This window comes from Varroa destructor, unplaced genomic scaffold (genome assembly GCF_002443255.2).
Source record: "Varroa destructor unplaced genomic scaffold, Vdes_3.0 BEIS01000004.1, whole genome shotgun sequence".
Classification (NCBI taxonomy): domain Eukaryota; kingdom Metazoa; phylum Arthropoda; class Arachnida; order Mesostigmata; family Varroidae; genus Varroa; species Varroa destructor.
Window position 1 is genome coordinate 24,270,375 of NW_019211457.1, and position 144,179 is coordinate 24,414,553.

Here is a 144,179-nt window from a genome sequence, read left to right on the forward strand (position 1 = left end):
CACAGTTTTCGTGAATATTTTTTTTTTGTCACAGCGCCCGACGACATTTACACCACGCAATGTAATTACAATGAATAACTTGATTCATCCGCAGTAACTCCTGTCCTGAAAATGTGTAAAACCGACCCCTACGTCAAATTTTCGGCCATTAATTTGTCTCTAACTATATTAGGTGAAACCTTGTTGGACAAAAATAAACCTTAAAGTCTCTAAAAAATCAACTAGAATTTATGCAATGAGCCACGTGCCTTGAGGATCGAGAATACGGTAGTGTATTTCCACAAGCAGCGCATGCGTTATTTCTGCACCGTGAAACAGCTCGCCAACCTTTCGGCTTTTTTTTTTTTGTATGCCTGCGTAAAATCCTTTCTAATTAGATCGAGTGAAAAATTCTCGTTGCAGCTGACAGATAGCGCTAGTTATATTCCCAAGATGGTTACTTTGACCGCTGAATGTCGCTACCTTTCGATTATGATACGTTAGTTTCTGCACTACAGAAATATATCCAAAGTATTAATGAAACAGAGATATTCAATAAAAAAGGAACGCTTTGTCGCAATTTCGTAAACGACCAAAGGGGAAGCCTCCCTTGGTCGCCTCCCTCAGGACAGGTTAAGGCGACTTTGATTGAATATATATTCTTGAATACAAAAACGAAGTGCGTCTTCTTTGTGTTATCTAAAACGCCATCATCGCTCCCGCTCCACCTTTGTTTGCATGTAGCCGACATTGAGTTTATTCTGGTATAGTAATTAGCGTAATTTGATTGGTATCTTCCCTAAACAAGAAGCGGGATTGGATACGACCCAGTGATTTCCGTGGGCCGGACCCGTATGTGCGGCAAATAGCTGACTTCCCCTGCTGGAAAAGAGTTATGTTACTGCAGCTACGGCTTGCATGATTTCTTAATCGATTACTAGAACTCAGCCTGCAGTAACAAGACATAGCATTTGATGATTCGCCTTTGCTTACATGTACATACTTCGGTATCCTCTAAACGGCACTTATCCAACCTCTCCAGGTTGGATTTCAAACAAGATAAAGGGCCGAATGAAGCAAATTCTATGGAACCAGTTTGGATTAAATGTAAAGGAACAAATAGATGAATGCTGAAAAATGATAAATAAAGAAAAAAAAACAGAATTAGAACCATACGTAAGCGATCCTGTTTTCAGTTGCCTCTACACCATCTTATAGTCGTATTACACCTTTGCACCGAAAAATGCTATAGCATCAGTATTTTGAATAGTGATAAATAATACTTTTCTTATGTCCTGTCAAACGTTATTAAGATTAGGCCTGAGGCCTGTGACTCAGAGGAAAGACAACATGTTATCTTAAAGAACTGAAAAAGGTGCTTGTAGGTTCCCAGTTTTTCTGGTCTAATGCACTATGCTAATTCTGCTAATTAGTAGCTCGATGAGGCAAAAATTATAAACAAGATAATATTATCACCATCGCTATCAGTTCGGTTTATCATGTTCCATTGAACTAGCATAATTGTAAAGCAGCTAAATAGCATACAGCATTCAGCAAAACGGACGATGCACAATCATGTATCAGCTAATTTCCTCGTATGTACACGAGGGTAGTCCCTACCAGTTAATGGAAATCAGAAATGTATGGTTTCATGAGCTGTTCTTCAATCTGATTCATTCTGATGATAACAGCCGAATGCTGGTGTCTACGTGCCCATCAGCACGTCCCTATTTTCATCGTTCGTCAATCTACCGTTTAGATTAGCCACTTACGAGATCTGGCGGCAGTAGGAGGATCGTTTCGACGATTCGTTTCTCATGCATTACGCTCTCAACATAGAAGCAGGTGTCAGCTGTGCTTATGAAAAGCAAAGACGAGATATTCAAGTACCATGACAACTAATGGAAAGGATCTGAAATATCACTCATTTGTTTTTTGATCTGACACTAATTAAATTTGGGCTTGTAGGACATTTAGGTCTTTCTAGGTCAGAGCTATAGGAGATGCATGCTGACGACGTTTCAGAAAGACCGAGAATTTTATTAAGCTATTGTGATATGAACGGTGTACTGGGGAGGCTATTTATAAAATGGCGTAATAAGTAAAACACTTTATTGGAAGTGTACTACGATCAGCTAGATATGATATCATGATACTCTTTTTTACTATCTAAAGGCCGGTTCGTAGGGTGCTTCTTTTCTTATGTTAAAATTAATGCTATATTCATATAGTGCGATCATTTGTTTATAAACACAAATTAGCTACAAGTAGTTTAAAACGGTTGGGTTAAATTTTTTTACACCGATCTCAAATAATCAATCTATGTAATATTGGTTATGATATTAATTCTATTTGTGTAGTTCCACCTAAAAAGCAATTATGTTAATAAGAGTGTAGTACAGTGTACAATTCATTGCTTGTTCTTAGCATTTCAACGGTTTGAACGCTTTGTTTCGCACGCGTTCCAGAGCTAACGTCAGTTTTCTATTGAACTTGTTTTCCAAGATCGTTTTCTAGCTTATCTCAAATAAAATATACAGAAAATAATCAAGTAAAGGCTTTGTTCAGTTCACTTTTGACCGATATGTTTGCGATATATGTTAGTTAAAAGAAGACATTGAACAGATGAAGCAAATAAATGTGTCAACCATTTATCGCATTTTGCTCTCCAGAATAAAATTAGAGACATGTTATAAGAGTCATCCTCAAGCGATTATATGGGTCGCAGGTACTTGTGTCATGTTCCTAATGCATTCGATCGACGAACTGTTCGCCTTGAAGGAAGTGTCATTATCGAGTCACTAACAATTCGCATATTCCGTACAGCAGATTCTTGCCGATATGGTAGATCTAATCGACCTGTTTCTATTTACTAATCAGATGTCCAACAGACGTGAGTCAGCATAGTATTTTAAGCACTGTAGTACAGAGATATCGATTTCATTGTACTATATTTTATACCACTAATATGCTATATCACACGATACGCCTGAGATTGCTATTAGGACCCGCTGTTATCGTAGTTTTGATTATATAATCGTCGTCACGATTTACCCAAATTATCTGCCCGTCATTATCTGCCGACGTTAACGGGAGACTTCCCAAATCACTGCTTGCCGTGACAGCCGTTCTCGTCAGGGTGAGCAATAGTTCATTGTATGATTCACGGCCGTATGGACGTCACACGGTCGGGGTGTGGTATGCAAATAACAGTCCTGTTCCGTCGTTTTTCTGGTTTTTTCTATGCCATCGGGCACTACGGAGCAGAAACAGAGCAAGCTATGATGATTAAGTGATGCGTTCATTGACTTTTTGTGTGTACATTTGAGAATGGCTGCAGAAGGCCCGTTTTCATTCGTTAAGTGAATAAAGTGCATTTATTTCACGGAAGATACCATTGCATTAATGCGAAGCGCGTCGGGTTTGAGTAAGTGGTACATCGAAGTACTTAGAGAGAATTGAATAAGACGAAATTTCGAAGTATAGTTTTAATATCATTTTGTCACCATCATAACCTTCGGAAGACCTCTTGAAATTTCTTTACTGAAGGGACTTGATGTTCATTTCAGAAGATGTAAAGTTTACAGAAAGAAAAAAAAAACTATGCATTAGTAAAATCAAATATTTATCTATTATTTTAATGAAAAAAATCATAGAGGATTCTAAAAATATATGATATTCCTTGTAGCCAAACATCCAAAATGGAAATCCTACACTCACCGATATGCTAGGACATTTTGTAAATTTTAAGCTACTTACTTCTAACATAAAGCAAATAGATTCACCAAAGCGCTTAATTTTACCTATATTTTGCTAAAAACGTGAATACAACTTCTCTGTGTACCTTGGCGTAATCATTAACGACGCATGAATATTCCGCCATATCTGCTACAAATTTCGTATTACGTGTGTCGTATCAAACATTGTAACACGCCGCTCAAGCTAATATTGCTAGCACAGCTAATTAGACATTGCCGCTATGCTATTTATATCATTCATTACATATTTTGACCACAGTTACCATTTCGCCGATAACATCTTTAATCCAAAATACAGATTCAGTTTATTCTACGAGATACCTAGCTTACCAACCAGCTACGTTTAACATGGCGCTTTTATAACAGTTTCATTACAGCGGCCAACATTCATAATACGAGTGATACCACTGCTATACGTTTCATTGGATAGGTCCAAGTTCAAAGATTAATCTGAATAAACTAATTTCAACTCCGCTGTCTGAACAGGGTGATGCAACACAAGCCACCTACTTATCGCTACGCGTTAGTCTGTATTTATTTATTAAAATTTTAGATTTCCATTAGCTCCCGGCGCACATCCGACCTCTGGGGAGTATATATTGCCGACTCATTATCATTCGCTGTTTTTATTGAAATCCTCATTATCCTCAATGTATAGTACATGCGCAACAAAAGAAGTCGGCCGGTTTTTAATGATTGTCGAACCGCACAAAGCTAGCACTACCTGACTGTTACCACTTTTCCCGAGCCACCGTCGCCTCTTGGAGTGACCCGTGCGTAAGTTCGTCCACGGCAAATTGACATGATGTCTACGATTGGCTCGATGTTTGCGTGCCAGAGTTTTTCCGGTCCGTGCCAGTATGGTAAGAATGGAGAAGATAAGATTTTGTGCACTCGGTGCACGTTCGCCTGCCAATGTCTAACTGGTATCGTAGGCAACGGAAAACTGTCGGCGCTGCCTGGGGAGGTGAAGTTCGTGAAGACGGGTCGACAGACTGGAAGTGACGTAAACTAAAGAAACTACGCGTTTTTTATGCGTTAACACCAGTTTCTATCAACGCTCTCGCGTTCAACTGATTCTTCAAAGGGAGTAAAATGCTGGTAGCAATTACAATGGCACCGTCATGTTTTTGTGTGAATTTTTACACCCAACAGCTTCATTCATGCTTCAGGCATTTAACAGGGTGGGGCGCCGAAAAGAAGGCAGGGACGCGGATAGAATCGGAGAAGGTGAAGATTAATACGGATGTAATACTACTTCGTAGATATGAGCTATACAGTTTATGTTCGTTGTGTTTCGCCGATGAATAATGATTTAGAGACTCTGCTTTTGATATTTTCCTGTTAGTTCGGCTGATTCTTTTATTTGCTCTTTAAACAGATACGCTACAGATTAACTTATTGTGTCAACTGTGCATTAAAAAAAATCTAAGGCATCCTTATTGATATATTGAACAGATAAGTAGCCACTTTTCTTCATCTAATCAGTGTTTTTTTCAGCAAAAACCAACAGTTGAATATTTTATACAAAAATTGGTAGTAGAAAAAAAAACAAAAAGATGTTTAACTACTACGTACTTTTGTACACGCTAACTGGAACTCGATGCAAATATGTACAGTAAAAACGGTAATAATAATTATTATTATTCTCCTATCTATTATTATTTTGAGTCTTCTAAAATAAAACATTTTCCAGCTTATGTATTTATCAAAATAAATGCCTTCTAGGGATAATAACAAAAATCTAAATGTGCTTTCTAAGTGACGAAGAAGTCCCTTAAAAAGGTCATTTTATCATTAACACGCGTCCTGTAAGCATCTGTGTGTGAAAAAACGTCATCATCACTTTTTCTAACTCCATTCTAAAAGCAATTGCCTAAAAGCGTTGCCGCCGTACTATCACTCATGATCTTGTACCATCAAATTTAACCTCAAAATGTGATTGCAGTATTCACCATGTTGTCTGGCAATGTTTCATCTGGCACTCACCAGGTGTCCGAATAAATGGAAAGTAACTCCTAGAGTTCATGTAGACAAGATAAGACAGGTTTTCACTTTCATCACGCACTATAACCCAGTCACTGGGCTATATTATATACAATCGTGCACTGGGACCCAGAGCACGAGCTACTTGAAAGCGTGAGTAGGGTCAAATAAGTGGAAAAGTAACAATATAGCGTAACTCATTCCCTCCAACGAAAAACTCCGAAAACACTGTTTTTCTTTTTGTCGACGTATAAAGATACACTATGTTGGCGATGCGCCCAAAACCACACTTATAGAATGCTTAATCTAAACTAGGACATTTTTTTCTAGGTGCTTCCAAGGCATGCTTTCTAACAAAATATTTCGCATGTGCTAACCGCGTTATTCGTGAGAATTATGCTTATTCAATACAAGCATCACAACCAATTTTTAGTAATAATTGTACGCCAAGCGATATTGGTAGATATACATTCATTAAATACGCTACAACGAGAGAATCAAACGGTTTAAAATTGTGGGTAATTATGCACGATTGACAATAATATAGATTGGCAATTTCGGGCAAAAAAGGTGCCTTCTTATTTCAGTGGAAGTTTCCTTCCCCCACCACGTGCGAAGGGATTAAAATGTAGGTAATCTTCATTCAAATTGCGAAAACGAACTGTGCTATTATCCGCTATAGCAGGTTTGTTGTTTTGCTCTAAAAATAACAGGCTCTCTTCTAGCAGCCAGAATAGCGGATCAACGCATGTCGAATGCAGCGACAAACAGCCCGCCAAAGTTTGCGCGAAATATGAATTGATTACAATGAAATGTCAATTTTTCTGAAAAAATTAGAGAGCGATAGCATAATAAACACACCAACGACAAACTGGTATAGACATAAATTGTAATATAGTAATAGCTCTCTATATACGTTACGAATAAAGATCCTACAGTCATGCGTTTGCTTAGTTTGTTTCCTATGATCTAAATGTTTTTAAGATATACTTCAAATATTATTACACGACGTCACTAACAATGGTTGCACGGCTTTGATCATGGCTACCACGAAAGACAACTACGGAATGCATCATTGCCTCAGCTGCAAAGCGGATGCCAAGCGCGATCTAGCTTGATACGTGTAATACGAATGAAGCTTAATATAATAAATTTTCGGTATAATATCCTTCTTTGATTTTGTTAATGTTTTAACGGCAATCCAACGTTTGCCTGGTGCATGGTTCAATTTTGTGGTCGTCATTGACTGGTGTCGCCTGTAGATAACATAGCAAGGTAGGCAGACCGTCAATGCGACAACGGGTAACAGCTGGATGCCAAATCACATCCGTATAATGTATCAGTGCGCGTTATACAGGGTGTGAGAAAAGTCTACGAAGAAAAATGTAAGTATGAAAATGAAAAAATATAGTTTTCATATTAGAAAACAAAATAGATCTGCGGTTGGTATGGATGCTGTTGCAACTCAATCACAATTTTCTTTTTTGCAATTTTACAAAAGCCCAAAACTTCCCATTAATTGTCAACCTCTGCTTTTTTCCACTCTTAGTCTATTTTCGTTTTGTCCTGTATAATACACGAGAATTTCAAGCAAATGCAACAGGTTATCTATTAATGCATTAATCCCAGCTCTGTATTCTTAGTTTTCCTATGGTCGCCAAAAAGAAAACTTGCGGAGCGTGAGCTCGCTGATAGCGGATATGGCGGACAAGTTCAGATGGCCACTTGACTCGATAGATACAATATACCGTAAAACATAGGCGTGAAAAGGTATGTGTTTTTATTAAAACAAAGATAAGAATCTTCATAAACTATTTGAAATAATCTAAGTCACTGAAAAGTCATTGGCGAAGATAGCCTTCTTGAGAATAGAAGTACGGCCTCGCTGAATTCTGTTTTAATTGGGGCAAAACTACGTAGAGCCCGAGAAGACCTTGTTTATATAACTTGGTACTGAATCCAACCAACTCCTGACCAACCCTATGTTGGTGTCAGTCTAAAACAACGCGTGAAGTAAACAGAGAAGATTTGAAATGGGCCTTACTGATGGTCTTACTATTCGTTTTTATTAAGATCCCATCGGAGCACAGAAATGCGCCTTCCACACCGTGGAAGTAATCAAATTACGTAATACAGAACATTGCGTGCCAGTATCAAAATGTGCCAGCAAAGCGGGTAACAGGAAAGATTAGAAACAACTAATATACCCAACGTATAAGTAAAAGTTGAAATAACGAAGACTCTTCCAGCAGAAGCAATCAATATGGGTAAGACAGCAAGAGGATGACTATTGAGCAATCGCGGTTCTATTATATAATCTTATCCGATTCATTCAAAATGACACACATTTGTCAAAGTCCTAATGCTCGTGTTGCGCACACTTACCTAAATAAAAGGAGTGATTAAAATCACCAGAGTCAACCGAACACGTACGATGTTCGGTATCAGAGACCTGTTTAATGGTCTTTTTCTATCTGATATGCTAAAAATGGACCGGGCCGTATCATTGCATGATAATGTTCACCAATTCCCCGCAGAAGACCCTAAATTAACATGATTGAGGAAAACGGGTACATTACGATCCTAATTAAAAGCTAGCTCACATCACTCTCCTACTATCTCTGCTTAAAAAGCGAACAGTGCCTTGTTTTTATATACTTTTTTTTACAGTTCTCTCTCTGCTAATGATTGTATTATTGATAATTAGTTAATACATAATCAATTAATGACTGACATCTAACAATGAAGATAAATGAATGTGCAATTGTATAAAAATGCACCTTGGGCACTTGGTGTGCATAGCTTTATCTATGCAGCTTACCTCTACAAAACAGTTGTTTTCTAGAAATTTCTATTGAACGAATCTTCTCTATGGACCAACGTTCATTTCGAATCATCATAACGTAAATCTTCGAACGTGTTTTATTAAACGTGTTTTCGCCCAGTCGTGCGAAACTATTGTGTCAAACTATTTATAAGGAGAGTGCGTCTCACCAAACAAAAACATGTCTCTACAACAAGAACTTGCATAACCTTAATTCTAATAAAATTCAATATTCTGCAGTAATAAGCGAATCGTATTAAACAGACAAATGAACTGTGTCAGAATCCATTTATTGAACTGACTGACTGTTACATATCGATAAGTCGTCCCACAGTGTATATTATGTTTATGTTAGATAGCGGCATTTGTTATAAAGTTACTTTCAATTTCTGTTAAATTTTCTAGCTTATTGGAGAACGTTCTATGACTGAAAAAGTTACGAATAGAGTTACGAATTTACTAAAAAGAGGGCTATCAGGTGTTGGTCATGACACGGAAGGTCTTTCAACTAGAACAGACTGGCTCTTCTGATGACTTTCCTTCCTAAAATAGCCTAGGGCTTGAATTACTTTCATTGCGAAAGTATGCGCTTTAGCTAACCTCATGAAAATTTGTGCCTTCTTACCTTGGATAAATATTGTTTTAACTAATAACCTAAATTTCGCTCTACTATTTTTAGGTGTAGAAAATCGTGCTTACATATGAAGGATACCGACTGATCGGCATTCGGTAGAACGAAGCAGTTCTCGCCAGAGTAGCTTTCAAAAGCATTTAGATGCCAAGAACGTTTAGTTGTGAACGTTGCTTTTCTCTTCTTTCACACGCAATTAAATATTGTTTGTCACTGTTGATTTTACTCTAAGCTTGTTTTTCGAAAAATATAAAAGACACACATTCATCCTGCAGTTAATACAATGAATAGGATCGAATGCACAAGTAAAAGGAAATTATTCATGACAATAAGTTTATTATTATTAAAGATATTAAAGAAAGGCCCTGATATTTTTCATACCAAACGGTGTTAGACTGAGCTTGCTTTGACAGTGGCTCAAAAATTACTAATTGTGTTTCATCATTTTCCTCACGATTCTTCCCAGGTGCCTGCTGCTTATTTACCCAATGCCCTTCAGTCAATACCTATGGTACGTATTCTGTAGATGAGAATGGACTGTTTTTGGATTGACAACATAAGACGTATTTGAGAGCAGAATAGCGTCGGACCTAAGATCCTTTCATTTTCCTCGTAAAAATCAGTGCCCATTTAGGCGCTAAAAATAGCTCTCGCAAGCAGATATTCAATTTCCGTATTGGGTACAGAAAGGCTTTCAATACTACCTTTAATACGCAGATTTCGACAGGTAGGAACTTGCGAAAATAATGCGTCAGCCATTACAGGATTACTATAAGCCATGCATAAATCAATAATACGTACAACAGTAATCAACTAGGTCGAAGTGTTCAGGCTAGTGATCTCTTTTCCTGTTGGAGTTTCTTCCGGAAATTCTAGCGCGAGTGAATGTCGAAAGTCAAGCCTCACAAATAACATCTATCATTAAACTCTAATCAAACTTTTTGTAACGGGAAAAAGACCCGATGATGATAGAAGAAATGTTCCCATCACCAACACTAAAACTGAACTGATGAACTTTATCGTAGTTTTTCGATGAATTGTACGTTCGATTTCACCGCTGCAAAAGGGTCAGTAGCTGCTCAAATAGCGACTTGTACAAGCTTCTTTCATCTAGAACCGCACGAATACAAACTAAGCTAGTTTTGTTCGTCCAGCTGATTGTGGCGTATCTAACAAAAAGCCGAGCCTAGATCTAGTGTAGCGTCCAAATTGGACATGGTACTCTATGGTGTATGCTATAAAATCAATATTATCTATCACTATTAGCTATCTGCCTTTAGAGGAAATGAAAACGATAGCTTCACGGCAGTACTTTGTACCCAACGCAGCCGTTTTGGCCAATATCAGAACTTTTATTTTTTCTCTCGGGCATTCACTTATAAGATGACGGTTTCTGGCCGGTTAGTGAAGTTATACGGAGTAACGGTCCTATCACTTCTTGCGTTTGATATCATACCGAATCATTATAGTACATTCAGGGAAATGTAGATACGTCATAACTGGCTGTTTCTTCATATTATACTTCATTTCATCATTTAATTATAGTATGACAGTACGTCTTTTTTAAACGAAAAAAAAGGCTCTCCTCGTATGGCAAGACGATGAGGCCTGGTTAGGCTCAAACTGATTTTTTTTTCTTGTAAAATCCCTCTGTATACTGATATAGATCTCTCGCTCTTCGTCTTTTTGTATAGCTCTGTCTGTTGGTGCTTTTGTGAATTTAACACTGTCTCACTCGTCTTGCACTTGCTGTCATCTTAGTAAAATTTTTATATATATTCAATATCTTCTGGCCACATTCAGGTAGATAAAAGTAAATCATTACGTGAAGCCTATTTAACACATCAGTAAAGGCTAGGGCTAGTAGGCGAGTGGAATAAATATGTAAAAAATCGTGTCTCCGAGGAGCTGCTGATAGCCTGTATTCCAGCTGTCCACTTAATAGAAGTGAATCGATTTTTTTCCTATGAATTTACTTTAGTTTAGTGAGTACCCCTTGGCGATGATTAATTGTAAAATATAATACCACAGTGCCTATGCAATGTTCATTATCAAACCGCATTTCTCCACATATAGCTTCTTTTTAATTGAGCACTCCTTACACGAGCACACGTGTACCAATGAGACACAAAGACACAACGTTTGGCGAAACATATATTTTTATAGCATATTGACGTTACATCGTATTGGTGTGATCACGTTTTGTTAAAGTCGTACCGGTAATTTTTGTCTGTTGCTTAGTTTTTTTCGTGGCGGTCTTGTTCTGTTCCCCAGCAAATTGTCGTAAATATATTTCAGACCCCGCATCTATTTCAAATAATAGCTGAACGCGGTATCGATATAAACCACACATCTTATTAGAAGGCCCCCGTCTTCTGTGCAGTTAATGAAGCAGATGTCTGCCGTATTGCACATCTACATTGATTCATATTGATAATTAAAATAAACTGAACACCAGAGCTGCTATTAGCTTTGACCGGCAGGTTACCGCTCACGGTTATTTACCGATAGATGCCACATATATATGGGTTTAGTCCCCCCCAAGGTTTCGCTACCGTTCTCGCCACCGAAGAGGGTACCGCTGGACAAAAACCTGAGAAAACTATTAGATCGCACAAAATACTTTATGTATCTTTACGCGAGACAATGCCACCGATAATTTATGACTCTTCTGGTCAATTTCCAATATGAGTCAACCATATTGCATAATGGCGTACCCTACGATCACTGGGGAGCAGACGCATCAGTTGAAGATAATGTGCGTATATCTCTCTCTTGCGTGAGCCTAATAACAGGGTCGGATTGAAGATGCAGATAAATGGATGCGCAGTGTACATGCTGGTGTTGATCTGACACAGTACTTACAGAGGACAGGCAGATTAATGATGCTTGTCTGCTTCATTGAACTAAGGGAAATAAAGCGAAAATATAGCTGATTTCAGGTAACGGAAATTTAGTCGAAGGAACGGTCAGGAGAGCAGGGGAGAATGAATCTGTCGCTGTCAGGGTATGAATGTAGTTGTTTCTGATTATAACTATTCGATTATGGTCCCGATGATGTGTACCAATATACAATAAGTTTGGGTATTATGGAATGTTGTTTGATCTAGATCGCTGGTTGATAGCTTTTAATCGCTCTGGGCGCTGGGTTAATAATTAACATGAACACACGATGAATGGATGATTGCTGGACAAATCAAGAAGGCCGAAAAATGGTTTGGCTTTCAGATTGGTGTGACTTTACTTTTGCAGTATATAGGAATGTACGACTCTGTATCCTGAATTAGGTATATAATTACATATATCGAGATTATCTAATGAGGTCGAGGATCAAATCCTGTCTTAGAATTCCGTCGACCACTGGCACTTGTGTTTCTTAACTACACGTTCTAGGAACTTAAAGGATGCTTCTCTGAGGTAAACGTACAAATAAAAAAAGTTTTACACGCATCGCCATCGAAGGAGATAGGCTATGTATGTTCAAACGATGGCAGTTAACCTTTATGTCAGGTAGAAAGAGTAACGCCTTATCACGTGTCATGTAGCTGGCTATTCTGAGCTAATTTTTTCAGATAGTCTGCCAAACACCTCATCGATCGTGGCAAGAATAATCTAGATAAGGCCTGCTTATAGCTTTTATTAAATACAATATTTAATAAAGGCTTTACGCTTTAGTTAATTAAGGTATGTAAGCATGTATTATTGCTATACCCATGGTTATTGCTACTATAACAGGCGGTCTTTATCGATCTATTGCTATAGAAGGTATGGTATAATATCGTATTCGATTACCGACCTAATAACTGGTAGTGTCGCAACCTTGCAAGCGATATGTTATATTGAACACGAATAACAGTTCTTAGCCGTTTGTGTTCAATATAACAATGTTACGGACAGACCGTATCGCGTCCTTTGTCTCATAATCATCGAAAACGTAATACGCATTTAATAGTAATTCGATGTACACAAGAAACGAAAGCAGCGTTGACGCGTTATTGATTTCCGCTCTGGTCGTCACAGTTTCTCTGGTGATGATGCACTGGTACCGTGAAAGCTGTAAAATGAGAAAAATACCCGCGTTATTTCCAGGTATGTGCATGTACGCATCGATAGCTGTTTGCCTTCTATATTCAGCATTAGATAAAAATAAAGTTAAAATATATAATAAATATATAAGTTGTAAAGTTATAAAATATAATATATAACACAGGAGGTGAACTATTTCAACTGAAATGCTTCTGCTATACAAGGGTGCTAATATAATTATACATGTGACAATGTCTGATCAGAGAAAATGGTTAAATAGATTTTTGAAGGTTTATTGCTCGCAGGAATCTTGTCAGGCTGGCAAGTAGTAACAATTCTTACATTGTATTGAATTATTGAGCACTATTGTTGTAGATTTTTATTGCGTCGTACCCCGGTCCGTAATGATTGAACACATGTTACATATATAACATATAAAAAAGGCAAAGTGGATACCGAGCTCCTTTCCTTAGCCCGAAAACGTTGGTGCGCGCCGCTGTAGGCCGACTTGATGGCATTGCGTTAGCGCTTCAGTTTCAAATTATATTTGCGGGTCTGCGAAGTTTTTCAGATTGGAAAGCGGCGCAGACACACCTTGTTTTATGTTGGGAACCGACCGTCTGAAGCAATGTTTAACCGCAAAATTTGACGTAAGACTGAAAACATTTGAAGTACTTAAGCCTGAAATCGCAGCTCAATGCCTTATTGATTAGCTTAGATAGAATATTCAGTCGGTTATTGTTGTTGTATCAAGTGAGTGGTAGATAAGATTGATACGAGCTAAATAGCGCCATTTTTCATTATTCCATTTGCACAAGTCTGGATCTTCATTCGTTTGTCCTACAGAAGATAATCAGGCCGGAGCCACCTCAGCGACCATTTTTATGTAGTCTTTAAGCATAACATAACATAACTTTAACAGCCGTAATTCACTAAGAAACAACTTTTATGGATTTTACGGAGATATGTAAACGTAAAATGACCAAAACTTTCAATCGTCATGTTAGATGTATAGGTAATACCATATTTTATTTTGAAAAAATCTCACGTTAATTGTTCGGGAACGCTCTTAGCACGTTGGTGGAAACATAGAGAATGTCAATTATCGCAGAGGTCTTCTACCGATACAGATTCTAGATGGACAGAACGCAGTCCCCTCGATGGCACGGTGGTAATGCTTACTAACATTTAATGGCTTAATTTGGGCTCGAAGTCAAGCATAGACAAATCTCGTGTCGTGCTGAAGTTAAGCCATCCGTCTAAAGCTATGCGTAACGCCTAAAGTGCCAAATATAGAACTCGCAATATTCATCATAGACAGCACACAGCGATAATACGTAGCTCTAAAGTACGCGATAGTACTCTGGCGTTTTCCAAATAAGCCAATTTCGACGGTCGATAACTGTGCGCACATGCGTCATCAAACTCTAGCAAATTTATTGTTTTACGTAATCGTAACGTGTTTATAGGTTTGTGACGAGAGGGAAACGTTTGTAATTTTGACGTTGTCAAATAAAACTTGAAGGAATATTTAGTACGCAGATATGTGAGAAAAGCTTTGTCTAACGCTAGCTTAGATTGTATGATGAGTAACGAAGCAATGATAAGCTAGGTCAAGATTAGTTTTTCAAGCCGACGGAGAATTCGGTATCAAAATTCACTTCATTGCTAGCATCTCCCAAGGCCTTCTGAACCTAAACAGACCCACTCATCATTCAACCGGACATTTCACTGTAGTCTTGACCACACATGCCAAACCGCTATATAACGTAATAATACGTAAAAATAGGCATTAATGAATAACGAAGTCGACTATATGTAATTGTTCCAGTATGTGAACAGATATATTATCGTGTGCCCAGGCATGTCTATCCCTGCCGTTGTCGTTGCTCGTGAAGCCATACTCATACCTGTTGACTATAACCAACTATGCTACTAAACACATTATAATTTGATTTTTCGTACCAATAATGGGGTGTTGCCGGTCATGTCACGCAAGGCGGCCTAATGGTAAATACATGGCAATACAATGCACAGGTCAACTAATGGCTGTTAAAGCCATTCAGACGGTTCGCAGATCTGAGCAATATAATTCAGTAAAACTAAATACGCACGTGTTTGAATGAGATGCATTTGTTTTCAACCTTTTAGAGTTCCATTCTTAAAAGATAGTTTGCATAGCTATCATATCCGGGCGAAGAGCACCTCAAACGGATAGTGCAGCTACTGTAAACTGGGTTAACTAATCCAATCGTAGTAGTATTATTACCTGCAGTATTGACAGGAGGATTTACTGAAAGTCTTTCCCCAGTATGTATTTTACGTAATGGTTCGATGGTAAAGAACGTCAGAAGAACTCGCTAAAGTATTTGTTCGGCTCGTTTCAAGCGCGCAGAACAAGGGAGTCAGAAATACAATTGAACTAAAAGAAATCATGTCTTTTTAATTAAATCAAATCATGGTGTCAACGACAGAAAACATGTTGGCGGGTAAAATATCGAAAATTTCCAATGTTTACGACATCTGTATGATGTTGACGTTGACTAGAAAGTACACTCGTCGCACTGATATTCCTTAAGTAAACGTTTAGTTACCATCTTTAACTCGTTTAGAGGCTAATCAGCCTGGATGCAAATAGAACAAAAATCTAACCAACGTCCGCTTCTATAAGATGCGAGGAGATTCAGATGTCAAAATTACAGTATCTACCCACTAAGCAACTGCGACAGTGTTCTGCATGGTGTCGCGATGCGGTAAATCGCTTAGCTGCAGTGGTATCTAGATTCGGGATATTACCGTATGTAATCTATCGTCACTGAACAGGATTTAGAGACCTCTTACGTGAGCGAGTACAAACCCTAAGTTTGGTGTGTAAATTCGAGGCCGATCTGATTCATCAGTGGCTGCGGCTGAACCTGCTTCGGTGAGTTCTGCCATCGTTGTACGACCTCGATGAACTCAATGACAGCACCGACTTCTTCAAAAGAGAGAATCTCTTGAAGAAGTCGATGCTGAAGAAATTTACGCAGGGCTTTTGACTGCCGGACTATGCAACCCTTTGGTTATTCAAGGTAACCGAAAGGCGAGACTATCTAAAGATCGATGTGACAGGCGGACGGGCGCGCCTGGTTGCTACCATAGAATAAGCTACTGCGCGTCTTTTATGTACGTCAGGAAGAAGAATATTGTTAGCTACCGTTGCGATGGGTTAGCCATTTGAGCCTTTGAAGGTTGTGAAGTGCGACCTGAAGGTGAATTACAGCCCTCGTTAAGCTCCAAACCGTGGAAATCTAGATCGTTGACACCTACACAGTCCAACTAGCATATGCACATATCGTAAAGAATGTTAAAAAATCTTTTTTAGCTTAAGTTTGTCTAATTACCGTACCCACCTAAAAATTCTAATGTGATCTTTTGATAACGTTATTCTTTTGTAACGGGTGTCTTTAGCGAACATCAAGCGTATGACCAATTTCACTGTTCGAGCTTAGTTTCCGTTTAAAGACTTGAGTCAGTCACTTACAAAAAAAGATTTAAAATAAATATGCCACATCATCAACGTGTGGTGGCAGTTTGTTTTTGATTATATCTAAGGTCTATTGCTCTTCGCTGAAATCTGCGGATGTCCCAACGCATTTTGTATACACGGTTGAGCAAAATGATCGTCCAAAAAAATACATACACCGCTCTACGACATAATAAAACAGCGTATTTACCGATGTTCTTTGATTCGACTTAAAGCTTGTCATTAGTTGTACTTGTAAATAATACCAGCTCTTAAAAATGATAGTGTTAAAAACTGCATGGATGAATAAATAAAGAAATGCTAATTCAAATATCCAATTTAAAATTATTGTTATTATAACTTCAAGTTGTCTATGATTGGAAAGAGCAATCGTTTTTTGTGTCTATTTCGTTGATGACTCTTAGTTCTAAAAAGAAAGTTTTCTAATTGAAATTATTATTATCATTATAACGCCAAATTGACTAAGAGTAAGTATTTCAACTAGTCTTTTTCACTAAACCTTCCCATCCATTTTCATAGCTCACTGTGGGTAACCATCTAATGAATTTATTAAGTTATGTTCGTTGTAACACAGCTTTTCGTATGCGAATATCTAATAACTTACTCGTCTAAGATAAATAACGTTCACCCACAGGCACCACGGGGGGGGGGGGGGGGGGCTTTAAAATACACTTATCTGGAAATAGGCGCCTTTTAGCTATGGCTAAAGTATTATTCTCTGCACGTATTTACATTAGCTCTTTATAATGTCTGTATTCAACTCTGCTAAAATCATACGTTGAAAGATCGGATTCTTGAATATAGTATTCGAGTCTTCAATCATAGGCCGAAGCTATGCGTAACTTCGAGGGTTCTTACCTCATTTCTTTCAGGTATATAGTGGCCAGATATATTGCCACACATTTTTATGGTTGGCTTCTTCTCTGGAGATATGTCTTCATTGGCTATCTTTTTTGCATTAAGGGAAGGCCTTTTCTTCCTAGATCAAATTTACAAACTCATTATGGAGAAAGCAAAAGGTTGGTGTTTGGAGTGCACGCGAAGATCGATTTTTATCGAATGCCCTCTCTTCAGATTATCCCTTATCGACACTATAAACTGCCTTAGCTCCTGAAATCACCGCCATGTACCTAAGTACGGGGCGAATGAAGCTCCACAAGCAGGTGTTTAGGCTCTACACCATTATACATCTATACATTAATTACAAGGATATACGATGAATTATGTTTAACCAAAATTGTCTTTAAGCTGCCGTAAGAATCTGGATGTCTTTTAATTTACTATGTTTTTTGCCTCCATTTTTTTTATGTTAAAATAAATATGCTCACAAACGAAGGACAATGATTTTATAAGGTTATCACAGCATTATAATATAGCGCAAATTGATCACACAGATATTGAGGGCTTTCCGCCTCCAGACGATGGGTGCGCTCCTAACAAGGGGCGCATCAGAACGAAAATGGTACATATCGCGTTCATGAATATGAACACGTGCTGAAATTATAATATTGAACACAGTATGTATATACAATATATGATCTGCAAATGTAATAAACAGTGATGCATAATATGCGAACTGCATAACTGAAAACCCTCATCAGCTTTGATGCTCACAGCTTTTTAAACGGCTTATGGAATGCTGGTCAAGTCGTTTCTGCACAATGAGCGATCTAGACGGAAGCTCCCTGGGTCATTGGAAAGTTTGCCATAGTCAAACCCCAGAGGCATTCCACGCGCTGAAGTGGCTTGCCCTGTCCGATCCCGTATGCACAGTAAGTCGAATCGTAATAGCAATTAAAAATGGATTGAAAGCGAACAACGACTAATCGAGATAAAAAAATTATTGGTCACGGTCATTCGAAACGCGGTCTATGATTTCCGCATCAACGTGCCTTCATGATGATTTCGAGTTACTGCTTAAGCCACAAGGGTAGTATCGTCTCAATATAATTATATTATAACTTCTCCTCATTTCTACTTTGTAACGTCAACGCGTCAGTGATTTTACTCCTACCCCCTCAGTCTGAAGGCAGTTCGCCTTACGGATATGGCCGGTGCACCCTGTGAAGTTCACTACGGCTCGGTTACATGTCATCGATAATTAGCTTTTTTTATCGCTTTCATTAATTTTTCCGTTCGTTTGGCCGACGCCTTTAACGTTCACAAACGCTACACAAGGACTAGATTGTTTTTCATCTGCTCTTATGTTCTCTTTATGAGCGTACTTATCTGACACATACCATTTTATATCGATGATAACAACAACGATTTAGCTCAGCCGTTGAAATGGATAGGGAATTTTCAATATCGGTACATTCACGTCGAGGAGCCTGGTCTGCCTGTTCAACGCGGATGGTTTTGGATGAAGCCAACTCAATGGGGATTGTACTTCATTTGTTTTCATATTTGCCGGGTAGACGGTAGAGCTGCATTTCCAAATCATTCACTAAGAGCGTTTCAACTAGTTTTAGCTGTATTTTAGGTCCTATATCACCAGTAGCCAAATCGCCTTTAAACGCCAAAAAATTTGCAGTAAACTGGGTTTAACTAACGACACTATCAGTCGATCAGGCGATAGGAAGAAACGACGGGAAAATTGAAGACATACAGTGCCCACATCCCATGGGGTTCCAAATAAGGATATTTAAAATTATCGATAATCATCATTACCATCATCAACGACAGCAACAACAATAGTGCCGATAAGAATCTTTGCAAAGTTTAACGTGATGAACAAAATCATCTCATACTAGTACTATTTGTGATCAGATTTTTTTGCGGAAAATGTGCGCTATATGGATTTATTCGCGTTGCCTTCAGCTGCGGCTGTTCACTCTGGAATCACGACAGCAGGGGTGGATGAATATATGTATATATATATATACATATATATATACATATATATGAAGTCTTTTGCTGTAACAATGGGTCCGTTTAAATTGAATCAACACGACATACTTCTGTTTCACTTCGTCCTCTTTTGCTTATGTTCCAACTGCTAAAACGAAGGTAGATGACGGAACAACAAGTTGATCTTTGCTGTTGTCCACTATACGCGAACAAACCGACGACAGTTGTCGTGTTAGTCAGCGTAAAAATCGTTCATGAAATGACGAATGAAGTCCGATACACACAGCCAACAGTCGCTTAAAGCTTACTAGAACAAGCAACGTCAGTACAATCATGTGAATTGGTTTCGTAATTAACCTCCGACAGAAGGAAGGTAGTTACCTATAACACATAGACCAGCGGTTCACGATGGCATGTGCTGCCCAATATGGACAAGGTACTGTACGCTCACAAAAATATCTTTTTTCATCGGAAGATAGATATGCCTGTTCAACAGAAACAGTATGTATGCGACAGGCAATCGCTCAAAGAATAAAAAATAGTATGTAATTAATTTCACAGGGCTTACTACTTTTAGAGTAATTAGCACGAAACGATATCGATCCCTTGACGCGTCGTCTTTGCGTGTTTTGAAAAATTCACGTGCTTCGATTCGGAATGCAGCAATGATGCTGAAGCAATCTGGCTTCAGCATGGTACCTGTTCGTCATGAATGTAAGGCATTCAGCTACTTTTTACTAAACGTATTTTCTTGACACCCAAGTTCTGGTCCAAAATGAATTTGTCCTCGTTTAGGGGACCTAGAGCTAAGAGTCTGCTCTGTGTTCTTGATTTTCCCTAATTTCACGTCATTTGAGTTAAACGCCTGGACACTTATTCAAGAACTATAGGCCTAAACTGATTCAGGAAAATCATGAAATAGGTGAGCTCGAACTCTTCACCTTTAGTACTAAAGCGCGAGCGTTAATTGGTCTCCTGTATGGACGTTCAGCTTTGTGTCGGATACTTCACCCTAATTATGAGATTTTCCATTTTTTTTTAACATGGTACCCAGTTAGACAGGTTCGCATGATATAGGTCTTAGGCTATATATCCATGGGCACGATTCGTCCTGAAGATGCACAGTGCTACGACTGGGTCTAAGTCATGTCAAAAACAGTTGCCGCTATACGAGTTCTAATAAAACCTAGTCACAAACGGATTGCAAGCTGAAAACAACATTAGGCCAATGAAAACAATTAATGAGCCAAATTGGCATTGGGGTTCATCTGTTGACTTTAATCAAGATTCTAACTGATCGAATATGTTATCCTGGATAGTTTTTAACTGCAAGCTCCAGCGTTTCACATACTTATGCACTAATCAAAAGGCTATAGGAGCTCAAATGCTATACGAGTTACCTATGACTAAAACTCTAAACATGATGAACGAATTACAAAGCTGAAGTATGTTATGGTTCATGTTCAATCACTGGCGCTCAAGATTTTTACGAATCTCTGCAGTGACCGTCTCGACGACAGAGCATCAGCAGGCTCTAAAAAATACTAGATATGATTTTCTGTTCCGGTTTAATTGAATACAATTTAAAAGTCATTTTATCTTTTTGCTACAAATTTATGAATAGACCTATATGCTTAGGAAATCTAATAGAGAGAAAGCTATAGCTCAAAAGACAGAGCAAAAGTTTAATTTCTTGCCTTCCTTGTCATAATGGTACTTATGTTAAATGAGATATTCTTTGTTTCGAAAAGCCTAAACCGCCCTGTTATGCTTTGGCAACGATAAATGAAAAATCAAATTTTCACATTATACACAATCCGATTTATTTTCATTGTGAATTTTTCTACACGATTGGTTTACGTTTGAATATTCATACACATACCTGTCACGTAGGTAATATATATATATATATATATATATATATATATATATATATATATATATATATATATATATACATATATATGTGTAATGTGGTATCTATTTATATTTATATACATACTATTAATGATCTCGTGGCGTCTGACTGTCTGTGGAATTTCCTCGAAGAGAGCTCTATACTCGTATACACCATTGTCACAGTCGTAATGACAGCTATTTTTTCATTTTGAACTATTTAGCAATTATATACATACGCACATGTTCTATTGTTCCTATTTTATGCACGACGTCTACAGAGATGATGGTAAACAAGAAATTGAGCTTAGTCATCGGCCCTCAAATATCCTTTCAGAATTTATTCCAGCGATCAGCTGCTTGTCAGGGATCTGATTTTAACTAGAACGGGCTGGAAAAATACCTAATAAAGTACATTTTCAACACAGCGCGTTTCAGTCACAGCAGCTTCAACCGGTATGACCCTATACTGACGCTAGAAAAAGCTACTAACCATATAATTTCAAATATTATGCCAATAGCATGTGAATCTGGGCCTGAATGTGCTGCAAGCATATTTTTACTTAGGAAAAAACTACTCTCACTGCTTTACTGCAGTACATTCCCTTCCCTTTTTGCCCTGTTCTATAACAGCGCTTTTGCGCCCGTGGTTGGTTCGTTCATGAGGGAAAAATCGATCATGTGATAAGATTGCCAAGTAACGTGATGTCTACTAATCGAAAAAAATCCAACCAGTGATTCTGTATTTTGGCTTGTTACACTTTACGTACACAATGCATTATAGGTAGTAATAAATTCACAAGAGTTTTTTATCTTCATTTCTTTGAACTGTTCTTCTGCACCGTTGGTTCGGACAATTCATCGTAAAAATAATGCGGTAATAATACTAAAAATCAGCGTAAGCGTCACCTTATTCGCTAGTTTTGAAAGCCGTGCGAATTGGGCGGAAGAACCTTAACACAGAACTAGGCCGGCTTAATGGAAGCATTTTTTTTGCGATGAACGTAATCGCGTCAATAATGGTAATCGCGTTTCCAAAGACGATTACTTGTACACACACAAAGATTAGACGCAGTATCGACTGACACAAATGTAGGCTAACCACGTTTGTCGCCAACACGCACGCACACATACATTCATTGCTTTGTCTTTTATCTGATCTATCAGCAATATCTGCGAATAGTGGCCTATGACTCAGCCATAAATAAATTAAAAGTAGAGTACATACAATAAATTATGCCGAGTAATGCCGGGCGCTTGTGCAGTGGCTTCTCTTGTTTAGCGGAGTATTTTGATGTTGTTGGCGAATAGTTCAGGTATAATCTGACCATGTTCATTTGTCTTTCACACTCGTTGTCCTTTCAGATATATACGATGCTTGATATTTCGACAAATGGTAATTGCCAACACGTACCGATTACGCTAAATACGTTCGATAGCTGCACGAGCGTGACATCACGCGACCTGTAGGCAAAACAATGATAGAAGACTCATTTACTGCTCGCCTCGCGAGCTGCTAGTAGAGCGGGGCCGAACTGATAGCCAGGCTCCTGGAGCCTCGTGTTGAAGTGCTTCGTTATTCTCGGCCCCCTAGGCCGACAGATTGTTGTTATCGTACAGGAATACATCGTACATCTCTGCGATAACCTGTCGCCCACCGAAAAAGCGTCCATGCAATGCTTTGATAGCCATGTGCATCTCAGAAGTCTTTGAAAACTCGACGAAGATCTTCACCTCAACGGGTGCGTTCTCCTCTTCACCCTGCTTTTCATTGTAAATGGTAACCTTGTTGACGGTACCGAACTTACCACATTCTTCTGAAATTTCCGGCTCCAGATCCTCATCGACCTCGTCCGCTCCAACCATATTTCTGAAAGAAAATAGATATATATTTCGCGCAATGAGGTACAAGGATTAGTTGTACGTTGACAAAGTAGGCAGAACCGATTAGGTGAAGTAGGTCGCGATTAAAGCCAACAACAGAACCGAAGTAAACTAGATGGCTGGTACGTTTTTTAACACTTTCTTACAGCCGTCGTATTTCCATCTTGTACCAGAGTATAATTAGTAATATCAATAAAAATAAATTCTTTTTACTTTGAGGTTGCGCACAAAAGGGCTAAGGGGATAGACTTAACAACAATTAATCAAGTCCTATCTTTGTATACTGCTTTGACTCATACCAATAGTACGGATCAAATATTCATTAGTGGTTATAACAAATGAACAACCTTTTTCTTGTCAAGCTCCTCATTACCTAAGTATCATAACACACTGGTCACGTGTTTTAGTTCGCATGAGTCTTCTCATCATGGCTAACCGGGCTCCGCCACCCTTGATGGCCACATCTCCCTCGGGGTCCTCCGTATCACCTGACGGAAGCGGTAGTTCTCTCGCGTCATCCAACAGTTCTTCGAATGAAGGTTTCTTTAGCTGAGGTGAAGAGTTTTGTCCTTCTGTTTGAGCAGGCGGTGGTGGAGGCGGTGGCATGGGCACGGGCGTCCCGATGGGCGGAAGCGTAGTCAACACAGTAGGCGGCGGGAGTTGAACTTTAGGCTTGCCGTCAGCATCAACTAAAGCAATTAAATCAAACAAGTCAAAATTACATTAAAAATATTTTTCAAAATGTGTGATAGTCAGTTCTGATACACTGATTTTAAGAATTCATCAGTAGGCGAGTGGCCTGCTATTGTATTGTCTAGGGCATGGCTATTCAGATATGAACATGCGCGCCACGTTTCTAGGCCAAATTAAAAAGCATTTCAGTCAAAAGAAACTTTCTTTTGAAAGAAAAAGCTCTTTTCATTTTTGTCCTATTGAGCACTTACGCGTTACAATTCCAGGTGGTGGTAAAGCAGCCAAATTTGGGACTAAACCAGGCATAGCAGTGGGAACACCGTTCCCAGCTAGCAAGGCACCGCTGCCTGGTGAAAGATCATCGGCTCCGAGCTTGCCTTGCAGGACGGTGCCTTCGAGGGCCTGAATTTTGGCTGTGGCAGCAGCGGCTGCTACTGCTGCTGCCGTCGGTAGAGGTCCGGCTAAAACTGGAGCGACTGGGAGTAAAACACCGAGATTGCCAAGCGCACAATCTGATGGAGTGATGGCACGTCCCACTCGCAAAAACTGTCCCCCTAGGTCGAACAAATTCATTGAGGTGATAGCGTCAGAAGCCGCCTGAATAGTATCGTATTCGATAAAACCGTATTCACGGTGCTTTTCTGTGGGATGTACCCCTGGTGCCAGTTTACAGCTCTTAATCTTGCCAAATGCTTCGAACACGGAGTGAATATCGTCTTCACTAAGATCTTGATGGATTGACGCGATGTATATGCGTGACGACTGCTTTGCTTCCTCCATGATCTGGTCGAGTACTGGCGCAGCTTGTGGCATGTTTGATGGTCGACCAACCTAATTAAACACGCGAAAATATGAAAATAAATTTAGTTCTAATGAAATTGCTGTCTCTTCCACTCAAGTTGAACACTCGAAATTACTCAGAATGATTGCTAAAAATACCCGTATTGAAAAATCACTGATTCACAATTTAGAGCTGAGCAGTGGAATATATTACCTAATGGAAAACGTAAGCAATGCACAAAAGTGTAGCAGAACTTGTGCTTGATTTTTTTTTTACCTTGATATTTCGTCCTCCCATAAAGACACCGTTCATTTGCTCAAGGGCAAGCTGCGCAGCTTCGGGTAATTCAAACTCGACAAAGGCAAAACCTTTATGTCGTTGTGTAACAGTATCGTAAGACATGTTTATCGCCTTCACTGGACCGAACGGCTTGAAAGCCGTACGTACAGCGTCCTCTCGCAATTCAAAACTAATGCTCCCCACATAAATGCGACACATTAGAACGAGAGCCTGTAAGTCCAAAAATTGCATGTAAGCAAAAACGTGTACCCGCTCTCTGCGTTATTTATGAAATAAGACGCGATAGGAAGATTATAACTCATGCTTGATAAGCCTCTATTATTAGCAATACCTCAATTGTTTAAACGACATGCATTTACCGCAAAATAGCCTAGTCACCGCTGTAATCTGTACTCCATCTGTCAGCGATCTTCGCCGTGGTGCAAAGGGTTCTAGGTTCACAGAAGCGATGCTGAATTTTCCCGATTTTTTTTTGTTTGTTCGTTCGTTCGTTCTGTATTTCGCTGTTGAATTTAAACATGATTATTATATTCAGACTTACGTATTCGAGATACTCTATCAGCGTTTGACTAGAAGTGTAGTTTGACGACGTCTTTGTTTGCCAGCAGGATTCTTGCAGTCTAACCTGATGTCGTTGCAAAGTCTTCTGTTGCTGCTGTGTATGGACCAGCGTCTGTTTGATGATGACCGTCTTGATGCTCTGTTCCATCGCATACTTCTTTGCCTTGTCGAGCATTTCCTGCTGTTCGGGCGTTAGTTCTGGGAGCTGGAAGTTCTTGATTTTTTCCAAAGTGACGTGGGCCTGCTCCCTCAGTGCACCTGGACCTGCCAATACGGGCCCCGTTTGGATACCTGTAAAACACTATCCGTTAGCTAAATTGATCCAATATCAGAAAAAAAACTATATAGAAATAACCGTCGACGAACGTTTACACCTACCAAAAACTGATTAATACTAATGGCCGCCATTCCTCGATCGTCGTTATCAGCACCATACTCATGGACAAGTGTGCATTCCTGGTTAATCTGCAACGCTCTTTCGCTGTAGCTATTTTTTTTTCTTGTCTCGGTTCTGCCGCCAAGCAGATTCTGACAATATAAATGCTCGAAGTTAGCAAAACAACGATTGTAATAGCAAAGCCTAATAATAATAATTATTATTATAAAGGACAGAACATTATGAGTTTGCCTCCAGCCGCCCTAGGGTAACACTTTTGTGGAGTGCGCTCATCGTCTTCAGATTATTAGAGGTAAACCATTCGATTTTTTACTCCTCGTTATGATGAGCGTGAGAAAACAGACGAGAATATCAACAGTGATCAAAGATGACCTGTCGGATTACATCATCTTTCGCATGTAAACTTAACATAAGTATACCTAATGGACATCGCAATAAACTACCGGGTAGTGAGCTGTATAGAAATTTCGGCCGCCACTTTGTAGAGGGGCTACACTTTCAACTTGAACGGGATGACCTGGAATAAACAAAAAAAAAAAGAATATATCAACCTGGGCAATGCCATCATTGCCGTCACATACAACCAATTTGAATAGCGGGGACAGCCAGTCCAATACTCAAAGAATGAAAGGGTCCGCTATTCATTAGACTCGATCTCAATGACCAACGGCCGTTCGGGAAACTACAGACAGAGCTAGGTAATATTTTCAAACGCTCAATAGTTTCAAGCGAACGAAAGATGTTGAGTTAAAATCATAGTTGTCACTTTGCTCGATGGCAGCTTGCCTGTTTTGTTGGTACCTGATACCTGCTAACTATTTGGTACAAACAAGCTTTGTTTCTCTCTCTCTCTCTATATTTCTCTCTCTCTCTCTCTCTCTCTCTCTCACTACCTCTACCTCGCTATATCGAGAACCAAGTGTCTTATTTGTTGCCTATTCGAAATGTATTTGCTGTAAATTGCTCTCGAACTCTCGCGGAGTCGAGGAGTTTCGCCGGCGAGGGGTCTCTAAGAGCCTTCAGATGTCGTTCTGGGTTACAGTCGACCGAGAAGGCACGGCGCAGTGGCGGTCGCCAAGACTCATTTTCTAGGAAAAGAAGAGAAAAAAGATCAAAACAATATATAACAGTCACGAATTAGATCTACCAAGGCGTGTCCTGCTAAGCGCCTTAGCACTTGCGCCTTAGTTAGTTACTATTAACCTGATCGCATTATTGAGAGCACGTCCTTGAAAGAGCGTTGCAGATTAGGAACGGTCTACCCTACGAACATCAATCGAACGAGGCACCGGTTCTCGCCGGCGTCCTTGTTTACAGTTTGTGAAAGCCATCTCCCAGGCTAATACATGACTAATAAACAACTGAAGCAGATCAGACTATATAGGCCTCCGGGTGGATCTGCACGACACCTGAACATGGATGAGGTCCAACAAGGCCGATATTTCAATTTAACACGTTTTCTTGTTACGATATGCACACTTCTCCGAAGCACCAAAATGTGACGCATATTAATTGAGCATCTCTAATCAACTTCTATATGATTCTAGTTGTGAAACGGCGAATTTGTCAAGCTGATCGGGTGTATGTCTTCGCAGATCCTGGCCTTCCGATTTCCATCGTTCAATTACCCCTTTGTTGATTTTCGTCACCTCTTCAGCTGTTGTTGAGCTTTATGCGATTGCCGGCCACAACAGTGTGTATGGACGCGAATGTTATATTTGCTGCATTGCCGGTCACACGCATTTGGACGTGGGAAGATGCAAGGCAAACAAAAAAAAAGCAAACATCAACACCAAGAACTACACCAATGAAGAAAAACTAATTTTACTAATAATAATAATAATAATAACAATAATAATAATGATGATGATAATAATAATACGAAGGGGCTTTAGTAGAAAGCATTGTTGCTGCGTGCATTCTATTCTCCTGTGGTCGACTAATCGTCTCACACCTTGTGCCACGCCAGCACACCTTACTGTATCTGGAACAGCCTTAATATCTGGAATGACGATTAAAAAACGATCGGCTGAAATCTGCGTACCGCCACTGTCCATAGATCGTTCGCGTGCTTTGTTGGCTTGATCGCACCTCCGCCAACGACGCAACAGATGGTAGCTGTAATTGCTGTAACAGTCGTAGAAGCTGGAGTTGATTCTGGCTCGCACTTGTCTCATGCGAGAAAAAGATTGCGATACAGGGAATAATAGAAAGGAAAAGATCAAAATACAACATCAACGCGCACGTGTCTCCCTCTCCCACTCTCTCTTTCTGTTTCGATAGAATCAGTCAACTGTTATCGGTTGTTGCTGTTGTTAGTTACAGCACGCCCATTTGCGACACGCGCGCTTCACTATGCCAAGTCACAAGAGGCTGTATTACGATAGCGGTCCTCGAGGCCCAATACAGCCGTGATTGAAAGCTGGGGCCGTTGTTGTTGCCGCCGCCGCAGGCATGGTTTAGCCGCCGCAGCGGAGCCTACGGTTTGCAGAACCTGTCTACAGTTGGTAAACCTGTGCACACGAATGAAGTTAAAAAAAAAACAAGAGAGAAAGAGAGAAAAACGCAGAAGAACATATGGTGGTACAATATCCCCTTTTTTTTTCCCGCTGTATTAGTACACCGAATGAGATCTCTGAAAGTAGCAGCTAACTGAATGGACAAACAACGAGCCAGCCATCATGGTAAGGAGTCATGGACATTCCACAACATGGGACGAAGCGTCGTTAACATGAAAACGCGAAAAAAAAAACAATAGAAAATCAGCGTCACGCAAGCAGGCCAAACACATCATTTATCCTACACAACGTATCGTAAGGCGCAACTGACTCATGGTAGAACAAGGACATTTGCATCCCTGTAGCCTTCACGTCAACGACCCGTATAACGACAAACTTACCATATTTGCTGTCCAACTTGGGCTTCTTTGCTTTCTCCGCCTGCCAGACGTTGCCGCCCAGGTTCGCCTGTAAAAATATATATAAAAAAATAATAGCGAAGGCATAGATCTCTTAACGTAAACGATCTGTTCGCTAGGAATATCAAGGCGGAAAGCCATTATCTTCTATACGATAAACAGCATGCTGTAAAGTACTATACTCGTGCAATAATTCATGGTTTTCATGCAGCTAAGTACAAATGATTTGTGACACAGATTCAAACTCGTCGATGAATTTAGCAAATACGTAGTTATTGTACCCACTAATTTCGGCCAGAGGTTTTAAAAAATAGGTCCTTTAAATATTCATTACCAAATTGCACTACTACGGCTACTTTGGACAATGTCGCAAAATATGCACTGGCAGGTGTCTGTTCGATTGGACGACCAGGTTTTCCAAGAACTATCCCGGCAGCCATTGCAGCAGAGGATGTAGTCAGCGTGTATGGGACGATTTACCAATAACGATGTGTGCTTCCAGGGTCAACGATTAGTTCGCAATCGAGATAACAGGAATTACCTGGGGCGTAGGTAGCTGCCGTGCCGTGGCGTACATCTATGTTGATTTTCAGGAGCCCCCCTTTTTGGGAAACACCAAAAAATCCGATCGTTATCAGTTCCGTTTCGCTCTGTTTCACTGTACAAAACAAATATGGCAGATTCGTTCTGTCGTTTAGAGGTGCAGAGGGTACGGAAACTGGGTTACCTGCGAATAAACGCGGTAGTAGTGTGCGAGATATCTTTTATAAGCCATTAGTATATTAAGAGTTTAAACAATTAATGAATGTGTACATTCTAGTGACGTATATGTTTCCAAATTGCAATAAATAGGTAGTCGTCAAAGTTTTCACAACTCAATTTAAAGACCTAACGCCTGCGCTAATTAGAGGAAAGTCGGACTTATCCAAGACCCATACAAAAACAGCCCCAAGAAAAACTCTTTTTTGCTTTTGGTTATTCCGAATGTTCGATAGTACGGTACAGCTCTGTTCTAGAACATAGAATGGTTTCATGGGATGTGTTAAGTGGCATTAAATCGGTGACAAACAGGCGCTTGGCAGATATCGTTTGATCCTGTGAGCTGCGCTTTTACGCAAGCGTCTCGAAATCCACTGAAGTATTGTTGTATGGCTTCCATATAATAAGGCAGGCTTATGCTGCGCTTGAGGTCGGCAAAATCTGAATGTGTTACGCTAGAATAGCACTACACTGTTCAATATGAATACAAAAGAAACTGATGAGCAGCAAAAAATGCGGTTCCAAATCGAACTAGAGTTCGTGCAGTGTCTGGCGAATCCCAATTATTTAAACTTTCTGGCCCAGAGAGGCTTTTTCAAAGATAAAAGTTTTTGTAACTACTTGTCATATCTTCAGTATTGGAGCCGACCAGAATACGCAAAATTCATCAAGTATCCAATGTGTTTATATTTTTTGGAGCTTCTACAGTATGAGCACTTTCGAAGGGAGATCGCTAGTGGACAGTGTGCGAAGTTCATTGAAGATCAACAATTGTTACATTGGCAACATTACACGAGAAAACGAGCTAGGTAGGTCAGGCATGGATACATTTCGTCTTGTTTTTTTGCAATGTAATTCTCGTTCCTTGCTCACTACCATATCATACTACAAAGAGATAACATACGTTGAGTTTTAAGTAATGGTACAATTATTAACCTCATTAATGCTTCACTGACAAGAAAGCCCTTGAAAAGTACAGCTGTATATTATTGCGTGGATCATGGTGACGTTTCATCAGATGCCGATTTCTTGTCACTGTAAGATGGGGTCTAGGATTGAAACTTTGCATAGGTACACTTCGTTTCGTGTCTGAAGGAAAGATTTACTATGCAGTACTGCACGCGAAGGATGAAACATACAAAAATTGAAGCATCTATTAAATACCGGTTTCTTGATCGTGCCCATTTTTTCGATGATTGCCTTCTCAGCCGGTGGAAAATGAAGACCCGTATTCGTAGTATAAAACTAGCTAGCAGCTAATTTAAGATTTCTAGGAAGATGCAAAAGCAACACCGAGTTGTGCAGCAAAATGGGAGCAACTCGGGAGCAGTTTATTATAAGTAGAAGACATTCGTAGAGAGAACTTAAACTGTTATGAACTTCACGGATATTTACTGGCTAGGATAGTATAGTAGCAATTTACACGAGGTATTTTCTTTTAGTACTTCAATTTTTCTGAACTTTCTAGGTTACTTCAGCAGTGCCAGGATCCGAAGGATATCGGGGGCACTAGCTCGGGTCTCGCTAGCAACGGCAGCGCTTCGCATACGGGCACCGCCGTTGCGTGTCCTGGAAATACGGGAAATCAGGTTCAGGCAACACCTTCAACCGGAGCGAACAACATACCGTCCATGCACATTAAGTAAGGTTCCGAGACTCGAGTGGTTAACGTGAGATGTCTATTTATATGCTAGTAAGTACGCGTTAGAAACAGGCGTACGTGTTTGTATATATGAAGAAATAAAATGTAAATATTTCGTATGAAAGCGAAAGTAATAAAAAAGTGCAAGAATGTAAATACACAACTATGTCAGTTAGTTTTTTATAGCGGTAGATTCGCGTTAAGTAATTATAGTAATTTATATAGAGTATTGATCTTGTAAATAAAAAAGTGCATTATAGGAATAGTCTTAATATATATATATTTTTTTTTATCAAACATCCAATAATTTTATTAATATATATTAATTTTAATTGTTAAGTTAAGAAAGAAATAAACAAAAAAAAGTCAAATCAAAACTTGACTTTTGTATTAACTATTTTGAGAGGGTTATTCATCTTATTTATCAATATCGTTCTCATTATCTTCAAATTAATATTTTACATTTTACATTAAAAGAAAGGGTGTATATGTTGTTATTGTTATTATTATTATTAATTTTATTTTTCCTGGGTAAAATTTTGTAAATATATTTTATTTTATCTTTTTTTATTTAATAGAGGTATTTAATACTAAATAGAGCATTTACATCTTCTTCTTTAGTTGTTATGTTAGTATTAATTATCCATTTGTTAGTGGCGTTGATTTTTGTTATTAAAATGATTGTTTTTATAAGAAGTTCATTACGAGCAACGGGGTAGAAAATGCGACGTTCGAAAAACATTTTTTTCGCATGTAAACGCACGGTAAATGGCGGGTCTTTAATTGTCAGCTTATGTTTACATATTATCAGCTTGGCATGAACGCTGATATACTATAAGTAGTTGTTTTGAATAGTTGCACGGTAATATTGCAGTAGGTCAAAATACGGAATTGACGAGTTAGTGATACGTGTCTTCCACCAAAAACGTACGCGGTGCTAATTCTTGTCGCTAATCAGTTTAGGGAATGACGGATGTTCGTGGTCAATTAAAAGTTGCCTCTTGCGATTTTCAATAAAATACTGTTGCTATATTGACTTCGGTAATTATTATTAGGCTGCCTGTCTATCAACAAAGCTGATTTCGCAATGAGATGGATCATTCAAACCGAAACTGGCCCACACTTACTCACGTACAAACAAAAAAAAAATGAACAGAGAACATTTACACGCCAACTACCCACATCACTTGAGAATTTGCATTACGCTCAACCAGATTAATGGCATTTATACATTTAACTGACCTAATCCCTGCTCGTATATCATGTGGTACGACAGTATGGAAAACAGGTTGCCCTATGAACTAAATACTGAACCTACATTATTATCGTAACAGGTAATACACGAACAGTTATTTGTTGCAACCAGAAGCGATACATTGCAAAGGGTAAGTGCATTAAACGAAAAACACGAAAACTGTATTGATACATTTGTTTTCACAGTTTATTAATGTCACTTGTTTTTTACGTATATGTACATCAGCATAAGAAACGTGCCGATTTATGTGTCAGTTTGAGTAAAAAATACACCTGTTTGCCATGTCGTGGTAACGACCGTATTATGGTCACTAGAAATAATTTCGGCATTCGTCGACACGTTCCGCTGTTACATTGGCTGTGAGTAGTACAGGAACAGCTTGGTAAAAACTATTCAGTTTTTAAATTTCTTATTATTATATTACAGATATGCAGTATAAGTGTCGATACGTATTTTTATTTTTCTGAATCATGCATGGAAAATTATTATCCCTTTTGACAACGCGGTCTCAAGTACGTTTCAAAGATTCATGAAAATGTCTGGTAGTTGCATTTGGTCAAAACATTTGCTCATTAAAAGTTATTTCTGGACTACTGGTGCCAATATAGTGGCAAACAAATACATATACGGGCGTTCTGGTGGTTTGTGTAGATTTATTAAGATTTGCTAACGAATAAATACGTACTATACAATGAATAAAACAATAATTGTAATCGTAGGACTTACAAATAATATTTGAATTACGAAGAGTTGAGCCAATGATCTAAATAATGGAAGGGGCGCTTTTTAGTAAAACTACAGAGAGTTAAGGAGCCTAATAAGTTTTAATTTTTTAGCTTTTTTTTTTTCAATTGTAGAGAGCCTTAACAGATAACAATTGCTCATGGAGATATCCGGTCACTGTGTATATATGTCCGTAATGGCTTGACTTTTTGCTGTTGAAAAAATGTGTCTATTTACCTAAAAGTGCAATAGACTGTGTACTCTGTCACAACATTTTTATATGTATATTCTATACAAGCATACTCAAAACCTTTAACATATCTAACAATTGAAATAAAGTTCAGTTTTTCGAAGGTGTCTATTCGTCGATTGCCTCCCTCGTCCAGACTGTGGAAAATTAAATCATCGAAAATAGAGATGATCTTCTGAGATGGGTGAACCAGGCTAAATCATAAATAATTGGTTTGAACAGATCTTTTGCCATATGAGGTGCAGTTTTCGAATAGTCTTCAGATTCGGGTCTTTCTTCTCAAAGGCGGAGAGGCACATTTGACTCGTCGATAAATTGTCCCTTGACATACTTGTGTCGCATCAATTTTCTTCGAAGAAATATATTGTAACACCCGCTAGTGTGACCAAACTGAATCAAACAATTCTGCAAAATGGTGTATGTCGTATAATGGGACCCCGAAATACTGTTGGGTGAGTGCCTTGGGGTAAAGTATTACGTTCAAAACTGCACGTCCAATCAACACTGTTTTCCGTCTCTGAGACAGTTGCGTTTGCTCAAGCTAATATTAATTTCTGAGAAAAGGTATGCTAGGAAAGAATAAGATGTTGAAGGCCTATGCCTTTCGCAACTCGGAAACGAGATCATCAAACGATTCAACGAACCATGGTGCCGCCGCCCGTACCTTTTCGCGAATCTGGAAAAGATACAGTACAAACATGAAACTATGGTATAACTGAACGAGCAATTATGGAAGATCATATAAGCGCATAGTGTCTTGCATCAACTATTTCTTCTTTAGGCATAAAAAACTATAATAAATAGCGATACTGTTTTGAATAGTTTAGATTTGTTGTATGTTCCGAGTAACTTACGAGAAGTATGTTTACATTGGAAAAAGTTGTCCAATTTTACTTTTATATGGTATAAATATTAATATAAATAACAATAATAATAAATATAAAAATAATAAGGGATTAAAAAGGATATATATATATATATATATATATATACCTTTATTTAATCGTACTTGTTATGCTACAGAGATAATTAGCTGGGCTTGAGCTACTTGTTAGCGGAAATAATAAAAGATATAGTATCAAAATCTAATATATATATATTTTTTTTTTATTTCACAATGCATTTTGTAGCATACAATGAAACAGAATCGTTTCATACCTGATTACCTCCGTATCCGATAAAGGCATCTGCAGGAGGGCAAGCCGCAAGGTCCGTAGCACCATCACCAACCTGAAGGGTTAAATTCGTGTTAATATCCATCCACATATGTGAAAGAATGGTCATTTCCATAGTTCTCAGAAGCGTATTTTCTATTTTGCATTTATATATTGCAAAGAGTTAGAAACCTGATTACAGTACGGCTACAACATACCATGACAACTCGCTGATACCCGAACTTCTTTTTAAGAAATTGTACAACGCGCGCTTTGCCATCCTGATGACTCGTCGGCTGCTTTTCTTCGAAACCAGCATAACTGCCATTAAAGTAGAACTGCAACCATTACAAGTATAGAATACACCATCTCAGCAAATAATAGTGGTTTTCTTACTATATAGTAGAGAGAATCTTACTTGTGATAATCTATCTATTGACAATTATTAATGACAAAGCTAATTAATGGCCTAATGTCTACATATTGTGGGAATAAGTATTGACTTTTCAGATACATTTGCAAGCGATAGATGTTTACAGATTACTGGTCTAGTTTTACTTAGTTTTTGAAGCCTGATGGCCATAAGTAATTGCTACGATTAATACCGTTGCTTGGAACACTGTCTATGTTCGTTGTATCTTGGTTGGATAATCACCTTGAGCTGGTTCGCAAAAATGTTCTCATGAGGGATGGAAAGTTCGGTTGCAACTGGTTCAATGATCGACTGGAACCCGCCAGAGACGAGATAGACGGCTGTGTTACGCGCATGCAGATGACCAACGAGTTCTCTAAACCAAAAAGACGACGAAATTAGATAGAAAATATATTACGGAATAAATAATTTAACAGTATAGACCGTATAGATCAATTTACTTGATAAGGTATCATCTAAAGATTTCTTCTGAGACGATATTCAAGACTCTTTTGGGATGCTACAAGATTACAATCAACTGAAAACATATATATATATCTCAAGAGTGTGATTTCGTTATTGTTCCAGGATGATGTTGTCCACCTTGTAATGGAAGACCTCAAAGTATTTAGGTCAAGTTGTACTGCATTTGATTATAAAAACTGAAACCCTGTCCAAATGCCTCATTTGAGCTACGTTTATGATGACAATTATTCTTTTATCTTTACGGTAACATCATTTAATAGAAAAAGCACGCGGTGCACTTCCGTCATTTTGCTCTAATCCCTTAGCCAATATTCAACGCGGCAAGAAAAAGCGAATACCCATGTGATAGAGGTAACAACATCGTCATCTCAGCTTAATGTTGTCTTAGACGCTGCTAATAGTTACCACAAGAAGCTAATCGGTCAGTGTATGGGTCACACAAATATATTTGGCAAACCAGCGCTATGTTTACTACCTGCTCCGTCGCCCCAAGACCTCTATTCCAAACCGTTCTATAGTGATCCCAGATGCATTTGATTTACAACATAATGTTTCTTGAGCTGAATTGAAAATTTCTACCCTTACGTCTGCAAAAAAAGCGTGTTATTAAGGTAGATTCAGTTGCTGCTACCAAATCGATCATTCTATTGTTCAGGCGAGCCATAAATACTCATTTACTTATATTTATATTTATTTTTATATATTTATATGGCAACACTCATCAATACATGAGGCCCGTAACGTTTGGTACTATTGCCACAATAAAACGGAGAAACAGTGTCCTTTAAGGCTCCACTGCAACGGAAATCGCCGTTTCCATATTATAAACGAGAGCGAAACCGGTAGCGCCAAGCTAATTGCAACAGGCGGCCATCCTTCGGTTTCAGGGAAGCCGTCTTCAAATAAACATTGGTATGTTGGGCAACATAGATGAACATTTAAAACACTGTCTCCTGTTAGCATTTTGGCATCGAATGGCTGTTGCCACGCACAGTCCAGCTTTTTTTCTCAATAAAAGCACCGCGGAGAGAATCGAGGCCGATTTGCCTGATTTACTTTCACATATCTCAACGTTTGCTACTAAACTATGAGCGATTCAACTATTCAAATATCAATCCGATAACCTCAAAAAATAGTGATCAGCCAGCAACTTCTTCAACTGTTACATAGTTTCCTTTTTGTTTTTTTGACGAGGATGTCTATAGCACCAGTTTTCGTAAATATTGCTTCCGTGCTTATGCCTTCGTTCGCTATCGGAAACCTTCCACTGCGCGAATTACCCAGCTATGTGAGTTGACTTGTGCGTGCTATTCAATCAGTTCAAATTATTAATTGCATTAAGCGTAACACCAATGGAATTTCGCGATTTGCTAAGTGAAGTTACACTTTAGTTAAAGTAACGGCGAAAGCACTGGTGAAACCCTATATTGCCGTGGTTGTAAATGAGATGCGGTGTCCGCCAAAAAGTCAACAGACGGCACAAGCCAACAGCAGAACAACAAATGCAGGTACACAGACTTAGTTCCAGAAATGATTCGTAATTAAAATTTCAACATTATTTTCCGCTCAAGTGGTCTGCGATCTAATGCTGAGCCTATTTCAGCTAATTTCATTGACGGAATTGCCATTCAGAAGCAAATTCTTCGACAAATACATTCAGTCGGATTGCATTAGTCACCCAATTATTTCTGTATAAGCCTTCTAATTGTGTCATATCAGTCACACATGTCACAATAAATAACATCAAAATATCAACTAACTATTGCTTCTTTTTGCAGGAAACTTTCTTTAAAAATTTATCCAAAACAACCACGAGTGTGTTTGTCCTTTTAGGGTATTGTACACATACCAGACAACTAAATTGAAGTCTGACTACGTCGAGTCGATACCTAGACATGGCGTTATGCTTGACAAAAACAATCCTCATTATGAGACCGCCCTTAAATGCATCTTAAATCCGTTCATTTAGAATCTAAATAAGTGTACTCTATCTATGGACCCTGAAAAATGATGGTTCGTACATTCCTGGGCAAACATATGGACTTTTTGTAAAAGAGCGGCCCTAGAGCTGAAGGCTAAAGAAGATTATTAGAGAAGCCGGCGCCTCAGTTCTTGAGCGGGTTAGACAATAAATCGATTGTACTATATTATTGCTTTTTCTTGAAATGAAAATGGACATCTAATGTCCAACCGGGTTTACTGGTTAAGACTCCCACAATACCAAACGAATGCCTTAGCAGCGAAGTCTGGTCTGAGTAATGCATTAATTGTTAACCTCCTTGGAATAAAAGATTCCTACGTTGATCATCCGACTCGAATGACGCTCAAACATATGCAAGTTGTTTCGTCGTACGTTTCGAATACTCTAGATTATACGTAACACAATTCAAGTAGTGCCATTAAAAAGAAGTGGTGTAAATAGACATTCACCAGAACTGCCTGTATCTCGTAGGAAATTGTTAGGCGTCAAACTTAGAATCGAACGTCATGAGGAAATGTCTTATATATGTATCCTAAATCTATTCCGCGCACTGTGTTCCCACCCATAAACGATTAACCGCACATCCTAAGAATCACCTAAGCTTGGTTACCACTTTGATATACTGTAATGAAATTTTTAGGCTGTAGAAGGTACTGGTTAAATGGATTTTTTTAGCCTCTTAATGATGATAAAGTAGTCATAGGAAAAGTGTTAGTCATAGGAAAAGATTAACACAAGGGACACAACATGCCTTACAGATATCGATCAACAGTAAACTACATGCAAAAACATTGAGCATATCTAACTTCTCATTACTTTTGTCATAATGATATAGCTACTTGCGTAAGCAGAAAATATCGAATCGTTTCACATGACTGAATGCACGCTAGTACATTCAATCGTTTGATGTGGTAAGAAAGAATAAGCCTAATTACTTACTCAATGCCAGGTGACAACCTAGGCGGGTTTTCGCGAATGTATGTTTCCACCATCGCCATATCTGGTTGAATGAGCTCAAGACGTTTCGTGAGCGCCTCACGGAAGGTCATGCCACCTTTCATTGCTTTCGCTGTTCTATTATGAATATAAAACACGAGAACAGTCAATAGCACTCATCAAAAGAAGAGTTAACAAAATTGCTTCAATTTAAATCGATTAACGAATGTATACACCAAACCGCATATATGCCCAATAAACTGCAGAAAATAATGCGAATCATGGCTTAAGATATTGGGTATTCAAATTTCTTTTTAAGAGGTGACGGTTTTGACAGTTTCATGGCAGTTTCCTTGTAACTGAAGCAGCTTGTGGTGGGTTTTATACATAGTCTAGATGAAAACGCTTACAGATCGGCAACCTCCTTGTCAAGTCCTGCAAAACGTGCCAGCTCATCAATTGCTTCATCCATACAAACCTGAAAAAAATTATTGCCGCTAAATATTATGCGTGTCATTATTATGCTCTGGGCGCTTCACTGATATTGAATGTTATACGATTGATCCAAAAGTCAGGTTTTGTGCTACACAGTCAATTTAATGGCACTGTATATCGGGTTCAACAGTTGCCGCATCGATAGAACATTGAGTTTTACATAAATTACAAATTATACTGCCTAAACCTAAAGGAAAATAATAATAATAATAAAAGTAGCGAAGATAGTACATACTGTCGAGTCAACATCGAAACAGACGCAGTCTGCCGCACGCCACATAGCTTTCGTCTGGGCTTCTGTTAACGATAAAGGCTGAACGGGCATTTTTCTAGCAATGGCTAAGCTGTTCGTACTACTCAACGAAATCTGTCTTATCAATGAAGGCTGAAAATGACAGACGAATATTAAATTATTATTAATAGCCATTGGTGCTGAATTAGTCCAAATCCCCCTGACCGCTGCGTAAGATTATGGCGCAAAACATTTGTAACGGTGTAGTAATTAGTGGTCATTACTCAAGATATAGTGACTACTCATTATCGCGTCAAAAAGTAATTCCTATTGACACTGGCTGTGGCATTGTAAAGCCCCAAAGCAGTTTGAAAGGAAAGGAGCGGATGCTTTTCTTCCAGGTCTGTTTCAATTATAAATTCATTTTTTTTCTATGACTATAAACCTGTTTTTGTTCGCTTTTGTTCAGGATGCCATATAATATTAAACTATCAATGATACATTAATGTTTCCTTTATTAACATTATTCTAATTATTCTTTACTTAAATAAATTACTAGTTTACTTAAATTTAATTTTAGTAATTTAGTAATACATGCATTGAAAAACATCTACCTATTTTTTTTGTATCATTATATAACTGCATGTCAGATATAAATACAAATTTGCATTATGTTACACATTGTCCACGTTCATCACGACGAATTTCATTGTCAAGGTTGTTTACACTAGCAATTAGTTCGTCAATCAATCTATATATACATTTTTTCACCATTTACAGGAAGTCAAGCTTTTTTTTTTATTTGTTAATATGCCTACGCACGACGAGAATGGCGAGCCAAAGTGAAATTTCATTGAGCAAGGAAGAGACGTCTGCCAGTCTAGAAACTAGTTAACAATGATAATATTATTTTACCAATAAAAATGAATTTTTCATTTCTGCTAAAACATATATGCTTCTGCGCAAAGTGAAACACTTCTTATACTCTTCTATTAAACTTTAGGTGATAAAGGCAATTTGAGATGGTCAGAGCACTTGGGTGCATAGCAATTAAAATGTCCTATTTAGTCTATGATTGAACTCACCTTGCAAGATGCATAACAGAAAACTTGTCCTCACAATACTTTGTTATCTTTAAACTCAAAATGCAAGTTATATATAGTAACTATAAACGTAAAGACTGATTACAGTAACTTCTTATGTAAGTAGATACACTGAAATATAGCTCATTTTTAGCTCTTACTATTTAGCTATTTTTTAGTCTTGACTGCCCGCCCTTTGAGGTGTATTTTTATGTAAGGATTAGAAGCGATACTCAATACGTAAAACATGATGGATATTGTTAGCACTTTCTGGTTCTCTGTTGTGATATTGCGTAATCTATAGCTCTGTAATAGTTAATCGGCAAATAACACATGATCCCTTTCGAGTATCAACATGTTCTGAATTCATTTGACGCACAAGTGTGTTTAGAAAAATTATCTGTAATAGGTGTAACATCTGCTTTGACTTACGAGAACTGCATAAGCGAATCGTATGTTATAGTTTTAAAATATCTTATATATAATATCGGTGGTCCACTAGATGAGGCCACTCGAGATTGAAATAGACGTAGATGATCTTAGTTTTTATCAGGTATCGGCCGACGATGTGGACTCGACCGAACTCTACATCAGATAGCTTCCATTGACATTGTATACTACAGCGTCTTACCAGACAATTATGAGGTTCGTTTTAAATAGCAAACTCCGGTTGAATTTTCTTATTGTTAACGTTATCTCCGTGGCAAGAGACGAGATGTGCTCAACTGTATAACGAGATAACGTAGACAGTTCGTTCACGACTCTTCCGTTACCTAATACAAGCTAGTATTGGAGATATCCCAAATATCTGCACATGTCTATTAATCCGTATCTGTGCTGCACTATAATCAACTAATAGTCCATATATTTGTAGACCATTGCTAGAATGCAACTTACTATTTCAAATGTTGTTGATTCCTTTATTTGCTCTGTTAAACATGTAGAGGAAAGAAGCGAGCCAAAAATGTGTTGATAATTTTTGGTAAGCGATCGGCCAACCCTTTATTGACTTTCTTCGAACTTAAAATCGAAGCCCGTTTTAATTGAGATCAAAGGCCAGTTATCTTTGTACTAATTATCTGCTATCCTAATTATCAGCTGAATCTCACGTAAAGCACAATTATTTACAGACTACGTTCAATACCACATTCATTAGTTAGATATATCAGGAACGAACCACTGACTTACTTCATCCACACTCATACAATTTTAATACGGTTAAGCCTTTTACAAGCAACCTTCATAAACGTCATTTATAATCTAGTGATAAATCATACAAGCAATTCTACAATAGATCTATGAAAACACCAGTTCGAAAGCAATTATTACCATTTTTTGAATGATATTTAACACCAATTTCCAAACCGCTACACAGCTGTTGATGCAGTGAAATTACTATCACACTCCACGAACTACAATGACCTGTAATCTCAGTACGATCCACAAATGGCTACGTCACCTATTGATAAACAGTAAGTCACGAGATCACAGAAAAATGAAATGACTTGATCGAAACTATTACAGCATACAATTAGACAGCGCCTTAAGTAACCCTTTCAATTAAGAGTTTTCAAACGCTGACCGTTCGTAGCAAAACATGTGAGACAGACACTGCAATAAAAGTTCAGTGTCAACCTATATAGCCGACAAAGGTTGCCATACACTCGATCCATGATGACGTATCGTGCACAATCATAATCTTATCACAGAGATCTGGCGAGTGCCTTCCTCAGATGGTAAGATTCCCGCACCTAGGTTAGTTTCTCATATTTTCCTTTTTCTGGAAACATCGCCAGCAGAGATCAAAAAGGAAGTACGTGTTGAGCGTCCTATTGCTTTTACGTATGATAGGGTCTGGCTATGGTGAAATAGCAAAATTGCTGCAGTTTCAACCGAACGACTACTTACGGTATCAAGATTCATTACAAAGTTAGTTAGGCATAACTCTTCCATAGAGATACGAACTACAACAGGCAGGATAGCACACGGTTATCGACATATTGTATGTCTATGAGTACACAGAGATTGTCATTATACGTGTTACCAATACGAACAAACGGTATCCGGGCCAAGTGAAATTTACAAGGCCTCAATCGCAGCTAGATCTACATAGGATATTCCTGTTCCAAATACAGTTTCACAGTGTCACAGTGTCCCAGTAACAGCGCAATAGTAATATGCTTGCATGCTAAAGTTAAAAACACGTGGTAGTCTAGGTTCGGACTTCGGCACTTTTCGTTCGGATTTTTTTATTGCTGGGAACCAGCTAACCGTAGTAATGCCTAATGACATACATATACATATACAGTAAGCTAGATATGAATCGAACTAGACCCATGAAAATCGTTTGTGCACGTCATCTTTAGTTGTTTAGTAAACTGTTTCTAACTTCAATTGTTCCAAACACTTTCATATAATACATATCCTCTTTGAAAGCTACATCATGGAAATTTAAAAAAAAGCTCATCCTACAGAGTCATCTAGGCTATGTTCTTGGTTGGTTAATTATGTAGCTGCAATACATACCTTAGTATAGAGCAATAGAAAAACTAATGTGAAGTAGGCAAAGGTGCACAAAGGACAGAAAAATTGCACACGATTATTGGACGCAAAGTTAGAAGAACAAATAAACAGGTAAACTCTTATCATGAAACTCGAAGGGGTCTTATTTGCCACTCTCAGTCGTCAGGATCAAACGCTTGCCAAAGGCAGCTAATTACAGACAACACGTTTTTTACGACGATGAGGTGTTTCTTACACTTCTATGCCAAAGAATCCACAGTTTAGCGGAGGGGATATTACCTAGCTGAACGATATTTTAAGTAAGACGATCGTTGTCGGACAGTAGTGGTTTAGGGTCAAATTAACCACTATAGGCTGATGTGACGTCGATTTTAAACATTGGATGCACATATATATGTAGTATAATTACTTATATATTAGTTATTTACTAATTGTAGGCCTAGGCGTTTTGTTGTGTGTACCTAGTTGTCGTTTATGATTTCTTGCAATCGTTTGCGTCGCTTGAAAATTTCAATCAATTTTGTCAAGTTAACCGGAACGGGAAACTTTGCCTGATAGGAGATGTTACTAAATGTTTCGAGACGAATGAAACATCGAGTCAATAAGATCGACGAACTGATTTTGTAAGTATTTACTATGAGATACAGACTACGTGTTCTTCGTATCATATTTTACCCCTAACTTACCTTTAATCTCAGCAGTAGCCGTTCGTTTCCGTACCAACGTTGCTCAAAATTACCCCATCATTATTACTGAAAGATGACTATCTGAGTAATACTATGGGAGGACCTCCATTATTCCGAATATGAACTTGCTGCTATCGCCTTTAATAACTGGGTGATTTCAGTTCAATCTTGGAGTTCATAGTTTCCGCTAGTTAATCTATTTTTAGCGTAGCTATTTAAAATTAGCATATACGTAACTAATATTTTGTATGTGGAAAAGAGATTAAAACGTTCCGCCAAGCTGTTGGCATCAAAGGCTAAGTTACTTCAAAGATACCTTAGTCCACTTATTTCTGCTACGTACTGACGCAACCAGGCATCAAATTTTCGCTCTTGTCATCCAGTTCATTCTAAAATATTTATCGCACCTAATTGTGCTTTCCTAGAGTGAAAGTGATCGACTATAAGTAATGTCATCAGACAATTTTTCAGAAATTTTCATATTTCCAAAAATGAGACGGCAAGCGGTCACTAGATCCTGTCTTGCCATCTGGTGATTAAGTGTTCAGTTTTAAGATTGAGGTTTAGTTCCCGTTAAGCTAGTGAACAATTTGTTAGCTCTTTTAGTTCTATAAGTTGTCGATAACAAGTCTGTTTACCTCCAAAGTTCACATTATTATTACTTATTACATTACTGTTACATGACTGCCATCGTTAGTAAGAATTTATTTTTTCGAAATAATCTTTTGTTTTTACTCCCCGCCTCTCGAAATCACGTCTTCGCAATTCATCGGTGAGAGATTCTAATGTGACGAGATATCCGAATATTCGTCCGTCTTTTTCGTCTATTTCGAACATCCTTTTTGGTAATTATAGACACTGTTGCCACGAAGTTTCGCGGGGTGTCCAAAAAACGATACCCGACTCTATATATCCTAGATATTTCGAACCTGTTACATGCTCACAGCACCTATGAAGACAGTCACTTGGATATTTCAGCCGAGCTTTCCTCCCACGTACTCTCCTGTTTAAAGAAGCAATTATTCTTTGTGTAGACTATGGTCTCTAGACATTTGTTTTATATTTAATGTCCGCACGTATACCTAGAAAATAAATGGAGTTTCTTGTATATATATATATATATCGTTTGCTCACGGCAAACGATCAGTTCGCTTCTACCGATTAATATCCATTTAACCTGTAAATTCATTTACGACTATTCCCCTTAACAAAAACGTGATTATCGGTACCGTGATATCGATGAAGGTCTTATTGCATTTAAACAGTCCGTTTTTTGTATTGCGGCGACGATTAACCGTAAGTTTATTATACAGTGCGACTTTAGGCTGACTCTGAACTGTCCTGCTGTGTCGACAAATCTTCAAATTCATCTTCAATAGTGCCTGAAAGACTGCTAGGTGATCTAGCCTGATTTATCCAGAGTTACTCAACAGGTGGCAGAGCAACCATGCTAGCGGTCCTTGCCTCTCTCATCCTATTTACTTTCTCTTCCTTTTCATAGGTCTTTTGTTGCCATAATCTATACGAAATTATCTCCGCTGTACCACAGGCAACAAGCCTTTAGGAATTCTATTGGCGTTGGAAGATTCAGCTTCTTTTAGATCACTTGTTTTGATCGCAGGATAGCACACAACAAGTACCTCTAAACCTCACTATAAGTTACCTGAGTTACTTCGCTTCTGTTTTTATACCGAAATCAACCCGAATTCCGTTATTTTTGTGTGACATTTGAACCACCATCTGAACGAAAGAAAAATAACTTATTCAAGTATTATTAGACGACGTTTACGAATAACGCGTTTGACATCATAGAAGCCCCAATAGTGAATGTGTAATTCACAAACAAAACTATTAGATCACGATGTTTTCCCAAATTGGGGACACGTTATTGTGTGCTTGTGACTGCGTCCAGTATCTCAATTTAGCAACAGATTTCTAAACAGCAATTTATTCGAATTGCTAGCTTGACTTCATCTAGTCTAAATTCAACCCAATATTTCGTTTCGCGCGACCTATTGAAAACTGTTCAGGTCATACTGTTATGCCATTTCGGAGCACTGCTCTCTGGGACACCCTTGTCACGAGCGGATGAAATTCCTCGAGCTTTCGTACATGAACACCTAGCTGGCTGTATCTGTTCCAGGCATTCGTACATCTAGACATCCGATACATTTAGAGGTAGTTCGGATGAGAACAAATCTGATAAAATTGCTACTTCGCTGTTGCGAAGCGCACCGCTTTACGATGTTCATCTGGTAACTAGTATCCTAGATGTTAGGCCATGAAATACGAATGCCTTAAGAAAAAACGCGATTATAATGAGATTAATCAGATATTTGAGGTTAGCAATTCTGAATCGTTATATGCACACTACCTTACAAAAGTCGGCGGCTGTAGCTTGTCTGATACAAGTGCACTTGGTCTTAACGATAGCTACCAGTAGAATAACTCACTACTCCATTCGAACTCTACTTGACGACTATCTGTCTGGCCAACACCCAACAACTACAGATTATCAAAAAACAAAATAGATTTTAGGTGTCATTGAGTTTTTTATTCATATAATAGTTGGAAAGCTATTTTATATGGAGCGAATTTATTTTTAGACACAGAGGGACTTAGTAGAAGTTCAACTGTAATATAAATTGTTATATCGTCTGTAAACTTATTTCTGTGAAACCATATATTAAGCAAATGTCAAAGCAGTAATCATCGTTAAAATATAGACAGGGATCAGTACGGACCGTAATGCATTTAATGCAGATTTCCGATCCAATGTATCCATTCTTATGGCTTTTTTAATAGCCCTTAAGTCGATGAAGCACAGTTACAGGTAAAAAGATATGACTTTTTACTGGTCTACACAATACAGTTTTTACCATTTGATACATTAAAAAAACGTGTTATAAGGGTGGCCAATCGATATACAAACATTATCGATCCGATTTTTCCGTTCTTGTTTTCACATTCCTTTCCGAGATTTTCCGACGCAATACAATTTAATTGCAGAGTGCCCAATTATCTTTATATCAGATACCGCAGATCCTTTTAAATATCTAATAAGCCTTTTATATTTAAAAAAAAACCGATTATTCTGCGAGAAAAACAGAGGTGTACATTGTTAACCTTGTTTACAATTCATTTCCGCATTAATTTTACAATTCGGATTATCTATTGAACGCTCTAATTACTCCAGTCGTAAAAAGATAACCCCGCGATAATCAAGCGTGGACCACTTCGAAGCTGCAGATCTCATCACACCACAATCATTTAAATGCCTATGTATCAGCATTACTATCTCAACAGGGGCCGTTACCACGTTTGATTTTCTAGTGTGAGCAAACATTACAACCTAATGAATTATAGCGACAAGTGATGATGAATAGCATAAGCGAACCGCGTAGCTTTGATAACGGAGCGGTACACAATATACGAGCTTAGCGCACTAATAGCACCGTGTTCATCACAGATCGCTGTTAACAAAACACAAACATAATCAAATGTTTGTATAGAACACGGATGCTAAGTTATTATGTCTAAAATTAGCGAAATTTTTTTTCTCTGCTAGCGTCTTTTATTGTACTGCGTACCTCTTAAACATATTGTAGATCTCTGCACAAAACGATTTCATCTCCTTCCGCCCTGACTGACGTATTTCTCGCATGTAGATGCTGGAATTGCTACAGTTGCAGAAGTTTCGTAGGTGAACTTATAACAGAAAATGTACACTCGTTCGTGCTGCTAGTAAGAAGGTTCAGTTTCACTTTATGTATTTGGCCTCTGAAGTAAAATCCTTTGCAGAGTTTACCAATCCATCATTGATATTGTTAAAAACTTTTCAAAATACTTCAAACATTTAAGAAATTCTCGGAGTTAGAAATAATTCATTTCTTTAAAAAATCACACTTTCCAACCACACTACTTCTAGCTTTACGTACCTATTAAATAATACTTAAGATATAATAGATAGCTTACCCATTTCACCTTTCACATAGTCGAGAGGTCGCGGAGACGGTCGCAGGCTCGTACTAAGCGGTTGAAAGAGTCCGCATGTAGCAGCAGCGGCTATAGTAATTACTCTGTCTTGCTGATATTTCGCCACCTTTAGAAACTGTAGTAAGAGCACCATTCGCAAGGTGGATTGAAACACTGTACGTATGGAATGGCACAGCACTAAATTGACAATTCAGAAAAACATGCACTACTTAAATCACAGCTGATAGAAAAAAACGATCCTCACAAACATACACACAGTAGAACAGCTGTACATCAGCTACATCAACCACAGAGAAGTAACTATACTACAGTGTTTTGTGTCTATCTTATTAACAATGTTTTAGACAACCTAGTACGGCTGATTCAGTCTCAAGAACATCCCTCGAAGCGATGGAGTATGAAACTTGAAGAACATTATTGCTGTGCACCATATGACTTTTATTGCCTCACGGATGTGGATAGACTGAAGTTGAGCAACAGAAAACTGAAGATGGGTGTCAATCTCTACTCAACAAACTCTCATCGGAAGTCCTGCAAACAGATACACAGCTTGACCCAACTTACGTACCGAGTCTTCAAAGTATCTGACTGTCTTATCAGCTCTTATGTAGTCGCGCGAGTCGGCTCTAAGTCTGATTGGAACTCACTGGCTGCCTGTTTACTATGACATAGACAACAGCAGAAAATGAATCTCTTCGAGCTGCGTCTCAAGAGATATTGCATGAGAAAGGGCAAAAATGACGGGCTTACGGAGACACATAGCAGTTGATAGTCGAGGATGTATTATGTCGTGGAAGATCGGGGTAGCCTTTGTGGAAAGGGTTCACGTGAAAGAGGCTGCCAGAGGCCCGCGCGCGGGAACGTTTTAAATTTCGGTACAAGAGAGAGGGCATGCAAGGCCGCGAAAATCGGCTAAGATTTGAATTTCGCCCGGCTGCCAGCTGAACCGCTGTTGGTGAGAAAATGAAAGAACGACAAACAAGTGGATATCTCATACATTTGTCTGGGTCTATATTTAGTACTATCTGATTTGGGTAACGGTACATGTTTATTTGATATCTGTGTAGGTAATTAATACTCCGCTGTCGTTTTCCGCTGTTGTATTTTCATTTGTGTTTCTGCTATGCCGTGAATTCGTACTGATGCCAAGAGCTGTGTGAGGGTGTGCGTATGAGAAACATTGTGAGGGCGTTTGGGATAGTAACTCCGTGTATCTTTAAAAAGGTATGGAAGAAGGCCAAGTGTACGCTGGATATTTTATAATTCGATAAATAGGTCTAGGGTATTTAATAGATGTCTATGTGATAGGTTGTGTTGTCATTTGGAAATCTAATTGCTCCTCAGAAAGCCATTGCAATATTAGAAGGAGGCAAATGTACGTCTTCGTTGCTTGCCTTTCTATAATGTTTATATCTTAGTCAAATAACATATGCTCTATTACGATTAATCGCTTACTTGTTAGTGCCGCAGTTGCTAGCTTTCTCCACGTACTCAGTATGTATTTTCTGTAGGACCACTTCTTTGATATACGATATACGCTTATATTTAAAAAAAAAAAAGTATCCATTTATTTTACATGACAAAGTAGAAAATGCCTAATTTCGCGCCCACTGGTTGTTGAACGTTACTCAACCCTAATAAGTTAGCTTCCGGCTCAAGCTCCATACAATTAATGTTAGCTTTTTCTTAACATACATAAATCAAGTCAATATTCAGTCTTCAATTAGCGCTGCTTAGAACTTCATTTATAACTGTTTAGACATTAAGTTAGGTCTAAGGACCCTAAGGCAGATCTTTTACAAATAGCGGTGCGCTATCGAGGGCTATGGCGTGTTTTAAGAACCAAGATTTGGTTTGACTTGGCCAAATCCTTCAAGCTCTTTTGACGAGAGGTGTTCCCAGACAATTATGATTCCGTTGAAAGCGCCTAGGGTCAGCTTCAATTTCGAATGACGCCAGCGATGTACGTAAACCGTTCTACTTGTGATGAGCGTGTCGAAAGCAGTACGGCGGCCTCCACGACGGAACTTCATGGCTTCTGCTTTGTCACGTTGATTAACAATCCAGCTTTATCCATGGAACACGATACCATAACGAGAGAAACCAGCATCGGCGGCGCCTAGCAACTTTCTATCCTCTGGCTTTCATCGTGTCCAATGTTGACTGGACGAACGGCTTCAGCTGGGCTATTTTATCATCAACGCTCATTGAGTTTTCTTCTAGTATCGTCGACATATTCGTATATGAGTGCCTCATAAATTGTGCTTATCAATGACGTCAAAAACTTTAGAGGCGTGCATTGCCGCTGCTACTACTGTGAAATACCCTAGCTTCAATGTACGTCGGAGATGTCTTGGTAATCGCCCAATCAGACTTGCCTCCTCTTCGGCTAGATAAATTCGATATTTTTGAGTAACACGAGTTTTTTTTTCTATTAAAGCATAGTGGTGCTCTTGGACAGGCACATAACGCACTTTTATATTATCCCTCCAAAACCATTCGCATGTTGCCATCCATAACAGCATGTTCATTCTAGGACACAATACACTGAATGGTCGTTTCCAGATTAACGGTCCATAGAGCCGATGCTATAACACTGAGGATTTTTCTAAATACGGATGGTAGCAATAGCTTTCACATACTTGCTTACAATATGACGACCTGAAATGCCATAATGAAACAGCTACTTATGCACCTTCAGGTATTCACTATGACATCAGTGTCTTTATATCCAACCGTCATTGCGTCGGAACGTTGGCGGGACAGTGATCTTCGTACACTTGAAGGTGAGAAAATACGCTACAGTAAAAACCTTCAGACACATGAGAAAAAGAAGACGCTTGGTTTACTATGAAATTTTGCTAGGGATCCCCTACACGTTTTGGGTTAAGCAATACAAGCTTATCTAAAAAAATATTGTAGAATACTTCTAAATATAACAGGAGCATTATTAGATGAATTTGTAGCTTATGCCTGATTATGAACAAAACAAGTTAAAAATTTGTCTCATTTTAAACGGCCATCAAATATCGATCTAGTCACAGCTCCAATTCCGTATGTATCGTAGCATACAAAAAACTTTTGATGTTGGGGAATCGACTGGTCTGTCTATCGTAGATCACCGGACGTTTGGCTGTAGGTAAATGGCCCCGGTGGCGTTTTTTGCCTTTGTCCATTGTTCTCCGTATTTTCGAATTGATTGAACTCGTTAGTTTTGGTTACTAGCTTTTCGAGACTTGTTTTCGTTATAAACCTCTGGCAAGACGGATTTGCTACCGGATATTGCCAGAAATGAAAAACTATTCTGAGCGTCAGGAGCTGCTCGTACGCAGATATCCAAGTCAAATTTTAGGAATTCGACTGATGGCTAAAAATTCGAGTGTTATGTCACGGTCGAATTGGACAGTCTATATTAAAAAAAACTGCATTTTTCATACGCAGCTATCACAGATGTCGTGTATAGGGATCGACTAGGCCGTGTGGATTTTCTTCTGGGTCCTGGGCAGGCAGTTATTGTTGATGGCGGCACCTGTCGTGAAAATCGCGAACATGGCCTTCTGGAACATTTGGCCAAATTACATCGCAAGGTTTGTAGAACAAATGGTTATGTTTTTATTAGATGCGCATATTAGCCAATATATATTGTATTTGTTTACACTTGCTATGTGTTTGTTTGCTAGAAACCTACATCTCACTTTTACCATCCGCTTATGCATATAATGTATGTAAGTCACCTGTCGATAACTTGCAGTCATGCGCTCGTCAAGGTGGTTCGTCGCTACGCCACGTAATCGTTATTTCAGCAGCTCCTTCTGTCGATCTGCAGTTGCTCTGCCACCGCCTTGGATTTAATGTCTTATGCAGCTTCGAGCAAGCAACCTCAGATATCTTAGTGCACCTTCTCAAAATGCTCTGTTCCAACTCGAATAATTTCTTTCCGAAGATTACCGCCTCGTAGGAAAGCGAGCTATGTTAAACTGTATTGCTGCCATATACGGGTTATATGTGTATAGTTCAAAAAAACTATGTATAAAGTTGAAATAATAATTATCTTAGATGTCCTATGGAGTACACGCAAATTAACGTAGACTCCAAAGTGTACGCCCTATTCAGGACGACACTGTACATGCGTCCAAAACACTCCCAAAATTCAGGACTTTCAACCTGTTGCGTAACGTACAAGCCCATAATGTACAGCGGTTCGATATAGACTAGTAAGAAGGTGTTGATAGTACTAAGGCTGAATTTTGTCAGCAACAAAATCGATCCGTAGTAAATTATCGAATTACATATGACTGCGGTGAAATTCCATCGGAAAACTTGATTTTGTGGATACTCAATGTATGATGTGTGAATGTGATAGTACGTTTATGGATGATCTGAGTGTGAGACGAAGCTGGCAGATTTAAATTTGGCAATGATTTTGAGAAGTACCAAGCTGCATTTTCACATTCTTTATTTGTACAAATGTGACATCGTTCAAGATGTAAAATTTAATTCTTTTTTGTTGTCTGGGACGGAACTTTATTGGTTTTATGTGGACCTATTTTGTGGGAGCTCATTTTAAATTGGGAAGACCACTCTGTTCAAGTTTTTTTTCTCTACGTTTTGTAATGTTACACATATGTTACTCGCTCTGTTTAATATAATTTATTACAGGTGTTTTGTGTCCATGGTGAATAAGAGTTATCAAACGTAGCAATTTCATTTGGTGTTATTGTACACAAAAATACTGAAAATCTATTTGAGCTTACTTTCAATTAAGTAGGACTAAATATAATTATCATAAACGGAACCCGAATAAATAGTTGAACAATGAGGCCCAATCTGATACACAGAAAAGTATAACTGTTACAAATTTCTGAAGGACAACATTTAACTGTATGTAAACATTGAGTAATTAATAATAATAATATCGAAAACGGTAAATCCATCTGTGGGCCTAAAATCGTTCTACTACTTCTTTGGTTTTTCTTCTATCAATTTCTCCATTAATTCGATCATACTTTTTATGCCGGCAACTTTTGTCAAGTAGTGAGGTACATACTGAATTAAAATGAAACTCAATTCTCAATGAGAAACTCAAGTCTGCAAATCAGTGAATTTCCTCTCACTCTCCTACTATATATTATAAAAGACGTTATTATTATAAATCGAGCAGGAACAAACTAATAATGGAAAACAAACCGTGTGTGAAATGAATACTGATTTATTGAAACATTTTTCCGTCGGTAGAGTTGATACTATACAAGTACTTTATACAGAAGAGAAACTCCGGCAACGTAACCTGGCCCGAACGAACGGAAAAATGTGAAGGCGATCCTGAAGAAGCGAGATATCGCTTGATTATTCTGTTCCACCCATGTTGTTTTCGTCCAGGAACCAGAATGTGATCGTTGTCGATAAACGCCCAATGTGTTTATTTATATTTATGTACTTATTATTAATAATATTACCAATATTATCTTTATGTATATCATTATGTACAAAACACAGCTGATAGTTGATCTCTCGTACGTTTCAATCGCCGTTTATCTCTGTTCCATTCGATCAGTTAATTCATTCACTAATCAAGCAATCGATACATCATCAATCAGCATCATTCATTTCCTCAGTCTGGTTCCCTTCCATATGGAATAGCCGTGTGTTTGCAAGTACACTCATCAAATACATATCATTTACATAATGATGATCCATCTATTAATTCTGACTTCGTTAAATCGTTTTTTTCAACGGCTCACATTCTCGATTGCGCCGGCTGTTTCCGCACACAACCGCTAACATATAGCCACACATACACACACACAACTTCTCTAGCAGAGAAAAGTAGGACCAGCCTATACAAAACCATGGAGAAAATCGTAGGAAAGCATGAGACTTCCGCTCAGCATCTTCACACGCAACCTCGCAAAGTCAGCAATCACCGCGACGATAAATGGAGCACAAGCAACACGCGATTAAATTAACCTGCAGTGCGTAAGCATGGTAATTGGTCGATTCTTCATTTACCGTTTGTTCCAGCTATAATTCCAAATCTCCGTCCATTTATCGTTGGTAAAGGGGTCCGAACTTAATTGGACCCTTTGAGGACAGCGCATATGCAGATTCTTTCCTGCATAGATTCCACCCCTGTCTATAATGTAGTGATATTGTCAAAAAGCTGCTAGCACGCGCAGGAGAACGCAAGGCGCATCTCAAGATTCACCGTCCGATACGACCTGGCCTTGCAGCAGGCTGCTATTAATGGCGAAGTGGTTTGTTGTGGAAATACCCTTATACCATTTCTATATAGATACATCTTTTGTTTTTATATTTATAGAATGGATGCGTTTCTAGGGTGTAATGTATATGCTTCTACTACGATGAAGTATGAAGCTATGTTCTGGTCGGTGATGAAAATAATGATTCTATCTGTACACTTTTTGCTCGTCTCGAGGTGACTGTTGCTTTTCCTTGTTAATTATAAACGCATAGTCACGTTAGTATGACCTTTCCACTCATTGTCGTCGAAACATTATCATCAAACACGCAAATACTTGTGTCGAGTTGCTGTCAAGTTTGCCATTAACAAATCAGGTATCGCTGATTAAATGTTTGTGCACTGTGTAAACTTTCCACTACCGTGAGCAAAAGCATAGGTATACTCGCAAGGACGATTTGCTCAAATTTAATGAACTCTATAGCGTTTATCGTTGTTTGTGCTAGAAACACGTTTGGTTTTAGCTTCCTGTTTGACGCGGAGACCAAGATGACCCGAGACGAGCGTTTGTCAAATGGGAGATTGTTCCTTGAGCAGCGACGGCAGTAGAAGCAGCAGATTGCAAACAATTTTCTATAGCTACTGTCAGTATTTTGTATGCTGATTGCCATAATTATTTGTCTACTAATTATTACATTGGTGTTCAATACATCATCGTTATATTCTATCAAAGCATCGTTTGGTCGCAACAACTTTACTTAGTTACAGTTCACTTTGTAATTATCAGTAGTAGAATTTTCACTGGTAGCTACAGAATTCGTTTATAGTTTTACAGGTCCTTTCATCTTTTCAGTTGACTCTATCAACGTACAGGATTCGCGCACGCTATACCCACTGATCGGTATGGTGAACGTGCACGTATTGGTACCATGATCGTCAACACCATCGCTAATATATGGAATATCGATGACCATTGTTGCTACTCTTTTCCATGCAATTATTTTCAATCATAACATATGTCCTATTCTCATATTATATATGTATAAATAGTTCTATATGTTGAGATTTAGCTAATAGTAATTATAGCAGTAGTAATGAGTAAATGGCAGTGTTGATTGTTGGGATTGTTCGAGTGATTTACACCCGTTGATTAGGCAAAGACAGTGTCGACAGTAGCCGTCGCACCGTTGATCGAACAATTTGTGGCAGAAAGTGGTCACGCTCAACTTGCATCTCCCGCGACACGGCAGCACCTATTGTGTGACGCTGGCTGGGTACAGCTATGTATCTATTTAGTGAAAACATGTTGCATGTCCCGTAAACTAGTTTGGGCTTATCGTCGTGACTCGGTGTTTGGTTTTGGCGCTTATCGCAATTTTCTTACACACACACACATATATATACTGAGTGGAATAAGGATCTTTTAACAGTTTTAAAAAAGTCACTTCACAGATACATAGTGTGTACGTTTTCGACTTTTATATGTACTGTACAAATATAAAATAAAGATTCCTAAACTCTCGCCCTATTACATATAATAACCCTGTACTCACACAATTCACAGTCCAACTACAAACCTTATGATATTGTACATAAGCGTACCAAATCCAGACGCACAGCTACACCAACAAAAGGCTGAAAGACACAGTGGCATAACACACAAATAAATAGTACAGGAGAAGAGACACGTATGTTTCAAGCTAGACCTGTCCTAGAATTCTTACGAATAGTAATTCAGTTCCCTTAGCGCGTTTACTAGACCCATAAAAAAAAGTCAAATATGTCGCTAGAAGTTGACGATCCAAACATAGTCTATGAAAAGAACGACTTCGGCTGAATATCATTTAACCGGAAAGATGAAAATGTTCCTGATCGCAATCGATAGCTCTTGTCGAGACAGCACTTCCATCAAACAGATAACAAAAAACAGACTTATTATACAGACTACACAATACAATTTGCGGCAGCTGATTGCTTAAGGAACATCCAAGCTTCCGCGAGTTTAACCTAGACCGGCGTCAATTTACCGACAGAGCGTTTCAGTCTGTGTTTTAGGTAGTAGTGGGATATTGAAGATCGGACGCTTCCCCGTCCCACACCCCAGCCTAAGAAACAGGAGACCACAGTATTACGACTCCACCTATTATTTCACAGGTGTACAAAAAAAAAAACAGCGAACGTGATAACACCCTCGCGTCATCAGAGAGCAACGTTGAGTATAAAATTATGTTTTTGCTTTCGTATTGCAAATTTTTTTCGTTTGTTCAAAACATACGCGTAATACTGGTTTGCCGGACTACTTGTTCGTGCCACTGAGATTCACCATCTGCAGTTGTTTTTTTTTTGATTGTTGTATTATTGTTGTCATGTTATTGAGTTGTTGTTCTTCATCTATTGCTACTGTACTTTCGTATCCTCTATAAATACTACTTGTAGGAATTTAGATATGGCTAATGAGGCCATAGTTTTTACTCTAGTAGAGCACCTTTGAAATAAGTTTCAGCCATTTTTTCGCTCCAGTTTAGATGTTTCTGTAGATTTTATGTATCATGGGATAGTAATGTCACTTTCCGTGCCATGATTCTGCCATAGTCATGCAACATATGTAAGTAAAGGGCCTCCCTTACATAGATATATACAGCGGTTTCGCTTATTCCGACCTGTTGGTGTAACCACGATAGGCAAAATGGCCTTAGCACTTAGTCATAATACGTTTTTTTTCTTTACTTCAATTTCCTCTTTTTCATTAATATAGATATCCCAACATGGTTTCTCTAGATGTCTACAATGCCACGGTCGATACGAGGGTGATGTGACCCCATCGGCGCCAAAATGAGAAAATGTTACGGTAGACCATACGGTATTTGTTTATCGGTCATGATCTACCGATCTATAGGCAGTACTATTGTAGAAATGCATTTATCCGATCGGATTTGGTAGTTTTTGGCGAGCTGGTCTACACTGCGTTTGTTCAGTTGGATATCATTAGAAGGTTACGCATTCATTACTGCTAGATAATGAAAATGATAATGAGAAGTATCATTATTGTTATCGAGATGATCCCTACATAATTGCAATATGAATAGTAAAGGTAAGTAATAAATACATTATATATATATATATATATATATATATATATATATCAAAGTCCAGCAATATTGTCACAATTTCCCCCAATGGTTGCGGTTAAAGACTTCTTTCCAAATTTGCGACCTTCAGCGAGCACCTTCATCTGGGAGCTTGATTTTCCAGTGGTGATGTAAAAGTGGTCCGAAACTTTATTTTCTGCTTGTTTTGGTTCAAAAGCGGATTAGGGCACCGATCATATTGATCATAATGTAAAAAGCCATCCCAAAAATTCCACCCAGCGCACAGCTCTTGACTCGTTTCAGGCTAACTGCTATGCCCTTTAACCACGTAATTAGACGCGCACGCGCACACGCACACAGACATACACAAACACACAGCTGCGGACCGTCCAGTCTTCTTCCTCTTGCTTAACAATCGTTTCGGTACTTCGCTTCTGATCCAACTACTAAATAGTACTATGAATGATATATAAATCAGATCCGTGTGATGTGTTACGCCTCTGGGAGATCTGAGATCTGAAAAACGGTCCAGAAATTCGAAACAGACAAAGCAAAATATTTAAAGTAATTGCAGGAAAACCGTGCATGTAGTGTAAGGTTGTAGTACAAGGTAAATATCTAGGTTAATAGAAATATACTAGACGAGGACCGTGCGTCAAAGACGTCCATTAGATGGTGTTACTATTTGAAACTTGCTTTACTTTTAGGTGGTAAACTAAAATGCATTTACTTTGGCCAATTACCTTTTTAAGTACAAACTTATCGTAGACCTGCTGCAGCTCTTCATGAGTGAATTCCTCCAGCACAACGACGTTCTTAAGGGTTTTATTCAGCTTCAGTGCACACTCAATACAATGTACCATATGCTTTTTATCGATCTCCTTGACAAATAGCACATTGAACACTTCCACCTGCGTATACAGAAGAACAAATTTAACATAAGTACCAATTCCAGCTAACATTAGCTATGCTTGAGCGTTAATTAACACTATTACTACCGCATACAACCATGCCCGGATGGGGTCGTTGTCGGCATGGTTAATGTGGATCTTCATTAACCGAAAATAAATGGACTCGTGTAACTATCTCTGTTTCGAAGTGTATCGGCTTGAATGCCTATATAAATCGGAACAAATCTGTGAATCTGTATAGATAACTAACTAATATCTTCTTACTCAAACAGATAACTTACGTCGCAAGTGTTGCAGTAATAGGTAACTTCATCATCATTTCGTCCATGAAAGATGATGTCCTTCCCCAACCTGCGAACAAATCTTCTCTGACGTTCAACGCTTCGCAAGCTACGCATTAGGCACGTTCTCATTATATCAAACATTCGCTCATCTACGGGCTGAACATTACGAATACGCCTTTGACGATCGTTCTCGGTAGCCTTGTCGCCCAAATCCTGCAGCTGAAGGACCTTGTTCATGAGACTTTCGTTTCCATCAGTCAACTTATTCAGCTCAGCTTTATCTGCCTGTTTCAAGTTTACAAACTGTACATTGCGGGCAAGATTCCAGGCGAGGTGAAGCATTGGTACAATTGACTTAAAGCCCTGCATTTTATTCCATTCGTAACGTTCGACACCCAAACGGAACTGGTCGTAGTTGAAGGGGCCGATGTTCCAGGCGATATTGTTGCACCAACCAGAAGCCTGGACCCAGTGCACGCAGCCGGCGTTGACGAATACCATATCGCCGGGTTTTTGAGTGAATCTGTACACCGGAATATTGGCTGCTATCAGGTCGTCTTGGAGAGGCCACCACGAGCCAAAAAGGTAGCTGGTTCCATTCTTCTCACATAGAGCATGGATATCACCCCAATACGCATCGTCAACGCCGAACCACTCACAGTCGCCAGGTCCAATGTTGATATTTACTGAACAGAAGTTATTATTTTCTTGGTGGCCTGGAGTACGTGAACCGGGTACTTTCATGTATAGCTGTACCGTATTCATTCCGAGAATTGTATGGCCGACGTGCGACAGCATATTGGCTTCATCTACAACTCGGGTGAACGCAGGTAGCTTCTCCAGTTCTTTGAGTTGAGCTGCCCACTTCTTTCTATCGGAGAGATCAAGATTAGTTCCAAACTTGATAGTTTTAAAGCTGGACGTCCTCTTTTGCCGCTTTTGTTTTGGAGCTCCGGAAGGTCCGAAACCAGAATTTGAATCGGAGTCTGACAGATGTTCAGGTGTAGCACCGCTGTTTGGGCTTGATGCCGTAATCTTAAGATCCTCATGCTCTTTGAGCTCGCCTTTCAAGCTTTCAACGAACGTGCCCGCCTGATATTGGGCATATCGCGACACCGTTGTATGACTTCGGTGCGACTCACACCGCCAAACCTGTCGCGCCTTGTCCGCATCCCAATTTTCTTCGCAACTCTGCTGAAACTGTGTCCGAACTTCGATAGGATGCTCGGGATTGGATTGCGCCAACATTTTGGTCGAGAACAAACCCAGATCAATCTCGAGAACTTGGCAGATGTTGCGTACTACGGTGATGGGATACGACGTACAGAATTTCTTGAGTTTCGGTCCCAACGCCTGGTCAGGCGTTTGTATTGATACGCAGGGGGTGGCGGGCAGAAGTTGTTCTCTGGTCAGACGCGGTCCGTCCCTCGCCGGGAAGTGAGGTCCACAGTAACCGTCTAGCAATGTCATGGTTGGCACGATTGAGCCGATATCTTCTCGCGCACACTGTTGCTCTACCTGCTCAGAGGTCATATTTTTGTGGAAACGTGCGTTGAGCTTATCCATGGCCACGTTGACATTAGGCTCATTAGCAGGATGGATCAATCGAGCGTCGTCGTACAAGGCCTCATCCTTGGTGTCTTCATCGTCCGCGCTGTCCTCCTCAGCCGAACTGCTAAGTGAATCCCGTGACATGCTCTCGAAGTTGCCACTCTTTCTCTTGCGCAACAGCAGCTTAAGCTGCTTACGGTCATCTTTAAATTCGACCCCCTCACGGATGAGGCGCTTTATTGGATCACCCTCTTCACGTACGTTATATTTACTCAGAACAGACTGAATAAAGAGCAATAAACAAACGGACGAAAACATCACATTGGCAATTAGTTTCAGCACTGCTTCACAACTCATAACTTTCTGTTGCAATAGACGTTTGTCTATTCTGACTGATTCGCTGCAAAAATCTGAACAAATACCCGAACAGCGAGACACTTCGCGATGAAGCTAGAAATAAGCAATTCTTGTTTTGCTAAGCCAATATAATAGAGTATATTAATTATTACATCAAATGTTATGTACCGATTGAAGTGTAAACACTGGTGGGGGACCCATCGGCGGTGCCATCACTGGTGTGGCCGTGGGCGTTACGACTTCAGGCGTTGAACGAGGTAACAGCTGGGGCACCTGCTGCAGGTCACAGGCGTTTGGAGGTGGCGGCCCCATGGGAAGAGGCGAGGCGGCCACCTTGCTCGAGGGGGATAGGTCGACACTGAGCGGACGGGGAATGCGGAATGGACCCCCCCGGACTGCTGGCGACGGCATGAGCTTTAAATAGAATGCAGTAAACGGAACGCATACATTCCCGGTCAGTTAAGCAGTCAAATATGTTACGATGAAGGGGGCATGGTTATCAACTTGATTTGAGAAAAACAAAACTTTCTAGAAAACTAAATGTTGATACATGCAACGCCAGCACATTCCGCAAGATTATCAGCTGTTAAATAAAGATTAGCAAACGCCATGTTTGCTACAATCTATCACATCCTGTTCGATTTATCATGTCAAATGGTACGACTTTATAAAACTTTCTATATTACTTACCGTGCCATACCAAAGATGTTCTATAACACTGCTTACCTTATAGATGGCATCGTCCTGTTGCGACAGCTGCTTCGCAGCCTGAGTTTCAATGGAGGACATAGTAACGCTTCTCTGCTTCTGATCTATTCCGTCAGCGCTATTGTTATTGCTGATACAGTTTTGTTTATCCTTACGTTATTTGGGGCCTGGACGAAACCTGCAGCACAGGCGCACAGGGACACTCAGGCATACACACGCTCCGAATGAGACTTTCGATTGATTAATTTTCGTTGATTGTTGAGATCGTTTGTTTTTGTCGTCGACTTCTATGGTTTTTCCTAAGGCAGTGTTTACGGCAGTGTCTCATAGGTGGCAGTGAGAGCCTGTAACGATACGACGCAAACAATATGACCAAAAACCCAGTTAGATAAGGAGCGAAACGAAGGATCCATTAAACCTATTAGCGCTGCCTGCGAAGGGTGTGCGTATGCTGCTAGTTTCTACTATCCAGTGTTCTGGGAAGAGCCACTGAACGTTTCCGTGTATTCTCTACATCGCGATGGTAGCTAGCTAATACCCAGATATCTTAAATTGCACTTTAGCTTTGGCGCTTTCGTCGCGTGAACTGATGTAGCCTAGCGGACAGACAACCAAGGAGGATTAATGAGCTACACAAGAGCCCGATTTAGAATTTCCTAGCACCCAACACACGTGGACTTGATGGGTATTTTTCGTAGAAAAAGCAGTATCTTCCCTGGGGTAACTTAATCAGAATTGCTCTACAGAGCCAAGCTAAAAGAGATGCTACAAATAGAATACATAATTGCTGTGTAAACATTTTGAAGCACGAGACAACATGCTCATTGTACTCTCAGGTACTGTGTGTCTCTACAATGAACTAATAGGGAACACTATTAACCAAATAATTTAGTAGCATTTGTTATCCGTCTCATGTATTGAGGTGACGAATGTATGTTAGGTGTCAGTTGTGCCGCTGAGCTTCAATCGTACTTTCTTTTACCCATCTGAACCCACCAGCATCGACTACAGTGTGCAAATGGTATGTCATTGTGCGGTGTTCGCAAATCGCTTTTAACGACGGCCTGACAAAACGACCAGGCCAGATAAACCTCCTTGAAAAGCAAGCTCCTCTAGTCTTCCTTCGTTTCGACCCCCGATTCTTAACGGCGAGACTGACAGTGTATGTAGGATATAGGTCAAATGGCATGCATTAGCGGCTGCCTTGTCGTTCCCACTGAGAGTAAGGGTGGTCGAACTGATACAGATCAGAACGTACGCATACATGGAAAAACCTGTTTAGACATATTTGAGATACTATACGCGGGACAATTCGACCGCAAAAGAACACCACGAGCTGGTCCATTGTGGACGGCGGGTAAGAATCAACTCTCAACTCTATCAACAACGTCGATTCGATGCCTATACTATGTTACATAACAACGGACCGTATGCGCAGATTGAATTCGTGCTGACTTAAGCTCTGTAATACTGTTTGTCGATCACGATGCTTCTTCAATCATATATATATATATATATATATATTTATATAGATTAATGTTAGATACAAGAAAATATGGAAAATTATCAAACACCGTTTTCGTTACGTGCACCTCAGGCGTAGAAGATAAACAGTCGTGGTACTACTTTTCAGTAATACAATAGACAAATTGGTTCTACCTTACATTTACATACACTATGCGTCCCTGCAAAGCAGTCCGCGCCTGTTTTGCTATTAAGTAGGCTTCATTCTACCTGTGCAGAGGTAAAAAGGCTAACTCTGTTTAGAATAAAGATAACGTCGAACAGCTATTGCCAAGTAGTAAAGCCTAGTAGCTTCTGTTACAATATAGTTTAAACAGAGTTCATCACACTTATTCATTCGGCACAGTTTTCGCACTGATAATATATCCGATCGGACGATGCTAATGGCTGAAGGGTACGACGTTACTTTCAAAGGTGAAAAATCAAATAAGTTACTGCTATTGGGTTACGATCAACCAAATTAACATGGCGTTTTGGTTAATATTTAATTAACTAGTTGTTATGCGAAGATTTTCTTAGGATGAAGCCCGATCCGACCACTTTAAGTGGCCGATTTAGGTCAGATAACCAAAGATCTAAACGCAGACTTAGCAATATATATTCACAAACATTTCGAGTGGTACCGTGAAATACCAACTACCTAAAAATCACAAATTGTCTATACGATATAATAATAATATAATACAATAATACGATCCACAGTATGCTGCAATTAACTGCCAACGGTCTGTGACATGGATGGACATTAATAGATGCTGACCAACGCAATAGCTCGTGAGGCATATAAAAATGCCCTGCGTGAATCTGGAGTTCAACAAGGAAATGGTAGACAGCTTTATTCGGACAATGGCTTCCGAGTCTAATGAGAAGTTTTTACGGTTAATAACTTCGCAGGAAATTGTAAAGCTAAATGAATCTCGAACTCGCGGCCGAGGTCCTCGAAACAATCAGACGATTAGGTCTTAGGAAAGGTCTTAGTAGGAAACAACAATTAGACGATTCGGTCTTAAATTGGCTTTTACGTTGGAACTAATTAGACTGAGAACGATCTTAGGAACGACAGTAACTTGTGATGTTTGAGAGGGCATAATTAGAACAGGACAGGACAAGCTTTACTCCGTTCCACGTGTACCTGCCTTTCGTTAGCAAATCAACAGATTCGTTGAGCTTTATTTACTTCTGTTTTCATTACATGTCGTAGCTTTGTTTATCTCTATATACCTGTAGCGAAACAAAGATCGTAAAAGAAGAAACAAAGTAGTCAATCAGTTTTTGAACCACAGTGGACTGATTTCTTTTTTTCTGGGTTTCGGACGCATTTTTGTTTCACTGAGTGTTATTGCTCACCATTGGCGACATGGTTGCTTGGCCATGTACAACCAATACAATCTGGTGTTGCACTTTTTCCGTACTTGGTATGTATTTCTGTCATGCCTACATAGATTCATAAGCTTCAACCTAGATTGTAAAAAACAACGAAAAGATACTCTGTTTTGACTACAATATACCATGCTGTGCACGATCGTTCAATTTTCGTTCGGTTCAGACGGGACATTCTGTCTGTGCTAAGCTTCCTTTTGCACGGGTGAGTTAGAAGGCGCCCTTTTTGAACTGTGTCCTTTGGCTATCGATATGTTACGTTTATAATGACGTAATATGTACACAGGGGCTCTGCATAGTTAGAAGGTACTCTAGAGCTTGTGAAAGAGATCATAAACAAAATGGGGAATTACGAAACCCAGAACCAAAGGCTAGTGGGCCCGCCAGTGGGTAAAATTTAAGAACTTCTTGGCTTTCCCATCGTGCTGATCACTCCTCCGCTCTTGGCCTATGGCTTTGGACAATTATCCGACAGATGCATTCAAGTCTATTTATGTGGTGAATAAGAATCTATGCACAAATTGCGTTCAACGTCAGAGCGATGCTTGTTGGAATCAAAATGAAAAAAAAATGTCACTTAAAATTATTCCCCAACTATAGCAAAAAGAACAGGAGAAATACTGGCTTCGAGACAGCCGAAGCGCTATGTATAAACATGGAACAACGATTTATTTTAGAAGATTAAACTTTTTTCGGTAGAAGAGATCTTTTTGTGCATCGTATATAGGTCGTGTATGTTCGATATCAATTTAACAGGAATCAATGATTGAAGTCTCTCTAGCTAAATCAAAGAGAAGCTCAAAATAGATGTTATTTCCAATGGGAAAAGAGGATCATTTTTCATAGGAACAATGTCCTATTTTTCTCGATAACGTGAAGCCCACAAACAGATAAGAGAAGGCTATTCTCCAGTTTGCATAAATTAAGCAACCCGTTATAGATCTAAAAGCATCAACTTTGATTAGCGAATGTATTAGATGTTCATTACTCTAAGCAGTAAATACTGTCAAAATAAATTTCAAAGACAACGAAAACCACACAGGGAACTAATCGCGTATACCTCGCAGATGTATACACTTAGCTTGTAAAACTATAGCTCGAAGGCAAGGGCCTGCAAAACGTTGAACGCCCTCAATGTTTGGAACGATCTGATATTAATATTGGTTATTTTTTTTTACCAATTCTAGTCGGTGCCACTCAATGGGGAAAAGGTGCCCTATAAAGGTACTGTATCATTAGACAGTCGCTCAAATCGGTTTTCAGAATACAGTTTCGAGCACTTACTTACCGTATGCAGTGGATCAGTCCAACCGCTAAAACTATTCCTAAACACAAATTATACCGTATCCATAATTCGTATCTTATAGTCACGATATGAAGATATTTACTGCAAGATATGTAATTATCTTGCAGTAAATATCTTCATTTTTGAGATAGTACGAATAAACGCGATCCCATTAAGTAACCTTATCTTGATGAACAACACTGCTGTTAACGTGACGTATTATTTGACAGTTGCCATCGTCATATCCGTCTATCTGCCCTGGGCGTAGCAGTCTATTTATCCAAGCAATCTTTCAATTCAGTCTCTGACACACTGGTTTCGTGCACAGCCTCGCATGCCAGAGAAACTATTCCGGAACTCCGAGTGTGATCGTTTCGCCATTATTTGTACGTGTGTATATATTATGATCTTGCCACGCAAACGTACATACATCAGAGTGCGAGGTACTCCTTAGCACGTGGTCCCCATTCCTCTCGCTAAGGAAGTTCTCCCCGACCCTCGCTTGTGACGTCTATCCATTTGTCTGTGTCTTTGTTGGAGCTGCGTCATCAAAGCTTCTATCCGATGACGCGCTCTCATCGAAGTCGTTCCAGCCTGACGAATTTGGTCAGTAGTGGCTACTTTGTTTCTACCGGTAGCTTCACGCCTTATTTGGGCTTGTTCTTTTCTTCAGCCGATTAGCGCCTTCGTCTTGGAACGAACCAAGTAAGCAGCGAAATGAGTGTCAAACAAACCTTATCGGGTGTCGAATAGCGACTGACGGGTCTCTGACATTTCTTTTTTGTATATGTTTCTTTTGTTCACTCGCATGTCGTCGCCGTCGTTATCATTATATCTTCGTTCATATACATTCATTCATGGCTACTCATGGCCTTACTCACAGCATTGCAGCATGTCGTTATCCCTTACTAGCGTACCCGTTCACGCGCGATCCGCTTCCAAGAAACAACCGCTACGGAGGTGTGACGCGTCAACGGACGCCAGCGGCCGGTGCCTGAAGCGCGTCAGAAGCTTGACGTTTGCTCTAACACTGTCCCAGCACTAGCGTTACTTTCTGGTATTGCGACCGGCGACGGTCACCACGCCATCCAGGGTTTGTCGGTTGTGAGTCATGAATATCATTACGCGTTAAATTGTACATATATATTTATACATATACATACCGGGACGCCCCTTGAACTCCCTCCTGCCTAGTAAAATGACGTAGCGATGGCAGAAGATTTGGCGGCATCGTTCGTTGGACTTCCCTCTGTCACTAGCGGCGTTTGTATAGGCTTGCATGATAGACCATTAGCGTAAGTGATGCAAACTATCACGACACGGACCGGTCAGCTGGACTTGTTGTCAGTAGTTGTCGACATTGGACGCACTCTGAGCTTTTAATTCTTAAGAACGATTTGTCGTAACAACGAATCAAAGTCAAAAAGACTAAAAGCGATCGAATACACGAAATAGCTAAAAATATACGGCAACAGTTCTGTTATAATTAAGGTAAGGATTAACGTTGTCCCTTTTTCCGAGATTCCCCGTTTGTCTGAACAATTAATTAGTCCTTTCAGTTCAGAATCAATTTTGTCTCGTTCATTGTCATTTTATCTGTATACGTTTTTTTCTGTCGCATCGAATACGCACCATGACGCGCTTGACAATATCAAGCAATATATTGATGGCCCGTTATTGAACTAGTCCTTTGTGGCGTGTTGGGCTGTCACTAATAATGCATCTGCCCCAGCTAAGAAAGGGGACGCCATTGATTACGGCTAGCGTAGATGCTTGGCTAAATAAAAACAAATAGAAAATATTCTTTTTTTTTTTGGGTGGAAAAATCTCCAGTGAAAAACAGCTGAACCTTGCGATTTCCGTGCAGCTGTGCATGTGATATGATAATTTGTTTCTACGGCAAAAGAAGCGTCGTCTGAGAATCCACACGTTTCCTACATCAGTAGACGTAATTTTTACTTCGACTCACCGTCCCATAAGCTCTTCGTTACTGTCATTCATCTCTTGCACCGACGACGAGTCTCATAAAATAAACATGTACTCAAGCACCTTTGATTCAACCGCAACCTTTCTCAATTGTGTTTCACTGTAGGTGCAACGTATTCAACGCAATTCGTATGTTTGGAATATATGGAATATCAATCCGTGTTTGAGCGTGGCGATGTTCTATCAAAGTTCGTGGTTTAACTCTGCATTACCGCAGAAAGTTAACCATAGAAACGACACTATTTTGTTTGTTGATGATGTACGACATTTCAACATAAGCGGCTTTCAAGGGTTGCTCTCGTTCTTCTATCGATTTCCGCCGGTTCCATATTCTGCCCGTTTTCTGTGATCGCAAAAACGGGGCCCGTCTATGGAAAACGAAAAATGTGAAGAAAGGAGACCTGTCTTTGATCGCACGTGGTCGTGTGGACAAGACAAGGGCAGAAGACAGGCCAAGCCAGCTATAGCGGCTCGCCAGCCAATGATTGTTCTCTAACACTCAGACAGTGCAATTCTATTAATGGCCGAAGCGAACCGGTTACCACATCATAATAACGACGTGATGGCACAACTATCGTGGTACTGGTATATCGTTGAAACTGACAACTTCAGACCTCGTAAAACCTATGGAAAAAAAACTTCGTTGAAATCTTTACTCACGCTGTCGCTAAGCTCTGGACCCATCACATGTTCCTTCGTCATTTTTACTAACCTCGTGTGTTTGGCCTACTCTCCAGGATTGCGGTCATGTGAGCAAAAGATCATACTATTTGGTGGGTCATGCCGTTACGGCAAAAGTTTCTTTTTAGCTTGGGGAAATTCGCCTCTTGGTTTTACAGGTTTCTCACAGTTCCTATCGAAAGAACAGATGCGGTACAATTACAGCTAAGTCATATGTACAGATGAATGTACAAATACTTCCATCTTAGTATACCGGGCATATCAATGGGTGCCCCGAGTACTTTGACAGCAATGAATGTAATTCACTTTTAGGTAACAGCACCATTTTATTTACTAGTAGTACACTGGCAAAAAATGCCAACCCTCAAACGTCACCGTGCCATCAGCAAATAGGGCAATCGGAACTTTATCCCAATTCACGTCATCAGTTTTATCGAGAAGAGATAGTGATTAATATTAGTAATGATAATATTAGCATTATGAGGAAAATCATATCGATAACTATTACTTCCCTCTTTTGTGGACGACGAACGATGTTCACACGAGTATATGAAACCATATTTAGGCTACCATCTTCCCTGTGCTTCATCCGGTACGCCCTGGGTCGGCCCAGGAACTTCGATTGGTGTACATGATCACATAATCTGAACATCATTCGACTTTTATTAGATTACAACTGGTACGTATTACGGATCTTCGCTGTTGGATCTTTGGTTGGTTTCATTGGGTTGGGTCTGGTCGACTGAATAATGGCGTGCGACAAACTTACCATGGCGTCTCGCTATTACTCTGTGACAACAAAACTTTGCTGCTGACAATAACGATGGTGATAATTATTATTACAGTTGACTCTACGACAAACAAGTCGGAATCATCCCTTCACATGGGATCGGTCTGCGCTTGCTACTCACTTGCACGGCCCCTGGCATTGAATCCAGACCTTTGTCAATTGTTCCTCTAGCCGCAACACGCCGTAGACGGCTCGTTAGTACTTACCATCGCCCGCCGCCATCTCATTGGTCTTGCTAGTCCCATCGTTAGGTTTTACGTCTACTGTAGTGGGAGTGTTGCCCTTCAAGATGTTGGTCGACACCCGCAATGCCTGTTAGTTCGTCCACCAGCGTCGCTGAAACTGATGTTGATTTGATCGCTGCCGATTCTGTTCCGTTGGTGTTTACACTGTTACCGGTGCGGCAGCACTTTCCGACAGCGACAACGATGAGTTCGCAGCGTTATCGGCGACTGGCATCGTGACCCACTAACGGAAATCGGATTGCCGCCGGTCTCAGCCGCTCAGGCTGGCTATGGCGGTGGCTGGTTGGTATCTTCTTTCTAGACGCCATCTCTTCTGCCGACCCAATGGACCCACGTTTTGGGCAGCAAATATTCTTCGGCGCCGTCATGAGCGCCTTCTTTGTCATACGTCGACGTATCAAACCGGACGAGTTAGGAAAGACGCAGTGGCCGATACCACCTGATAGGTAACTGCTGGCAGCACTACTCCCAGCTAGAAGAGTGCCATTGCAAAAAAAGAAAGGGCTGATAAATGCCACAACGCCCAACGATCGTTGTTGCAGCAACAGATACAGCCATTTTGCCGGCGGTGGCAGGCATCGGTTGAAAGATATTTCGGCCTGTTCTGCTGAGGCTCACTGGCTGGCTAAAAGGCTCACTAACTGGTCTGGAAGAACAACTGGCGAGTCACGAATCGCGGATACGGGCGCGTCGAACAGGGACTGCTAAGCAAGCAGTTATGATAAGGCCAATGAAGAAATCGAATCAAGCTATATTCTTCACTGAAGACTGCTCCTGCTAACCAACAGCTGCTGGCCGCGCTGACGTGAACAGCGAACCGAAGCGGAGTTAATCGTTGAATAGTATTGCAGAGCAGAAACACGTGCGTCTGCTCGGTAGACGACGCTACCGAAGGTGAAGCAATAACAGCAACAGAGATTTACGATTTGAGCTGGCGCTTCAACCACGCGAAGCCACGCTGCGTGTTGAACTTCATTGACGCTGAGACGAACAGCGCTAGATTTAACGTTTCCAAATAAACACACAACCTAAAGGGGAGACGTGAGATAAGCAACTGATGTTTAGGAATTAACTATGTGGGCACTGCGACGGAGGGCGAGAGAGAGAGAGAGAGAGAGAGAGAGAGAGAACGAGCTGGGAGGTTAACGTCGAGCTTTTTTTTTAATATTATGATGGGGCAATGTCCACAGGTAAGGCTAACGCATTCCAATGCCCAAAATATAGACAAATGTGTTAATAAGTTTGTGGTGTTTTCACACTTACTGCCTGCTCAAACAAATAAGAAAAAACCTTCGACAACGTGGAAAAGCAAATATTTCAGTAAAAACCTTCACAAAGAGCTGAATGAACTAATTGCTCGTAGTATCCATCGGCGGATTCTAGCACATTAAGCACATGCGAAACAAGCAGGAGTTCGTGTCTCAAGCACATGTCCATCCAATTGTTGGACTTTGCCTTAATATTATATTTACCTCGAAACAGACGGAAGCGTAAATTATGGCAGATTGAAGACGCTATGCCTGGAGCAATGCTTAACACACGTAGAACTCCAAACATTTAGGTTAATAATACAACGCAGAAAAAGCGATGCCGTTTCGCTTAGCGCACAGATACACATAGATGGATTAAAGGCGAATTTGTTTCCTGTTACTTTTGTCGTTATTTTTTATTATATGGTGTCAACCGGATGTTGGAATCGCAGATACGCCACCTAAATCACATGCGCTCGTTTGAAGTAAGCGGACTCAAGAATTCAAGCTATTAGGAGCGTATAGCACAGGTCTGTAGAACATCGTTGTGACGATGCAGTACTAATATGGTGGCTTGCTAAATTTCGTCTAGACTGAAGGATAGGCCATAGGCACGCGGTTCGTTCCGTGCTTTAGGAGGCCGTGTACAGTAACGCGCATAACAAAAACAACAGACCTGGGCATACAACTCGAAATAGTTACTGATTTCAGTTCCACATGCATAGTGATTGATGATCAACAATATATTGATTAGCAGATGAAAAAAAATCCCAGTAGCAGCTCATTCGCCCAGTTGGACCATGTGCTTCTTATACAGACAGCACTAATGAAGTATATTGACCCCGCGCAACCACAAAGACCCAGTTCTACAATCTACAAGAGATCTGCCGTGTTTGCATTCGTCCAACCGGCATGGGTTTAGAAAATCTATGCTATCTTCCCATTTAGTCAAAGCTGTTTCGTACAACTCAGAGTTTATGCCATACCCATATTTACGGTGCATAGGCTGTATCGATGTTGGTCGCTACTTGTCTGATCGTTCAGGCGCCTGCTAGTGCGGGTGGATCACCAAACGGCGAAGGTGAATTGGTGGCTGCTATGCTACCAGGAAGTCGTCAGCGGTTCGGAAATTCGCCGGATCCATCGTCCAAGAAGCACAAATGTGATAGCGACCACATGAGCTTCAAAGTCAGCGTTTGCCCATGGTGCAGACAACACTTTTCGGCACCTTAGTATCGGTACGAATAACGAAATCTTAGGAGCATTTTGAGCGTGGGGCATCAAACCCTACCCAAAATAAATACGCACATACAATTGTGTAGCATTAGATACCCTCATTACAGAGAACTAGATTGTCTCCGAGACAACCTGCACAACTAATTGGAACAGCTACTGATGGAGAGGTTTTTCGAGCTCAGTGTTAGTCGAAAGCAAAAATGCTGCTTCTAAGCATGGAGGCATGGAAGGTCCGCATTAGGCAGCATTGTAAATCGATAGCAAGATCATATTTTTTTGGCATGTAATCATGCTAATGGCGATGGCTTTAAAGTAAAATAGGAATTATTTTTCCGGCTTTAGCACTAATAGAAAATAGATCGCCGTTTTAGCAGGTATGGCATATATATTCAACTTTTCGAAGAAACTTTTGTTGTTTTTTTCAAGTGAACTGAACTTTCCAACTTTAAGTGACTTAGCAAACGCCCAAACGAAGCAACAACCTATAAGCAAACATTTTCGCAATACGAATTCAATTTCGTTGCCAATTGCCGAAAACCACACGCCACGCCTACGTCCTTAACTACTACAATTGTACAGAATGATGTCTGTTTGTTTTTAACAGGCGTTGCATGTTTGACGTCGTTTTTATACTCAAATTGCAGCGCTCGCTCTGTGCTGTCCCAAAAAACGATGCCCTATACCGTAGCGTCATGACATCCTGTAGTACACTATCCTGTAACAGGCAAACGTTACCTTGAAATTACCTCACGGAGAAGGTCGGGCGTTTGAATTATCAGCTCGATATATCCGGGAAAAAAATTGTTCCATGCGTCATCAAAAAAGTCTCGCACGTCACATCGGCGGTAACATTTTAACGTACAGAAATTCAGACACCAACCGGAAATATTATGCTTTACGTGTGTGAATGAAAGCATTTCTTGCATCTGTTGTACAAGAAGTAAGATGGCAGGCTTGAAGCCATAAAGCACCTGGTAGGCTCCAGTGCTAAAAGACCCGTGCGGATTGTCAATACAATTATTACTATGCAAGGACGCAAGGCAATTGGAGGATCATTTTCAAAAAGACTCATGATTCTACTTTTTTTTTACGCCAAACAACTTTGAAAGAGAGCTGCATTACTTCCTGAGATTAAGGTAATTTGTGTTCTGATTACGACGACTGAAGTTAGATCATTACAAATTGCAAAAGTTATTTTATAACTTACAAGTTTCACTATGTACAGTTGGATGTCATTACAACAACGGCATGTTGCGGTCGTCCGAGCACCTGGAAACAGGTAAACAAATAAAAAGCTAGGATTAACATTTGTTCATGTACCAATTTTTTACCGCGCACAATACACAGCTTAATTTTTCGAGATGTATAAGGCCTTGATAAAACTGCAGCTTATCGGCCTATTGAAACTATTGAATACAACTAGAAAATACCTATATTCACTAATTAACTAATAAAGAATTGTAAAAATAAAAAAGCGACCGAGTTTCCCTAGTTAAAGGAATGAATAGTAAATAATTGCAAGGACGTTTGCTATTCTTTATTGTTGAGCCTTCGTGACCGATCGATGCAATCCAGTTTTCCATAGGGTACTATTATACCAGTACTAAAAGTGATGGACCTCGTCGAAGTTGTTGCGGCGGCAAATGTCATAGAGCAGGCCGTATTAGTTCAGGTCAATTGAATAGGCCGTTTGTGACACACAGCCCATAGGCCATACACAAGCAATCCAGCACGTTGCGTATCGAGTGCTGGACGGTGGACGCCCGTAAATATGAAGGGCATAAATGAACCCTTTATAGCGGGTTACTATTGCTTCACTTTATTTAAAAATCATTTACAGAATATGCAACAAGTATGCAATTAAAGATGTCTGCCCCCGAGCTTATGACCGATTATTTCGATTAACGGCCCGACGATAATCTCATTTGAACGAACGCCGATTGTTTCGTTCGCTTTTCCTTCACTATTATGTAATCCATAGAATCTATTCTCTTTCAACCGTGTTTCGGTTCGGACTCGTACTAAATACACGCCGGATCTCTACTTTCGATTTGGCTAGCTTTTGTTTTATTGGCCTTTGTGTCTTTTCTCGACCTTTTCTTTGAATTTTTATTCACGAGCTCCACCCCCACCCCCGTGATTTCATGGGTGAAACCCATTTCATGGGTGGGCAGGAAAGAACGATTTCATCAACTAAGATCACGTCAGTTGAGATTGATTGATTCGACTAAATAGCGCTGCTGCTTATTTCCATCGCTACTAGAAGCCCATAGTATATCAACGGTAGATTTCTGTTTGCATCAGATCCCGTCGACCCGTGCCCAACAGCCGTACAAAGGACAACTACCGGCTAAAACAGCGGAAAATAAAATCCGAGTTAACCGCTAAAAAGGATTACAGAGAAGAGGTTGTATGAGCGCCCATTTTCGAGCATGTGTTACTTTTAACATTGAACGATGTGTAACGACCCGAAAATTCAAAGTAATAAAAACAACTCTGTATATTCTGAACACCCAAGTTGAGTATTTGTTTTTCGGACATCCTCGTACTAGGTTTCACCCATTGACAAGATCGTAATAGTAATGAGAATATTTAAAGCAACATGCTCGTTAAATTATCACTTGGTTCATTTACCGATGCAAAAACGTGGTTGTTTCCATATCGTTCGTATACGGAATGATAATGACACGGTGTGTTTTGCGGTAAAACTAGCCATACTGCAAACGTTATCGGCGATGCATATATATATGGAGGCGCAGTCTTACTTCACGAGAAAAAACATTAGTACTTAGTAAACATATTTGTTAGCTATTTTACATACAATTATAATAACCAAAAGTTTACCGTATGCATTTAGCAATAATAATCATAAGCAACCTTACCTTCATTATAGCTACATAAAAATACTGCGAGTCACTGTTACCTCCACTTCTACCCCCCCCCCCCCCCAAAAAAAAAAGGAATCTACATGGACACATACATTAGCCTTTTTCGTTACTAATACACATGGCCATATAGAAATGACTACGCAGAACAGGAGGAAAACTTCTGAATGAAAATTTCTATACGCCAATCGATAATTCGAACTTAGTCCATTTAAGTATATTGCATGTAACTTTTGTTATATGATTACGATTCGTTCATATGAGAAGTTCAGCGACGTTGCCCGATCGTACTTTAACCCCACCTTTTCAGTTTTCTTGACACGCCTTTTTTGTATGCTGGCCCAATACTATTCATGAGCACGATGCTACTGCAAGCCCAACACAACAAGTTTGCATGCAGCGTAGTAGTGCCCAGTGGATTCTTCGCAGGCTTTATTCTGTGGCGGACTTTTTTAAACCGGAAAAACCCCCAGGAGAGACTGGACTAACCAGAAACATCAAATTACTACGTCAGCACTGACAGAAATCTGCGTCATGTTTTCGCCGCTAGAAGCTAGCCAACAGCAGTATGCACGTCAGACCATGACGGCACACACACACGCGTTCGGTTGAGTTCATCGCGTCCAGAATTTCCGCTGGAGGGGATGTTTTGTACGAGGGGACTTTTTTGATCTTAGACATGTAGATGGTTCAAAGATAACGTGTTAACTAACTTTTGACATTGGCATGGTGTCTCCACAACAACAAATGTTTAACATGCTCATAATACGGGAGTAAACAAAGAACTAATCGTTATACATTTCAAGTGTCTGGCTTATTAACGAGCACCTAATTATCATACTTCTAGACGACGGCGGTTGAAGGCGGACGCTCTTCTTATTGGACTTGTAGAGGTAACTGTTGTTGAAGACGAGCACGAATTACTCCGCACGACGCGCTTACTTGAGATTTCGTTTCGTCACCGTGCATAGGTAAAAAAGAACGACTTCATGCTCAAATTTGCGTACGTCCATTCGTACACAAAGTACCACGGAGACATCACTCAGCTGAGTTCGGCTGAAGATATTCATTGCCAGTATTTATATGCACCGAATGCTCGACTTTGAACAGGAAGTCCGACATCTCTTCGCTTGATCATGGGATACGATTATTAGCGATGTTCAACCGACAGCTTTCGAAACGAAAACATTAATACGACAGCCGCAATCCAAGCAGATGTTATTTCACCACCTGTCGAGAGGGTACCATCTATGATAACAACGTTTTCTTACATTAGTCTCGTCGTCACTGATCGATAAGATCGGCACCTAACGAAGTTAGCGGCTAGAAGCTTTAATCGGCTCTACTCTATCCGGTTTTTCAATCCAATGGTAGCAGAAAATTAAATAAAGCCAACACTATGACATTAGATGTCATTGTACTGGTACAGTCTGCTCTATTTCTATCCCGTGCCGTTAGTACAACGAAGAACAAGTCCCAAGGTCAGAAACGGTTCTAGCGGTCAGCGGCAGTTTTTGATCGGTCGGTCCGTTCTACGAAGCAGGGCCATTGGGCGACTGCTGCTGCGTGTGCTAACCCGCCACAGCGGAAATCAGAACTCGCTCTGGTTAATTGGCCGGCAGATTCACTTGAATTCGTCTCATAAATAGAAAGTTGCTTGATGCACAGAGGAGAAACAGCTGTCACTGTTTTTTATCATTTCGCCATTGCATACGTCCGTACTACGCGCTTCACAGTAAATTTCACAAGCGAAAACCACTGTATGGGACTCTGGTTTTAAGATTCGAATTTGCTAACCACTCATTTGCACGCTGTCCTACTTCGTGCCCTCTCTGGTCATCGAGGTCAATGGACAATCAGACAGGGCGTCTGATCAAACCGAGATGGGATGTAGACAAAAATGACTGGTACAGCCGAGGTCACACTTTCGCCATGTAAACCTACTTAGCCTTCGTGCCAACGATCACATTATCTTCAATTAAACTTGCAATTGTGTTTTTTTCGTTTATCCAAGTCGAATATAGTAATAAGATATGTTGGAGCCGCAATTAACAGGGCGCTTCAGTTTTCAATCCATACGTTCAGGTCGCCTAACAGGCTGTCAAATACGAACCCGAATCTCCGACCTAAGTCGAAACGAATTATTGACTTCAGTCAATATTCGCTAACGGTACGACCTCACACGAGCTTCTATGTACGGTATGGAGCAACAACAAGTACTATAATATCCTTGTCGAATGAACTATGTGCCTCATCTAAATGTTATATAAATATTATGCAGGTCGTCAGCAGGGCAACATTGACGAAGAGATAGGGCAGGATATAGTTAGCAGGTCGATACAAGTAAATCCTTTTAGCATTGTGGCACTCACTAATACCTAAAGAGTATACTGACTTTTATACTACCGATCCAACAAGAATCAATAAATGCGCAGCATCATAGGAGCGCGATAGGATCGGGCTCACGCCCTATTATAGCGAAGGCGCACGTCAAGGACAGCTACTCTACAGGTTCAATTCTCATCCATCGCGGATTATCTAACACAAGCGTTTACACGCTTCCCTCAGTAACCTTCATTAAATTACACGAAGAACAAATCACCATCGAGACCACACTGCATCGTTAGAATACTCGTAAATACTAGTCGACTTAGATTAAAATCTAACACTGACTTGAAATCCTCGGAAAAAGAGGAACGTAATTCCGCCCGTCCGTCCAAAATCCAGTCGGGTCAATGCAACTTACCACCACTTGGACTTATACACTTTTGTAACGTCGTATCACCCTGTAGCGTGTAGTCAACGATTAAACAGAAAACCTATTGCATTAGCATCCATTGTGATAAACTCTGTTCATGCGATATTCGTCCGTTACCGATCACCGTCAAGCACCAAACGCCTGCAGCCGTATTGTTATTATGATGTTTTATTATGGTGCTAGCTATGTGAGGCAGCAGCTCTCGACACATTCGCCACCGCAATCATGGCGGAACTATAACTTCACCTACATATACGTACGCCTCTGACGTCGTTTTCCAATGCTCCGGGATACTAAACGTACGTATTGAAATTAAGAACTGTCCTTCGAATTCGATCAGGCGGCGGCTTTAACTAAGTTTATGCAGTAAGTAATATCACCCGATATCCGTTGCTTAACGACAAAGCAACTTTAAAGCGATGCGCAATAGTTTTCTGTTCCCAGATGTACGACTAGAATAGAACATCGTATTACTTCAGTTAACATAACATAGTATACTGAGAACGAATGGCTGCTGAGCTGGACTTCGTGGTACACTGGCGCTTGACAGTCAGACACCCAAAGACTTTTCACTAATTGTAGCGTTTCAAGGCAGACAGTTACTACGGCCGGTAACTCTACTCAGGAATAGCTAACATGGTCCAGCTGGAACAACGTACGCTTACGTGCAGACGTAGTGCGAAATTCGCTTATTCGGCCGTCATTAAGACAGCTTAAGTAGTTACCCTATAATAACATCGCATCAATATTAAAATCCAATACGAGATAGCAGGCAAACAGACTTTGTATTGTAGATGTACCTCGAGAAAAAACGTCCCTGCGTCAACTGACTCTGTGCTAACGACCATTACCGGACAAACATTGACGTATACGTATTGTCCTAATTCCTTGCTACCTATCTATTTGCTATATTTGATAGACAAAAGGAACACGTAGAAAGGACGTTTTTAGAACAAATTGGTCGTTTCACAAAAAGAAAAACAGTTGATGGGTGTAATCCAGAAACGCTGTCCCAGATTACCCATACATATATACACAATTTATGGTTATTGGAACAAACAAAAGCGTTCACTTTTCTGATATATCCGCTTCGAGAGCTCATAGTTCGGGTGGAACCCGTCTGGCCCGATTTATACTTAATGTTTCAGAGAGTTCCTTTATCCATTGATAATAATGGAACGATGAAGACTTCGCGATCATTTTAACCTTATGTTGTTTTATCAAGCAGCTGCGAAGCGATATTTGCCCGCCGTTAAATCCTCCGGTTTGCTGCACTGTTCTAACAAATCGTCCTGCAATGAATGCACGTAAACATGTATATCGAAGCCTAAGTGCAGCTGCCTCGTCACCCTGATTCTGCATTCAAGTATCTTGTAAAGTTCGTTGTCCACTTAATTTTCCTTTGCGCTGCAAAACATGTAGCACCATGTTTATAATTCATTCTGTTCGTCCTCAAAGCCGGGGGCAACAGTGGCTCTATGTGAGACAGAGTTACCCGACTGATGCAGCAGGGAATAATCATTAGTGTGATACGCCAGTATTGATATTGCTAGTAACGAGCCGAACCCAGGCACGGGTCACGAATAGGACAATGTGGCTAAATGAACGTATGCTAAATTTGAGGCAGATGTATGAACACACGATATAAGGACTACGTTGGTAGTTGTGTTGCTGGCAGGCTATAGGATATTTCGGATTACGTGATGAGCTTTGTTACACTTCTAATCAAAGGAAACATGCCAGTGGCTCATCAATGTCGTCTGTTAAGGATCCTTTTATTTCCAACTAGGCCACGAGTAGTCTGACGGCTGTCTTGCCGTTTCGGCAGAGGGTAAGGGTTTGGTCGAACTCGAGCGCTGGCCTACACGGAAGTGCAAATCTCCTGCCGTAAACTGACTAAATGAAACTGCGGTGCTGGACAGTTTTCACTGGAGTTTTTGCCGTACACGGCACGGAATTTAATCTCTATAAATATAGGTGTTGAGAATGCACTCTTTGTCATACTGATAGAAAAGACTTTTGAATGCATTGCGTCGAACGCACACGAAGATATTAAACAAATGTAGAAACATTCAAAAAAGCGCGCCAACACTTACCGTTCAACCCTGTAAAATATTCAGCGTCAATATTGGTAGCTATAAGCCTTAAAAGTTATTATAAACCGTTAAAAATTTCGGTTGAGAATAATTATGACTATTTTACTTATTTGGCAATTATTATTCCATTATTACTACAGTGTATACATTCGCTTTGTCCTGCTATCTTAGACTCCAGGGCAACTGTCATAATATTAGGTGTTTCGTCTTTTTCCAACAATCTACAAACCCACATTTTTGCGCTTCGAGACCACATATTTATTTTGAGCATCACAGCCGACAGAACCCGAATATATGAAATATCTCATGAAAACAAAGCATTTATTGGCGCACAGCTCTTCCTTCTTTCGCTATTTTTAGGCGGCATACTATAAGAAAGCATTAGATGCTTCCGAAGCTTTTACAGCGTCGAAGATCATCAGATGGCATGCCTATTCTCGATCATTGCTTTACCAGTTACTACTATGGTCGCGTATGGGAAAGCGAGATGTTCTCAAAGGCAACAGCGTTTTGGGTACCCCCAAAAGAGGCCTGTCTGCCTGCCTGCTGAGCCAGATTCAGCTGCCTTTGCCGCAATTAGTTGGCAGGGATCGTGCGAACGATCATTTTTGCTGCCTTTTTTTTGAGCGACCACCGAAAAGACGATGAGAAGGAATGGCAGAAAACGTGGTAACCAACACGTCTCGCACCACGCGCTCTTCACGTCTTTCACTCTATACCAGCTAAAACAGAGGCGGCAAGTGAAGCCGATGGAAATAGTTAAGAAAGAGAACTTTTTAATGTTTATCGGCGGAGCCCCTCACCCGAATGGTCCCTCGTCGACCAATTCTAAGGAAAATTTGCTTTGCTGAAAACGCTCTACAGATGTACAATACAATGTGCATGCGCTAGGTTTTAGCAGGCACAAATATTGATAGCAATGATAACTCGTTTCAACAGCGTACGCTATTTACTCACCGAGAGGAAAGAAACCACTGTTAGAAAAAAACATCTCAAGAACGGAGAATAAAAAAAAACAGCAACCCTTAATACTGTGTTCGTGAAGGATGGATGTGTCGGCGTCTATCAACATATTAGACTCTCAGGAACGATACGGTATCATCCTAACCATTCATGTCAGCTAGCGATTTAGGCTCTTGATATATATATGAAGTCTCGGCATAAGTGCAACGTGCGGTATATCAATAGACAACGTTACGGATCATGGAGCGTGCCGATTTTTTTTTACCTATCTGACATGCTAATGGGAATCTTTCAGTGTATTTTGACGCGAAAATGTTACTTTGCATTGCTACTTATGACATCATGTTGCTTGCTCCTGCCGTCAAAAGCGTGAGCGCGGTCCCGCTTATGATAAAATGTTGACGAATCCGAAACAAGAAAATTCTAAATCCAATACGTTTGGGTGCTCCGGCAGCTCGTTCAGATCCCCTGACTTACCCGCAGCTATATCGCTGATTTCCGTTCAATTTTCTATTCTCGAAGCAGATATTTAGCCTTAATATTTCGATGGCATCACCAATGCCACTGAAACAACAACCGTACCAGGGGCAATTCGAGGATTACATTTTTAAACTCAGCATTCGCCAACAAAGTGGAACGCAGAGCTAGACTTGTATTTGAACTTCCTCTAAACGTCATCCTGCACTTAACGTAAGCCTCCTGACTTAAGCTACTATTATTCGATAGATCTCGTTAAGGCACCGACAGATGACGTAGGGCCTCCCCACGTCGTGTCTAATGAAACAGTCGACGAAAACACTGACTGTTGATTTTCCATCTAGTCTTCACCGACGCATACATTACGTCTTTATGTTGATGTGGGCTTGCGTTCTACCCAAGTGGAACGCACGCTATTTGTAACTGTAGCACATAGACCACTCCTTTAGTCTATTGATAATATCGTCGCGACTAGATTTACCGGGGGGTCGAATGTCATTGGTAGTTGTAACTACGGTAGCAGATCACAATCTCTTCGAAACGGACGTTCTGCAATGGCAAGAGATAGTCCATAGGTTAGCACAAGAGTCATTTTGAATACTCCGTTAGTGCACGAAGAGGAAGAAAAAGGAAGATACTCGATGATGCTTCAAGCGAATTATCGACCCCACTCGTCAACGTAGAGCTGATTATAGCTGATTTGCCCCTTACAGAAGCTCCAATAGGGACCTCCTATTATACCTATAATGAAATAACTGGCTAGACGTTCATCGCAAGCCGAAAGAATACTGAGCGTTTGTCAAATATTCTCGAGGATCACGAAAACTTAACAATATTCGACACGGCTTGATCAGGCTAAACGCATTAAGAAAATAGTTTTTCTCATAATTCCTAAGTCTTCGGTATGCAGCACTGTGCTCAATAGTATACTGGCCCCCAATTCAAAATAAACTTCCAACGAATAAAAATATTAGGAGCACGCTACTACAAAAACAAAAGACTAACTCGAACGACGTGGTTTTCGTAATATATAGTTTTCGTCCACCCGTCAGTATATCGGTGGGAGTTTATCAATCAACGAAACGGTATCGCGTCGTACATCGGCTCATCATATTTGCCTTATCGAAAACGATGATGAATGTATAGGAAGCACGTGTCTCTGACTAATCAGTTTTTCAATAAACACCCTATTCTACACACAGCCATCGACAATAGCCTACGGTATTTCGCGTTTCCCTCGATACCTGTCCGGCATATTGCTAGAAAAATGTCGTCAAAGCTGTCATAAGCTTCCTGCGAACATCCGTCGTCACGGTTCGAAATCACCTGCTGGCATCTCATTCATGTTCAAAGCATAGGATTCCTTTGAAAAGGCTGTTCTTTCGTCCGACGCCAGTCCCGTGCAGACACGTCCAACAGCCTCTACCAAAACGGTCCTTTAGCGTCGTACTACAATAAACCAGTATGACCGTTTATCATACACTCGTTACGGGCAAATACCTACTACACAGGCAATTGCCTTTTATGCACAGCTACAGAACTCGCAATCGAGATAGACTATCATAAATAGAACGACGTTCGACTTTCAAGCTCAAACCAGTCTGCCGCTAAAACTGTCCAACAGAAAATATCAGTGGGGGTTAACCCAGCACCATTGGTCTACAGGCGTCACCTCGATCCGGGGAGAGGAACAGTTGCGCTGTGTATCTATCTGCTAAACCGAAAGGAAATCGGCGACAGCAGATTAAAAAAAAAAAGCTAAAAATAGAGAAACAGTGGATCTGGCTAACTGCTGGCCAAGAAATTTCTGTACACAAATGCTGCGCGAAGACGTGGCGTTATCGTGTAAGCGAGTACCGTTTCTCTAGCGGTAGAGTGACGGCTGCGGCAGGGCCTAAAAACTAAGCACACGGAAACGGGCCGAAATCGGGAACAATTGTAGATTAGGCAAGCATCCTTATATTGCCTAGAACTGGTAGGCACTACAATAGCACAAGCCCAACACGAAAACGTTTTTACGATCAGGCAAGATGACATCAACAACAATGACGATAACAACAACTTCGAAGGAGAAGAAGAAGAAGAAGAAGAAGAAGCAAAAAGAAATCAAGGATGAGGTAGTCTGTCGAGAGAAAAGCACATGACCCGGCGATCGACCCCCGACTAGTGCCATAATTGGATTGTAAATGAATGAGCTGAATCCTGGCTAATAAGAGAATATTATGGAAAGTACAAATGATATAAACGAAGTGACAGGTGTGGAAAAGTAAGGAAAAATTATGTTTGAGATAGCGCTAGTTACTAAAAAGAAAAGTTTCGTGTTATGTTTATCCGTGAAGCGTGCATTCAAAATGACCGCCATTTATAACCCCCAACATTTATGTAACGTGTTCCAATAAAGAAGCACGATGTATTGCTTTCTTTATTAAGGTTATTGTGCGCCGTGTCTTTACAGTTCGGATCGTCATTCGCCAAGTCACTAACTGAATTTGTAGCGACATGGCTTCGTACTCCGCTTTTTTAGTAATGATTTTTATTTTTTTTTTAAAGTCTTACGAATTTGTTTTACACCGCCCGTCCCCTCATGTCGTTTATGATTAAGCCGTTGTGCTAACACGGGTCCAGTCATAGGGTATTAAGCGTGTAGCGATGGCTTTGATAGCAACTTTTTTCGATGGTAAAGCAGCCTTCGCCGAAAGGAATACTTTGTTCTACCCTGTATTCTCTCCTTTTCGCAGGCCTTTCTGGGGTGGGTGAACACCCATTCTTGACATTGCACTGTGCTAGAACCATCAAGAATGAGATTACAGTATGGCGATGGGCTTCTCAGAAGCGATCTCACTTGCAACATATAAACGCAAAACCTACCAAACCTAAACAATGGTCTGGTCATTTTCATCGATCGCCTTCGGAACTCCTTGCAATACATTAAACGTAGCTCTCTCAAATGCATACCTCGTTAGTCAGCCCAGGCACGATTCACTAGAGGTTGAACGCCTATATATATATATATATATAAACTGAGCGACGAGTTATTTAAAGTTAAGTCCTTATCGATATCGCTATTATTGCTTCCTAAAGTTGTTCTCCCGAAGGTGTCATCATAAACAGAAGCTCGAAGTGTCAAATCTTTTTCGATAGTTGCATAGAAGTCCTCGAATTGGCCCCACACATTGTAGGCCGCTTCTGCTTCCACACACGAGTAAGCATGGACGAAAGAGAACGCTTCGTAGTTGACGGTAACATTCAAATTTCTTGTATTATATTTCGGCCGACTCATTTAACTGTACTTGTACCAAGCCCAACCATCACCGTTGAATTTTGTCTTTTTCTTCTGGCGTCGTCACGTTTTTGCCAAATGGTCTCTGCATATCAGGCTTTAACGGTCCTAATGGTCGATCCTTCACTATGGTTATAGGGGTGCCGGTGACTAGAGTTCGTTTGCTCTATTGCTATAGGGTTAACTAACTCTAGTGCAAAAGTCGACGAAATTTGTCTAAAGAATCACTTCGTCCACTGTGCAACCTCCGCACACCAAATGCAGCTAGAACCCGGCAATCCGCCGCGAACAATGGCAAAAAGACAAAACGCAAAAGAATTGAACCCCCTTTCGCCCCTTTTATGTTTCCTGCATCCGTTCGAAACAAAGCCCGCATTCAGCGTTGCTACCTCTGATCATGCTGTCTTCGATCTGGTTGAACTGCTCCAACAGTAACAGTATTAAGATCATAGAGACAACAGCCACAAAGACATGAGCGTCCAAACGACCAACCAATGTCCAACAACGTTATTGCTTTACCAACAAAGAATAAAACAAACGCACGTGATCCAAACAACAACCAGCTATGAAAGCAAAGTTGATTCCCACAACGACTAGGACCGCACAGCAGCGTACCACACTCATGTTGGCAGCAACAACGCGATCAGGTCACTGCTGATCGTTTTTACTGCGGAAGTACAACAGGAACAGCAACAAACGACCGCACAAACTCAGGCGCATTTAGCGAGGTACAGACGAAATTCTTCGCCAGTTACTAATAGCTAACACCAGGATCGTCTCGGCCCTCGATCACTGAAGGGCGAGGAAGAGGGGGGGGAGAGAGAATAGGCAACCTACCTCGCAAAGGCGACATCTTCCGTCTTCTTCTGTAGTACTTCAGTGCCTAGCTTTGCTTATTGTTGTTGTGCCGGCGTTTTGCACCCAATTCAAAGTTACGTTTTTCCATAGTCATATTTGCCGCTTGTTTATAGCTTCGGCAGTTTCTATTATTATTATTATTATTCAGCCTTTGGCAACATCGAATGGCAACGTCAAAAAGGTCGGCTGTTGTACACGCCCGCAGTGGACGGATTTACCGCTTAGCGTCGATCTGCTGTAGAAACCCATCCGTTGGCTATCATAAGGTGTGCGTACACACATGTTTATGGCTGTGTGTATGTGTGCGTGTGTGTTTATTGACAGCGAGCCAGAAGCCATCACCAGCTTTAACGTGCATTGCCACCCTGACAGAACGCGTAAGCCCCGTTAACGCCGAAGTCAATGACCTTATCCCGTTAAAAACTTCCTTTCCCGCCAGTAGCCGCAGCAATAGCAGCTGCACCGTAAACAAGAGTCGACACAACGGTAGCAAGAAGCACAAAAAATCTCGTTGCTTACCGCATCGCCGTATATCCGCTCCAACATTGACGATGCCGCTACTGCTTGCCCATGGTCTCTTCCAAACATGACGCTTGCGCGTGCATTTGATAAAATTCAGCTTCAATCTTCAGCGTCTTCTAGATACTCCTCTTCACGGCGACTTGGCAACAAATACGACACAATCCACTAACCCGTTTCGTAGTACCACTTATCCATAGAAGTTCGAAGGGCGATGAAAGCTGGCGAAAACGCCAACTATTGCTTCGATGCTTCCAGCATATATTTGCTACCAACTGGGTGACCCGGTGCACCCGTTAGTTCGACTTAGAGCTTAAACCAGGCTAAGGGACAAATTATCGTTAATTATGTGACTAAAGCAAATATTAAACACGGGTAAATTAGATGCAGATTCCATTAAAGCTATTAATCAGGCAAACAACAGACGCGTAGCGAGTCCTTTAAAAAAAAAAACGCTAGATTTGCTTATACACGGTCAGTTTGAGTTATTACAGCCGCTTCTGGACATCGGACAGGACGCATAGTCCATCATAGGACGTTCTCGTAGGATAGAAGGAAGAAAGTATTTGCTGTAATAACGCCATGATATATTACTGCTATTTATTTCAACGATCAGACTCAAATTATAAAAGCATACCTTCTTTAGTCTCTTTTTGTTAACGGGCTGCTACCAGCTTTTATCTTCTTTGACAAATATGATACTTTGTAACTTTCTGAGCGTTATCTTCTTTCCAGTTATTCGACATATGCAACAAACACACCTTGACGACGAACAGCGCAACGCCCGTTACAACGCTGTCCTATAGCGACATTCACGATAACGGCACCAACAAAAGCGCCATCAATGCGAATCTAAGAGGGCCAAGCTACCATAAATTGATCTTTTCGACCTAACCGCGGTTGAAGACATCACCTTTTCTCCCAAGGCCGTTCGCCAGTAACATAGTGACAACTGCAAAGTGGGAAGTATGTATTGCATTAATGATGGACCTGTTTAGCACTGCAGATGTTCAGAATCATTTCAACGAGCGATCGCACGGCGCCACTTAGGAATTATATGGCTCCTATTCGACCCAATAACGTAAATAGTCGAGTTCGCCATGAATAGGCTCCATAAATATCGGTACGGCCTAGGGCTCCGTGATGAATTTCTTCGTCCCGTTTACCCCGATTGTGATAAACGCTACGACGTTTCTTGAACTTTGGCAAAGAAGTAGAACCAATTCACGAGAACGACAGATAGCCCAAAGATCCGCATCCATTTTGAATAACGCTTTCATTCTTATCGACGCAAGCCCAGTATTACATTTTTTTTTTTATAAATATATATATGAGATTCTACTGCTTGGTATTTCGGCGACTGCCTTTGCATGGGTCGTATATATGCTAAGAAAATTATTGAAAAAACAGCCGTAGACTAACGTGCTTGTAATTTATTTAACTGTTCACGACCATTAAACGAGTAGCGTGGAAAGTTTATAATGATCTGTGGATACATAAGAAGCCATCATTAGTATCAGGGTTAATCTTGAAACGTATGTCGACGCAATGACAGCAACAATGTTGAGAAATATCAGCATTTAAATGCTGATATTCAAGCTAAAATTTTCAACCATGGCCGTGTGAAGTTTAGTTATTGTTTTCGATGAAGGAGCAACGGCAGACGATCCAAAGATAACAGTTAGGTCGCGTTGATTCAAGTACTTCCGCACACAGGCTGTACGCAAACAAAAAAAATATTGAAAAAATGTAAATTATCAAAAAGTACATTCAGGCAGGTACACACCAAAGAAAAAAACTGACCACTTTTAATAATCACGCATGGCCTAATTAAATCCCCAACGCTTTAAGGGCAGGGCGCATTAAATTTACGTACCTGCCACCTTAGTTCGACCCAGGTCGTCCGTACTCATTGAATCTAGGTTTAAAAAGTTTCGTGTACGGTTATGAAGTAGGCGCTGCTTGCTAGTGATAGGTCGTAGTTCATTCTATTAAAATTAAAACGAACTACGGTTTGTTTGACACTAGAAAAACGCCTAAGACACTAGGAATCGGCGCATGGCAGAATGCAGATGTTACATGATGGGTTACAAGCTTGTCTCCATTCTACCAGATCGGTCGAAAAGTCGAAAAAAACCTCACTACTGAATCTTTGCTAGGACAGGTTGGAGATGGTGCGTTCCCCGACAACTGCAAAACACTGATTCTGGATACGTCATTGCCGATCATTTGAATTATTTTCCTCTGTTTTAGGTATACCCGTTCATTAGTTAACATTTAACAGGGCCCTGTATAAATAGAAGCTCCTTTAAAGTTTCGTTTGTCCTTGGTCGTCCAAAGTTGAAGTTAGGAGCGTTCTACTGTCAGATAACGTTTCGATCCCGTTGCTTTTAAAGTTTAGATAACTGCATAAAGTTACTTACTGCGCTAAATATAATAAATAATACAAAATTCAATACAGTGTTACGGATAGATTTGATACATTATATTTGAATGTATTGTACCTATATAAACGCAGATTTTTTTAATGGTCCCCGGAAAGCATAAACGCGAGGGTATTTTGAGAAATAAGTTACTTGTAAGTTGCGTTATGCGAAGTTAACCCAATAAAATTCACTGGGCGTTCCGTTCCGACCAGGACAAATTTTACTCGAAGCAAACGTAAATAGTAAATAACTTACCACTAATACTTAGGTCATATTTATGAACGCGCATACACATACGCAAGGACTAATTGAAAAACAATGCCGAACCTTCTCCGATTATATTAAAAAGTAACTAGGTAATCCATATAATCCAAGCATAGCGAAATAAAGCTTACACTTGTTTTGAAGTTCTAACAAATCAATATTTCCAATCTGCTATCACTAACTGTTCTCTGCCAGAACACTGCACGAGTTGAGACGGCACCGCTTTGCTCAAAAATCAGCCATAATTTATCCTCCTTGAATCCAACAAACGCATAGCTCTCGGAAACTCACAAATTATAATACACAAAATTATAGCACGATGCCTCCCCTCCCGATTCGCACACAAGCGCTTACTTCGTTCACCTTTTTTCGTTTGTACTATTTCGTCTTCATTCTTTCCACTTCGTCCATTAGTCGTTTATTTATTGTTAGCTGTTATTTCCGCGTTCGTTGTATCCCGTTGGTCCCATCAGTATAGATCTCTTCCCACAATTAACTATTTTCAATTCCATTCGGTGTATCTTACCCTTGCTGTTTTTGCGGCATAGTGAGTTCCCACCATTTTTTTTTTTCACATTAGTAAAACATCTAAATCTCTGTTTTCCGATGCCGAACGTTAAGCCTTCAGGCACTTCAGGGCTTTGGAGAAGTCGTTCAGTATGAGACGACCTACAGACTCCAATTGAACCTATCCTCCTCCCACGATCAGCAGCAAGACGAAGATACAAAAACAAAAGAGGATCCGACGGCAAGCTAGATTACTTTCTTTAGTGATAACTCTGTCCGCCAACATTGTCTGCCAGAGGAAAAAAACTGTTCTGGTAGGGCGGACCGTCTGTCGGGGCAATCGCGGCGACAATGCGCGGAAAGATCGCAGAAGACAACACTCCTGAGCAGAAAATTCTAGTCGGAAATAAATCGGTGACGTTTTTCTGCTTTGACGACCGAAGGTACTGACGCTGTGCATAAGCGTTAGGATCATTTGCGGATCCTGTCAAGGCTCGAAAAACGGTAAAGCACTACGGTAGAAATTTGTTCATCCACGAACAAAAGTGGTCATTTCTATCCTCACTACTCTCAAAAAGAGACTTAGTCCACACTTTGAAGAATTCTATTAAAATTTGCGCTATCCTGTAATGGAGTGCTGATAATAACCATGTTTACTCAATGGAGAGGCATCTGAGCTATGCAAAATTCATATCACCTGCTATACACAAATGTAAGTCGCTAGCTAATTACGATACGGCCAGGGTAGCCTCGCCGCATAAAACGTATCCTGTTGGTGTCGGGCTTCGCCTGAACCCCATCGGACCCTGCGCCCCACCCCAGGCAAATGCCGATTCTCCCTGTGTTTCTTAGCTATGGTCGAACGGGTAGATTGAAAGGTCACTTGCTATCACTAACTGGCCATACGTTGAGAGTCCGACAACATTACAAAGCCCTCTAGTACTGAACAGATCTGTTGGCGAGCGGAAATGTTATATTAGGATATCCATTGGTACGTTACTTTACTGACCGACAATGTATACTCATCGTCTTCGAGCGGTTGCTACCGAAATCTCATGAGACAGAAGTAAAAAAAATGACAGAAAAAACAGCTTTGCCGACACATCCGGTCGAGCACGTAAATGGCAAAGTGATACTTAGGGACGAACGGTCAGTGACCTAACATTGCCGTCATCGTTGTTGTTGGTGTCGCCGCCGCGGCTTTTGTATATTCGAAGTTTGATTGACTGAATGCACCTTGTATTATGGGTGATATACAGTCAAAAAATAAAAACAATGGCGGTATTAATGATCGAGATTGGATAGGGGGGTACAGGAAAGAAGATACGATTGTAGGATCAGTGATAAATGTGAATGTTCTTTGAGGAACGGCAATTATTAATCTATTCGGGAAAACGTTACGAAGACGTTGACCGTTCTTGTCGTATAGGAAAGAGATGATCTTGTGTACAAATATCGTTGGCAACACCTTCCCAAATATTATAAAAGTTATCGGATGATGATGATATGCTCCAAATTCCGTCCGGGCTTTTTTTCAGCCTCCCAGTTCGCGTATTGCGGAGACATCAGTGTTCCAAATGTCAACAGCAGACGATCCGATTTCGTGTGCATGTTCGTGTTATTATTGCAGGTACAAAAGCTAAAGCGACTCTCAGAGGCATGACATCAGTTCCACGCGCACTTGTATTGATTTAAGTAACACGGCTTCTGGATCATTACTTATAGGTCGTTTGTGTCAGGGCCGACCGACCGTCCGTCCGTCTGATAGACTCGGATGCCGCCCGAAGCATAAGATGAGTCGTTGAAAAAAGAACGCTGACATAGACCATTTTAAGGTCATCGACACGGCGGTTTGTACGGGGTCCAATCATTGCAACTGAAGAGTGCTAAAGAATTCTAGGCATACTAATTAAATGGACAACATAACAAAAGCCCCCTTCAGATAACGGAACAGTAAAAATGTCACTAGATAAAGTTAAAACAAGGTAGACAAATGAGGAATAGCCGGCGAATCAGTCTCGTATGGATGACAAGGTAATTAGAAGCTAGCGCACATTTAAGAATACAAGCTTCTTTAAGGAACCGAAACGAACATCGCCGGTTTAGTGATACAACTTTGCGGGAAATCCAATAGTTGTATTTTTGTTAATCTTATATTAATATGAACCATTGATTGCAAACAACATTGAAAAAATTCGATAAACATCAAACCTATCACAATAATACGTTCCTGAGGCTTGGCTTCAAATCAGCATCCACGCGCATTGTTACCCCGTTCGCTTATGACCGCGTAGACAGACACCGGCTTTATCAAACACGCTTCAAGACCTTCTATATTTGAACATTTGTTAATAATCTAATTTCCGTGTGTTTTTTTTTCTTTATCCCTAATATATTGCTTATTTTTTATCTATTCAATTCCACAAAAAATAGAGAGGGTTTAGGTGGTTCAATTAGTAACTCAACACGACGCACAACGACCTCGAACAAGCATTAGCACTTCTATTAACATTACATCGTTCCCGCTGTGTTATTACCAGTGACACGATTCCTCTTATCTCACGACCCCATCTTTGACAAGCACAGGTTGACGCAGGCTTCAGAGGTCTGCGCTGGACACACAGGGTCTAAATAGAATAGCCCCGTACGCGGGAAATTGCTGGGTACCGTACATTCTGTTACTGTCCATTTTTGACTAGCAGACCTCAAAAGTCTTGTGGTCCTGCTAGAAGGCGCTCTCCAACGTACCACTCGTATAGCGGAGACAGGCTTGCTTGCGCTAACAGCCTCGTGCAGTTACGCGGCTATGACGCAATGTCTGCACTACACCCAGAACAGATGCCTGTTCAAGCATCTTATGTGGGCGCTTGTAACCGAAATCAAAACGAACGAAAGAGCGCGAAAGAATTGGAAAACATCGACGGCATAAAACCGAACGTGAGGGAACTGCAGTCGATACGACTCCTCCAAATTGATTCACCCCGATTCGATACAGTGACCCGCTCGGCTGCAAAATGCGCCCGTCGAATCGCTACCGGCTGAAAGCGACGGCGACATTGACCGAATATACATATATAGACAGACAGAAAGAGAATTTCAGAAGGGATAATGGTGCACGAATTTCAATTGTAGTGTTTGGTATACTGTAGCCGAGTATGTAGATTTCTCGTACGCGGTAGGACCGTTAAATCATGCATTAGGCTGTCATGGACAACAGTGAACTGTTTTGTTAGTAAATATTGAATGCACAAGATCGGGATACGGAGAGCGTCAGCTATAATATGGCAAAGCAAAAACGAACGTTTCATTGAAACAACATGATAGTTCGGCCAATGGAGGACTATCGATCAAACTGTTTATACCGCATTCACAAGCGGAAGCAGATAGAGGCACGCACTTACTAGCTGATAGGTTCACTGCCATTACGTTAAAGGCCAAACTGCACAGTGATGAGATCTATCGATTTTAACGGGGAATTCTGCCTCTACGGGCTAGCTGTACCTATGATTGGCAATAGCATCAGGACCGTACAATACGAAGCATGAAGAAGCACGAAAAAAAAACAGCCTTTAGGTTTGACCATAGTTTTACTGTAATGAAGGATATTCTAGGGATTTTCTATTCTAGGGACAACAACAACAATTAACTGACTCAATAGTCATATCTCAAACATCGACTTTCACCAGACTTTCAGTTACACGCAACTTCTCTGCCAAATTAATCGCTTGAGAATCAATACAACTTCAACTTGATCGTTTGCAATAAGATTACATGGCACTGTGGGCAGGCACCTCGACGAAGTCCACCGTAGAGATTGCACCGCTGTGAACCAAACAGTGTTAACGATCTAACACCGCTGATACCCAAATGATGCACAGGGCTACACAACAAAAACACGATGTGCTTTTTTCAGACTCATCGACTGAAACTCACTTTCGCAGTACCGCCACTACAAAGTAGGCTTACTTTCAATAAAGCCTAGTCAGAGTTTTAGCCCTTTCGAATATGAACGCTCTGTAGCTAACCCTTGGCTTCTACGAGTGTCCTATATATTGCTATTTAGCACTGCTTCAAGAACCTATTAGGGTACGGTGGATAGGGGGCTCACTATGCGCAACCTGGAAGAGTCGAGCTGGCGAAAGGATTACTACATTTACCGTCTTTCCCGTTGCCTAGAGACGAATAATACAGTTCTGCGCACAAATTTGCACGCTGTTAGAGTCCACTGAAACAGTTTAAATACGATCTCGTAAACATCTGAGAAGAGTGTACTTACTGTCGTCTGTAATTCCGTCCGTCGATTCACCAGCTAGCATATTACTTAGCAGAGAGAAATAAATGATCAAACGTAAATTGCTCTTCAACAATAGATCTATATTGACGTTCTGGTTCTACGCATAAACGTAGGTGTTGCTCAAGTGAAAGGCATCTACATTAAGATGGACCTGTTATGGTCTCCCTGTCGCTATATCGGGAAAGTAAGTTCCGAACTACATATTCGGACCAATCGAACGCTGTTAAAAGTAAGCTGTTCTCTGCAGTAAGACGAACGCTCAACCTGAAGGCATGAATGTACCTTTTCGAATTGTGCCAAGAACGCCGATAAGTAAGTTATACACAAGTTTGCGATGCACAGTTTCAGCTGCGTAGATATTTTCGCCGCTATAGATCACGTAAGACCTCAATTCACATCATGTATTTTCAGATTAACGGCTTGCTGCATTAAGTTCAAAACACGTACCGGGGTGCTAAGTGCATAACTTCATTCACGTATAGCTACTAAACATTGACCGATATACCTGATCATTCAGTATAAAACATGACAAACGATAATTTCATTTTTTATGATGGCCCTATCTTATAACGATACAACACTATGTCCGAGAAGGCTTTGTGCTCCTCAGAATCCGAGACCATTTACCCAAATACTATCACTCAGGCTGTTAGCCATAAGTTGTAGTTAGTTATGAAAAAGAGAAAAAATTCGAGTGATTCACGTATAGAAGTTTCATCTTGGCATCGCAGCGGCTGTAGCAGATCGCCATACGAACCTCGGGTACGGTGAAAATTCTATTGCCAAAAGCACTATGAGTCATTCGTTCAAGGGAACTTTAGAATGGAAATTTTGAATAAGAAAATAAATTGTGTGAAAGACAACGAAGGGTTAGGAGCTATGGGGGAAAAAGCCGACCCAGCTCAAAGTGCACGGGTTTCACGATGATAAAGACTTCACGTGTTGACATAGATCAAATAAGGTAAACAACTAGATAATTAAGTGCCGTATAATTTCAGCGAAAATCAAAAACCTAAGCGTAAAGACGCTTGTTTATCTTTGCCCTCATGCTGTAACACCCGAGTTGTGACTCATAACATTCTCTATGATGATCGCAGACGGTCGAGTTAGTGGGTGTATGTAACTGAACCATCTGGACCTCATACTACGACTACGAAAACTAATGATCTCTGTTTGGTTGTCTACAGCTTCATAAATCCTGGCTGATTGGAGGAGCTAGTAGAAAGATTCGGCATTAAATGCATGATTTTTACTGCACGACAACCCTTGCTATTAGCGACTAATGGTGCATCACCCCTATAGCTATACTTGACAAGCAAACTGCCAAGCTGGCTTAAATCTCGTCGTCGGTAGAAATTATTAGAAATGAAGGAAAATAAGATATTATTATTGTTATTAAATATGAATAGCTACTTGTTACGTTGTTATGTTGTCTGCTGAAAAACTCCAGGTAAGTTTAGCAAAACCCGTTTCGGTGGGGCTTTTGATACTATAATTAAAAACAGGTTATTCTGAGGAGTTGTTTACGTAGGACAAACGTGCTAAAAAAAAAAAAAGATAGTGCTAAAGGAAAAACCCTTTATAACTTATCGTAGAAATGCAGAACTCACACTTGGCGGCTCTCTGTCGTCGATCATACACGCCAGATATTGCTCGAAACCTCCACGGCTCCTTAAAATGTTTATGCACAGTTTTTCAAGCACCCTGCGCTCAATGCAGGCCCTTCAAGTAAACATATTCAAAATTACGGCATTCTATGATCAAGAGGAAAAGCATGATCCCTAGAATCTTCTGTGGAAAAGTCCGACAGTTGTTAAGAGTCCATTTCAATTTGTAAATGTTCCACGTGTTTTGGAAACGCTACGACAAAACACATGTCGCAAAACAGGATAAACGATTATACTAATACTACCATATTTCCTCAGGTTAATGGTTTAACCAGTTAATCCGCCTTTATTCCCTGATATGTACCGCTGTCCCATAAGTGCACAATGCCTCTTACCGCTCCACGATCAGCAACGCGTTATTTCCTACTGCAGCCAAATTGTTGCATAAAGGTATATAGTTTATCTATACATGACATTCTGTCTTGTCTACTGCCGCAGTCAGAACTTCAGTAGCATCGGCGACAGGGGCGAAGGAAGTGGTTCTTTAAACGTCTGAGCCATTACTTATAGTCGTCCCCATATACATCCAGGCAATCCACTAGCCAGTCCGCGTACTGATTCAAAACGGAGCTCGTTGACTGAGCACCGTGAGCACCAGCAATAGTGACGTCGTCCGATGATGCTCCAGCTTTAAGCGGATGTGTATATTCGTCCTCGCCAGCCGTCTGCCATGCTGCTGCGGCGACTGCTGTTGCTTCGGCCGTAGCCGCTAGTTCCGCTCTGCTCCGCTCACCGGCCGCTGCTGGCTTCGGAGCTGCCATTTCTGCCCACTCTGAGTTTCACCGTAGCATCGTCACCGCCATTACTATATCTACTAGAGCAGCAGTATTCTTGCTGCTTGTGGACGGACTGCGAGCCATTGGGGGTTCGTTGAGTTGAGTTCGCGCGTTGAAGAAAGAGTGAACGACGAGAAACGAAGAGGGAGGGAGGAGGCCCACCTGGCTCAAGAACGCCGCTGGCTGTGTTCGCTTCGTCTGTTCTCGACTCGCCGACATCATTCTTGTACAGCAGACATAGGCATAGCTTCGTTGTGTACGGGTAGATAGGCTTTAGTCGGTCCACATTGACCGGGTGGCTTGGCTGATGACTGCCTCCGTCGCTTTGTCCCGGGATCGGAGGCTGGGCTTGGCTGACTGGTCCAGTGAATCATCAGAATTCGCATCGGGCGTCAGACTAACGCGTTGTATGCCGCGCTCGGAGAGTAGCAGAGAAGAAAAAAAGTGCGCAAAGTGAGAACGAAGGATGGACAACGAGTGAGTGAAGGAGACAGACCAGACGCCTGGCTAGACACACCGCTCCCAGCTTCACAATATATATAAAACTCCATAGTCATCGTCACAAAAAGATTCATCTATACGGGCATATAACGTAGCGACATAATAGTAGCAGGCCGATGATATCGACAAGTTAGCAAGCCGAGACACAGCGGATTTGGTTGAACTGATCACTGGCCGGCACCTGGCCTCAGACTCCACGAGCACTCCTGCCGGTGGCGGTGTTAGCGCTGACTGCGAAGAGGATGACGGTGACACGAAAAAATTGACGAAAACGAAAACGCTGGCAGTATCCATACTGCTGTTGCTGATGGCGGTCAGGGCTCAAACAGAGCATGTTCGTAAAGACGAATAGTAATCACAATAACAAAAGGCAGAAAGCAGACAACCACGCAAGGACGACGACATGGGTAAAGCAAACGTGCCAGAGAACCTTCGAGTGAATAGTACAAGTAGCGGGATAGAGAGCCAGCAACCAAGGAAACCAAAGGGATAGATGCTCGAAAGCGAGCAGAAGGCGAAGAACCAACGTTGAAATTCAACCAAACAGAACGATACTACAATACACGTGGCCCATAGAGAACTCCCTTGGATTCCCTAAGCTCATTTGTGTCTACCCCCGACAGGAAGAAGTTGGCCTAAATGTGAGTGTAGGTCTGCGTCGCAAGTACTTCGCTTTGGAGAGAAAGCAGCAACGAGTTTCTGTTAGGTTGTGCTGCGATCAGCTGAATTCAGAATAAAACACAGACTTTCTCGAATCAGGCCAAGGTTCAAGGGAAGTTCAGGAACCTTGAAAAACAAAAAAAAAACTCAGGCGCGAAAATTAAAGTCTTTTAAAGCAGTTTTAGCATATCTGGCTATGTAGGGATAATTTAGTTAATTTCTTTAAATAAAAAATAAATTGTTCTCCATTTTCATTGTGCAAAAAATATCTTTACTAATTATTACTACTTGGTAGCACAAGTATTACTACACCTTTTTATTTGTAGACAAATACCCAAGGCGTTCACATTCACGAAAAATTTTATTACTTATTAGTTGCTTGGTATCACTCACGATGAATTTTTATACATTTTAAAATATGGCTTCTTGTATAATATAGTATAATACTGGTTGCTACTATAGAATCTAACCCAATACCTACATTGCTGTGATTCATTCACCCCGTCTATGACAACTCACAAAGTACCGAGTCACCGTCATCACCGAAGGAGGCAGAGATCCAAACAATGAGCGAGTACTTATGCGAACTACAATGACCCGCTGCAGATGCGACATTATCCAGGATGCTGTACTCACGTAGGAGTCTGTACACACTTTTTAAGTTGTGTCCTCAAGAGCTTGCAAACAGGCAGCAACTCAGGCACGACTCAGGCTCAATTCGTTCATACAGAGAATTTCGGCACAATGCAGCCCCAACTCAAGCTAGGCCGACCCGACCCGCACACGCTATTCGAACCCCGGTACCTTGTATACATCAGCCAACCAAAGCAATGTCAATCGTTTGTTATCGCGCGAAAAAGACTGTTTGAGACTAGAGAAACGTTGGTCCCGTAGGCGTTCCACATGAGCTTCTTCCAACTCTTGTAACCTGTTTATGAAATGAAGTTCACCCTCTTGAAAACACCCACAAAGAACGAGGAGTTGCAGACGACAAACGAGAGGAAGCAATTCACATACTGTAGCATAGAACCATAAATTCAACTTACGCAGTGAAACCAACGATTAGAGGATTCATTCGAAGCTGCAGTCTTGGACATCAAGTAATACTTCTGGAAATATAAATCTCTAATATTGGTATAAAAACTACATTCCTACGTCTCTGCAGGGACCCTGGTGCAATCGTATTGTTGCTATCCAAGTCATAACGTTAAACTACGACTGAGTTGTTTCAACAATGAACTCCTAGCTCATAAAATTCCCATTGTGCGCCCTTTTAATCCTGTAAAAGTTGCAAAATATGAGTGAGACGGTGATTCCTAATGGAGGCTTTATTGGCTGGTTTTAGAGCCTATGCGGCAAGGTAAAACGTTACAATGAAATGTAGCAGTAGTAACGCTAGCTAGTAGTCGCAGTTTATATTACCTTAGCGTGCGCGATGTATTTATACAGTGATGATGTCAAACTACGCCGTCCGCTTTTTTGTAGGTGATTGCCTGAACGCAGCGAAGGCAAAACATTTCATTATCAGGCTCTTCCTTTCCCGCTCTACTAGCTTAGTAACCTAATATTGAACTTGGTGTAACTGTGTATTCTAAAAACTACAATATTTCTAAGAAATCATCTTTGCAAAAATCTACTACCATCACAAGTTACTGAAAAAATAGTAATAAACGTGCTTTAAACGCCATTTTGTAGACATACATGAGATACATACGGGTATAGAATTTAATTGTCGTTCCGCTTTTCTACTTCTATATGCATCTCCCATTGATGACGTTATTGATACATTAAGACATTCTTCGCCTAGTAAAATAAAGGATACACAGAAAGATTACTTTTTATCCTATATTAGCGCCATGCATTTGTATTTACCTTTAGCTTTACAAAGAACTTGTACACACCGATATACAGGTGGACCATAGTATGGACACCGGCCAAGCTAAAAAGCGGGCCATTGACTTCATCGAACGGCATAAAATGGTTATTGATAGGGAAATTTTTAAGTATCAAAAGTTTCAATTTTTTCACCTGCTTCTCCACAAAGCTCGTACCATTTTAGCTGACCGACTCAAGAAGGTCACCTAGTCGGGACCCCGACGGTGCGAAGCGAAAGAATCAATGTTGCGACTCTCCATGCATAATAGAACTGCAGGTGCTGTTGGGCGTGTGATGCGCCCGTATGCCCTACTTCTAGGTCTCCGCAAGTTGCCCCTACCAACCCACGTGCTCGCCCCCGATTACAGCCAGCGTTTTTAGGCGGTTTTTGACAAAAACCTAAAGCAGTACGCGCCAGCTAGGTGTGCCAGTTCTGCTACGATAACTAGGACATTTCGTAACGATCGGCGTTAGAGTCTGTCTCTCTGCTGTACTGCAGATAGGCGTTCTCTGTCGAAGAAACAGATTGAACTAACTCCTTTGGGGGATTATCACATCAAAGAATGGTATAACCGAGTCTGGGTTAGGTCAGTCCTGGCAAGGAGCAGAGAGCTCTTAAAACTTGCATTGGCCGGAGCCATGGTACTCCTACTTGACTGTCATTTTCGCGAGTTTGGTCGCAGCGCAGCTTCTCCCTTGCATTCGCTTGCGCGTCTTCCTCACACGAATAAGCACCGTACTATACGATACCGCAGAGGCTAAGCCTGCTGAGGATTTTAAGGGAGCGAGCAGCAAGCCTGTCGCTGAACCCTGAGCGATCGACGAGTAGAAAGGGTCGTTCTGCGTCGTCCTAATGAATCAGCGACTTGTTTGACATTCAGAATCGGGTTGGTTCTACGAACGGTTCATTTGTCTTTTGGTGATTTAGGAGCTTATGAGGTCTGTTGAGCCTGATGGCTGTCGGGTTGCTCCGGTAGCATTTGTAAACGCCACATTTAAGTAGACAGAGACGCTATTCAGAAAGCAATTGGATCTAGCAGACGAATGTATGGTTCAATGGGTTGGATAGAGTAAAGGTCTCGTGCTTACCATCCAATGTCAGGGATCAGATATTGGATTAGGATGAGTTGGACTAAGATTTTTTGATTATGAGGATAATTCGACTAACTTTTTTGACCGTTAGTGTTGCTTCATGGCAACAGATACCTTCGATTAATACCGAATTTGCGCCAATCAATATATAGAAACGTAATGATCGATTAGAGATTTAATAATGAATTTCAAATTAACAGAACAAAAAAAAAATAAAAACGGAGTGTATCTGTCGTTCAAGCTATTACTTCGTCGATACATTAGTAGCCCTTTCGAATAATTAACATATCTGACTCATCAATATGCCCACATTACAACGGCTTGTTGATCACTTTCATTAGTGTCAAACTTCCAAGGCATTCACTCATCAACTGGCTTGCAAAAGGTCGCAGACCCAGCAATAGAAAAGTAAGCCATCATCACAGAAGCCAGTGCAATATATTTTAGGCAAGGCAGCTACAGCCGTGACAAAGGTTGCAGTCGGATGTCCCACGACCCAGAATCGTGTAAATCTTTTTTACACGAATAAAATCATTCGTCATAAAACACGGAAACCAATCGCGAACCGTCTCAAGTAAGTAACATTAGTGATCTCTGCGCGTCTAGATATGCAGAAAGCTGCAAGGGTAGCCTGCAAGTACGCTGTCGGCGACAATCAAGCTAATAAGAATGACACACTCGAAGAGCTGACTTATCTCATTGAACTATATTTCTTGTGACAGTATTCATTATATTGTAATGTACGCAGGTAAAAAGCTAGCACTTCCCTAAACCTGATATGTCGAACGAGAGTTCTGGTGGACAGATAGGCGTATTAATCTTTCCCCGCTGTTTGTAGTGCCACCTTGACTCGCATATCTACAGCCATTATTAGTACCAAAGTTCTGCTCCTATTTCTGTTTCGGGTTTTCGATCATGGTACGTTTTTAACCATGGAGAGACGCCAGCGAGATATCGCCCTTTACAGCTTCTTTTGCTTAACATTCGTGGAAAACGTAGTATTCCAATTTTAGCCTACTAGTTCCTCGGGGTTCCTCGGCCCGCTGTTCGGCACCATTAGAGCCGAAAAAACATTTGCCTGATCACAGCGTAGTCTCGTGTTGATGCTGCTGGTATTGCTTCTATGGGACTACGGTGACTGCACAGGGGGTCGAGGATCTTGTTTCTTACCTCGCCACAATGGACTCACTCGCACCAAGCGCAGGTCGGCCTGGACGATAAATTTCGTTGGCAGTAAGAAGGCAGAGAAATACGACGGGAGCCTGATTTGATCTGATTCAGCATCCTACTTTCGCTGGTCCTGTCACACTCTGGCAGGATGCTACAGTCTGAGTAGGCAGTTGTTCGCTTCGGCAGCAAATGAAAACGTCCTGAGGCGTGAATCATGTAAAAGTCGTACATAATGCGTAAACTTTAGAGAATGGACCGAACATCATACGATACTAGCGTTGATAATGACTGCTGCTAATCTCATCTATCTGTCTTTCTTTACTATCTTTAAAGAAGAGAGGCAAAATTAGATCTTATACAGATGACATTCCCATGATCTGAGCCAATTACGTCAACACAGTACGCAGTGCTCGATTTATTATCGGCATTCCTATACTATATTAAATGTATCAGATATATACAAAAAAAAAAGCAGCGAGGTCATGTAGGCATATAATAACACTAATTAATAACACGACATATAATACATATGCTACAACGAATTTCACCTTTCAAGCACCTTGAAATTTTCTCCTATATATTATGTTTCCCTTGGAAGTTTCACTTCCTTTTTTACAAAATACATATTTTTCAGTAAACAAACTATGTAGAAACATCTGCATTATCTTCCATTTCCACCGAATAGAAGTCCAATCGTCACGCAGCCTGGATGACACGTTCTACGTGCGGGCAAAAGCTTTGCTTAATAGCATGTAGCTGGCGACCATTGTAAAGGGTGTACGTTTATCATTTTAGTAGCGGCCTGGACGGCCTTGACCTCCTATAGGTTCGCTCCGACACCTGTTCCTTCCCCACAGCCGGTAGAACTCTTTTCCATAGCGGCTCTCACATTTATTCGTCGCTTACCGACATAGATGGCAGGATAAAACAATCAACTCACTCATACTGTCGTCTATCATAAAGTGTCTGTGTTTAAATCGAACAAACGCAGGGAATGATACTAGTAAACGAACTACAAGCTGTTCGTCATCGGCTTAACATTGTTCATGCATTTTACTAAAATCGACCTGAAACATCATTGAAGTACGATAGTGAGGATACTGGTAGAAACGTTAAAGCAAATTACGTAATCCTGTGTTAATGTCTCTAAGATTTCTATGGTAGGCCACATAATATAGCAGAAAAACAGGGAGGGGACGTATTTGACAATCCGTACTGCTGTCGATAACAAAATGCTGAGATGGTAACCAACAATGAATCTTCGGCGACTGCCTAGCATAGTTAGTAATGCGTTTCATTGAACAGCGTACATAAAGCAGCTGCTTCTTATTTCCACTATCTTTAAGCTACGATATTCTACAGAAATCCGGTTGGAGGGCCCTATGTCTACACGGCAAGCGATACCAGAAACTTCGTACTTAGTAACAGAAAATAGTTCAATCAAACAATCATTGACAACCGGGTTTTCACTTCAATTCCCAATTTGGCACTGAAGTGACGGAGGGCCTCTCACGACTGAAATGGATTCTGCCGGTGCGTTTTTTGCCCCCTTAGTTATAATGTTCAACAGTTCACAGAGTTCGATATGCAATAGGCGACCTACCTAACAAAACGTAAAACGAGTCTTAGAGTATAAAATATACCAATGAGGGATGCTTTATTTGATCTGTCCTGTCTGACCACAGGGGAATCTTCTGCGCAGAAATCTCGGCTTAACAAAGCGTCATCAAAAGCTACGATACTGCCTAGACGTTCGTTGTTCACTACATGTTGCTAAATCTTTTGTCAACCTTCGCTACCAAGACATTGATTCCTTCTAGTAGACTAAGCAAGAAGCAAGGACCGGTACAGCTAGCCAAAGAAGTTAAATTTTTTGAACCGGCAGTTCTCATCGAAGTTCACTTCATTTCATTGCATTCTGATCGTACACGGCCCTTTCTCTACTCGGCATTGTATTAGAATAAGCCAGGGAGATAAGTCAGAGCGATACTGTCGCCGAAAAGAGCGATAGGGGGTCCGTCACTTTCCCACCGTGTCCACTCTTCTTATCGGCTCAATAGTCTTCACGACATTCTTGAAAAACGCCATTCTCTGTTTAGAGGTTGTACTTTATCGTCTGTATCAAAGTATGCCTATGAGGCTCGTCTAGTATTTTTTTTCACTTTTCATATAATAGCTAGAAAATTAGACATTGCCCAGAAGCATAAGAAACTTCGTTTCAGGCCACGGATTCGGCCTCTGCCCAATCCCTCATAACCAAAGCGAGATATGAGATCAGAGAGGATCGGCACCGAGTGTAAGCAGCCATAGCTATTAAATCGTCTGCTTAGACAACAATAACTGGAATCGCCCTGACTATTGTGGCCTCTACCAGAAAGGCCTTTTTTCTCCTGTCCGTCGCGATGAACTGGCGAGGCAACTGAGAGAGAACACACATCTCTGAACACATTGCTCAGAAAATTGATCTTTGAGGTTGGACTGACCCAAAAATCTCTTCAGATGTAGTAATCGGTACTCGCCAAAATAAATGCGCGTTCCTCTGTAATTTAATCAAAAAATTTTTACAGTTAGCATAACGAAAGCCGAAGCATGAACGGAACTGTGTTGTTCTGTTCCTGTTAGTCTTTCTCCTTTTTAGCACAGCTGATGTAATGGAAAACGTCACGAAAAACCCAGAAAAAAATAGTAGTCATAAAATGCATGCTCTAGTTAACCCGATTTAAAAATGATCAAAACTAAGCGGACTTTCGTGTTTTTGACATGTCAGGTGTAGTCATGTTGTAAACGAAGGAGTTCCACAATAACGGGTTAGATGCTGACTGGCGTTAACAGCTGGCATCATTCGCCGATCCCACAACACTGTCCCTTAAGTCTGCAAGCGACTTGCAGCACTTGTCTCTAAAAACTGCCCCCACCTCACAGATCTGCCGTCATAGAAATAGTGGGAGCAAGATTAAAGTATATTTACACCCTCAGCGATCGGCACTCTTGGTATGCGCTTTCGGGTCCTGACTGCCCCCCGAATGTAGTTCGGAGGATGACAAAGTTTGTCCGCAAAAATGTATCGTTGTCTTCAGATAAAGAACTCATTTATTTGCACTACCAGCGTCTCACATCACTGCGCGTACCCGAGGCCATCGGAGCATATATCGGCTTACTATTTTTATTGTTACGGATAGCGCGTACGTAAACATTATGCATATAATGTAACTCGTATGCCGTGAAAAATGCTGATAGATATATATATATATATATAATAAGCCCAATCGGATTTTAGGTTCCACTTAATTGTTTCAGACTACAGCACCTTGTGAACTTGTACTTCACTGTGCTAAAAATCCGCTGTCCTAACCTAAGATACCTAGGTGATAAAGCTGTGCTGTGTCTAATAAAAGTTAAATTAATATGGAATTTCTATTGCTGTTTAAGAGATGTTACGTTGCGGAAAATTTATCGCGTTCACAGATTTGTACGAGTGAGACCGGTAAGCATTTAGGCCGTCGATGACTTACCCACCCTTCACTGTTATGTCAGAAAAAGCCGGAACCGGAAGTCTGTAATAAAACACATAATAGGAAAACAGGTTAGAATAGATCCGGGTTCAAATCGTTGGGCCATATTCCCTTCAAACGAGACTGCCTATACGAATCTTACAGAAAGGTAAATTCAAATGTTCATCACAATACGCTATAGGTAGTAAGCCGTTTCATTTCTAAGGCAGTACCTAACTAAGCTAGGTTAATCGTAATATCTTTGTCACATCCTGTGTTCCTTTTAATATTAAAAACCTTGTCCCTGCCCTGTTATAACTTCATGTCCATGTAAAATTAACCATAAGATCTGAACCAATCCGCATTTTGTTTAACCAAACCCACTAAAAATATATGCATCACAATATATCGTTCCGTAGCAACCGTACTCCCACCATGATCAATAGAGTTGAGAGTTATTAAACTTGTACATAGATATTTTCACGCAGCTCCTGCTACCACTAGGCGGTTCGTTCTAACTGCAGGTACCTAAGAATTTCCCGTAAATTACCATTCTAGATAACATTATGCCAGAATATATGAATGCGATCTACAAACCACGGCAAGATCTATGGTAAAGAGAAATTTCTCAGTAAAAATAATTCGATCAAAAAGAGTATCGAACGGTACGATTGGACGGTTATGCATAAATACGAAGTTCTCGGTCGCGCCGCAATAGGCTTACCTGGCGCTTCTATGGTATGTTCAGTAAGTAGGCCCCCTTACAAATCTACATTTACTTCGAGATCTTGAACGTTGCTTACGTGATCTGACCTGTTTTAGCGGTCCTTACTGGCGTAAATTAAACAATTCGTCTCTAGGCTATCGATTTCACCACAACGTTATTCGACGGTATCTCTTGATTTGTATTCTTTTGGACCCGTTAAGCAACCGCAGATCAGTGAAATGCTGTTTGAGATAACGTGCTCAGCACTAGCACAATGAAATGAACTATTCCACCATATTAGGAATGTACAAACGTCCCCTATGATGGTCTCGAAGTCTAGTTTCAACCTTGGCCCGACTCGAACCTGCCACGTTGTCAAGTATCAAGAATCCTTTATCAAGAATCGATGCGTGTTTCTTATAATCGCTACTTATCAGTCAAACATTTGGTTATTTGTCACACGCTAATGACTAACTATAGCGTCATGTTTCTCCTAATAATAATAAGATACCTGGACAGTCCTTCCCTGTCTGTAGTCAACCAGATTTCACTATGTCGAAAGGAGTGCGAGTTTTGTACTACCTACTATTCGCTTACAGTATCCCCATGGATCTTGCTTATTTAGGTTGAGTACCACATCTTTCCCACGCCGAGTCTTTGCAAGGACTCGTTCACGCGCGTCCGCGCGCGCGCGCGCGTCCACAAAATCGCATTGCTTCGAGCATACGAAGAAAGTACCCCTGAGTGGAGTTCGGATCTCCTTCTAATTACAAGCACCGGCACCTTAAAAAAACATTTCAACGTTTGATCGTCGAATTACACCTAGCACATGTTACCGCCTAATATATTGGACTATGAAATTTATCCAGTTGTTTTATTACAGCACAAGCGTAGCCTACATAATTTTATCGTTCAGCACCATTTGGTCAGAATGGGGTTTGACGCATCTAGGTAAAATAGCCCTTTATCTAGTTGGAACAAATGGATACCAGCGAGGTAGACCGCTAAAAATGATGATCATCCTCAAGAAGGTGATAGCTTGCTCCCCGTTGCCTGTTTACTTCCGTGTTAACTAATTATTATATAATGCGCAAAAGTGCTATATTCTAATGGAGATTTTACAAATGCCAATATTCTGAGAGCGAAGCGGTTAGACTTCGCCCTAAGCATCTTTCTTTTTCTGGCTTCAAGTTGGGACGCGGGCGCTGGGCGAACCGGCTGTTCACACAGGCTGCTCCCTCTCCCCCGGCTTGAGGCCTCTTAGGAGTATGAAATTGAGGAGCGAAAGGGAGACTCCGCGCATCGGGCGGCTCAGATCCTACCCCAACAGCACAGCTTGAGGCTAGGAAACAGACAGCTGTAACAGAAACTAACATTCGCAAACTGAAAACCTAGCAAAGGAACCAAGCCTCGAGTCCAGCTCAAAGAGGGAGCGTCGTCAGCTGCCTACTCCAGCTACTCAACCCGGCACCTCCAACAACCCAATCCCATCCTAGAACCTCTGCCGAGCTAAGAACGGCGTCGACGAACGCGCGTGGCCCCGCTCAACTCCGGGTTGCTCCCTCATATGTATGCGTCTCCTCTCTTCTAGCGGCCGGCAAGCGAGCGCTATACTCTGGTAGCCCCAGTATAGAATTCCCGTGCTAAAGAAGTCTAACGGAGCGCCATATGTTCTCGCACGCCTATGCGAGCTCGGCGGCGGCGGCGGCGGCGTTAGTGGCAATGGTAGTAGCACTACTGCCAGGGTGAGTGTCCTGGTAGTCCTGCAAGTTGTACCATAGCACAACAGCCATCTCCATCATAGAACTCTACCGCTTTATACCACCATACCTACAGGCATGTGTAGCTTAAGCCAACTGTAGCTTGTCGTGGCTAATGCTATTTATACGCCCTGGTTGATCGGGCGATCTGTCGGTCGGTTCGTCGATAAAGAGCGTGCTCCGCTGCCTGCTCCTGTTTGTCCATGAGCTTGCCTCGTTCATGAAGGATGAGGTGATCCCGAGCTCTGGGGATCTTCAACCCCCTGTTTAGTGTCCTGAATTGCTGTGGCAATAACCAATATTGCTACTACTACTCCTGGTTGTGTCCTGGCAGACTCCCTTGTCGATTTCCTAGTCTAACAATTCCCAATTCCCATTCCGGCCAAATTCGTTCCCAGCGACGGGCGCGTGTTACGCGTATAGTTCGACTTGGGGACACGCTAAGCTGCTAAAACTTCAAAGAAACATTTGTATCCCACAGGGACACGCGACCAACGTTAGCCAACAAGACCCTACATAGATAACTACCCGTTTCAGGCGACGCTTTTACTGTTGCTGGTGGTGATATTAGTTTACGGTTTCAAAGTTAATCAGGCTAAAAAACGCGCACCCCATAAAACACAGCAGGCCAAGGAGTCGTCGTGGTGCCGAGAACAGTTGCCTTTACTTGGCAACTGTCGCGGCTCCGGCAATTGCACATCTAACTATACCAATACATAGAGACATAATAAAAAAAAAAATAAAATCTGCTAACAAAGAGACATCTATGGGGATTACGTATGATGATCATCTATCCGTAACGCAAAGTAGAAAGACCTGGTAGAAAGCTGAACAAATCGTCAAGTCCTCATTTCCTCATTCGTTATCAGGTCTGACGCTAATATCTTTCAGTGTATGCTGAGTCTTCGGTTAGTCTTCATCGTTTGATACTGCGCCAAAACTAACCTATCTAATACGGCTTGTTTATAGTAATCAGACATTTTCCATAAAGAGTTTCGCTAGGCGGAAGTTTTTCTACCAGCTAATTACTTGTCCGTTTTAGAGCATGTTAACAGTTGCGAATATTATATGTTGTGGCCTTGTTGTTCACCTATCGGCTGGTTAACAAACCCTGCAGAATCGCTGTGGTTTTTTTTGTTGTTTTGGGTAAATTCAAACGTATTCTTCAAGTTTATCTGCAATACTGGTTCCTATTCCCCTTTTAACGGGTATAATCCGACCCGGCGGTAAGGGTTGTTCTGCTCAACTTCCACACCGATGAGCGAATGACGTACGATCGACAACACTGAAACAAAAACGCTAGACGCAACTGCTCAGTTATAATGAATGCCAACGACGACGACGACGACGATGATGACAACGACAAAATAACCCAATCGATTTCCGATGCGTACTCGATGAATAAACAAACAACAAAACAAACTAGTATGAAACGGAAGAAAAAACAGCGGGCAAAAAATACCCATTCTAATATATTGGGTACTCCAAAGAGGCTCGTTGGTGCCGGAAAGTAGTACGTTCATCTAACGTCTGGGCTGGCTGTCGCGTTCAATTGTGACACCCCATAGAGAACGGAATTTTTACAGGGATAACGATGCCTTGCCGCGGATGGGGGGCCTGATAAGCTACGTGCTTCTATCCACGCAAATGAAGCGAGTCGGAATTGCACCCTGATAATAAACATTTATTTGGTGTTCCCGATAGCTAATGTTGATATTTTTTGTAAGTGAAAATTGGTCTGCGTGGAACGTTTTTTGTCCGCATACGTGACCTCTATTTCTACTCGACAAGAACTAGATAGAAACAAGGAAAAAAAACAACTCATATTTATGAAATGGGGTTAATTCATCATCTAATTATTATCATTACTGTCAGCTGCTTTTTTGTGGCTTCGTTTGAACGATTACCTCCGTGAATGTTTGTTACATTACATTATAGTAACAACTATTAGATTACTGCCAATGAATATACAACACTCGAATACGAGTGTGTTTCCTGTTCACGTCATTTTTCTAAAGCGGTCTGCCCAGTTTAGAGCGACTAAAACCCACATGGGGATTTTTTTTGTAGACGTCGTTCATTTTCATATATTTTCGCTTTCCAAAACATTTGCACCGGATAATAATCTTCGACGCATCTAACCATATCCGTTTCGCTTTTGGCTCCCGATTCCACCACAAAAGAGCGCGCTTTTCAAAGTGATTAAGGAACGAACGGTGGTCCAGGTTCGAATCTTGGCGTAGACATATCATTTTCGCACTAAAAATCAACCGGTTTGTGTTGTATCGACGCATTTGCCTCACGCATCGTACAATGCCACACATACTTTATGATAACAAATAGTAAACAGATGGCTGTTTCCCTTTTGCTAAATTGTTGCCAATTTCTAGCAGTATATATATATATATGTAGTCACACCATGTCTGCACAAAGCCAGCCTTAATCAGCCAGAACAGAATACGCGCAGGCAATCACAAGCGGCCAGCATGCTTAGATAATCACACGCACAGTCAAAAAACACCAGGATGAAAGTCTCAGAAAGATCTATGTTTTTAAGTCGGAACAATTGCACAAATCTGATCCCGTAGAACCTGTTACCCGTCCTCGATATCCTAAGCACACTCTAATAGCCAACAGTGTGTAGTTAAGATCACAAACAACTAATTATCTCAACAACAATTTGTTACTACGCGGTCGTCTCCTATACAGATAACGTTATCGAGAGAACTTGCTCGTTCTAGAAGAACTTATTAGTTACAAAACACTGCAGGAGAGTAGCTGTCCAGCGCCGGATCAAAAAAAAATTATACTGTCATAGCGTAGCGGCCCGTCTGTGAATGTCGTAATTATTTAATTACAAAATATACGCATATCGATGTTCGTAACCATACCAATATATTATATACTGATAATGCTAATTACCATTGTGTTATTACAAGCCAGTCGTTTCACACAACACTAAAGAAGCCTCTCTATCTATTCGATGCCAGCCAAAAGCCCCCCAGAGATGCTTATGGTAAATACGTCACGGGTTTCTAACAATCGACTCGAATAAATCTAAATAGAAATTGCATTTTTATTCAGTCTACTGATTCTTTTCAGGCTTGTTGGGCGTGTTAACCTTGAATTTACCTCGATACGCGAGTTCGCCCTCGGTACCAGTGAACATGTGCTAACCTATCTCCGCATTTAAAACTGTTGCAGACAATAAAGCGTTGGGTCCATGCTTCTTGACAACTTCCGAGTGCACGCATTTCACCCTAACATTGGCCCTCTACACTGGATCGAAAGGTACCGACGACCAAGTGCAAGCGTAGTCCAGGGAAGGGCAAGGCGGCCGGCAGGAAGACAGACAGACATGCAACCAAAGCATTCGATGGTAACGAAGTGACGCCGCTTGTTGCCACCCAGAGGGTACGTAATAGAGGTCAATGACCAGCGTCAAAGTCTGTACTGTGGCTGCATCACTACCAGTCAAAACTACTCGACGCGTCCGGGTTACTGATATGCCGCTGCTGTCGTCGCCGTCGCCGCCACCGCTCATTCTATTCTGCATCTTTCCCGCGCTGCCGCTGGTGGCAGTATTCGTCGCGTAGCAATTTAAATGCAATTCTGCAGCCGTTGCTGTTAGAAGTCTCCGTCGGTTGAAATTCGGCGATGGTTGATGTTCGTACTTTCAAAGGATAGCGAAGCTTCAAACGCTGTGCAGATCGTCGTTCTGTGCACTGTGCTACGCCAATGCTGCACCACAGGCTGAGGCACAAGGTGAACGGTGAGGGCCTGCTCGGTCATGAGGCGTTTAGCGGCAGAGCTGCTGACGTCAACTAGAAAACTCGCCGAGGCAGTAGCTGATCAAGAGGTAGACGACGACGTCGTCGTCGTCGTCGCCGTGGCCGCCATCATTAGCATCAATGAAGCTAACACAAAGTCGGCATGGGGGCAATGATGTAGCGTCATCGACGTGAAGCAAAAAGAGACAAAAGCAATCGCGACAGACCGGCTACAATAGATTAACCGACGACCGAGCAAGCGTCTATGGTCTGGTTGATGATAATGTTGACACATAGGAGCATATGCAGTCTGTGATGGTGAAAGAACCGACGACGAACAAGAAGTTAAGATTATGTCTTTGTAGTCATCTTGAATTAATATTGGTAGCAGCGCCGGCTGCGGAACGGAAGGGGAGCTCGGCGGTACCATCTTGAAGTCCGTCTGTCTAGTTGAGTTCAACTAGCCATCATGAGGGTGTTGTTATTATGTAAAGGTGAGTCAGTAAGCGTTGATTCTTCGCCGTCCGCCTGTGGGTAGACACGCAACAGGCACTTGCGTAGTGATAACAAAGCAGCAGAAGCAAGTATGTAATATCAATGGAGAACGAACTTAGAATCATCTGTTATTACTACAAAATAGAGCAAGAAAGCTATACGCACTCAAGCAGCTCTATCAAGATGGTGGTCGACGATTTAAGAATCATAAACGATTGATCATGTAAAGATTTATCTGAATTTCTCAATTAAGAAACTGAAACTATAGACGGTTTGTGAACGAATCGAGATATCTGTAGCTGTGAAGCTGTAGGATTACTCAGACGTGTAGGCAACAGGAACTTTAATCTGAAGCATAATTTGGTACATTTAAGACAGACGACATTTTACTTTCGAACAGACGAAACGACACAAAGTTACGGGTATAAAAAATTGATCCGCTAAGCCAGTCCGTCTATATTATATAAACACAATAATTCAAATTATCAATTGCGACATTCGCCACGCTTCAAAACACACTTTTCACTTCCAATTCCCACTACAGACATAATCAATATTGTCACCGAGACCAGATTCGATAGCCGATTTAGACACTGACTTTCGGGATTCTCGTTCATGGTTACGATTTGTTGACCCATAAGGAGGCATATGTCGATCTACGTAATGATTTAAGTTTTTCCTATGTTTACAGTTTTACGTATTCTATTCCCTTTGGAATACAGTTTTAAAAACAGCGTCTAGCTCACTTCGGAACGAAAGCTATGGCTCCATCGTTGAGGAATATGTCTTTCGTCCTATTCCGCTGGCCAGCAAAAAAACAAGCCACGCATCCGACTTATTTGCCCACACCACCACCGCTATTGCAATTACTCAAAATTCGTACTTCTTGTTTATTGTCATTTTGAGCTAACAGGAGAGCGAATATCTGGCGCGTGCAACATATTGATGACAAACTAGGTTCCATGGACTCTTGTCGTAACAGGCATGCGATCGTTGAAAAAAGGGTCAGTTCTTGCTAAAACGGAAAGGTGAGAGAGCAGGTTTGTATGCATCAGAGGGGGAGAAACTGGCTTAGAGACCTCGCAAGTAACTGAAAATACGATTCCAGTGCTCCGACACAGTCTTAGCGGCGGGTAACGTGGAAATCAACACGATGGCTCCAACGATTCGCGAAGAACACAGGTCTTATGATGCCACGAACGTCAGGCAGAAGCTTTCAAGCTTAGACACTTCAGTAACGTCAATTTTCCCTGATTATCGAGTTGCAGTCCGCGTTCGACTCGTTCATTTAAATTTTGTATGCTATGGTGAAACATTGTAAAGCCAGGTAGCTGATCATGCAAGTATGTTCTGGAATATGGACTTACAAAAAAATCGTATCTAAACGAATGTTGTCATTTTGTCGTAACTAATAAACAGGCGATATGATTATGTTGCAACCTATACCACCCGCTCCGTATGCGTCATAACCGACCCCAGCGCGGTTGAGTTTTTATCCTCTGCCCTGCTATGCAACAAGTGACGGCAAGAAGTCCAAGGTGACGGTACGGAAAATGACAACTCGAAGTCCTGTTTGTGGGGAAGCTGACACTTGGCGGTCGTCTGCACTGGCTGAAAGAAAGCATTCATCGTAGTGGCAGGCCCTCGCCTTCGTGTCCATCAGGTGCGACGTACCTCACTGGTAGTTCGTGTCAGGACCGTTACCCATTGTTATTGCATTATTATACGCATTCCCTTTCTTTCGTCCCAGCTTCGTCGATCTTGCCGCAAACCTTTTATAGCTTTACACCATACGGCACACACCACATAACTCAAAAAGCTTCTCAAGCATTTCTGTTTTGAATCGTTCAGCAATGCATATTATTTTCGTTTCCTCCTTCTCTAATTTTAATCAAGTGAAAGCGTCGCCTTTGATCTTCTCCTCACCCACTCAACCCACCACCGCTGAATGGGGTACCGCCGTAGCCTTCGCTATGGCCGAACTGTTGTACTAGTTGTTCCGAGCATCTCCTATGCTCTGTCCAAAAATTTCGCCGTGATCAAGAGCAACCAAAGAATCTGGAACAGAAGCAGATATGCTGCAACGCACGGGCCTTTTTCACTGTATACGTCTCTGCCTCGTGTTCAATTTGCTGTTAGGCCAAAACATAGCTGAAATGTTTAGCGACACGGGACCTGTTCCGCTATACTGTTGTAAAACGACAGTCTTAAATCTTGTTGCTGTTGCTACTGCCGCTGCTGAATTTCGGCATAGATGGCCCGTTCCGTTATCATCGTAGCGCTGTATTCACCCTCGACGTAGTTGGCGCGCACGAGTTTATATCACCAGTGTTCAAAACATTCACTGCCGCCGCTGACGACGACCTTTTCTGCGTAAAAATAAGTGAACCACGCACTACGCTCCCTTCACCATCTGTTTTGTTTCTCGCTATCCCGCCTCTATTTCAAAAGCGCTATGGGAACGTCTAGGCTGGTAGAAGTCCTTCTACCGGCAGGCAAACAGGTAGGCATACAGCATGGGGCACTGCACGAAGCCCTCTCTCGCAAACTCCTGGCCGCCGAATGGACTCCGATCGATAGGAACGCAGTAGAAAGCAGTGGCCGTGTACGCAACACTCCCTTCGCGCACGCCGAGAACAGTATAATTTGGGGAGCAAGGGGCTTTCGGATTTCTCGGCTGTTGCCTTTTCCTTTAAAGGCAGCAGTGTTTTGTAGAGCAGTTTGGAGTTACTATTTCTTGAATTATGTTACCCGTATCGGCAGTTTCATCCTCCACTTGATGCGAATTTGTTGCCCCTTCCAAAGGCCAAATTTGCCGACTAAATTAATGTAATGTGACCCGTTAAAGTCGGTGAAAAGATGAATAGAACTTTCTATGCAGCTGGACTGGCAAAATATGGTGCTTATTCTGTTCGCAATGGACGTACCGATCGGATTTCATTCAGTTTTTAATTAATTTATTTCTAAACAAAGATACGATAGAGAGATAGAAGATGAACATATAGAAATGTGACTGCATGCGTAACTTTTCGTGACATGTAGGCCATTCCAGTATCTATAAAAGATAACTTCAAAGTTCAAGGTTGCATAAAAGCATACATCCTACATTTCTAGTACAAGACGAGTGACTTTCTTATACTAAGAAGCTGTCAAGCAGCCCTGATCGGTTGGTAACGTTTTGTCAGCTGCAGCCTTGTTGCAAAGTATGCTGTCTGCCTAAATGATCGTTTCGTCGGCCACGTGTTGTTATAGTTTGAAAAACATCTAGCAAATGTTTGAACAACATTTGCTAGATGTTACTCAAATAGTTGCTCCTACTGATGACAGGCCAAAACGAGAAATTTTACGCTAAGTCAAATAAAGTAAATCAACGCTTTAGGCTCAGCATCGTGGCCAACTAGGTGTTGAGCACAACAAAAACGTTTAAGAAATTAATAGCTTTTTGCACATATATTGAGCACACCAGAGCATTTCATGACCGTATCCACTCTGCACGTCTTGGGGGGTTATATGACATGTAACGTTTAGCGTAACGTTCCCAGCCAAACACATGAAAATCAACCATCAATCAGATCAACTTTGCCCCCAACAATATTCGACACCTTAAGTCCGCTAATGTTATAAAAACGATAGTTACTGACCAACGCAATTTCTAGTCCGAATAACCATTGCTATATTAAATGACTATCAGTTTGTGTTTGATTAGCGTCTCGTGCTGGTTCACTTTCGAGTAACTATGTAGCACCTACACGCACCTGCCCCCTAAACATGTTAGTCCCTTTATTAACCATTCGCACGCTAGTTTCCATCTACTTTTCACTACCTCTGGGCTGTACGCGTATCAGCTTCAAGTACTCGATTCATCTTTTGCCGCTATTATTGCTGCAATAACTGCATGTTCCTTTTATTTCCATTCTCATTGCGACCTAACTTCTTGTAGCTCACGCCATAGGAACTTCGCTAGCTAACAAACCAAATCTAGCATTTAGCTTCGACATTTATCGTCGATCCTCAGCTGCAGTTGAAACCGGTATAACATCAAAGCAACCGACCGCCTGACCATTTTCAACGACGGACATATCCGGTCCAACATCACGAGACAGTTAAACCAACAGGAAAGCATGTAGGGCTAAGTACTGATCGAGGCGGCATTGTGTGGTTTTCGTCCTGAGGCGCATTGTACGTAATAGAGCAATCATTTACCTTTTGCCAACTCAAATATTTCGGCTACTTGTGTTCGTGCGTGAATATATGTGTATGCGTGCGTTTGTGTGTGTGTATGAGTGCGGGTGCAGGCGTGTGTGTATATGTGAGTGTGGGTGTGAGTTTGTGTTAACGGTGCATGTGAGTGCGTGTGTGAGCATGTGTGTGTATGCGTTCGTGGGTGTGTAACTGTGACTGTGTGTGTTTGGGTGGGTATGTTTGGGTCTGTGTATGTACGTGCGTGTGTATGTGTGTTACTATGTGCATGTGTGAGTGAGTGCTTACATGTGTAAGTGTGTGCTAACATGTGTGAGTGTGTATATGCGTGTGTGTGTGCGTGCATGTGTGGGTGTGTGTGATCGGGCGTGCATGTGTGGGTGTGTGTGTGATCGCGGGTGCATGTATGTGTGTGTGTGTGTGTGATCATGCGTGCATGTGTGTGTTTGTGTTCGTGCGTGTGTGTGATCATGCGTGCATGTGTGTGTCTGTGTTCGTGCATGTGTGTGTATGTGTTCGTTCGTGTGTGTATGTGTGTGTGTGTGTGTGTGTGTTCGTTCGTGTGTGTGTGTGTGTGTGTGTGTGTGTGTGTGTGTGTGTGTGTGTGTGTGTGGTGTGTGTGTGTGTGTGTGTGTGTGTGTGTGTGTGTGTGTGTGTGTGTGTGTGTGTGTGTGTGTGTGTGTGTGTGTGTGTGTGTGTGTGTGTGTGTGTGTGTGTGTGTGTGTGTGTGTGTGTGTGTGTGTGTGTGTGTGTGTGTGTGTGTGTGGTGTGTGTGTGTGTGTGTGTGTGTGTGTGGTGTGTGTGTGTGTGTGTGTGCGTGTGTGTGTGTTGTGTGTGCGTGCGTGTGTGTGTGTGTGTGTGTGTGTGTGCGTGCATGCGTGTGTGCTTGTGCGTGTGTCTTCATTTGTGTGTGTGCGTGTGTGTACTAGTCTGTTACCGTGGGCATTGTGTTCTCTGTGTGGCGTAGAAGCAATGGCCGGCTAGCCTGCCGTTATCTCTAGCCAACCCATTCGCAAGGCCACATCTCCGTACTGCATAATATAATAGATATATATACACGCAGACAAACGTTCTTCTCTTTCGCTTTAGCCTAAACTAAATGTTGTATGGGATAGTTACGTCTATCAGCTTGGCAGCTGTTCATACATCTAACTAGTCAGCCAGTGGCAGTCGATTCTTGCAATGGTTACGCAGCGACGCCAAACAAGAGTGTCGACCAGTGCGATCATTTTGTCGATGTTCCATTGTTGACCATAGCGATAATATCACGGTGTAACAATCATAGTTACGCGCTGGTTCAAGCGGCGCTAGTAAGATCTCCATGTATGTACGTGTGAGCAAGGAAAGGTTTCCATATAACATTCGTACAAGATGGCGTACATATGAACTGGCTTGCTAAAGGAAAAAATACAAGACAGCTATACCAGGCATAGAATTCAACCATTTATACGGAAATTCAGTCATTCCGGTAGAACGTTAAAACTTCTGTACACAGATCTTCTGCCTCGACTTTTTATTTATTAGTCAAATAAATGAGATGTGTCTTTCCGCGCAGCGCCTGCGTAGCTCGAGTCTAGTGTGTGCCTCTTATTCGCTTGTTTAGACTGTAGCCATCATAAATATCAGCTAACGTCGACCAATCAGCATAGCGAACGTGTCCCTAAACGCACATCTGCAAAACGATATAGACTATTTGTGGTAATAATAGTTTTAGTAAGAATATACCATGATAGCAACAACGAATTTCATCAATTATTTAAAGTTAATTAGAATTAACGTCAACTCCACGTTCTCTATCAGGCGTCTCACCGCGTTGCTATGAGATGTCTTACTAAATCTTAGGCCGATATTTCCGTCGAGTATGATCGCCATTTGTGATGTGAGCGCGTAAAATTTTGGTGCGTCATGCCCTTGGGCAAGCTTTTGCCAACGACCTATCAATTCAACTACGCCTTTTCTGGTGCTACTTGCTATAATTAACATCACTAATGATGAGTAGCCAATAAAAGCAAACCCGACAAAGTGTAATTATGATTACTGATCAGCAAACAAATAGCTGAACGTAATGCTACCGTGTCGAAAGGATGGTCTTTGCGTGCAAATATTTTTTTCGAAATCTTCGTAACTTTTATTAAACGAAGAAAACCGCGTCCAACTCTACGGCTTTAGACAGAAGCGGGAGAAAACGGCTAATGGGACCTGTTTAGACTTAGCTAACCAATCACCTCTACCAATACCGTATCGGAATTTTCGTGCGTCTCGACACAGGGGTGACAATGTCACTTCTCGTTTATACGAACAGCTGCGCCTGAAACTGTAGCACAACCGCTGGACATATTGTGGAAATTTGTTTTTCACGAATTCAAAAGCACTTTCGAGTTGAGACCTAGCATCAACTCGAAGGCGATCAATCTCTTTAGCCGCAGTTTGCGTTACGAGTTTACGAAGCACTTCAAACATGCGTTCAAACGGTGACGTATTAAAGCTCTTGACATTGCGAGGCTACCCCTGATTGATGACAATTGCGAAATACCACCCGACAGTGATCTAGACAAGCAAAATAAGGCTCGTAAAAGCTCTAGTTCCTTATACAGGTTTTACAAAATAAAACACTAACCCTTCACGGCACGGGGACCGATGCTGCTCCGACCGTTGCCTCAAGGACTCCCGGTTTGTCAGCCTGTACTACCTACTCGAAGCATAGTACCCACGGGCTTGGCTTGCCCATAGGCTTCTTGCTGTAATTGAGAGAGACAGCAAAACGGGAGAAGACAGCGAAACGCAATTCGTTTGTCACCGATGCAGCTGTTGCCGTAGCAACCGGTGCATATAAGCAATTTAAAAATGGCGCGTGTACCAATTGGCCGAAATTAATAACAAATACAATCGCAAATAGAAATGAGGACGGCTCCGTAAAATGACATAAATAGCCGGCCATTAAAAAGTACAGAATGTCCTCAACCACAGTTCACCTTTTCGGCTCACACACAAAAACTCGCAAATACGTGAAGCCACCTAGACATAGAAGCAGGTCTATCGTTAAAAAGAAAAAAAAAAAACAGAAATAGTCAACTGAAATGTCAATCGTAAGCGGCCATCAGCAGATGGCGGCAAAAGCTTTCGTTTGTTCAAATGATAAATCAGTCAGCTGGCAGTATCCGACGGGAAAAGATGTCCCTCAGGCAGCTAGCCTGTACCGAAATCAAATAGATAGATACCAAATATTCCAAGATATCGTATCGCTAAACACAGCAAAGCCTCAACACAGACCCTTGCGGAGGATTCGCCTGCAATATTGAGTCTGCGAGAGTCAGTTGGGACCGTCTTTTATCCAGGCACATTGATCTTCTACGCATAAAGGTATTGCAAGCAATGACCACCGGTTTTCATTGGCTGCACTGATAATGTCGTCGTCGTCGTCGTCGTCGTCGTCGTCGTCGTGTTATTTGGAACGACTTTTAAACAAATTTACGCCTAGAGCAGTGGCTCGAATTTGACATTCCAAATCGTCGCTAGGCCAAAAATTCATTGAGTTACTAGGTTAGTTTATGTCATAACGTATAATGTCAGAGTAGAAGTTGTAGGCGTTGCTCGCGATCTGCAATTAAGCGAAGAAGGACGCGCGCCATTTCTTAAACTTAACACGTGTATACTGCTTTCGTCTCAGACATTTTTGGGCTGATAATAGTATATTTACCCTATTATCAACCCAACAATGTAAAACTGATAAATAAAATAAACAATGATAAACTGATAATAACGGAATCCAAATATTCATAGTTGTATTATGGCAATAAACATTATATAAATCAGGTAAGAAAAAAAGGTAACGACTTTTGAGACTCCATGGAATTCTGTGACGCGCAACAGATAGTTCTACAAAACCACATACGACATATTGCCAACATATACAATATATACAATGCGAATTCTACTCATTTAAGTGAACTTGGTAGTACGTGGTCGACATCGAGTGACTGTGGGACAGATTGTGCATGACGTCTAAAAATTTGTCCCCCTAGTCGTAAGAAAAGCTGAGCTGAGAAGAGTCTCCCCAATTACTTCTTCCTCTGATTGGACTAGGACTTACTAGCGCTGCTCGTAACCAGGAAAACGGGCTCCAGTGTCCTATTTGGTAAGAGACAGTTTATCAGGCCGTTTCCCGCCAAGATAAACAAGTACAGAAAATCATAACAGAAAAAACAAAGAGCCTACACACCAACAGATTTACGAATGGATTTAGATTGGTGTCGCGTCGAAATGAATCAGAATAAATAAAAGTTAAACAGTAGTAGCAGATTTTACGCGTGCGGCGAAGTTTATACCAGCAGCAGTTTCGGCTATATATATATATATATATACGCGTTACGGGTTGCGTTTTCGGAATGTCTGTTTCTTTACAAATTGCAAACAAATCTCGTTTGTAGCAACAATTACATTTTAGCTGAATCAGGGTCAGCGTCACACGCTTGTATCGACAGTAGTAACTGTTCAATAGAAGCAACGTCATACAAAAAAAGCCTTTGTGGGAATTTTTTTTGTTTCAAATGCGTCTCAATAATTCATTATGTGCGTACATTTACATTCTGCTATTTAGGGGTTTAGCTCATTCTCATTGTAGAGGCCGCAATAAAGCCCCGAATCACGGGCGCGAACTCGCAACGACTTCTGAAATTGAGCGGTCTACCTTATACATCTATGGTGATTATTCTACCGTAGGTGCGCGCCTAATCCATGGAAGCGCAAAACATATGCGAATCAATTGTATTTGTCAACTATGACCAAAACTGAGCTTTTTTGTTTTTAATAATTAGTATAATAATAATAATAGCTTTGTACAACTCCAGCAATACTGGGCAGTTAAATTATCTTTATATTGCAAGAAACACGGTTGAGATTATTGTGTGTATGCATGCATTTTCTTATAGTGTTTCTATACAACACAATTGCCCATAGTATATATGACACATAGGCACTGTACAGCGCAACCTAAACGTTCATCTAGTTTTTCTTTTATAGTATATAACGTACCTAACGTTGGTCAAATGCTTCACATGAGAAAATATGTGAGATTTTCTCTAAAAGTACACTTTTTCTTTCAGTCGAATGGCCTTTCTTTTCAGACAGCTCTAAACCATGGCCGAAAACAACAAAAACGAACTACATACTCATCTTCAACAGTTTCCACATTAAATCACATGTCAACAGAGGCGCGGGTCCGCTAGGACTGACGTATTAACAACAATCGCGTCTTTACTACACTTGAAAAATATCGACATCTTTTATTCTTGGACAATACTGAAATCAACTTTTCTTTGTATCATCATGCACGTCCCTCCTGTGTCTATGCCATCTCAGTTGCTACTTTCTTTCTGCTAAAAAGCATACCACTTTGGGCCCATTAGAAAAGGCCTCCTTCTGCTGTTATATCGAGCTATCTATCCTATTTGCAAGTATGCCCACCTTCGTAACGTTTATATCCGTCCTACCATTTGGGTGGCTTTGCCACCAAAATAATAATGTATACCTATGTCATATATATAGTAGTATTGCCTATGTTTGTTGGCTCGATCCGTGCAGCAGCGCTGGTGTCTCTGTACTATAAGGCACCCTTCTCTCTATTTTCTCCTACCATTATTATCACTAATACCAGCTACAGCATCAGGCTTTCGCCAGTTTTGCCAGTCAGTGGTTGTCTTCATTAACAACGACGACAACGAGAACAACAGTGACGCTAATCGGGATAATAACATTCATTAGGAAACCAGAGGGTATCAGAATCGGTGGCAGGCGTCACAAGAGAACGGCAGTGGTGATGGCTTGTACAGCGGCGCTGGCAGATTCGTCGCGGTCCCTTCGGTAACCTCTATTCACCACCTATAAATAGCCCCCGTAGGAGAAATCAAAAGACACCCAACCCAGCAGTAACGAAGAACATCAGCGCGACTCTAGAGTTGGACTCACTGAAATTCCTTCTCGCTTTATCCATTCCCTGAGGCTCGCTCGCCTACAATCTCTCGTTCGGCCCAGCTTTTCTTTGCTTTTTTCTCAATCCGAAAAGGAAAGCACTTTAAACTTTTGCAATACTGAGTCCGAGCTGTAGGAGGTTGCCAGGTACACTGGTCGAGTAGACGGTGAATAAGACGGCGACCAGTGTAACGGCTAGGGGAGCAGGCTAGCAAGCAATGAGCGGAGATGAGCCTAATAAGACATCGAGGACGAAAAGCAGCGCCTATTCTTCGTGCTCTTTCGCCTGATCTCTCATAGGGTTTTTCAACATGGCCCAGCACAAAGCAGTGCCTGCCTAAACCCGTTCAAATAGTACCTGCCGCTTGGTCAGAGCTATTACAATTACTACAGAATGACATCGTGTCCTGCTGTGTGCCCAGATTAACAAGAGCAGGTCACCCCGCCTTAAACCAGCTGGAGAGGACCAGGTGCCTGTTTGTTCGCTGACCGTAGAGGAACAACCTTATGAAGTATACGATACGCTGAACGAACATGCGGCGCTATCGTAGGATAACGCGACAATAGGAAAAAAATCCTAACCTTGTCTTTCTTGATTTTACGAGAACAACTAGATGATGCGCGCTACTATAATAATAATAAAAAAAATTCATAACATTTTTATGTCTCAATTTTCAGTAAATAATAACAAGCAATACGATCTTCATCTGTATGCAAGGTTATTTGACGTCGCCGGACATCATATACTGAACAAGGAACGTTAATTGATTGATTCAAATCCGAAAAACAACCCCTACTTCGTAGTTTTCGGTTGTTTTTGTTTGTATTCAGCCATGAAATTTAGTGTTTGTTAGTTTGGTAAACGATCCGCAAACGCCATCTGATCTCACGATAAACTCATCTCCAAAATCATCTCTTACTAGCTATGAATTACTGTATATCAAGGTATTTTCTACTAGCGGAGCACATAAGACGATACGAGGCTACTCAGCAAGCGTCTCGTGGCCCTATAATGTCAATAAGCTACGGGATAGAAGGATATATTTGTTTATTTATCCTAGGCTTATTGTATTTAATGTCGTATGAACGCGAAAGCGTCGTAGACCCTCCGTTCTATTTCAATATAATTGCAGTACAACTCATTGACGTACTATTTGTATTCTACCTCCATAAACAAGGAAGCATTTCCTTCGAAAATCCTTCAGTTTCCTTTAAACATTTAAAACTTAGCTGCCATTAAATCAGACTCTCGATTATACATTTTACTTGTCTCTGCCGTTTCTTTGGTCCATCAGTAGCTCAGATGGTTCCGTCGAATAATTTCCAGTCATTCTTGACACTTGATCAATCGATCTCAATGCCAACTAACGACACACTTTTTTTTTCTAAAAAAACTATCGTCACCATACTTCACAAATTCGCCGTTCATGCAGACAGCGCTAGCAGGTTTTCGCCTGCTCTTGAAATTATTATTTCTCTGCGCTACACATCAATCCTTTGGCTCGGTAAGACTTCTTCCGTTAAACAACGAACCTGTTGTTTCCGACAGACCAATCCGCCGGCGAGTCTCGTGACACCTTTCATCAACTCCTGTCGTTGTCTTCGTCATAACCATCAGATATCTATGGCCAACATTGGCGCCAGCGAATTGTCGATGAATGCAGCAGATTGAAAGCCATTATTATTCTTTTTTGCTTCCTACCCTTCTAGCTGGGGAACTGCTAAAGCAGCTACGGCTCCCGATCAAAGTAAGGCAAAGCCAATTCTAGACATCCGTGTTTCCTCGTTTTCGAACGTCCAGTAAGGGACTACGAGCTAGTAAAAAAAAGTTATTTTAATAACAATGATGAGCTGCAAAAGTGAAAATAGATAACGATGGTTATTACTTCTCTCTCTCTCTCTCTCTCTCTCTCTCTCTCTCTCTCTGCGTTGCAATGTGTGCCAAGCAAACTGTGAAATGAGTTCTAATAAGAACTAATACATATATATATATATATATATATAGTTAAAAGTTGGAAAGTACCAAAGCTAAACATCCGTTCTCGCATTGTTGCCCTAGCTACAATTAAACGAAACTGTTATTTGAATCAATACGTTTCCGTCTCTCCTTGCAGCATATAGGTTATCCATATGAAGCTGACCAGACATCGATCCAGCGGCTCCCTTGAACTCTTAGGTGTTCCTTCTTAATGCAATGTTATATAAAATGTTTAGAATCGACGCTTGCGCGAACGCTGATAAGTGATAAAACAAATCGATCACCCGTTTGTATGAAAAGCGTTTTTTTTTCTTCCTTGCGCTTCGCTACAAACTTAGATACCTCAAACCAGCGTTTCAAAGTTGGCTCGAGGCTAAATATAAACTCTATTGAAGCTGGCGCCGATAGACACGTAGGACATAACTAGCTCACCTATTTAGTAAGTCGAGTAGATAGCCTCTAAATTCACTTGATAAAACATAATAGTGCACAGAATAGCTACAAACCGCTTAAGGGCAGGCAGGCAGGCAATAGCAAGGGCCTAGACTGTAACAATTTTTAAAACCTTTTAGCAACTATCTCAATTCTACTCTAAATCCCAGTGACAGATTATCAAACGTCGTGGGAGCTGTTGCTGTGAGGAGAAGGCTCGCTGGTGATCGATTGATGCGGTGGGCTTATGGTTGAGTCCGCAAACTTGGCTTTGACAACTCACCGATCGTGGACTAGGTTCGGCTACTCTGCCCAACAACAATCGTTAATACTTGCATTAGCGATTTGAGTTGCCAACTGTGACAAACAATGCGCTACGAGTAAGTTAATAACTTTTAGATTATAAACGTAATTACACTAACTCTTAGCTGGCTTTGGATACTATCGATACGTGAGTCGTCGCTAATGCTTGCCCTACACTAGGTAGCGAAACAGGCCTAACAACAGGCCCTCGAACTGACGAAAAATTGCCAACCACACAGTCGACCGTAGAGCAAAATTCAGATTCACTCTCAACGACTAAGCAATTTTGTCCGGTTGACGAAAACGCGCACGTATTGTGCCTATAGTTGATGCGGATCATTTAAACTGATGGCAGCATCAGACTGGAACAAAACACCAGTAAGCCAATAAAAGCGTTTATTGAAATTTTTTTCTATTCCGATAACATCATACCGAACACCTGGTAACAAACATACTACCGCTATAGTAATAAAAAAAAAGAACTATAACACTACTAATTACTCTAGATTTTTTATAGGATTTCTGTAGATTCATTTTATAGAATTGCAAAGCCAGATCTTACTTTTTCCTTACAACAATACGTTCAGATGGCACAAATTGACAACCACTATCGACAAGGTTCAATGGCTGTTAATGTATTAGCCATTGTTTGGCTAATATCACACAAACATCGAGCTCTCGTGATCGCCCTCGTATCTCATCGACGTCTCTCATCTAGCCATGCTGTTTCGACAACGCCGTCTCATCGCAGCTGGGCTTTAATCATAGCCACCGAATCAAATCAAGCCGCGGGAGATTGCTATTGGCTTCCCAGTCAACTTGCTTATGGGTAAGATGGCCAGAGTTGCCCACTCGGCCTCAATTAAAACAGCCATATAGAGTGGTTTCGGATAGACGCCGTCTCGAAGATGTCTCATCATCAGTTTCGTATCAGCATACGGTTTAAATTGATGGATTTAAATGGCCACCGCAGACATCTGGAACGCCGCAAACGTCGCCGTGCTGACATCAGCCTGAAGTGTAGCGACCAAAATATGTGTATTTCCTATCAAAAAATTAAAAACTAATACCAGCGAAACATGTGATGTCGTCGACTAAAAACCTACTACGAACCTAAAAAAGTATTTTTATCGCTGCTGATGACTCTTGGTGGAATCAACGATCGGATCGTACTAAGCCCGCATTACTCCCAGTCTAAGCCGGTCTAATAAAAAGAATCAAGAAAACATGTAGAACTGTGAAATTTCTACAAGAACACTATAATTCGATCTCTAGTTCATACTGTAATTATTTTCTATTAACACTGCTTACGAGCTCATTTTCATGGTGACTGTTTTGCGTTCAAACATAATTTTGGGCAATATTTCAATAACAAACAGTTGAAACGTCCCAAATAGCTAAGTCAGATCGGCCTCCACCACCGATAGTCTTCTCCATCGGCCAAAAAAATCCAAAGTTCTATTATACTACAATCTCGCTTGCCTATAGACATGTGACAAACATCGGTGACGGTGCCAAGGTAAACTTTCTATGGCATTCCACATCGCTGCAGCCGCTACGATGACGTTCACGTCAACCCAATCTGCTAAAGCCAGCTGCTGCTGCTGCTGTGGCTGTTCACCACACGTAATGCTGAGTCGATCTGGCCAACATTCTTAGATACGAACAGTTGGCCCTTTCCGACACGACCTCGCATGGCTCTGTCTGACGCTGTCTAGATAGACTACAATACAGGCGAGATCCAGCCAGGAGTAATCATTGCGCGAACAGTTGAATGCACAACGAAAGGAAGATTTCAGCGCTAAATTTCATTGCAATCCTGCCTGGATCGCTCGCCGACGGCCATCGCAATACACATGGTCCTGAAGTAAACAGCTGTGTCCACAGCAAACATATCACAGGTTGGTCGGACCCCAAACGAAGCGAGCAGAAGAAATTTGACGTGAGTGAAGCAAACACCAGCCATGGAGCGGCGATTGCAGAAAAAAAAACGTCCCTTCATTTCGGCGCTTAAAAATGCCGTCTAGATCTATTATCTTAATGACAGCGATGTGTAGCCAGACCGTAGAAGTGGTTAAGCACAATTACGTGCGGGATGTGGTGACAGCATACGTCATGGTGTGGAACGTTACATTATAGACTCGAACAAAACTATAAACAAAAAATCAATGTTTCAAATAGTCTTGTAAACGTGGAGAACGACAGGGCTAACGTGTAATGAGTACTTAGCGTAGACACTTCACATATATATAGGCGGACCTCTTCCCTATGCTTGGACAGGGGAGAAAAATTTGCACTGGAAACTTTGGAACTAAGAAAGCGCATTGTTAAATTAAAAAATTCATAAATTTATCCCGATCACCTATAACACGGGAGTGATGCCCTTTACATCCCATAAAAGTGTAATATAAAATGAATGCATCATACAAAATTTCTCAGCATCATAAACAGCAGTGCCGCACTTCGTTATCATATAACAGGTTGGATTTCAACAATCACCCGGTCTGTTCATTTCTATTTTTGTAATGATGTATAGGCCCCAAAAGCATGAAACGTTTTCTTAACTTGATATACTGGTATTATGCAGCCATTTAAGAATAAACCGCAACAACAAATCGACGACATCGATCAATCACATCGTCAGACTTAGACGTTAGCAATGCTAAGCTGGTAATAATAATAACGTCGCCGTTAACATGGCGACATTCGTATTCATGGCGACTTATTTCTACTGTACTCTCTGCAACATCAACGAGACTAGTCATCACAAGAGCAATCAATATGGATCTGTTTCTCTTCTCAACTCATTATCACTACTGGTGCCGTCCTGTTTCCTCTGCAGTCACAATGCGTTCCTGCCCCTGGGTCGAGACAATTGCATGAACGACCTATACAAGAAAAGCCGGTGACGAAGTCGATGTCAACACGTGACGTAACGGGAGCGCCGTCAATGTCAGCTGCTGCTGTTATGGCACAGTACAGGACAATACATTGGCGCTGGTGAGCCACGGGGCCTGCCCGACGTCAGGAGCCGGCTCCGCTTAACGGCAACGCTGCTCCGTCAACGGCAAAGGCAGACGTAACTGGCGCACTCGACTCTTCCGCTTTCGTCGTGGCTCCTGGCGGCGTCGATGTGGCTGACTCCGTACGCGGCTGCCGGGAGAAGTTCCTGAGTAGAAAGTCAATGCACTCGTCCATGCTTCGCTATGCCACCATAGGCAGCCCGGCTACACAACGGGTGCCCCCGCTACAGTTGGAAATACTGTCGCGGTCGTTTTTGAGTACGCTGATGATGATTATGATGATGCTGGTGGCGGTGACTCGTGATACAGGAGCTGATATCCATTAGTTCACGCAACTGACGGGTCCTCTGCTTTTACTGCTTCCTTGGGGCACGCATCGAATAAAACACTGCTCTTGCATCTGTCAAGTGATCAGTTCGCATGCTGATGTGTTTACCTATATATATTTACATTTGTTATATTGTTATACATATACACATATCTGTACATACATTTGTTAATTGTAGACCGTAAAGCTTGGTCAGGTCGGCCGAAGCAACGGTTTCCGCCAAAGCAAAAAGTCCTAAGACTTACAATTCAAGCAAATTTTATAGGTGCATCAGAGGCAGCAAAGGTGACAGGGTTACAAACGTGATACAGTGACAAATGTGCAGTATAGCTCTGCGAGCTATACTGTAATAAAGCGAGTGATACTATAATAAACTACAAATAAACCAGTTCAAATGGATGACCGCTCGCTAATTCATTGCTTAACAGATCAATTGCCAATGCCGTCTTTGCCGGTATTCTGAACACAAGCGGTCCGGCTTAAAGCAATGAATAGTAATGCTACAACGAAAGGCAACGAAGAATCAATCGAAAAGAGGTCGAATTTTTAGATGGCCAAAGGTCCAGTAAATGGTATCCATGACGAGTAAATAATGTTTATTTACTGTGACCAAATTTAGTAGTGACATCCATCAGGTATCAGTTGCGAACCCAGCGACAACTTAGTTGAGCACTGTCTAATTTTCGGGTACTCTTTGCCAGAACTGTGAAAGCAGACATCAACCTAAATCATACTAGAAATAGCATTGTTTCTCCTCCGCTGTTATTTCTTGGCTAATTAATATGCGCATTTCTCCTACATTCTCCATTTACCCCCATATAGTTCTGTCTCGGCTAATATCTGCCCAACTTAGGTACGAGACAATTTTCGTACGTCGCACCTACAACTATGTATACAGTATATCTATGTCGTATTTGATGCATTAATACCATCGCATCTCGGCCATAACCGGCATGAACGCGTGTCTATCCGCTCATGATATCTCTTGCTTGCCGGATGCTTTGCTTAGAGCTATGGTTGTGTAGCTTCCGTTGACCATGTGGTCGTTTTGCTGGCGTTTTCACGCTGCACAACAGGAAGGCGGGTAGAGCAAGCAAGCAAGTAGCACGCCATCTGCTGAAAGCTGCTAGAGAAAAGCCAGGGAGGAAACGATCGAGCAAGCTAGCCTTTTAGGGGCCTCATTCATTATGATGCAGCCAACGGGAACAACGACAACGACGAGATCGACTGACGACGTGGACGCAGGCATCCATTGCTTCTTCCCGCTTCTTAAGCGGCCACCATCAGCAGGCTACTTATATATATATATATATAGCCCACTGGCCTGTTCTATAGTAACTGCGAAATGCCGGCAGTCGATAGCAACTGGAGACCATGCCAGCGTTTCTGTAACTCAAGGCCACCATGCCTACACGACATAAAAGTTGAACGATTTTAATCTGATATAGGTTCTGATCTTATTAGAAACTTACATAGAAATAGAATCTTGTATCGGCACACAGTTTGGCGTTGTTAGAGCTTTTTATGATCGATGATGTTTGTGGTAGATGACACCATAATAAGGGAAGCCGGTCATTGTACACAAAAACTCCTTTACCTTCCCGCAGCATTTAGCTAGTCCATGGAATACTGACCTGAGGGTCCGCTGCATGATCGACGAAGGATTTGCACATATCCTCTAGGCGTTGTACACGTGGCAAATATTTATTTTTGTGACGACGACGACAACAACAACAACACCACCACCACCACAAACTCGTGACACAAGCACAGGGCACAAATAACACACCTTTTTTTTCTTTTCAATTTAACGTGATTTCCCTTTCTCCGCTTTTCCGCTATCACCCTATCTAAATCGGCTGACAGCTCGCACACAATCATACACTATATTGAAGCCTTGGCAGTGTAATCAAGAACTGCATTGATCCCACAGCAATGTGCTACCGCTGTCAGCTCCTAGACAAGCCTACGAGTGACAACGCTTCGACAGAGTATTTGTCCCCTGTAACGAACTATCACTAATGTCCCACTAGGCACGATTAAAGGTGTATACAGAAACTCGAATGAAATCGGCAAACAGCATGAAGACGCACTTTTTCGTCTTGAGCTTGTTTCTTTGCAAGTAATTGACTCTATTTCCGAGCGAGCAGATGACAGCAGCGACAACAACAATGACGACAGCGTCATCAGTAAACAAAGACGATCTTGCAGCTGTTCAAGTAAGCGGCTCCCACTATCTACAAATGGGCGAATCTATAGAATGTCGAGCTTGTCAAAACGGTAACTGTGGGATATACCCTTTTGCCAAGAATGGCAATTAACGTCTGGTTGAATTCCTGTTTCCTTTTCGGTGTCCTCCCTCCCAGCGGTGGAAACGCGGGTGTAACAAATACGAGGCGGTGCTAGCCTCACTGAATGCGGTGTAATTCGATGGAGGTCGAAGAACAATGACGGACGGCCGAAAAGCGTTTCCTCTGCTACTGAACGATACGTTCAACGGATCATAGTCACAACAACCCTGGTTAGTTCTTGGCTAAAGCTGCAACGGTGCCTGGCTGATAGCACCGATTAATCCTAAATAGTTGTCGTAATGGCAGCGAAACCAGCCTGGTAGCTGAGACGAATCTATCTGGCAACGGTAGGCGACTTCGATTTTGTTCAGCCCTTTGAGGGAGCCGTGTAGGACGACTGTAACAGTAACAGCAGGACCATTACAGACTGACCTGTCCTGCGCGTTACTGCAACTGTGGCACAGTTTTCTAGGCTGCTGCCGATGTTAGCAACAAGCCGCTGGTCGATAGGCAGTAACAATAACAACTTTCGAGGGCAGAGATTGTATAAATCCAACGAAGTGACTAGCTGCTTCATTAAACTAGCTCTCAGTTAAAGCCGCTGAGGTCCAACTATCCATATGGGTCGTCCGCATTCGACGTTCGTTCGTTAGTGTCTACGAGGACAGCAGGTGCAGTTGATGTGGAGATCAAAGACTGTTTTGAGCTACTCGTAGTAGTTGTAACGGTACAATTATAATGAATCGCCTAACTCAAACAAATAGCCCTTCCCGGCCGAGAGTACGCTCAATGGCTACAGTGTCGTTGTATGCAGGTCGAGCGCGATTTGGGAAACGGTCTCCAGCGCCAGCGGCAACGATTGTTGTCGAATAGCGATGCTTTCGACCAACTATTATTGACGAAAAAAAAATAAGGTTCGTTACGCAGTCTCAAACCGACAGCAAGCGTAAAATAGGGTGGAGGTCGATTCGAAAGTTCGTACACTCGAATATATCGAGGTGATAGGTGAGGAGTTTATCTTGCATTGCATAACGGTCTTTCGCGCGCGCGTGTGTGAGTTCGCAAATGTACGGCTACTTTCAGTTTGTTGAGTTATTTGTTGTTCGCTTTGAGCTTCTGCGATTTTCTTCTGCCTTCCTCCGCGTAGTTCGTTTGTCCTCCGACAATATTTGCGCGTGTTCAACTTAGTGAGCGTGTCAGACACGCAGCCACACACGCGGGCACTCTTGATGGCTCAAAGAGAGTAGCTCACGTACTCACGTGGGCTCCAGTACAGCAAGCTATCACATACATGCAGAACTTCATGTGACAGTAGAAAAATCCCATTTGATCGACTTTACCACGCGCCAGTAGCGATCGCGCTCGCTGCTGCTACTGCTACGAGAGGGAGTGAATGTGTCGCTGATTATATGTTTTTACTCGATTATGATTAACTTGTCGAATATCCCTTCACTCGTGGCGCTAAGAACACAAAAGAGCGTGAAAGCTGTCTCCCTTTAGGGGCATTTAAAGACACGGCAATAGCAGCTAATCCAGTGTGGTACAGGGGGCTATTGTGCTGTAGTATTGATCACTTTTGTCACATGATCAGAGACTCCATACATCCGTTCAGTCGGTGAGGCAGGCAACGAAATTTTGCAAGCACACAACATATAAATACGGAAAGATATTCCCGCCGATTCTTCTTGCACATGGACACAGCCACACGGAGAAATACATCCACTGGAATAAACACAGACACTCCTTCCTGCGATTTTCTACAAAGGGCTTGCAAGCGAGAGAGGGAGGGAGGGAGCGAGCGAGCAAGGAGAGAGGAAGACGAGAGAGAGAGAGCGAGGGAGAATGAGCAAAGTACAGCAACAGATTCTTGAAATCCAACTCGGTAATCTTCTCTATGCTTTTGTGCTCCAGAAATGCAAACGCCTCTCTTCGCGCAAGTGAGTCCAAGAAATACGGCGTCCTAAGGAACGATCGCTTTTTCACTCTTATAGAGAGAAGCTAACACAGGCATCCGTCGACGTTGCGTTTGACCTTAAACGGAAGCGGTCGACAACACAATGGCAGTGAAGGATTCCCACCAACAAGCGCAAAAGTGATAAAGGCAATGAGGATAATCGGCTGTGGTGCTCTCCTGCTGCACTTGGCCTAGACAGCCGTGAAACGGACATTGAGAGAACACGGACAGGCAACGAGCGGCTGCACTCCGTCGCCAATGGTGGCTGTGGCGGCACGGCGACCACAGACGCAAGCTGCCGAAGCCAGCAGCTAAACTGGGACACCACTCACGCACAGATACGCGTCAACGGGTAGAAATGGGTGCAGTGAGCGAAGCCAATGACGGCAGGAGCATTCACAATAGCGGCAGGACTATTAGTGACAATAGCACAATACACCACCGCCCCAGCACAGACCCACACCCTCTCACAACGACGACACTCAGCACACTGAAGGGGCAGTGCATTGGCCACAGCAGCGGGGATGGCGGCGAGGGGAGAGAAGGTTGCTCCGACGGGAAGGACTGTGTGGGGCGCGGGCACTTTTAAAATGTCTGGTAACATATCAACATCAAAGCGAAGCGGACGATATGGCAACAAACATCGCCAAGCCGCATCGCCTAATGATGACAATAACGATGCGCTGATACGCCAGCAAATTGCAGAGAAAACCAACGAGGGTTTCATTGAGAGGGCGCTAGTTTTCTAGGGCAATCAGAAGCTAGCGGAGGAGAACGCTTGGCAAATGTGAAAGAAAATAGCGGCAAAATAACCAGGATTGGAAATATCAAGTAAACCGAACTCGTCTGGATGTAATGACAGCTGAACAGATGTCGGACGAACATGAACACAGTACTAAAAAGTGCGCACGTCGGATTAAGGATTATAGTAACTTGTCTTGCAGCTGCAGTGTATTATTAAATTTTAGCGACGACCTCGATTTGTATGTGTCTTGAAACAAGAGTTAACTGCCCAGTTATAGCGCAGCCCAACCCAATTGTCACACACTTGTCTCAATTATGTGAACGCAGGCACCAAGAGTAACGATTTACTGCGACAATGTTTGACACCTGAGAATCACACTGAATTGTTTTTTGGTCTTCAAGGCCAACATGAACAAGTTGAAGGATTCACTCAAACTTTTTTGGAAGCAATTGCGGCATGTTTCGTAAATAATGAAACAGAAGATAGGTGTTCAAAACGACAACAGTTCATAGAATTTAAAGTTAACTTAAATTCGAGTATATATCAAACTATGTTTTGCCTACATTTGCACTTGATAGCTGTTGGTGTATTATTACTAATATAAGAAGTTTTTTTGCAGCGGAAGTTTACATGACAATAATCGAAAAATACACTCGATACCAATATCTACCAAAAAAATCGTATCGAATCTAGAAAAAGTTGAAAATCATCGATGATTAGTTCGATCAAAGAACGAATCGAAGAAAACAATATAGTCGCACCACGCTTTTTATGTTCTTTGAAGTTATTCATTTCACTTTGAATATATATATATATATATATATATATATATAAGTAGTCCACTACTAAAACGGCTTAAATAAACTAATGTTGCGATTCTGCGCCAATTGTTATGTAGAATTGTCAATCATGCTCTTCGAAAAATTAGTACGGCATCAGAAACTCCCTTTCCATTTTGTCGGCTCTCGCCGTTAGTTGGGCCTGACTTCTCTGCGACGCCTTCGCTCCACGGCAGCTCAGTTGATATTTAGCGGAGTCCCTCACATTGATACGTGTCTCTATGGCCGTCCCGCGGGACTCTTGTTTGTTGTGTCTACACACGACTAGAGCAGACATCCACTCGCCAAATGAATCTCGCCCAGACGACGGACAACAAGAAGCCGACCAAAAACATCACTCACCGAGAAAGAAGTCGGGCGCCATCGATGGAAACTCAAATTCGCTAGTGAAAATCGTTGTTTGGATGCTCTGCGCGCCTTTGCCCACAGGTTTCAGTTCACCCCTGGGATAGCTCTGTTTTTGGTGCGTGTGGTGGCTACTGTTGGATTTGTGGGAAAGCTTTTGGTGGGGTCTGTTTCGCCGGTTACGCGACGGTCGGTGCTCGATAATATAAACGCATCTGGCGCCAGATTTAGGTAAACCCCGGCCTATACCAAGGACTGCAACATGACGACTACGTCAGAATCTTTGACTGAAGAACTGCTGTTCTTCGACACGTTCTCCCATTGCGCCAGTGAGGTGAGTTACGAGGCTAATTACCAAAAAGAACAATGGCCAATCTAGGAGACGAACGTGACATAGAACGCTGCCTAGAAATAGGTTGTTAGCGGTGAACATTTTTGAAGGCACATATGAATCATTTGACTTTAACTTAACATTGAGTTTTATTTGCTGATAGCAATCCAAACAGCGTCAGCTTTTTAAGAGTTTTGGCTAGAATAATCGTACTAGATAAGAGCTAGTTTCAAAAAAAAAGTTGTCTACAGAACCTACCCAGTTATTACAAAAACCAATCACTGTATTGGCATTTTAATAACAGCCTTTCCGATAGCATTATCAACTACGCTGAGCTAATACATCGAATCTCATTGAATAGTTATGCAAGAAGTCATATCGAAAACTACCCATCTAAATAGTAAATGCTGCATGATTATGATTCGTTTTCACCAAAGAGGGCATATCGAACGATTGGTAATTCAGTGAAGGGGATGACTGTGATTTTTATCAAAATTTTTTTCTGGAAATGTCAAATGTTTTTCGAAGAAAACATGAAGCGACGCTTTTCAATATGCGTGTACATTACCGCTGATTACATTAGCAAAATTTTCTTTGTTATTTTCATCCCAATCTTTTATTTACAGTTCAATAGGCATAGGTACATTTTATAATAACATACTTACAGTGGTCAAATAATGGTAATTTTTATTCAAACGTTTGTCTAATTTAACTGCTAGCATTCAGTCCATTTGTGAATTCGTCTTTTTGTTTGCACAAAGAATTACTATAACACCTGCTTTCATATTTATCAATTAACAGAATGATTTATTAAAACCTTATATATAATTTCTTTAAAATAATTGATTAATATTATTTATTTACAAAATAATGCCTATAAAATGTTGCACAATGCTTAATGTAGGATACCGAATCAAATATTCTGTAGAAGTTGTTCTGAAAATACCTAGGTACCATCCTACCATTTTAATCTAAAAGAACCGGAAAAATTATATAAATGTAAGCCCTCACATCATACATTCTAGCAGTAGTAGTGTAGTATCTTTTAGGTAAAATCTGCATTTGTTGTCTGTAGCGTATTTAATGGATAAGTTTAAAACTTTCCAGCCAAGCAATGCTTACTTTGTTTGCTCGCTAGGTAAAACTAATGTTTATAAAAATCTCTTTGACCTTGTATCATGTATATCAATAAACATAGACGATTTCAATTAAAACTGTGGCGAAATGTCGAGGTGACAAAAAACTGGAAAAAAAATATTTTCTCATATTTGACTCTAACTAATCTAATTCAGTCAATGCTTTGAAACAATTCAGATGACATTTTCTTTTTTTTCTATATATATATATATATATATACGATATAGTTTGAGACACAATATATAATGACATAATATACAACACTGCTCTCTCTCTATAGCCAGTGAAATAGTGCTAACCGAAATTGAAGGATCAAATATGCAATCAATTTCGGTTAGCACTATTTCACTGGCTATAGAGAGAGAGCAGTGTTGTATATTATGTCATTATATATTGTGTCTCAAACTATATCGTTGTGTGATTTTATGATGTACCTGTTATTTCCAACTTCTGATTAGCTACGCTTGTCTGTATATTCTTACTTTACAAAGCGTCCGTTTTTGTTTCGTCCGTTCAGGAATCGGGGAACATGGATCTCGTGCAGTTCCCTCAGCCCGTCGAGGTGTCGGAGGTAAGGGTAATTCCGCTCGGCTGTCGAGTTCAGGCAGACTTCCCCGGTGGACACCCGCGTCTCGGGGCTACAAATCCCTCAGCATTTCAGGTATTCTATTTTGCCAGACGATTTTTGCCATCGAAAAGTTCAATTAGGGCTTTTGTTCGACCCCGTATTCATAATACGTTAGGCAGTATGTGACCGTAAGTACGAGCTACGCATTTTCTCATTCTACCTATATACCTCACTCGATTCCGTTTACAGTTGGAGCTCTTCGTGAACGATTTATCACGACGAAACTCGTCAACATTCGTTCAGCTCGGTGAATTGGGATTCACACGGGATGAGATCCGATTCGTTCCACGTCGGGTACCAACAGACGGTCTACTTATCAAAGGCGGATACACTACAATCACTTTGGCCGTGTACGGGAATCTCACTAGGCTTGAGCAGGAGAACACCCCGCCACAACAGCCGCAGCCAGTTCATCATCATCATCAGCAACTGCAACAGCAGCAGCAGCAACAGCAGCAGCAGCAGCAACAACAACAGCAGCAACAGCAGCAACAACAACAACAGCAACATATAGTTGCACAGCAGCAAGTCCATATACAGTCCCAACAACACCAACACGTCGTTCCTGCTCAACCGGAACAACCTCCTATTAGCGGACATAAAGTCGGCATGTATCATATTTTATCATGTTTGGACCATGACCAATATCATAATTCACTGGTTACGGCTGTACCACGTATAATTACTTCCCCAAAAAGGGTAAATGCACTTTATTAGAATGAAATTTTAGTAGAACAAAGAAAAATATATTTAAATATTAAATATATAAATATCTCCACCTAAAAGCATAACGTGGCCTGGTCATTGATGACGTTGCTAGTTCGTCAGAAAATAAGTCCGTAAATCATTGGTGCTGCGTCGCTTTTACATCGTTCTCGTATTTAACAAGGTCATATTATCAACGGATTATATTTCGTAATATTTATCATTACTATCGTTACGATTATTCGCAGCTGATTGTTAGAATATATATATATCTGAACTAATTAGCACTGTGCCATGTTGTGTAGCAGACGATAAGAAGGTGCAATGCTCACCAACAGTTCCCGCGAAATTTTAAAAACGAATTATTCATTTACTTCATGTTTCTCTCGATCTTGACACTTTCTTGTAGAGCATGCAATTGGCCACACGCACGTACATCACTTGAAACAGCAGCAAACTCCAGCCGAACAGAAACATACACCTGTGGAGGTACCTCTCGAGTGGAAATCCGAAACGGAGCCACAACAGGATGTACGACAGACACACGCCCATTATAAAGATGGTGAAGCGCGGCATCTGCGAGAGGTCAAAGAGCAGTCCGCCCATTCAACGTCTATCGTTAAAGAGTACAGAAACTCAGCCAGCTCTCCGCGGGACGACAAACGAATTTCACAGTTGGCAGGACACATAAAAGATGAGCCTTTTGTGAAAGAACAACATTCAAACGATGACGGCAGGTAACTGAACAGGAAATGAGATTTTCTAAACAACAGTTTTCCTATTCATCTGCGTATCAAAGCTAATATCATATTTCTAGAAATTGATAGATTTATGTCAATAGAAACGATTCCTAGATGTGCCGTCAGCAAAGAGCTTATTTGCGTCCCATTCATGGAAAGGTAGCCGTCATTAGATACAAAGAACGGGTTGTCGCTTACCGTATGCTTTGGCGATCATTGAGTTTAGAAAATGTTTATTTACAACCTGTTCTCTACGGACGTTTCTCTTATTTTCACAGATTTACTCCACCTAGCGGCGGTCTTTCTGCTAAAAAGCGGAAACGACCCCGAACTCCACCGATTCCATGTGAAATCCCGGCGGAGGCAACGTCATCACCACCCCTTCTAGTAGGTCGTCTGCTAAAGGAGGAAATTGACGATCGATCAGATAGTGGCGGTGAACGGCGAGATCGAAGCCGTCGAGAGGAACGGCACGGCCGCGACAAGGACATCCGAGAGATCAGGGACCAACATGACAGACATGAGTCGCGTCATTCAAAACGACAAAGGAGCGGCAGCAGTGGTGGGGACCGAGACCGCGCAGACAGCGGGCGAGAGGAATCCAGATCCGAATCTGCTAGAGTGGATTCTGGCACAAGAGACAGCGGAAGGTCACGAGAAGAACGTGAGCGAGACCGGAGCGATCGGGAGAAAGGTGAAGCAAAGGATCGGGATTCGAAGGATGGTGGGAAAGACCGAGAAAGGGGAGAGCATCGAGAACGGGACAAAGATCGCGACAGGGATAGGAGCAGGGAGGAGTCAAGGCGGGAGCGTCAGAGAGATAGCCGAAATACAGATGGAGCTTCGCGAACCGAACGCGGAAATGAGCGAAAGAGAAGCGAATCGTCTGATTCAAAGGATGAATTTTCTGATGACCTCGAAGAGATCTCGTCGGACGATGAGCCTTTCGATCCAGCTACAGCTATGATTGAAGATTCACCTAATGCTAGGGGATCGGGACCCAGCCAGGATGTCCTTGAGTTTATTGTTGACCTGAAGCAACAACTTGATGAAGAAGTGGGTTCAGCCAGTTTTCTTAGAGAAGGGAGACATCTGTCACCAGGTCTGGACAGTGTTAGGCTTGATGAACTAGTTCAAAGAGTAGAAGCTGAAGCCGTCGAAAGTCGAGGAGGTGAAAAATTTGTGTTGGCGATGGAGGATGTCGCTAGTCTTTTCGGGCCAAACTCAAGGATGGACCGCGTGCCGACTGTGGTTCGTCGTACGTTAATACAATGGTGTCGCGATGGGTTGGACTTTGACCTTGCACTCGAGCAGAGCCAGCCAGCGTTCAAGGTACGTCACCTCAAAGCAGGTCTGCGGCTTGTGGCTGCTGTGATGACGGCCTCTGATGAGGAAACTATGGCAGAACTGCTGAGAACTGATGTAGCCGGAGGACACTTCCTACGTCTTTACCTAAAGCCACATATGTATCTTCCTTTGAAGCTGCAGTTGGTTAGGTGTCTCGACATGTTAAGCCGTTTCCAGTGCGGACTACGATATTTGATGTATCATCGTTTTACATTGACGTTTGGTGATTCCGTCGAAGAAGAGTACACCTGCTACCAAGCCTTGGTTAAAGTGCTTTTGGAAAATCCTTCCAGTCGACTCAGTGTGGCGTTGTCATCCTTGCTAAGCAAATTGCACTTATGCGACCTGTGTGCAACGCTAAAAAACGTTGCTGTCGACCTGATGAACAGCGAGCCCGATATGGAGCCATCATTAGACGAAGCTGCGAGCATTCTCAAGCAGATTTTTGACACTCATTTAGAGGCGGGCACCACGATGGGGCAGTACCCGAGATCGCTGCCAGCCAAGGCAAAATTCGAGTCGCCAACATCTGTGGTTGATCCATACACTGGTCTATACTCGATGTATCGTTACAACGATCTGTTGGTAACGTGCTGTGTTTTGGCTGCTAGAAGCAAAGCGTTCCGCTCGACGTTAGGGAGCTTCCTCGATGAGATCATGTCAACTATGCCGGGATGTCTTTACTTGCTCGAGAAACCAATTCTGGTGCCCCTGTTAGAGCGACTGGTTCCAGATGTTTCGGCGACACTGAGATCGGTAGCGTTGATAAGTACAGTATTTGAACAGACCTCGAAAGAAATGACAGAAGATTTGCATGAAGATCTCGATCAGAATGAAATTTTGGTTGGGGCACTACATCGATTGGCTTCGTTAACATTAGAAAAGGCTAATCCACGTCGAGTAGAGGGCCTCGTAAAAGCGTTTCTTCTCGAGAATAACATTGAATCAATTCTGCAGTTCGTGCAGAGACGCAACGGTGAACCGATTATAAAGACAACAGTTTGTTCAGGCTATGCCGTTGTGCTTATCAAAACCGTCGTACAACTTGGGACGCATGTGGACTTCTATGACAAGTATCTCACCAAATTAATTGAGGTAAGTTTGGTAATCGGTATTCTTTAATCTTCTGGCAGATACAACAATAATGAACGTAGTACATGTTTACACCTACAATAGCCTAGTACATCTTGTGTGACAGTCTATGCTAGACATTCACGTTACCGAACAATTTGCACATATTTAAAAACATGGTGGAAACTGTAGGTCCGTTCCATTCTTTGTGAATTAAATGAAATGGGAACAATCATTATCAATGGCAATTGTGGTTGTGCGCTTATGCTGTATGGCTTTAGCTTTCAGAAACCAGTAGTCGACTTGACTCACTGTCGCCGTGGCTGGAGCCCTTGGCCAAACTCCAGTTTCCCTTAGAGCATACCTGTGTAGCCCTGCTGGTGACAGGGATCAAGGCATATATGCAGGAAAACGCCTTGCTTTGCCCCCAGATGATCGCTTCGGTTCGAACACTGCGAGGTATCTCGGCACCGGGAGACATTCTGCGGCCTGATGAACCGTTCCTTAAACATCGATATAATCTGGCTGAACTTTTCTCGCAGGATGGTCTTACGGTATTGTCACAGCTCATCGAAAAGCTTTGCGAGTATTACGCCGCGCCACTCGCAGTCAAGCTAGAACTCAGTTCAAAGGCCAAGGTACTTCGTGTGCTTCAGGTTCTCACTCCAGCGGTCGAAATGGTATCACAAATGCTGAAGATGGTTATCTGTTGCCGGGGTGCTGCATTCAAAGATCTAACACCTATACCAGTGCTGCTAAATGCTTACCAGCTATTCTGGATGTTAGGCGAGGAAAGGCTGAGCTACATCACAGTGACAACGTTGCTAGCGTATACACAACCGACGCAAGATGGCACAGAGACGGAGCAAACATTAAACAAAAGCCTTTGGACGATGATGCTCAAGAAGGTTCTCGTGAACCTCCGAAGTGGACCAAAGGCATTCGGAACAACGCTACAAGTTCTCTGCGAGCTGCTCCCACTCCCGCTGCCGATGAAGGTAGATCGGCCACTCGAAAGCGAAGAGGACGCAAAGATTCTGATTACAAATCGCAAGCTCTGGTCCGTGCATCTCGATCAGTGTCGGTCCGAGCTACTCGAGTTATATCAGACGTTGAGTTCGTCAACGGATCTTAACGTAATTCGTATGCTGGAACTATTCACAATACAAATATGTGACTTAAGTGCGCCATCCTGTCAGATGATCCTGGATATCCTGTCCGAGACGATTTCCACTTTTCCTAAAGAAGGTATCGATCAGCGCTATCTTCATGGTCCCCTGAGCTTACTTTCAAAGCTCTGCGAAAACCACCTTCCAGCGTCTGTTGGTGTCCTATTGCTATACGGCAATTCAGAGTCAGAAACCAATCCTTTACAATCCGCATTGAAGCTCCTGAACGAGTCGACACAGGATGTTCCGGTTGTGTCAAGCATACACTTAGTGCGAAGTGTGTTACTTAAGGCTCACAGGTATTCGACAAAGGAGATGACATCAGGCCTGATCAGGGCGCTTCTGGCGCACGCCGCTAGTGAAAGAAGCAAGCCCTCGACCATCCTCGAAGTGCTCCGCAGTCTTATCAGCATGAAAACCGAGGACGTACCACACACAGGTGAAATTCTGGGAGAGTGTATTCCTTTAATATATCAAGGTGAGTTTTAAAACTGCTGTATTTGTCATTAAATTTTGAAAGTACAACCGAAGAGTGCCTCTAACAAATGGATGGACGGACACAGTAACAAAAAGAGTCAATCGCAACTAGAAAATCCTCGTTAACCAGAAATCTTGTTTTCACAACGTTTTCGTCGCTCCAGCTGCTGACCAGCTTGGTAACAAATTCGCCGCCGAGTGCCAAGACAGTTTAAGTGGTTTACTAAGCTTAGTAGAACTCATAAAGAAACTTGAGGAGAAGGCGTTACGAGACCTGATGTTGTTGAAACCTACGGAAACTACAGCAGATAAGCCGCATCCTCTAGCTACGCTTAAGGACAAACTTAAGCAGGAATCAATTGAGGGACTGGAGACAACTTACAATGAGCTACAAATTGTTATTGATGAGCACCAGGTATTTTTCTTTTTTATTTACAATTTAATCTAAAATAAAGAGCAATTTGAAGCAGGTTTCTTTTTTTTGTAGTACTTTTTTTTATCCTTAAGGGTGTTTGATATAAAAAAAATATTCTAGCAAAAATCTTACACTTTTCTTGAAGAATATTTTTTATTTTGCTGAAAAGTCTAATATGTAAATCACCTATACGCTTAAAAACTGTTGGCTCGTGGCCATATAGAATAATGGTAATATAGAATATTTCGTTTGTTATTTTTTTCTACTTATATTGCATGTCGAACCCACTTAGGATGTGCAGTTCAGCGATATGGAGTCAACAACCTCAAGACCCGATACGCCTGCTCCCGAGAGCATAACGGCTCAGAAGAGCCTTGGCGAAATCTTTGAAGCTGAAAGGGTGGTATACATCATCGATGACATACCCGACGTCGATCTCGACGCTACCAGGTATGTTTTTATGTTTTAAGCATATGTTTGGTTTAAGACATCAAAGTGACGATAAGCTTTATAGACCAGTCGAGAACATGGAGAGAATAATGGAGCCATTCCGTTGTTAACGTAGAAAATTTTTTTCATTTGGTGATGGACGACATCCTATTCTAGACTCCTACGTGTAACATCCGACCTAGATGAATACCAGCGCGAATGTTCACTGCAACGTGATACGCTACTTATCGAAACCGATCTTGTCGCCATCTCCGAGACGTGCACAATGTCCGAACTAAGTTTGCGGGCCGAACTCGAAAAAATGCTCGCTCGAACCATTAAGCAGGAGCCGCTTTTCGCTCTGCCGAAACATCATCGAAGCACAGGTCATGGGTCGGGTTCGGAAGAAGCGAAAAAGCAACAACCCTTTGTGGCTCCTATGCGCGCTAATGTGGCCCCATTGATGATGGCGAGACAGTCTCGTGCCAATGACCCCTTCCGGTCACGTCCGCCAAATACTTCCCGTCCGCCATCAATGCATGTCGATGACTTCGTCGCCATGGAAAGCAGTGGCTCGTCAAGAAATTCGATGCTGTCGATCCATCGACCAAATGAACGATCTCGCCCTATGGAACGATCCAGAGGACCACCTCGCAACTTGAATTGGCAGTCAAGTGGACCAGCTCAACGATACTTCTAGCCTTTCTCGTACCCTACTTTAAGTACTAACGAAGTGCGGTAATTCGACACGACGGCTCCGTTCGTCAGCAAAGGAGATTACAGAAATCGGCGACTATCCACTGCCAGTTTAACCACAATGCGAAGTGCGTTTTCTCCTTTGAATGGGTAGATTTGCAATAAATGTTTGTGTGAACCCTCAGCGTCATGAACAAGCAAACGGCATATGTCGCTCGTCCAGATAAATACTATTATGTGTGTAGTAGGAAAAAGAACAAAAAAATTTGAAGGAAGTTACGTAATTCGTGCCGACAAATAGGTGACGCTTAGAAGGGTTATTTCAGCGCCGGTGATTAGTCGGCTATAGTGTTGGCAGATCATTAAGGAAGGTTTAGTGAGCGAACGATAGGGCTTCGCCAGTAAAGAGGCCGGTATTCTAAACATGCAAGGTTGATATTCCAGATGCAAATCGTCACCTGTCAATCAGTTACATTTTGTAACAAAATCTATTACAAACAAGTACGATTGCAGATGTTGTAACAGGCGACTGATGGTTCTAATCGAATTAGGTTAATGTTCTCGAACAGTTAGCTATTCAACAAATGTGGAAATATGACAGAAGGAAATGTGGAAATATGACAGAAGGGTAACCCGAAGCGGGTAAAACGAACTTGGTTTCCTATTTTTCTAGGACGGAAAATAGGAAGCCAGCCTAGTAAAGAAGCTTGTGAATTCAGTAATAATAGGGTTGTAGTATAGCAGCAGTCGTATTGGCGATTAATGTACTTCACCCCTATTGTTATGCGTATATCCTTGTGAGAACGTGGAATGAGACGAATTCGTAGAACGAAATAGATCAAAAATAGATAGATACAGGTGTCACAGTAAAAGTTTTATGTAAAATGTGTAAATACACAGTAAAAATAAATGAGGATGGGCTGTGGGGTGCGAGAAAGGCAGTAAAATGGACAAATATTAAGTAAATAAGGAAATAAAAGATTATTTTATAATATTGGAGGTGAATGTTTCGTCTACCAGTATTTCGGTTCCGCGTCGGGCGGTGACAATTGTAGAATGAGAAGAGATTTCTTTTAGGTAAATTAGAATCTATATTTTGTAATGTAATTTATTTCGTGTTTAACTTTTAATCATACTTTTTTAGCGTATTTTTGTCAATAAATTGTAAACATGTTTCCGAACATGTTTTACGATTGTGCGTTATTTAATAGATTCTATCTAGACTTAGAACAGTCGGTATACATGGACACATATTTATGTAATTTAAGGTAATATTGATAATATTGTAAAATGTTTCAAAGGGTACTAGATCAGTACGTTTGGATCACATTGTTTGTCCTATAACTATATCAAGGCAGCGCTATGGAACTACTTTTGAAATGTATATTGTCGGTATGTAAGCGTAAGTGAATCAAATTGTTCTCGTATGACAAAGTTAATTGTTGCTCATTCAATATACATAATGTTATTTTACTAGTCAGTAAACGGGATCGTATCCCGTATCGTGCAGACACATTATATTAATGTTTTAATTTTTATGCATGATATCGCTTTAGTGAAGCACCACATCTAACGGTTCGCACTTTTCAGCATTAAACGGAGTGTACCTATTGCGCGGTTTCGACTTAAAATGTTTTGGGTTACAAACACGCAGGTCCCGCAGTTTGGTAGACAAATGCGTTAGCTCTGCACTATCACACGGACGACGCAAATACATTTCAAAACCAAGCGGGTTCAATTCATGGAGTGACTTATTATTTAGAAACGATAAAAAAAAAGTTATTCAGATTTGTGCTAAGTATTTTGGGCTCAAGTTCCGAAGAATAGAATACTATCGCAATGGTATGGGTCACTTGGATTTATTTGCATAAATTTAAATCTATACGAGCTTTTTTGAATATCTATCAGAATCTGCCAGCTTAGACCTAATACCTGTACCCTAGAGATTGTGTTAGTTACTGCGTGGTTTCAACATACATGACGTAATTAACTAACAATATATGTGACAGGCTGACGGGGCACACGACATACAAAAAGCCATCAATAATCCATTTTGAAATCCGTAGACTCCTTATTTATTAAGCAACTTTTTCTCATTTTTAAGTAGAACTGTGATTGATGTTCACGTTACGCTGCATTGCAACGTCATTAGCAACCAATATCAGCAAACTGATTTGATATAAAAGTCAACTTGTTATTGCTCATTTATTTAGCTCTGTGTATACGGTAGAAAACTACAGCT

The 144,179-nt window shown here is 41.3% G+C and overlaps 7 protein-coding genes and 4 long non-coding RNA genes across 41 annotated transcripts in view; 5 read left to right on the plus strand and 6 right to left on the minus strand.

The window, feature by feature from the left end:
* Nucleotides 1–2,605: 2,605 nt before the first annotated feature.
* Nucleotides 2,606–5,866, minus strand: LOC147755987 (uncharacterized). The gene is made up of 2 exons (XR_015325698.1): nucleotides 5,727–5,866; nucleotides 2,606–4,748 (listed from the first exon to the last, which is right to left on the minus strand). It is a non-coding gene; the product is annotated as an uncharacterized LOC147755987 (long non-coding RNA).
* Nucleotides 5,867–6,409: 543 nt separating this feature from the next.
* Nucleotides 6,410–17,000, plus strand: LOC147755988 (uncharacterized). Its single transcript, XR_015325699.1, has 3 exons — nucleotides 6,410–7,108; nucleotides 7,367–7,493; nucleotides 9,645–17,000. It is a non-coding gene; the product is annotated as an uncharacterized LOC147755988 (long non-coding RNA).
* A 4,378-nt stretch (nucleotides 17,001–21,378) lies between these two features.
* On the minus strand, nucleotides 21,379–29,707 carry LOC111249519 (poly(U)-binding-splicing factor PUF60-like). 10 transcript variants are annotated; one of them, XM_022803488.2, is made up of 7 exons: nucleotides 29,551–29,707; nucleotides 28,992–29,058; nucleotides 25,676–25,986; nucleotides 25,111–25,344; nucleotides 24,305–24,884; nucleotides 23,734–24,049; nucleotides 21,379–23,346 (listed from the first exon to the last, which is right to left on the minus strand). In XM_022803488.2, the coding sequence occupies exons 1-7, from the start codon at nucleotides 29,584–29,586 to the stop codon at nucleotides 23,067–23,069; spliced, it is 1,824 nt and encodes a 607-aa protein (XP_022659223.1). In that variant the 5' UTR covers nucleotides 29,587–29,707; the 3' UTR covers nucleotides 21,379–23,066. The 10 variants fall into 10 exon arrangements, with proteins under 10 accessions (XP_022659223.1, XP_086844364.1, XP_086844359.1 ...); XM_086988238.1 differs by lacking the exons at nucleotides 28,992–29,058; nucleotides 29,551–29,707 and adding exons at nucleotides 27,721–27,813; nucleotides 28,137–28,275; XM_086988233.1 differs by lacking the exons at nucleotides 28,992–29,058; nucleotides 29,551–29,707 and adding exons at nucleotides 26,074–27,813; nucleotides 28,137–28,275.
* MED31 (mediator complex subunit 31) lies at nucleotides 28,643–31,576 on the plus strand. Of its 3 annotated transcripts, XM_086988242.1 has the most exons (3): nucleotides 28,643–28,776; nucleotides 30,477–30,577; nucleotides 31,237–31,576. In XM_086988242.1, the coding sequence occupies exons 1-3, from the start codon at nucleotides 28,774–28,776 to the stop codon at nucleotides 31,412–31,414; spliced, it is 282 nt and encodes a 93-aa protein (XP_086844368.1). In that variant the 5' UTR covers nucleotides 28,643–28,773; the 3' UTR covers nucleotides 31,415–31,576. The 3 variants fall into 3 exon arrangements, with proteins under 3 accessions (XP_086844368.1, XP_086844369.1, XP_022658387.1); XM_086988243.1 differs by lacking the exons at nucleotides 28,643–28,776; nucleotides 30,477–30,577 and adding an exon at nucleotides 29,822–30,198; XM_022802652.2 differs by lacking the exon at nucleotides 28,643–28,776 and having other exon boundaries at nucleotides 29,904–30,577.
* Nucleotides 31,577–32,825: 1,249 nt separating this feature from the next.
* aay (phosphoserine phosphatase) lies at nucleotides 32,826–48,349 on the minus strand. Of its 3 annotated transcripts, XM_022802650.2 has the most exons (10): nucleotides 48,190–48,349; nucleotides 47,601–47,798; nucleotides 47,216–47,305; nucleotides 39,338–39,487; nucleotides 39,018–39,085; nucleotides 38,611–38,745; nucleotides 35,448–35,580; nucleotides 35,011–35,130; nucleotides 34,797–34,868; nucleotides 32,826–34,314 (listed from the first exon to the last, which is right to left on the minus strand). In XM_022802650.2, exons 4-10 carry the CDS (start codon nucleotides 39,425–39,427, stop codon nucleotides 34,234–34,236), a joined length of 699 nt encoding a protein of 232 aa, XP_022658385.1. In that variant the 5' UTR covers nucleotides 39,428–39,487; nucleotides 47,216–47,305; nucleotides 47,601–47,798; nucleotides 48,190–48,349; the 3' UTR covers nucleotides 32,826–34,233. The 3 variants fall into 3 exon arrangements, with proteins under 3 accessions (XP_022658385.1, XP_022658386.1, XP_022658383.1); XM_022802651.2 differs by lacking the exon at nucleotides 47,216–47,305; XM_022802648.2 differs by lacking the exons at nucleotides 47,216–47,305; nucleotides 47,601–47,798; nucleotides 48,190–48,349 and adding an exon at nucleotides 41,746–42,044.
* A 187-nt stretch (nucleotides 48,350–48,536) lies between these two features.
* Nucleotides 48,537–53,047, plus strand: LOC111250432 (uncharacterized). Of its 5 annotated transcripts, none has more exons than XM_086988241.1 (5): nucleotides 48,537–48,576; nucleotides 48,772–48,845; nucleotides 50,323–50,407; nucleotides 51,063–51,208; nucleotides 51,373–53,047. In XM_086988241.1, exons 2-5 carry the CDS (start codon nucleotides 48,792–48,794, stop codon nucleotides 51,577–51,579), a joined length of 492 nt encoding a protein of 163 aa, XP_086844367.1. In that variant the 5' UTR covers nucleotides 48,537–48,576; nucleotides 48,772–48,791; the 3' UTR covers nucleotides 51,580–53,047. The 5 variants fall into 5 exon arrangements, with proteins under 5 accessions (XP_086844367.1, XP_086844365.1, XP_022661430.1 ...); XM_086988239.1 differs by having other exon boundaries at nucleotides 48,569–48,603; XM_022805695.2 differs by lacking the exon at nucleotides 48,537–48,576 and having other exon boundaries at nucleotides 48,611–48,845.
* LOC111250430 (histone demethylase UTY-like) lies at nucleotides 52,813–68,431 on the minus strand. Of its 2 annotated transcripts, none has more exons than XM_086988228.1 (6): nucleotides 65,091–68,431; nucleotides 60,739–61,064; nucleotides 60,181–60,426; nucleotides 58,102–59,937; nucleotides 57,653–57,820; nucleotides 52,813–57,425 (listed from the first exon to the last, which is right to left on the minus strand). In XM_086988228.1, exons 2-6 carry the CDS (start codon nucleotides 60,799–60,801, stop codon nucleotides 57,402–57,404), a joined length of 2,337 nt encoding a protein of 778 aa, XP_086844354.1. In that variant the 5' UTR covers nucleotides 60,802–61,064; nucleotides 65,091–68,431; the 3' UTR covers nucleotides 52,813–57,401. The 2 variants fall into 2 exon arrangements, with proteins under 2 accessions (XP_086844354.1, XP_086844355.1); XM_086988229.1 differs by lacking the exon at nucleotides 65,091–68,431 and adding an exon at nucleotides 64,913–65,049.
* LOC147755989 (uncharacterized) lies at nucleotides 63,711–68,553 on the plus strand. The gene is made up of 3 exons (XR_015327217.1): nucleotides 63,711–63,829; nucleotides 64,812–64,848; nucleotides 68,422–68,553. It is a non-coding gene; the product is annotated as an uncharacterized LOC147755989 (long non-coding RNA).
* A 33,237-nt stretch (nucleotides 68,554–101,790) lies between these two features.
* LOC147755990 (uncharacterized) lies at nucleotides 101,791–131,521 on the minus strand. 8 transcript variants are annotated; one of them, XR_015327210.1, is made up of 4 exons: nucleotides 128,253–131,521; nucleotides 117,205–128,026; nucleotides 103,682–103,719; nucleotides 101,791–102,704 (listed from the first exon to the last, which is right to left on the minus strand). XR_015327210.1 is itself a non-coding variant. In XM_086988245.1 (3 exons), exons 1-3 carry the CDS (start codon nucleotides 128,267–128,269, stop codon nucleotides 102,533–102,535), a joined length of 231 nt encoding a protein of 76 aa, XP_086844371.1. In that variant the 5' UTR covers nucleotides 128,270–131,503; the 3' UTR covers nucleotides 101,791–102,532. The 8 variants fall into 8 exon arrangements, 3 of the variants coding, with proteins under 3 accessions (XP_086844371.1, XP_086844372.1, XP_086844370.1); XR_015327208.1 differs by having other exon boundaries at nucleotides 103,678–103,719; XR_015327209.1 differs by lacking the exon at nucleotides 117,205–128,026 and having other exon boundaries at nucleotides 128,253–131,504.
* A 1,005-nt stretch (nucleotides 131,522–132,526) lies between these two features.
* On the plus strand, nucleotides 132,527–142,936 carry LOC111250429 (protein virilizer-like). 2 transcript variants are annotated; one of them, XM_022805686.2, is made up of 9 exons: nucleotides 132,527–133,126; nucleotides 134,778–134,921; nucleotides 135,078–135,495; nucleotides 136,003–136,330; nucleotides 136,612–138,775; nucleotides 139,033–140,359; nucleotides 140,562–140,812; nucleotides 141,105–141,262; nucleotides 141,419–142,936. In XM_022805686.2, exons 1-9 carry the CDS (start codon nucleotides 133,055–133,057, stop codon nucleotides 141,939–141,941), a joined length of 5,385 nt encoding a protein of 1,794 aa, XP_022661421.1. In that variant the 5' UTR covers nucleotides 132,527–133,054; the 3' UTR covers nucleotides 141,942–142,936. The 2 variants fall into 2 exon arrangements, with proteins under 2 accessions (XP_022661421.1, XP_022661420.1); XM_022805685.2 differs by having other exon boundaries at nucleotides 132,528–133,126; nucleotides 139,033–140,398.
* A 64-nt stretch (nucleotides 142,937–143,000) lies between these two features.
* The window catches only part of LOC111249532 (uncharacterized), a 14,127-nt gene continuing 12,948 nt past the window's right edge, over nucleotides 143,001–144,179 (minus strand). For all 5 annotated transcript variants that reach the window (XR_015327216.1, XR_015327215.1, XR_015327214.1 and 2 more), the window contains one exon: nucleotides 143,001–144,179. This exon is cut by the window's right edge. This is a non-coding gene — a long non-coding RNA (uncharacterized LOC111249532).

Excerpts from the sequence above, each read along its gene's own strand:
- LOC111249519 (XM_086988230.1), bottom strand. The coding sequence starts at position 28,269 with ATGAGACAAGTGCGAGCCAGAATCAACTCCAGCTTCTACGACTGTTAC. Across the intron at positions 24,885-25,110 it reads TGGGAGGACGAAATATCAAG|GTTGGTCGACCATCAAACAT; the intron begins GTAAAAAAAAAA and ends GTGTTTAATTAG. Across the intron at positions 24,050-24,304 it reads ACCACCTGGAATTGTAACGC|TTGATGCTGACGGCAAGCCT; the intron begins GTAAGTGCTCAA and ends TAATTGCTTTAG.
- MED31 (XM_022802652.2), top strand. The coding sequence starts at position 30,249 with ATGAATACAAAAGAAACTGATGAGCAGCAAAAAATGCGGTTCCAAATC. Across the intron at positions 30,578-31,236 it reads TACACGAGAAAACGAGCTAG|GTTACTTCAGCAGTGCCAGG; the intron begins GTAGGTCAGGCA and ends TGAACTTTCTAG.
- aay (XM_022802648.2), bottom strand. Across the intron at positions 38,746-39,017 it reads GACAAGGAGGTTGCCGATCT|AACAGCGAAAGCAATGAAAG; the intron begins GTAAGCGTTTTC and ends TATTCATAATAG. Across the intron at positions 35,131-35,447 it reads TTTTTGCGAACCAGCTCAAG|TTCTACTTTAATGGCAGTTA; the intron begins GTGATTATCCAA and ends TAATGGTTGCAG.
- LOC111250432 (XM_086988239.1), top strand. Across the intron at positions 48,846-50,322 it reads CTCCGTGTATCTTTAAAAAG|GTATTCACTATGACATCAGT; the intron begins GTATGGAAGAAG and ends ATGCACCTTCAG. Across the intron at positions 50,408-51,062 it reads TGATCTTCGTACACTTGAAG|CTATCACAGATGTCGTGTAT; the intron begins GTGAGAAAATAC and ends TTTCATACGCAG.
- LOC111250430 (XM_086988228.1), bottom strand. The coding sequence starts at position 60,801 with ATGTCCTCCATTGAAACTCAGGCTGCGAAGCAGCTGTCGCAACAGGAC. Across the intron at positions 60,427-60,738 it reads AGGACGATGCCATCTATAAG|CTCATGCCGTCGCCAGCAGT; the intron begins GTAAGCAGTGTT and ends TTCTATTTAAAG. Across the intron at positions 57,426-57,652 it reads ATAAGTTTGTACTTAAAAAG|ATCTCAGATCTCCCAGAGGC; the intron begins GTAATTGGCCAA and ends ACCGTTTTTCAG.
- LOC147755990 (XM_086988244.1), bottom strand. The coding sequence starts at position 109,376 with ATGCGTGCACTCGGAAGTTGTCAAGAAGCATGGACCCAACGCTTTATT. Across the intron at positions 103,720-109,254 it reads GGGCGAACTCGCGTATCGAG|ACTTCCGGTTCCGGCTTTTT; the intron begins GTAAATTCAAGG and ends GTTTTATTACAG. Across the intron at positions 102,705-103,677 it reads GACATAACAGTGAAGGGTGG|AGGAACGCGCATTTATTTTG; the intron begins GTAAGTCATCGA and ends ATTAAATTACAG.
- LOC111250429 (XM_022805685.2), top strand. The coding sequence starts at position 133,055 with ATGACGACTACGTCAGAATCTTTGACTGAAGAACTGCTGTTCTTCGAC. Across the intron at positions 133,127-134,777 it reads TCTCCCATTGCGCCAGTGAG|GAATCGGGGAACATGGATCT; the intron begins GTGAGTTACGAG and ends TCGTCCGTTCAG. Across the intron at positions 141,263-141,418 it reads GTCGATCTCGACGCTACCAG|ACTCCTACGTGTAACATCCG; the intron begins GTATGTTTTTAT and ends ATCCTATTCTAG.